Genomic DNA, 111,726 nt, shown 5'->3' with positions numbered 1-111,726 from the left:
GTACTGTCAGGGAGGTATTCCTCGCAGCCTAGCTAGACTGTCAGGATCTCCCTTATGACAGTGGGCAGAGAACATTGCCGTTATAATGGCCCTGATTTCTCCAGCCCTGGGGCACATAATGGGAAAGCTGAAAGTGCGCTGAATTCAGTGCTTTCTAGCGGTATATAAAATCGCCTTTGCCCGAGGACATTAAAGGTCCTCTTTAAAACCTGTATATTGATCTGCTCATCTTCCCCTGCTATATAATATACTTCCAGCAAATTGTACAGCAGTTTCCAAATGACGGCTTCCCGTTAATGAACTTTTCTCTGTAGGTGTCTAAGGATGAATTGTATAAATAAACTGCTAGTGGTTGATGTCTTAGAGGTTACTGAGCATATCTGGAGGTCTAGGGTGATTTAGGGGTTAAATGAACATATTGGTGGATGTCTATGGTCTTGTAGAGAGGTTACTGAGCATATCTGGAGGTCTAGGGTGATTTAGGGGTTAAATGAACATATTGGGTCTTGTAGAGAGGTTACTGAGCATATCTGGAGGTCTAGGGTGATTTAGGGGTTAAATGAACATATTGGTGGATGTCTATGGTCTTGTAGAGAGGTTACTGAGCATATCTGGAGGTCTAGGGTGATTTAGGGGTTAAATGAACATATTGGGTCTTGTAGAGAGGTTACTGAGCATATCTGGAGGTCTAGGGTGATTTAGGGGTTAAATGAACATATTGGGTCTTGTAGAGAGGTTACTGAGCATGTCTGGAGCTCCAGGGTGATTTACGGAGGTAAAGAACATATTGGTGGATGTATATAGACTTGTAGAGGTTAATTAAAATTGTACTGCTGGTCTAGAGTAGTGAAGGAGTTAAAGCATATCTCTGGTGGTTTAGGTTATGTAAAGTTGACAAAGTAAGCATATATGATAGAGCACATAACTGGCTTTATCGGGGGTCTATCCTTAGGTACTGTGGTCCCCTTTGGTTAATACATGATTGATTCTACATTATACAGTACATTTTCCTATAAAGGAATTGCATAGGATTGGAGACAGTTTCACTGGACTCTCTCTATTATGCTTCCTCTGTGATCCTGCTTCTGTAGATGTAGAAGACATTCTGCCTGGGACATTGCCAGTTCTCCTCCCTCTGCCCCTGTCCCCATTGCTTTTAATGTGACTGTTTTGATACTGCAAGGCGTGTCTGATCCCATACTCATGTGATGGAGAAAGCAAGAGGGAGGGGAAGACTTAAGAGAGGAATAGAAGGAGAGGCTGTCATCTAAAAGAAAAAAACCCACACACTGAAGAGTGTGTAAGATAGTTGGCTAGAGGCTGCTCTGGTCAGAAAGCATTTGCATTTTACAACTTGAGAGGGAAGCATTCCTGGATCTGGTGCTGGATGAGATACTTGACAATAACTGCCTGCGCACAGATCCATAGGAGACACAAACCTCTTCTATAGTGGGACACTGCACATTGGAAATTCAACCCCTCAGGTGATAAAAAGCCTCTATACACGTCTGTCAAGTAGATCTGCTCTCAGAGGAGTTTTTCTGTTATTCTAAGGAGGAACACAGGTCACAGGGCTTGCAAAAGGAGAAAGGATGGGAGCTGGGACTTCTACAGAACAGGTCGCAGAAAAGCCCAATGAAGAACAAGTTGAGGAATGCATTGACCTGGGGCAAGAGGAGCAAGATGGTCAAGAAGTGGAGGTCAATGCAGCAGGTGATGCCAAGGTAAGATACAGGATACACCTTTCATTAAAGTAATATGGGCTATTGTATCATGTCCTCTGCAGTGAAGTAACATAAAGCAATAGGAGTTCAGATAGTGGTATCCAAGTACCTGCCACACCTGCAAATGACGTTGTAACAATTTATCCACAATCACTTACTATTCCCATATTGGACATGCAAATATAACAATACATACAATATATCTATGCCAAGTTACATTATTGTGTTATGCCAAATACATAGCATGTTACATATAAATGTGCTGGTGAAAGTGCTGGGTGAGAATCATTTATCACCAGAACAAATAACAGGGTAGTAGATGAGAGGCTCAGTATGGGAATTTCCCTATTCAATGTCACACGGGACCCAGCACAAATACTTTCCTTATCAGATAGATGGATAGTATTTGTTTGCAGTGATTTTCATTTTGCTTTAGTGTGTACCCATAAAAAGTCCCACATTGAAAACAGTGAGGGATGTGGGGGCAGGAAGCTGCGAACTATCCTGTAAACCAAACAAAATAACTTGAAATCAGGGTTATTTACATTGTGTACATTCCTAACATTGTATCAAGGCAAAACTCTGTACAGTGAATAGGGGGTGGCGGGTTGTGCTGCATGGGTTACTAGTGCATGGGATCTTAGTGTGCCAACTGCGCAATGATAAGATCTGCAGTCATAAAATTGATAATCACATTAACCTAATCCATCGCCATGTGTGAGCCAGGCATTGACATCTGTTCTAGCCATGAGTTCCTGAGAAGGAACCTGCAGAGAAAGCTGAATCCCTTAGAAAGTGGATTTTACTGCTGTAGTCCAGCTATCCTGTATGCAGCATTGACTCGTCATTGTCTAGCTCCACACAGCCACTCCTGTCTTTCCACACCCTCAAGGTTAAAGCACGTGGATGTCTGAGCAGCTCATGCTGGTACACACCATCACCATGATGGCTGATAGTGTCCTGATGCATCTATCTATCTATCTATCTATCTATCTATCTATCTATCTATCCATCGATCCATCCATCCCATATTTATTTGTCTACGCTTACAATAAATATAATTCATACCATTGTGAACATACAAACTTTGTTCATTTGTATAATATAAAGAATATATTTCCTTACATGGTAGGTGACAACTATTTTATAACATGCTGTATATAGATGAACAAAAATTCTTATCTCTATTGATTCCCCAGAAGGTGAATTTGCTGCAGATTTCTGGTAAAGGGATCCTACGCCCCTGTCTGTACATTACTGCAGCCTACAGACTGTGAAACAGTTAAAGAACAATGCAGGAGCTGGAACTTCCCAGTCCTGCCTTAGTCATTCTGTAAGGGAACTGGTACCCAGTAGTCTCCTCTGCTGCAGTATACACAGAGCAGATGCATGCAATAGATGGAAAACTGCTCGCTCATGTTTGCTCTCCTCCACACTGCAGTGATGCCCAGCTTTCCTCTATTTCTGGGTCACGTTATCATCTCCTCCTCCTTTTCCCACACCCTTCTCATAGCTGACCCTACTGTGGACGTATTTGAGTGGATAGAAAGTGATTTTCCCTTTTTCCATTATGAGGACAGAGGCTAATTGGAATGCAGAGGGGATTTTTACAAAGTTGCTTCTGCTGCTCCTCAAGGAATTGCTTGTAAAATGAGTAGGGAATCTGTGAAGTGACTGATGGATGCTGAGTTAGCATTGTGAGGCTGCCAGCATGGTAATGTGTGCCTGTGAGCAGAGGTTAATGGACGATAAAGGGATAGTGGAGATTCTATATGGGCTTTAGCAATATTTCCAGAACTGCATTGATCACGATCCATTAATCTACCAGGCAATGATCATGTAGACTGCGCAATGGAAATGTAACCGAATATTTTCTGAATCATCCCATTTATCCAATGGGAGAGTCTTATGACTTAAATACCATACAGTATCTCTTGGTCTAGGTGAAAACATGATTTTGTCTAATACATAAAGTTGGTCATGTCTGTAGTTTCACGAAGACAAGATACAAAAGCATAACATATTGATTGAATGTTCACAATGTCAAATGGTTATTTCTGCTTCAATTTGAGGTCAAGGTGTGGATTTCAGAAGAAGAGCAGTCTGCAAAGATAGGGGACAAGTCAAAATATTGGAGATGTCAGAACTTTTGTAAAGCATAGGACAAATTCACACTTGGAGTTTTCAGTTGTTTAAATGGTGTCTAGAACAGATTTTGTAGAGATGGAGTAGGATGGCCCATACAATAGATGGGGAAAATAAGCGAGAAAAAAATGTATATACAGTAGTATTGTCAACATGGAGCTCCAGTATCTTAAGGAGAGCAGTGGCACTAGAATCAGTTATGTGAATACGTTACTTTGTACTGGTGTCCTGGGCAGTAAATGCTGAACAATGCAAAGTTTCCCTTATATTTATCAAGTGTATTAACAATCTGCCTGTAGTAAGCAAGTCAACTGGTGTCTGTGTAATTCCATTTACATGGAGCAACCATCATATGTCCAGGTGAGCTCTCCATGCATGTATTATTGTTGGCACCACACAAAGCCCACATTCAGGGCTGTTTTACTATATAGATGGGCCCAATTCAAACTTTTCCTAGTTGTCCCCCTTGCTCCTCTATTCTATTGTATTCAACTCTGTCTATGTCCTAAAGATACATAGAGAGTTGAAATGGCTATCGTCTACCAGGAACAACAGGACAGCACCCAAAATGCAGAACTGTCCTGCTCAATCCAGGTCAGGTGAGGGGGGCCCTGACAACCATTGAGCCCAGTATTAATGCACCATTTGCCCTATAGATAAAGTGGCCCTGGGCACATCTGTAACAACCTGAACTATGGCTCACCACTTTAGCCTACAATTCCCAGTAACCGTGCCCTCAGTAAACCACCATATAGTGAGTAACTGTTAGCCACACATATTGTGTCCACCTACTTTCCTTTATAGATTGTAAGCCGGTGAGCAGGGTTTTCTTTCCTACTTGTATCATGTTGGTCATCTAGTTACCTTTGTGTTTATTGTACTTGTTGTATTGGTACTATGTCTGTAAACCCCTTCACAAATGTACAGTACCATGGAACTAGGTAGAGATCTTCCTTGGAAGTAGACTTGCTCAAATCCTTCTAGCTCTATTAAATCAGAGACAGACTTGTTGATATTGAGACCAGGTCTCTGTACGTCCAGATCATCCTTTCCAGGACTCTTTGATCTCATTTACACTGAAGATAGTTCTTAAAGGGGTTTTCCTGGTAGAAAATCTTTTTTTTTTTTTTATAAAGGTGTGTTAGTGCTAGTAATGTGTTAGTAAGTACACCCATATACCTTTAGCAGTGTATGGAGTGATTTCTTGGTGTCTCTGGTTGCTGCTGCATCCTCTGTGTTTGTTTGCATGATGTTCCCTTCCTGTTGTGCAGCTTCCTGTGTAGCGTCTGCACTAACTCGCTCTCACTCAGCCCCCTTACTCCTCTCTCACTCCATTACTAAGCTCTCCGTCTGGCTAAACATAGCCCCTCCTGCCCTCACTGACTAACCCCTTCCACCCTCCCCTGTCTCTCCGTAGAATAGAGATCCTGCCCATTACTAGCCCCTCCCACTCTCCCCGTCACCCGGGCTAAGCTATTCCACCCACTACCAGAAGGCAGGAAGAGGGGGAGGACCCATTCCCAGGACACAGGAAGGCTTGGTAAGTATTGATGGGGATAGGGGAGGGGGATGAGTGATGGTGATGTTCCGTTTCAGAAGTGGTGAAATGGAATGTCACTGGATTATCAGAAAGTGTCCCTGGAGCGGTCACATGACTGCTCTAGGAATATGGGTAATTATACCTTTTTTTATTGAAGTCAATCAGAAGTTAGGTGTGTTAGTTTATCCTGGACAACCCCTTTAATGACATTGGCTGTATGTTTGCAGTCATTGTCTGCATCAGCAAGGTCTTTACCAGGCAAAGGCTTCCTAGCAGACTGAAGGTTCTGTAGGTGGTGCCATACCTTCAGCATGGAAACAAGACTCATCTATGCACAAAAACATGGTAACTAGGGTGCAGACAAATGGCACCAGGTACTTCAGACTATGTCATTATGTGTAATTCTTCATTCCCCTTGTATTGGGAATAGAACATTTGCTAGCAGGTTCGCTACAGTTTACAGATGTGGTTTAACCTGTTAATAGTTTATCATTAGAAGACTCTCTAAACAAAATTAGATAGTACAAGGTAACAAAGTGGTTATAGAAATACTTAATGAACTGATTTAATGGGAGACTAGTAATGGCCAAAGTACCACAGATCTGAGGTATCAATACTAGCAAGTCCTGGAATGACCATGTGCAATTCACAGCTATGGAGAGAACAGGAGATATTGATACATTTTGTATCTTCTTCATATACTTGTTTCTTTAACCAACCTCACACGATTTGTGACTATATCAGTCTATTTATAGAGAGAGCAGTGACATATATTTGTGACTATTGTCCTACCTTCAAAACTAGCTGAAATTTCATCCTTTCTGTTTTTCTTGTACCATTCATTTACATTATAATATCTCCAAAAGTGCAGGACGGAAGGATCGGATAGTTTTCATAGAGGGATTAGCAAGCTTTACAAACTTGGTCTACCACCTGGAGTCTGTAAAACAAACAAGTGTTTTTGCATTGTTTTACAGCTTTTACATTCTGAATAGGAGCATAGAAGGATACAACATGTTGGAGATTGTTTGCACAATCAGTTGCATTTGCATTGAAGTTCATGACTAAAAGACTTGTAAAAATAAAAAATAAAACTTAATTCGAAACAGAATGTGACTTGTAAAGGATGAGCCATTCATGTGACTAGACATGGTGGGCCTAACCATGTGATGAGGACCATCTTGCCATTAAGTGAAATGTAAAAGAAAAAATAAAGCCTGACTCAAAAACACAATGTGTCTTGCAATGGATGAACCAATTATGTAAATAGAAATGGTGGCTCTAAACATGAGATGGCCAGGAGATATCACCTGTCTTCTGCAATTTACATAAAGGGCACCCTGAAACACCACCATGTGGGAGACATACTGCATCTTAAAAAAGGTTGTGGTAGGGACCTGATGCAATAATAATCACTGTAAGTCTTGGGCAACTAGAATCCTCAGGCACCGAGGCAAAAACAGTCCTGAGTATGCTACACTCTCCTTACCGGAGCCGAACCAAACCCTCGAGTTCTTCACCAGAGCTCCTGATGGTGGAGTTGAACTTGGTAAAATCCGGGGCCCAGGTCTCCAGCCATATAGCCAGTGAACCCCAAGTTATGAGGACCCAGAAAAACCCCAGACACTAACCTCAGTCGATGAAGGTTCAGGAAAGCAGGTCAGCATGGAGAAACAGACGTACAGGGCAATCAGATAATCCAGAGGTCAAAGCATAGTCAATCAAGCCGAGTCAGTAACAGGAGGTCTCGTGGTAGCAGAAGGAATAGGCAGAAGCGTAGTCAGGAGCGCCGGGTCATTCATAGGAGGTTGCGGAGTAGCCAAAGCAGGGTCCAAATAGGGGAGGTCAGGAGAAAGCCAATGGTCATACACAGGACGTCAGGAAGATGCCAAAATAGGAGATCAAGAAGGAGATGTCTGTAGAGAAAGCCAAGTTCATACACATGCAGAAGAGGTGATCAGGAACAGCAGGGACAGGAATACAAGGTAAACCGTGCGGAAAGCACACGGACCCCATTATAGTCTATGGGGTCCGTGTGCTTTTACTGCACACCGCTTGCCAATGCGTTCGGTAGTCCATTCAAGGGGTCCCCATGTGGACTCCCCCGAACAGATTACCGACGCAGATGTGAACCAGGCCTGACAAAAGGGCATTCACATTCTCTTGGGTGAGGGAATGGGGTTTGGGTGGCAGTAGAATTTAAGTAAAAAGTATTTGATACAAAAAAAAAAAATATGACCTATCCTAAGCAAAGGTCATCATAGGCATTGGCCTTAGCTGCCATTTTGCTGTGGTCTTAGCCTTAAAGTGTTTTCTTTTTGCCAATGATCCATTTTCATCACATTACTTTCAGCGTTCTTAAATATATGCAGGTCTTATTTAAGCTCCTTGTATTTGTAGACTCAATTTTATTTGCAGACAACAGAAATCTCTGTCTCTTGACAGCTATTACAGCTGCTGCTCTCCATGCCCTTCTTAAGACTCTGTAACCTCTACAAACACACATAAAAAGATTAACTATGGAAACTTTGCTTCCTGTTGCAAATTATTGTGGATTTAAAACCAAGAGAATGTAAGTACAGAAAACAATTACAGAGATTCACAGGAAGTTTCTGTTTAGGAATGAAGTTATTTCTCCAATTAGTGGTTATATAACAGTGAAAATGGCATTGAAGGGGTCCTTCAGGAACCGGCCAGAAAATAGAAACTAACAAAAATTGTCAGGGTGCCTGCCGTGATACATATCTGCATCTTCTTATTAAGACAAAGGAGCTTGCATATGTAAGTACACGAGGATAAGTGTTAGGGAAGTGCAGGCAGCAGTTCCCCAGTGCTGTAGATGAACCCTGGAGGAAGGGGTACAAGAGACAGTGAGTCCTAAGCTGAAGCCCCCCCACTGTCCCTTCCTGCTTGCCTAGTCCTATCCTATGTAATAGGCGGCAACTTGGAGACGATCCCTTCCTATATACGTGAAACACAAAACGCAGACAAGACAAACAACAACAAAGGGAGGTCAGCTAGCCAGGGGTCAGTTACAGATGAGCAATGCAGTGTCAAAATCGATATCCAAAAGAGTAGTCAATAGGGAAAGCCCGAGGTAAAGAATCAGAATACATGAATAAACAGAAAGAGAAAAAGCCAGCAAGCACAAAGCAATAGCAAGCATCAATGTGAATGTGAACAAATAATATATAGGGAGGAAGAACCCGCCCTGAACCTGATAGGAAGGCAGGCTGTCAATAACAGGACAAAACAAAACTTAACTCTTAGAGGAGCAGAGGGAAATGAAAGTGAAGGAGACGGGTGTGGTGGAAAATCAATTAACAAGGTGAAGGAATAGGACAGTGTTCAGACAATGCAACCAAAAACTCTAAGCAAGTTATCAAACTGCACACGCCTCCTGCGCCACAGCATGCGAGCAAAGGGTGGTGCAGAGACCCGAACAGGCAGAGATGTTACAATAAGTCTCTGTGTGTGTACACTATTCTTGACCATTAGGCCGTGACCATGCATATGGGGAAATATGGACCATAAAATCCATTTCATATATCAGACAGCTTTTTTGTTTCAAACCTAGTCATGATTTATGGTGCTAGGAGTCCCTGCCTCCTCATGACTCTACTTTCTCATACTATATATTGTGCGGACAGTACAAGTATGAGGATGTCGGAGCTCCCAGCATCTTAGATCACTAGGATACAAGTAATATTATGATACAATTACATTTTCTGGCCTGGATTACCCCATATGCATGGAACCTAATGGTCAGAAATAGTGTTATTCCTCACCTACACATACAGGGAAATGTCACTAAAAATCATCTGAAAGGGTAGTGTGCTTTAAAGAGTATCTTTCACAACTACCAGCTAACAGCATTGATTGCTCAGGAACGGTTGGGGGCTGGAGAACAAAATTCAACTGTGCCAGAATCTGCTCCACAGATTCTGACACAGTTGAATTTTGTTCTCCAGCCCCCAACCATTCCTGAGCAATCAATGCTGTTAGTTTCAGCACAGTTATGCTCTGTACTGTGAGGTGGGTGGTCCCTGTCTTTCTGAAGCAGTCCAGGATCACCCACCTGACAGTTGTTGAGGGTTAGAGAAAAAATTTCTACTGAGCTAGAGTCAGTGGAGCGGCATTTATTAAAGGTTTCAATGAGCTGGAGTTGGTGTAGGTGGTGAAAGGTTCACCTTAAGTTACTGATCAGACTCTAGTGCAGCACATCAAAAAACATACGAAACCGCTTCAAAGCACATATTGGAGTTCTGGTCTCTCCTCTCTGTTACTTATATTATTATATTAAAGCAGCAGTGAAAGTCCCGCGGCTGCTACATGGCCCAGGACCTTAGGGAACCTGATAGGCTCACAATGTTTTTATTTAGTTTTTTTAATAGGCTGGAGTAACCCCAGCAGGTAGCAGGCCTTATTTACTTACTGATCCCCACTCTGATTCCCCTTCTGCATCCAATATCACATTGCTGGGGCCCCATGGAGGGCAGAAGGGGAAGCGGAGGAGGCTGTGAACAGGGGCGGAGATCGGTAAATAAAGATAATTTTGTTTAGGGACCACTGTGGCACAAAATACTGTGTGGAGTGGCCATTATGGGACATAATACTGTGTGGAGGGGCCGCTATGGGTCATTATACTGTGTGAAGGGGCCGCTATAAGACATTATACTGTGGGGAGGGGCCGCTATAGGACATTATACTGTGGGGAGGGGCCACTATAGGACATTATACTGTGGGGAGGGACCGCTATAGGACATTATACTGTGGGGAGGGGCCACTATAGGACATTATACTGTGAGGAGGGACCGCTATAGGACATTATACTGTGGGGAGGGACCGCTATAGGACATTATACTGTGGGGAGGGGCCTCTATAGGACATTATACTCTTTGGAGGTCATTTTGGGATATTATAGTATGTGTGAATTGGGTGTTTTACTGTGTGTGGGGCAGGAAAGGGGGCACTATGCTGTAGGGGGAGGGGGGCAATCTTTTCTAGTTAAGCCCCTGTACTCATGGCTTATGTGTAATGGGCTTCCTGCTTACATTGATGTGAAAATGCTTGCAATTACTGTAAGAATGATCTATGACAATCTTTGCTGAATCCAATTCCTCTTTCTGCTAAGTACGATCTGCCAGAACAGTGGAAAATGATAATTACTAAATGGGAATTATATTTTAAAAAAACAAACAAAAACCCAGATCAGATTCAAGCTGTTACATAGTGGCCAAAATATGACACTATTAGTAACAGAGAGCATAAACAGGATTACAGAACTTGGATTTAGCTTTTTGCAGAGCTGATAGATAATATATTTAAAGGGGTTGTCCAGGATAAACCGAGAAATAACCGCTAAACTAAACCCCCTCCCCACCTACCCTCTAATTTACTTCAATTTAAAAGAAATCTATAATTACCCATATCATGTGACCACCCCAGGGACACTTTCTGATAACCCGGTGACGTTTTATTTCACCGCTTCCAAAATGAAACAGCACCATTACTCTTCCCCCACCCCTATCCCCATCAATACTTACCAAGTCTTCCTGTGTATGCGTAATGGCTCCTCCCCTCTTCCTGTCTTCTAGTAGTGGGCGGATTACGTTATCTAGGGAGACAGGGGGAGGGCTAGTAATGGGGCAGGATCGCTAGGCTTGGTGAGACAGGGAGGGAGGGAGGGGCTATGCTAGTGAGACGGGGAGGGTTTTGTAGTGAGTTTCAGAGTGAGAGAGGGGGGGCTGAGTTAGAGGGAACTAATGTGGAAGCTGTACAGAAGGAAGCTAACATCATGTAAACAAAGGGAGAGGATACTAGCAGCTGCCAGAAACACCCAGAAATCACTCCAAACACTGCTAAAGGTGTATGGGTGTACTTATTAACCCATTACTAGCACTAACAGACCTTTCTAAAAAAAAAGATTTTCTGCCCAGAAAATCCCTTTAATGTCTCTAGCACACATATCTGTATTGTATAGAAGATGTGATCTTTCCCTTATACAAGTTTTCTTAGATGTAATTATATTTTTCTATAAATAACAAGTCACGAAGACAAAAAATAACGTCCGGTTGTCTTTTCACAAATGTTCCTATTTATTTCTGCCGTCATGGATATCATAGTGTTAGAAGGAGTCTGTCAGCAGAAAACGGGTTACTAAACAGTAGCTTGTATATGTGATTCTACAGTTTCCAAATATGCCTCTGTTAGAGCTTTGAAACCCCATTTTCATGTACATCAAATGCAAATTAAGGGAAAAGTGCTCTAAATGTGACCAAAGCCAAGGCAAACAAAGACGTTCATCAATGAGTTTTGATTTTGCTACTATGTTGCCCCCAAAACTTTGGTGAGATGTGAGTCTCCATGGAGAAAAGTAGCAGGTCAAGTGAACATATAGGGATTAATTGGATCCCAATATATCGTTTTTTTCGGGTAAATATGTTGCGTTTATTCAATTGTAAAAAGCATTGTGCTACACGTGACAATACAGAGTGTCGAGCAACATTTCGGCCACTTGGGCCTTTATCAAGCTCAGCAGATTGCGGTAAGAAAACCGTAGTTAAGGGTACAGAGTAGTTAACAAGGTCAGACCTTAGTCCATAAATGTCCTGTTGGTAGTTGTAGAGTTCCTACAGGGGTGTCTGTAAGGGGGTTGTAGGGCTAATATAGCAGACGGAGATGACCTAGTACTCTTGGTGGGTGGTACTGTAAGGTATAACAACAGTTGTATAGAGTCTCGCCTACAAGGAGTCCTTGTTGGGATTAGAAGCCCCTGATTGTGGGGTGAGGTGTAGTCTGTAGCAGATACCGTTGGTGGCGGTCTTCAACCCACTACCGTCACCAACGGTATCTGCTATAGGGATTAATCATGATAACTGGCACCAGGCATGTTTTAGTAACAAGTAGCAAGCTAGTCCTGAATGGCATCCCCATGAACGCAACACTAGAAGAACAGGAACGCGGCAAAGTAAATTCCTTACAACCTAGTCCTCAGAGAAGAAAACTTCTCTTAGAACTCTACATAGGAGTTTCATAGAGTTGTCTTAGATGTTCATTCTGAAATTCTCACAAGTACAACAGCAGTACTTTATTGTGATCTTATAGGCACCATGACTACTAGTGGGGATCAGGCCAACAGAAGAGACTGCAATGGTTCCCATGTCAACACCCATATAATATGTATTACAGAAAGATGAATGTTTCAGAGCTCAAGCCCACCAGCAATGCTGAAGCATGTATATGTATTTTGGCAGTCATTTGGCTAAGCCCTGTTGAATATATTGTTTTAAATGTGAAATACTTGAATGGACCACCAAGGAGGAGACTCCATTATCTCTGGTCATTTCTTCTTACAATGCAATTCTTTATGCTGTTGATATAAGAGTGTTATTGCGTATTGCACATAGAACACAATGTATGAAAGCTGCTGCTCTGCCTTCACTATCTGCTGTAATAAACGCCCAGATTTGGAAGGTGGCTGCAATTTGTTAGTGTTGCTCCAGTATCCTTTGCTGGAATCCTTTGAGGTTCTGGGAAGTATCAAATACTTTTGTGACGCATTCCCGTAACAGCATGTGGTCAGATTGTTCCAGGACCACACTATTTATTATCTCAGAATCACAAGTGGTTTAATCTGCCTTGGCTGATATGCTTGTTTGACCTTATGTATATATTGTAACAGGCTGTCAGAATGATTCGAGACATCTCTGTGTGGTCATTCACATAGCAGGAGAGGTATCCATTGTATCAGCATTGCTCTACTCATATATCCAAACTAACACACGAGTTTATAGCACAAAGATTGTATTTGCACAATATATTCAGATTTTTTTGCTTTAAGGGAGCCTGCACACGGAGTTTACGCTCGCTCATTCTGAACGTAAAACTCGTTCAGAGTGAGTGGCGTTAAAACAGATCCCATTGATTTCTATGGCTGACGGCATACGCGCGTATCACATTGAAAGCAATAGGTAAAAAAGCCTCCCATTGATTTCAATGCGGAGCGCATGTATGCTGGCACCCATTCAAGTCAATGGGATCTGTTTTTTTTACGCCGCTCACTCTGAACAAATTTTACGTTCAGAATGAGCGAGCGTAAACTCCGTGTGTAGGCTCCCTTAGGCTCTGTTTGTGCTTACTGTAAGTCATGGCTTCCACTTATAATGGAACCAAAACATCTCTTTTCAGACTTTACGGACCACAAAGGCCACCTATGAAGACCATCCCTGCACATATGTCCTATTAGGGCAGGGGTAGGGAACCTTCGGCTCTCCATCTGCTGTGAAACTACAACTCCCAACATGCTCCATTCACTTCCATGGGAGTTCCAAGAACAGCAGAGCAAGTATGCATTTGCAACAGCTGGAGAGCTGTACGTTCCCTACCCCTGTATTAGAGTATATAGACATTACAGTGAAAGGTTCCCCACTGAGGAACATCTATATAAACCAGAATAGAGAATTGCTCTGTATGAGTGATCTTCACTTCAACAGGTCTATACATTCTGCCAGGAGATGGCAGAGATGCAGAAAATGTCCATAGAAGAGCTAAGATACTCACAGTTATATAGTAATCTGCTATATTGTACAATATGTAAATAATTACATTGCAATAATAAAGTATATTGCATAAAAAGGAGTCCATAGTGTGCTGTGCCTATAGTAGATCACTCCATGGATGAAAGGAGATAGGAATGACAGTGGGCAAGGAAATGCAGGGACTTTCCTAATTCTATCCAAAAACTATATTTTTCAATATAACTAACCCTTTAGTTTTATGTATTCATGGGTAGCACTTCCCTGTCCTGTTTGCCCCTATTCTAGTAATGGTCTGTATTCATGACAGGTGTTTTATATGAGACATGATGTAATAACATCTGATGGACAAACACAGACTTAGATATCATAATTAGAGATGAGCGAACAGTAAAATGTTCGAGGTTCGATATTCGTTTCGAGTAGCCCCTCAATATTCGACTACTTGAATCGAATATCGAACCCTATTATAGTCTATGGGGGGAAAATGCTCGTTTCAGGGGTAGGCAACATTCAATCAAATTATACTTACCAAGTCCACGAGTGAGGGTCGGGCTGGATCCTCTGAGAAGTCTTCTCCGTGCAGCATCCCCACGGCGTCTTCCGGCTCTGAATTCACTCTGCCAAGCATCGGGCCTGGGCAGAGCCGACTGCGCATGCCCGCACTACAAGCGGACATGCGCAGTTGGCTCTTCCCAGGCCCGATGCCTGGCAGAGTGAATGAAGAGCTGGAAGACACCGCTGGGAAGCTGCACGGAGAAGACTTCTAACGGTAGGAGAAGAACCAGAGTTGATTGGCCGAGTGTATAGCATTCGGCCAATCAATGCTGGTTCTGCATCGAACTTTTCCATTAGAATAGCAAGTGGTACTCGATCGAGTACGAGTATTTCGAATACCGTAGTATTGGATCGAATACCTACTCGATTGAGTACTACTCGCTCATCTCTAGTCATAATGTAGATCATAAGAACCTAAGTGCATTCATGTACGATATAACAAATCTAACAATTACATTGTCTGCGTTGTCCATAACTGCCAATAATAATAATACATTTTATTTATAGAGCGCCAACATCTTCCGCAGCACTTTACAAATTGTAGGGTTCAACTACAGACAAAATGAGACATTACAGAGTAATAAATCAATTTATACAATAAAAGTGAGGGCCCTGTTTGCAAGAACTTACCATCTATGAGGTAGAGGGGGCAATATAAGAGGTAGCATGGCTTATGCTAGGTGCACACTAGTGTTCGGGTTTCCGTTCTTCGGGTCTGCTTGGGAACCCGAAAAACAGAAACCCAATCCCCTTAAAAAGCGGTTACCTGAGCTGGGTTTCCACCCCTTAAAATGTCAAGTGTAAAATCCTGATTGGAATGGGGAACAGAAACCTGGAACGGTCATTCAATATAGGTGTGACCGTAGTCTTATACCGTGGATCAGCCAATTTCTATGTAAAAGGTTTTCTATAATAACACAAAAAATAAAGCTGTATTCACCCCCCCCCCCCCCAAACGGATTACTGAACGCATTGGCAAGCGGTGTGCAGTGAAAGCACACGGATCTCCATAGACTATAATGGGGTCCGTGTGCTTGCTGCAAGAACTCTGCAGAAAACATGCGGACGGGAAAATACTTCACAATCTACTCTCCCGTCCACATGACTCGTGCGGAGATCTCGCAGCAAGCACACGGACCCCCATTTTAGTCTATGGGGATCCGTGTGCTTTCACTGCACACTGCTTGCAAATGTGTTCGGTAGTCCGTTTGGGCAGGTCCCCATGCAGACTCCCCGAACGGATTACCAAGCGCAGATGTGAACCAAGGGTATCACTACAGACTGAATTGGATATTTCAGGGTTAGGTCTATTAGTGGATGGTGGAAACAGCAGTTCAGTCTTTGAGAGATTCAGTTTCAGATAGAAGGTAGACATGATATGAGAGACAGCAGAGAGACAGTCACTGGTGTTCTGTATTAGTGCAGGGGTGATGTCATAAGAGGATGTCTATAGTTGGGTGTCAGTAATAAGCAGCACAGGTTGGTTTAATGGAGGATTTCTTCAGTAATGGTGGGATAACAGCATGTTTTAAAGAGAAGGGATATGTTCCAGAAGAAAGAGAGGGGTTAAATATTTTTGTAAGATAAGTAGTGACAGCCAGGGACAGAGACTGGAGAAGGTGTGAGGGGAAAGGATCACTACTGCAAGTAGTAGGGTAAGAAGAAGAGAGGAGCCGGGTGACTTCTTCTGCAACTAGATCAAAAGATGGGAATGAACAGGATGAGGTGTGGTCATTTTTTTCAGAGTAGCATAAAAGTTAAGCTGTAACTGGGCACTATGGGCAACAGTGGTTTGGCATATTTGACTTCAGTAAAATCCAAGTCCTTGGAACCGCACCTATATTAGGTGTCTACTAGCCCCATTAGTGTAAAATCACATAGCACAAGTAACTGGCTATTGTGGTGTTATTGCATTACTGCATTTGAAGAGATCCACAACTAACATTTAGTAGTTGACTGCTGACATTTCACCCAGGGTATTTTTCATCCTGGTGGTCTACTGTAACATGATAGATAGTACTAGGGGACAGTTTTGTGAGGTGTATTCCTCTATATTTCCTATAGTAAACCATGATCTGTAAACTTGCAGGGAGGCCGGGACTTCAAACGTCATAGCTGATTCTTGGCATCTTTGTGGAAGTATTTCTAAGGCTAAGGCTACATGGAGACGTTTGCCACGTGACTTAAAACTGCATTAAAGTTGCACAAAAAAATTGCAATTTATTTCTATAGTGTCACATGTGAATCATGACATACTGCGGCTATGACTGTGACAGTCGCTCGACTTTATGCTGTCTGTCAAAGTCGGGTGTGACGTCACTCGCACGGACATTTGGAAGTTGCATGCATATTGCTGAAAAATCGCATTGTGTGACATTATTTTACATTACATTAGACTTTTTGTAAGGTGACTTTAATTGTGCAACAGATGTTGCCTTAGAGACCTAGTCTAAACCTATCTTGTGATGTTTATGCTTCATGATGAAAAAAATCTGGACAAGATTCCCAAAACTAACTACTAAATGTGAGTAGTGGATATCTTTTCTGCAATAATACAATGCCTGGATACTCCTGCTGGGAGATCTTCCTAAGGGGCCGTTCACACTACCGTCGGTGTCCGACAGGTAGTGTCCGCTCCTAGTGTCCGCTCAAAATCTGGCACGGACATTAGGAGCGGACACTAGCTGTGTCCGTGACACCTGTCATTTATTTAAATGGGCATCGGGTGCGTTCTTTTGCACTCCACGCCCTTCCTTCCCTGTCCACAAGTGAAGATGTCCAACTTCTCAAGCGGACAGAAAAACCCGACATGCAAGGTTCTTCTGTCCGTTTGAGAAGTCGGACATCTTCACTTGCGGACAGGGAAGGAAGGGCGCGGAGTGCCAAAGAACGCACCCGATTCCCATTTAAATAAATGACAGGTGTCACGGATACAGCTAGTGTCCGCTCCTAGTGTCCGTGACAGATTTTGAGCGGACACTAGGAGCGGACACTACCTGTCGGACACCGACGGTAGTGTGAACGCCCCCTAATAAGAGAGGTGCTAAGTAGTTTATTGTTTGTTCAGTTTTATCACCATATTCTTCCAACCTTTCACATCAACTCCCATCACAAAGCTGAATAACTGCTAATTTTCATTAATTAATACAATTATACAAATGTTGTTTTCCCCGTTCTTTTTTAGTATAAATATATGTCAACAGTCACAATTTTAGTTGGGCAGTCCTAGAAATTAGACCATAAAGAGGACAGGATTGGGCAAACACCACCTAAAGTTGGCATTCCAGGTGGTTAAGGCTAGGTTCACATCTGCATTGGAGTCTTCACAGGAGACTCTGCCACCGATTCCACTTAAATTCATTGTAGAGAAAACTCCTACACAGAATTTATAATGGGGTCCACCATAAATTATAGTATATGAAACGGTCCGCCGTGAATTATAGTTTATAATTGGGTCCACTGGGTTTCCGACGGACCCCATTATAAACTATGGGGTGCACGAGTGTCCACAGGTACACAATGGAGACCAGTATACTAGTGAGAACCTAGCGTAACTTTGCTCCTGGGTGGTCTTGGGACAAAGTTTCATTGTTTCAATTTTAGCTATTGAAACAATTTATAATGGCTGAACCTTCTGATTTCAGTGATTTAGGCCGACCCTCTAATATGTATGGGGGCCCTCCAGATTCTCTCTAATGGCTGATGTTGGTGGAGCTAAGGGTAGAAGAGCTGGATTTCACAAGTCTGATCCTTTTGCTCTGCTCTTATTTTGGCTGAGCATGCATGTGTATGGGGATGAAGGGTGAAATTTGTACAGCTGACTTCATTTCATAGTTCAGTGGTAACATTGTAGATATTTGTACAGAATTTGTTACGCTTTGTGTTAAGTGCTCCTATTTGTCAGTAACACATATTGTGGTCTTCCCCAGGCAGGATACACAAATACCAACCCACAAAGCATTGTACGGTCATTTGGCACCGCAGGGCTTTGTATTTTACTCTTCAGCCTAATGGCTACCCTTTTTTTTCCTTTTGGTCCAGAATTAAAGAGGCTTCTGTGTGGGTGTCTGTCAGCTCAATGTTTCACTTTCTCTGGGAAGTGAAGGTTCTAGATTCCCAGTCATTTGTGGCTTGACTCCTGATAAATATCCCTTTCTCCAGGGCAGGGAAAGAATGCCAAGAATGCCCATGTATTCTTGGAAGTAGATCATAGTTAATAAAGTGCTCCCCCAGTGAATGCAGGGCCCACCTCCTAAAAACTAACTTGGAAAACTGAGCTGAAATCTGTTTGGGTGGCTCTTAAATACATTAACAAGCTGTCTGTGAAATCTGCCAAGCACTTGTGTGACTGACTAGTTAGATAGAATAACAGTATAATGGTCTGGCACTTTTACTGCGTTCATTTGTAAAGAGTCTATCAACATGTGTTTAACAAGCCGAACATGTTAATATGCTCTTTTCTCAAATATCAAATACGTGTGTAACTTACTACAGAATGTGCCAAGGCATGGGTTAATAGCAATGTTCTGCCTATATCCATACAGTTTAAGAGCAAGAAGTCTGTTCACACTCCATAAGGAGTCAATGGATATTCTTCTTCCCTTCTACATGTCCCTATTATCCGGCCAGTTTGTAGGAATGGTCATTAGATATAACTAGCCTGTATAAATATCCAAAAGACTGTGAGCCAACACTGTTTTGTTGGGCGATCACATATTTTATGCAACATAAAATATGGTAGATGGTCAGTAGCATATTGTTCCATATTAACATGATGTTCTGCTGCCAAATGCAAAGTGTATGGAGTTGAACAAGTCAGTAGTGATGATCTGGTACAGCAAAGGAAGTGGGCAATGATCAGGAACAAGCTCTCCTAGGAACGTGCTGCCTCATCCAATGTTGACTTTACTTAGGTTTCTCCAAAAGATTGCATGGATGGCACTGGTGCATGCTACTTTCCTAGTGTCATTGCCTCTTTATTTCATTTCAAAGATCTACGGGTCCACAGCTTCCATTTTTCATGGCCGTCTTGCATCCATTTTCATTGATCCCCCATACACGTTGCAATTTACTGTCAAAATAATGGTCATGTGAATAGCCCTCATTCACTTGGTGTGTGCATTTAACGCTGCTATTAAAAAACGGATGTCATGTGGCCATACTTAAAGGGGTTGGTCACTTTCAGACCAATATTGACAAACAAATGTACAATAAAAAGATATCTATATTAAAGAAAAAAACTTGATGGTCTTCAGTAGTTGATACCTTTTTAATGGCTAACTAATAATGATGACAGATTACGACGTTTCGGAACTCTCGGCTTCTTTCTCATGTAAATTTACTTGAGGCCTTCACTTTTTCCATGCACTCTTGTGCTCATGTGCTTTGAAGAAAGTTTTTATGGTTGGCGCCTGCCATGGCTATCATGTGGCTAAACCTAAGCTCGGCAGTATTGGTAATCCACTGTGTGGGTAGCATCAAGTCTTGTCCCCAATGTAGTCATAGTCTAAATTCATTTCTTCCCTTCCTTTTTTAGTAATGTGATGAATTTTGTCTATATTCCAAAATAAATACATTTACATGAATTCAAAAGAGAACGTATAATATTTATGTAATATTTCACTATTGTCCGTGTAGAGCATTGGTAATAAAAACATTGTGGCGGTTTTGAATTGGTGGCTTTACCGCTGCTGATTTTTTCTTCTGCAATATGTGGATGGGATTAGCCAGAATCCCACACACTATGCCGGTACTGTGAAACACATCACTTCGCAGCATGGGGCTTCAGTCTATTTAATACATGGAAGGGCTCAGTATTTTAGAGTGGGAGCCACAGTGAGGGTGGTGATAGATTGATTTTGGCAGGACCAGCTGACTATCTAATGTGTATGGGGCCTCTGACAGCAGAAGTGGGGGGAGAAAAGTGTTGGGAATGTTGGATTTTAATATGCATGATATTTTTGTTCTAGAAGAGATAAACTGCTGCCAGAAATGTCTGTCCATGGCTTTCTCCCCTCTCCCGGTTCAGATCCACCAACCCAAGCATACATGTTTATGGGGAGATCACAACAGATACCTGTTAGCGTATTACACATTCAGCCATCCATGTATATACCCAGTCTTATTAATGGCTCTCCACTCTAGTTTGCAGAAAGGGATGTCAAGCAAGGGAACCCCCTCAATGATATTCGTATGTCCTAAGACGCACACTACCAAATGACTGGACTGATCCTCACCAAATTTAGCACATAGGTACATCAGGTGTCCCTAAAGGTTTTAGAGTGGGTCTCAGCTCTCTAGGATGTACTGTTTCTGAGACACAGTATTCCAAATAAATGACCTGCATTATCCAATAGAAGCCTGCAAGTCTTCCATATGCACTGTCACATGTCCCTTATCAGCCAATAGAATCTCGCAGGCGCTTAGTCTCCATATGCTCCATATGCACACAGCTTTACTCCAGGTTTCCATAATAACGCCGTCATTTTTCTTCACTGTTGTATTTCAGCTTTAGAGGGGAAAGGTGCTGTGGATGACACTGTTACACAAGGTCACATACACACAGCTTTACTCCAGGTTTCCATAACAACTAATTGCAGGTTTTTCACTGAGATCCAAACTGAGATACACATGATAACTTGACGCTTATGGACCAATGAAAACTCGCAGGTTATTCAGGCTTCACATACACACAGCTTTGCACCAGGTTTCCATAGCAACTAACCTATTCTTATGGGCCTGCTACAAAAATAAAAAATGAAATATACCATGCAAAGCCGGGTCCTTCTGGTAGTTATCTCTAGTTTAAAAATCCTAAAAATCTTGCAGTTTTGAAATTCTCCACTAGGTCAAATAATATGCTGAGACTTCCTGCTTTCTGTAGGCGATTTCTTTGCAAAAGCCTTCTCAGTTTTCAAGACACTGACATTCACAGCTATCATGTTTATGGAGATAAGACACAGAAACATCAGTCACAATAGGTTATTTTACAGCTTATCTACTCCCTTTCTCTACAAAATGACCTCTGCCCAGGTCACAGAGCGGGCCTAGAAAACTTTCCCATACAAGTGAATAGGGTCTGCTCCAGACCATTGTGTCTATAGCCCATGGTCCTTCCATAAGAAACAGAAAGTCACAAGCTTAGTGGTAAAAGTTAAAATCGCACAACTTTTAGGATTGTTTAAAATGTAGCTTTAATTTGGAAAATGAGTAAGAAAATCACCAAAAATTTGTAAAAAATATGTTTAACATAATCTTCTGATCATACATTCCCTCTAATTCAATGGGGTCAATCCAACTAACCCCACCCCCGCCCCAGAAATTTTAGTAATATTATCTATGCATATACAAAGCAAACACCGGGGTTATGGATTTCTTTTTTAGGTAAAACCATATGGAATATGTCAGAACATATTTGTCACAGAAATATTATGAACGTAGACAATGGTGGAAATGAGAAGAATTAATTCTCTTTTTGTTGGAGTCGTATAATTTTGCTGGCAGACATCCTGTCTGCTGGGAAGCGGAAGTGCAAGGATGAACTTATGAAGAATGAGACTTATCTGCTGCTCGTGGACATTTGCTGGCTGCCATGACAATTGCATCAGAGTACATGAGTAATGGAAATGGAGGTGTGAACTAACATGGGGAGTCTTTGAGCAAAATGTTAAGTTTCTCAGTTTTCTTTATTTCATTGAGTCTCAAATTATCTTTAGGATTGTAAAATAGGCCGAACCACATGCTCAATATATGTAGATTTATTAATATGTTTCTATTTTGGAGTATTATAGTCATGTGACCACCTTAAGGCATAGGGCCTTATTCACATGTCAGTATTTTGGTCCATATTTGTGAGCCAAAACCAGGAGTGGAGAATAGAAACCATTAAAGGGATTCTACCATTAAACTACCTTTTTTTCTAATGAACACGTCGGAATAGCCTTAAGAAAGGCTATTCATCTCCTACCTTTAGACGTGGTCTACGCCGCGCCATTCCGTAGAAATACCGGTTTTAACCGGTATGCAAATGAGCTCTCCGCAGCAATGAGCCGGCGGCCATTTTTACGCAGCCGCTCTTGCAGTTCAATACAGGAGCCGGCCGGCGGCCATTTTGGGGTGGCCTCTCTATGCTCCTGTATAGAACTACAAGAGCAAGAGAAGCCAGAAGAGGCGGAGTTGCTGCAGAAGAAGGAGGCGGCGCAGGAAAGAGCCCTGGGCAGCAATGGGGATGCGCTCATCGGCCTTTCAGCGCTGGGGCCCGCCCCCATTGCTGCGGAGAGCTCATTTGCATACCGGTTAAAACCGGTATTTCTACAGAACGGCGCGGCGTAGACAACGTCTAAAGGTAGGAGACGAATAGCCTTTCTTAAGGCTATTCCGACGTGTTAGTTAGAAAAAAAAGTGATTGAATGATAGGATCCCTTTAAGGTATAATGGAGCAATTTGCACCTGCTCTGTGATTTCAGGGCACTGATATAAAACACTGACCAAATAAAAACCTCAGCTTTAACATACTTGACTGTGTGACCTCGGTATAAGGTCTCTTGTAGATGACTGTGGCCGAGGTCAGTGTACTATCCGTGTTTTTCTCAGATAGTACACTGACCCATTGATTCCTATAGGCCCGTACACATGACCGTGAATTACACTGTTACGTGTGCGAGACGACAGTCTAGGCCGCAAAATATAGAACAGGTCCTATTCTTGTCCTATTTTGTGGCCTTGCTTCCGTGACATTGGGCCAGCCACAGTCATGCGCAACTGGTCTAAGGGAGCACAAACTTAATACTAGTTTAATATACCTGCCCCAGTGGCAGATTCCTATTAACTCTTGAAATTCCACTCAAAACTGTATTCTAGTGGGCCCCGTATTTCACTTCTACAGGGAAAATAAATGAAATGTGAAAATTTCATTATAAACAGACTGTTTTACATTTCTTTTCACTGGTTTTGTGTTTCCAGAAAATAGAACATCATAAATATCAAATTCCTTACTGTCATTTTGGTTTCTGTCCACGGTTTTGCAATGGGCTATATATTATCACGGCTCTGTATGCAAAGGCCTGCGGAAATACAAAGACAATGTATTTAAGCTTTGTGAGATTTCTCTGTGTTTGGCTCAGTAAGTGCCAAAATTGTGTCAAGTTATATATACAATTACATTGTGGACTGTAGTGGTGACACTTATATGATTTGCTGTAGAGAGCAAAACAGGAAAAAGATGGAGGAATGTAGCTTTCTCCTGTGTTTATTTCCTGGCTTCATAAAGAGAATATAATGGAATTATTTCAAGGCTAAACACTGATGCATGTTCACTTTTTGCATCTCTCTTTGTTTATTGCAGTGGTTCTGAACCATGTGTGTAAGGCCGGGTGCACACCAGCGTTTGAATTCTGTTGAGGGATTCCGTCCCCATATCCGCTTGAAAAATGCCTAGAGAAAAGTCCTTCAAGCATTTTTTGGGCGGAAAATGGGCAGAAACCCGATGGACCCCATTAAAGTCTAGCCAGCCCTAGAATGTTGAGGGTGACCTATGGAACCCCCTGACATCTGGGTCCTTTGCAGCTGTGACCTCTATCGTCCCTATATACTGATGTGACTATAGGGGGTACAGTGGATGCAGTTGCACCCAGGCCCTGGTGTCTGGTGTTGGTATGATCACATCCAGTGGAATCCTTCCACAATTTGCACACAGCATAGTCTGCATGTTTAACATGTGCAGTTTTTGTAGAAGTTTGCTGCAAATGGTGAAATCTGGAGTGAATCTTTAGAACATGCATTGACATATTATTGATTTATAATCCTCACCACGGGACAATTTCCAAGTAGATATTTTCCACAATATATGGATGAGATTTGTTAAAATGTCATTCACTGTGGTAGTATCGTCTGTGTATAGACCCCATGTAGACATACCTTTGCAATTTTTGCATTGGGACCCATTACCTTCATATAACACTTCTGTTTTCAGAGTTATATGACTCATAAGGTAAAATGGTGGTGGACCTTTGACCCCTTCTATAGCATGTACTCATCATGTATAGATATGATTTACCATCTACATCTGCTTTATTGCCTACAGTATGCCATGGACTATTTCACTTTCCCTGTACCTGTTTTTTTTTCCTTAAGAAGGAACCCATTGAAGTCAATGGAAGGCTTTTTTTTTCAGTGCTGAAATTCCACACCAAATTCCTCACCATTTTCCTCCTCTATTTTTAATTCAGCATCTGCTGAGCTCCCAGCACTTTTATATGGCTTATATGTTCTTTTTATTGTACTTTTTAGATGACTTCATGCAGTATAAGAGTAAAGTGGATGTGGGAATGCTGGCACTGGCTGAGAGCGAGGGCACTTAGAACAAAAGTATTGTTCTCTATTGTTCTCCTGACTTAATCCACGCTGACATATCCTCATGTTCTGCTCTCATTAGTAGGACACATTAGCATGGGTGTGTTTTTATCAATAGGGGCTACAACAATCTACTTTTTATTACACTCATTTGGTAAAAAGAACAAAAGAGACATTGTCCTAGGAAAGGACGCATCAGGAAATTCCAGACATGGGGAACAGTTAGGAAGCTGCCAAAGATAATGCAATCCTAAATTTCCTGAGGGAAAAATGAGAATTGCTATCTGCATAGAAGACTACTTATAGTCATTCATCTAGGGGGCATTTTACTATTATGTCATATCATAACAGTGATGTCATCAAAAACATGAAACCGAGGTGATGTTACTATGAGAAAATTATCTATCTATCTATCTATCTATCTATCTATCTATCTATCTATCTATCTATCATCTGTCTATCTATCTATTATCTATCTATTATCTATCTATCTATCTATCTATCTATCTATCTGTGTATTTATCTATCTATCTATCTATTTATCTATCCATCATCTATCTATCTATCTATCTGTCTGTCTATCTATCTATCTATCTGTGTATCTATCATCTATCTATGTATATATCTCTCTCTATCTGTTATCTATCTCTATCTATCTATCTGTCTATCCATCTATGTATCTATCTATCATCTATCTATCTATCTATCTATCTATCTATCTATCTATCTCTCTATCATCTATCTCTCGATCTATCATCTATCTATCTATCTATCTAGCTATCTATCTATCTACAGTATTTGTGTCTATCTATCTATCTATCTATCTATCTATCTATCTGTGTCTATCTATCTATCTATCTATCTATCTATCTCTATCTCTCTATTATCTATCTCTATCTATTTATCTATCTATCTATCTATCTATCTATGTATCTATCATCTATCTATCTATCTATCTATCTATCTATGATCTATCTCTATCTATCTATCTATCTATCTATCTATCTATCTATCTGTGTATCTATCATCTATCTATCTATCTATCTATCTATCTATCTATCTATCTCTATCTCTCTATTATCTATCTATCTATCTATCTATCTATCTATCTATCTATCTATCTATCATCTATCTATCTATCTATCTATCTATCTATCTATCTATCTATCTGTGTCTATCTATCTATGATCTATCTATCTATCTATCTATATATCTATCTATCTATCTATCTATCTATCTATCTATCTGTGTCTATCTATCTATGATCTATCTATCTATGATCTATCTATCATCTATCTATCTATCTATCTATCTATCTATCTATCTATCTATCTATCTAGTAGAAAAAATGCAGAAGCAGCACAGCATACAAACCAGGTGCAAAGCCAAACTGGAAGGTGGCTAATCTTCAACTTTATATAGAAAATGGAAAAAATGGCAGCACTCCAATATTTAGAAAAAGTGTGGGTTTATTCCAATATCTATCTATCTATCTATCTATCTATCTATCTATCTATCTATCTATCTATCTATCTATCTATCTATCTATCTATCTATCTATCTCTTACATTAATTATCTTAACCCCAGGCTATCAAAAATGGAAAAAACGCAGTGGAAGCAAAACTGATGCAGAACAGATGGTAGATCCTTCAAAAATGTCATTGTAGTGTGCAAGAAGCCTAACATATAGTTTTTGAGCTCCTGACTAGACTGCCACTCACTATATTAGGCCTACTGCAGATCCTGTAGGGCAATGCTTGACACAAGGAATTCAGCTCTTTGGTATTTCTCAACGGTTCTATAGGCGGCTACCTACAGAACTTACGTCTTATACTGGCACACCCTACAGTTTACCAACAAGACAAGCATGATAGATGGATTTAGCTTAAAAAAAAAAAAATCATTACTCTGTTTTTTTAACTTTTCCCACTCTGGGATCCATCTGGCTACATGCACCTGCCAGCCGACACCTGCTGTATATAGGGGCCGGTCATTAACATACAGGTGACACATCTCATGACTTGGAGGAATTTCTATTATGAAAATAGCAGATGTTTGGAGCTGCAATGTAGAAAACATGTAACGGCAGCAAATAGCAGGGAACCCTATGAGTCTTCACTGACTGCATCATGAATAATTCCTATGTCATGGGCTAAGTTTTTAATTAATAAGGTTAATGAGGGACCCCACTCTATGAAACACAAAGGAAGGGGGTTGTCCTGTTCTCAGATCTATTAGTCCAAAAGAATCTCTTACTGTCGACAAATGGAATAGATAATGTATCACAAAGTCCTCCACTGACTTCAATGAGCATCATGTAAACCTATATTAGAAAGCATCTAATAGTGATACTAGCGGATTATTAGGGTAAGGTTTCTTGCACACGACAGTGACATTTTTATGGGTCCTTCATGCATTTGAGTGTATTGAAGGATCCGTGAAAACAGACTAAATAGACTAAATTAGGACATGGCCTATATTTAATAGTCCACTAAAAGAGACCGTCAAAAAAAATTGGTTATCTGAATTGCCCCCATTCACCTACAGTGAGTTTAACGCAGCCGTGTGACAGCCATTAAAAAAACATCTGTCACACAGCCGATTTTCACTGTCATGTGAATATTGAGTAAATTTGTAAAGCGAACTGCATTTTAGGGTGATTTGTCTGCTATTGCTGGGTTCACACCAGCGTCTAGACTCCGTTATCAGGTTTCCGTATTCTGCATGCAGAAGACGGAATCCTGTCATGCCGAGTGTGGCTGTGAGCGGCGGTGAGCGTTTTATGCTCTCCACGGCAAAACCGTTTTTTTAAAACTGGACACAGAGTACTGCATGTCCGACTCTGTGTCCGATTTAAAAAAAACGGCTTCGCCACAGAGAGCATAAAACGCTCACCGGACACTTTTCAAACCCATTCAAATGAATGCCGGCAGATTTCCGTCTCCTGCCCTGTTTTGTGCAGGAAACGAAAACTGTAGAACGGAGTCCTGGGCGCAGATGTGATCGAGCCCTATGTCATATATGAGGATACAATCGATCTATTAATTAGAGGAGTTGTCTAAGATTAGAGAAACGGTCTGCTTTTCACCCCGCAAACAGCACCACCCTTGTGCATAGGCTGTGATTGGTATTGCAACTTGAATGTTTTTGAAAAATAAGTAGGTGCCTGTGAAATAGGTGAGGTCCCAAGCTAATAATATAGTCAGATCCAATGCACAGAAGGAGAAACACACAGGATATTTTTGATGATATTTTGGTGAGTTTAACCTATGTGTGCATGGCAGGCTGTCAACACACAGTACTGTGCTGGCAGCTGCCTGCTGCCTGGGGATGAAGGGGTTAAATTGACACTCAGTGTGGCATTGTAACCCCTTTTTTCCCAGGCAGTGAACTTATTACAGTATTATTATTACAGTGCTACAGGGGCCATTATGGGGCATAATACTGTGTGCAGGGGCCACTATAGGGTATAATACTGTGTACAGGGGTCACTACGGGGCATAATACTGTGTACACTATGGGGCATAATAGTGCCTGCAGGAATGCAGGGGGAAAGGGGCGGTCTGTCGGGGTGTTTGGAGGGGGGGTCCATGTCAAAGGTTCGCCACGGGCCCCGCCATTCCTAATTACGCTACTGGCTGCTGCACAGAAGACCAAATGGGAAGTAGACAGGATGTAGCATATTGGTGTCTGGTCGGTCTGGTCACTGGAATAATGTACAGATGTCATAGTATATAGCATACGGCTAGGTGTATTGTAGTACTGACAATATTGCAGAGGTAGGCTCTATTCTATTAGGGAATATGATGACTATTCTTGACTTGCTACTAAAATAGCTCTTGCTATTAGGACTCTTTTCCTTTGTTCATCTTGGTACAAACATCTCTTTTCCTTGTTTTCTTGGGGGAATTGGGTCTTCCCTCCCTGCTTTATCAGTGGATGATATCAGATTATTTAATGACCTGCAGCAAGGCTACAGCGAGTTACATCTGCTGGGTCAGGCTTGTGACTTAGCACAGAAATAGGCTTTTTTTTTCTCAGCATGGCTGTAGAGGCTGCTGAATAAGTGTTTTTATTGAAAGCAAGGCACTGCAGAGCGTCGCTAAACCTTCATGGATCCTGCACTGCCCCCTCTCCAAGGACAACCATCCATTAGCAGATATGACATACCGCATGAGAAACACAGCATTCAGGGCGTGGCCGCCTGGAAAAAAATTAGTATTTTTCGCAGCCGGTGAAAGTTGTTTTTAGATCTTTAGAAAGAAGATAGCTTTGAGTTACAGGAATGGTTACACGATACTGTTCTGTACTTTAATAGCACACCTTTTAATTGAAGACTGCCAAGAGTATTATTACAATGTAGTTTATGTAATCCTTTTTGTAAAGAGGGTTCAAAAAGTTCCCGGCCTTTGTAGAGCAATAATAAAGCCTGATACAAAGGCCATTTCTTGCATTATAAACTTGTGGGAATGGACTAGTCATGGGAGGATTACATTGTATGCAAGATATTGGCAGAGCTTTGACTTATTTTCATGAGAACCATGTTAAACCCACACGGTCAGGGGGTGAACATCAAAAGGGAGGCATTGACTACTACTCTTTATTTTCTCAGTTTTGTTATGCATTTTGGTGTTCATTTAGTATAAGAATACAGTGCATTTACATTCTAGTACATCCGGTACTTATCATTATTATTACTATTATTATTATTGTTTATTTATATAGCACCATTAATTCCATGGTGCTTTACATTTGGGGGTTACATACAATACACAAATTATACAGGTAGATATAATACTAACAATGACCGACTGGCACAGTGGGGTAGAGGACCCTGCCCGCGAGGGCTTACAATCTATGAGGGAAGGGACTTCTCCATAGAGTCATGTTCTGTTCCACATAGAGACTTTTTCAGAAATCTGGATGCACATAGGGACCTCAGTGTACAGACTGATACTGTGTGTCCATTAGGGGGCGTTCATGCTGCTGCCACTCTCCGTCCCAGGGTTTCCGTGCTAAACCTGGGGGAAACTGGACTGGGACGGCTTGCCAGCAGTCAACTTTAAAACCCATTCATTTAAATGGGTCTTTAAAGGTGACCGCTGGTGTCCGTATGCAACATCTCTGCCTGAAAACCATTTTTTTTGCACGGACACAGAGTCTTGTATATGTCCAACTTTGTGTCCATGCAAAAAAAAAAACCCAAAAAACGGTATCCAGGCGGAGAGGCTGCAGCGGTCACCTTTAAAACCCAACCATGTGAACATACCTTTAGATATCAATTATTACATTAATGTTATATAGGATGCATGACAGTAAATGCCTACAGACACACTATCTCAATCTCCAGCTTCTTTGGCACCAAGATGAAGATGAGTCGAAGAGAAAATCTGTATTGCAGATAAGGAATGGCTGTCTGTATACAGTACACTGAGATGTGAGCTTTACTCTGAAGAATTTTCCTTGCGTCCCAACAGTGATGTGACTTCGTGTTACTTTACCAGACTAGACTGATCTGATTCTATGCATTCTATGTCTATGTGTGTAATGATTCATTTTGACACAAGTTGAATTCTGATCCAGGGAAAATGACACTATCAAATATTTTCCCACATTATACTGTTTGGTCGAACTTCATGGGAATCAAAAATATGCACAAGTGAGATAATGGACAAAAAGAAACTTCTCTGGACTGGTGTAGAGTGAGTGGGTATTACATAAATGAATCTACTTTTATATTGTTAGCTCATATATGACATTACCGTTGCAGAAATCCAAGTCCAGACTACAGGAACAATCTAATTCTGATGTAAGAAATGGACTGGGGCATAGCTATAGGGGAGACAGCAGTAGCAGTTGCTACTGGGCCTTAGACCCTGAGGGGCTTCCAAAAGACCCTCAGTCATATTAAATACACCACTACTATTTTAAATGCATGGGGGCCCCATTACATATTTTGGACTAGGGCCCAGGAGCTTTCAGTTACGCCTCTGGAAATGAATTATTAGTTACTGAAATATCTGCAACATATCTGCCATGTGTGATCGTATGGATTGTATAATGACTGGGCTTGAAAATTGTAGAATGAAGTATTCTAAAGAATAATAATAAGTGTTCATCAGCGCTGTCTAAAATAATCTAAACATTCTCAACTTTTTGGAATTTTTGAAAAAAAAAATATTGGGGAGAACAAGAAATTTTGGATTGTGATTTTGAAATATGTTCAGAAAGAAACTAAAGCATGTGAAATGTTGATTTTTCATATAAAAACCAGCAGGACGTTCCTTCACCACATCTCTCGTGAAGTTGGCTCAATTATTTGTTGCTTGAAACACTTTTACTACTAGAGATTATAATGTAGTTAACCCCTTATTGAATGGAAATGCCCAATTATACTTGGACTAAGGGTCAGTTCTGCCCCAGCCCTGTATTTAAATACTTTGACCAAGACAAAGTGTCTTGTTCGTGCCCCTTCTGGAACTAAGGAACTTAGGCACATGCCCCTGGTTCCCCACTCCCCTCAGTTACACCCCGGGTATAAGGGTTCCCTGACAGATGTTGGAGGGGATAAGGATTATCTCAATACTATTTGGGGGTGATAAGACCCCAGACCTGTCTGGTGTGACTTTCTGCCTTCTTCCCATTTAGGACACGTGCAATGCTTGGCCACACATGCATGTGCATGGGGCATTTGCATGAGATAGCTGACAGTTTGGCTGACAGCTATTATATGTAGAGATGAGCGAGTAGTGAAATATTCGAGATTCGATATTCGCTTCGAGTAGAGCCTCAATATTCGACTACTCGATCGAATATCAAATCCCATTACAGTCTATGGGAAAAAATGCTAGTTTCAGGGGAAACCACTATTCGACTAAAGGAGAGTCACCAAGTCCACGAGTAGCAGGAGGAGAGTGTTTAGGAGGAGCGCTGTGCAGTTAAAGCGCATAGACCCCATAGACTATAATGGGTCCGTGTACTTTAACTGCACAGCGCTTGCAGTTGCACTGATATTCCGTTCGGGGGGGTTCTCCTGCAGACTCCTTCTGGACGGAAGGCAAGCACTAATGTGAACTTACTCGTCCTGCAGAACCAGCATTGATTGGCCGAATGCTATACAGTGTATAGCATTCGGCCAATCAACGCTGGTTCTGCAGCAGGCTTGTCCTTGCTAGTCGGGAGAGCTGGCAGCTTTCGGTTATGCAGGAGCTGACTTTTTCTCATAGGAATGCATTGACCAGTGTTGATTGGCCGAATGTTATACAGTGTACAGCATTCGGCCAATCACTGCTGGTTCTGAATCGAATCTTTACTGCGAATAGGAGTAGTAATCGAATGACTATAAGTATTTTGAATACCGTAGTATTCTATCGAATACCTACTCGATCGAATACTACTCGCTCATCTCTAATTCTATGTATATGACTAGCTTTACCATTATCATGTTTTTATTATCTTTGTGTTGTGACATCATTATAGTCCTTAGCCTTTAGCTTTTGTGACACTATAATGTGTATCAATATATCATCGATGACTCCATGTTGTATATTAATCCTTTCCTGTAACTTCATTGTGTTTATTATATATTATCTATGACATCACTGTGTGCATCATCTCTGCACTATGACATCATGTGACTATTTCTGGACAGTTAATTCACTATGTTAATTATTTCCTATGTGCTGTGACATCATTCTTTTATTTTCCCTCATTACGGCATTTATTATTCCTTTGCTGTGACTTCATTATGTTTTATTAGCTCTGTCCTGGAATATCATTATGTCAATTATCTATTAGTCCTGACTCCTGAGCTGTGACATCAGTGCATTTTCAAGGTTGTGTATATATATATATATATATATATACTATACTGTGATGGAGGAGGGAAGGATACGAGACCCCAATGCAAACCTGTAACGGCTCTTACCCCCAGGTTTAACTTTCTGCACGCTGGGTAAAATCTCAGCAAATTCCTCCCTGTAGCATCTGGTATTTCAGTTTTTGACTCTGCAGCATTTGGTCACAATTCCAGGAGGAGCGCAGACTGGTAATCTGGTCTAGTCTGCAGCTCATCCATTTTACATTGTACCTATAACTCAGTAAAATTGCTGTCACCCACGTATGGAATGTGGCTTCATCTTTGGTGATTTTTTAGCACTGAGGGTCTAATTGTGAAGTGTTGTTCCTGAGAAGGATTGCCCTAAAAGGAGGCACAAGATAGGGGAAAGACGTCTGAACCAGTAAAGTAGAGGAATGTTTACTCTGAATAATTCTAGTGAAATATTTCAGTGCCTCATGCGGTGTAAGGGGAGGCACTCAGGGGGAATGGAATCGAGATAGAGTGAAACATTAATCTTATTTTGCTACAGGGTGTTCCATTTGTGATATCCCTGGTCTGGCCCATTGCTGGACTTGGAATATTGTACTTTCTCTGACCTTATGGATTACAATTGTAATTTGAGAACTAGTGCATCTTCTGGATACTAGGTTTCATATGGAAATATATGTAGTATAGCTGAGTAAATTTATTTTACGTATAGGTTTAGCAGAGCTACTTGCACTATAATAACACAGTAGGATTATTTGTAGTTCTTTCAAACACAAGACAGAAACCTCCAGCAATGGGCCACGTACGAGACTACCAGGACTACATAGATAGCAACAGAACAAATGAGGCCCCCTTGCAGAAGATGGGCCACTCTTTGGAAAGTTATCCTGAGATCTTACTAGGGGATGGATACACAATGATGGCTTACCCTTAGCCTAGGTTATCAATATGAGATCAGTGGGGGTGCCAGGTGTCGGATCCCCACCGATCTCATATTGAAGACCAGTCCTAAGGATCCATATTTAGCCTTGAACAACCCCTTTAAGTGTTCCATTATGTCCACCTTTGCAACTGAATGACATATGACATTTTAGTGTATCTAAAAAAATGTCTTAAACTTTATAGATAGTCTCCATTAAAAGAAATTGTATTTCTTTTCTACAGTGTGTATTGTGATCCTGCAGTTACCAATCGGTTACTTGGGTGGACATAGCCTTAAAGGGGACATACAGGAATATTGCAAGCGTACTGAACACTGATCAAGATGACCTGTAGTGTGCTAGGAAATTGTTACCTAGAGTCAAAAAGAACATCTGATAAAATCTGTTTGGTTTCCCTGTTTCACATACATACACATGGTATAGTTGACACTTTAATCTGTAGAAGACTGTCATGATCACATTTTTGATAGGTGGAACAAGTCAGTATAGTAAATAGTTTCTAGATATTATTGTATGTAAGTAGTACAGGTGCAGATCACAGGCTTATCAGTATATTATGCCTTAGGTGCACTTATTCATGAACATTATATAACATGTAAATGAGGCCTCCTGGCTGTTTCCCAAGAAGTGCCTGAAAAGCATTGATCAGTTCATCAAAACACAAGGTTAAACGTTAATTGTAAACCAAAGTCATAAATCTCATTTATTTTGAAAAAAAAAAAAAAAATCTTAAAGGGAATGTGGAGCCAGAAAATTACCTATTTTTTCATCATATTTTTCGAGAATTATTGGTGATTTTTTGTAATTTTTTTTCATGTTGTTATTTATATTTAACAAACATTCTGAAAACCCCTGAAATTCTCTGGCCACTAAGCCTAATAATGCACTGCGTTCTCTCTGTGTTCCGAGCACAGCATAGTCATCCCCATAAAGCCGCCTCCAGTGACTGTTATTCACAACCCCTGGTTCTTCCAATTTGCCCTCTTCACTGCATAAGCAGCCGACGTTCTGTTCATCAGGATCGAAAGCCTGCACATGCGCTGTCAGCTCTGGTCAAAGAAGTAGCTGCACCGACAGTGCATGCGCGGGATTTGCATCAACAAAATGGCCACAGATTTGTGAATAAGGCCTTATTCATATTGCAATGAACTTATTTGGTAAAATAGGTACATGGCTAGCATTCCCCAAGCATCTCACACCTCTTTGTATATTCCCTGCTAAGATTTTAGCCACAATTCACAATTCTCCATAAAAATACTTTTCAAGAACTTTTCTTATTACATCTATTTTCCCAGCTAAGTGGATAAACAAGATTTCCTTCCAATGCAAATACAGTTTTCATGACTTCCTTACTAAAATAAATTTTACTTGTCAACGCAGCAGATTCGACCTTTTCGTTAACCGTTGAGATCATTATCTCAAGTTTTAGGTTTTCTTTAATTTTTTTTTAGCTCAAACAGTATGTGATTGGTAACGGCAAAATGAATTTAGGATTGCACATTATACTCATAATCCAACTACCCATAATGCAAACTGATGGAATAAAGGAAAGTCAAATGTCTCAAGTGTCTCAAGCCAACAGGGCCTAAATTGCTATCTATAGGGCTATGTAATTCAAAGTCATTTTTATTGCTTGTGTCCACTTATGTGGCCAGGGAGCCTTTATGATCACATGTATAAGGGCCCTGATCCCACAGCAATTGATCATTGATAAAGTTACCTTTCCCGAGAGACTTGAAATGAAGAGCATTTGCCTTTTCCTTGCCAAGTCCCATAAGAGAACAGACCCACAATCTTAGGCCTCCTGCAGAGAACCGTGAGCAGTGTAGGGGTCAGTAAAAGCAGCATGGTTGACGCACAGATTCGTGTCTATATGTCATTTGCGCTTTTCACTGATCCATACATTGAATTGAATGGACCGAGATGCAAGTATGAACAGGTATAGGATCTGCTCCATATTTTGGGGCAAAAACATAAAAACCCATTACTCACCTCTCCCTGGTTCTGCAGGTCCAGTCTTCTCTGTATACAGGCTCCCTGGCTGACATCAGCAGTGAGATTCCATTTGTGCGAGGTGACCATTGAAGTTATTCACAGGCCTCAGTGGTGACCTCTTCACAACCAGCATGTGAGGACTGTGATGGACCATTTGTAAAGAGTTCACAGCAGAAGTTTTCGTTTCGCTGCAGGCAAACAGTCAAGGGGTCTGTAAGATGAAACCTGCAGTCACTGGAAGACCAGGGAGAATGAAAGTGACAACCCTTTTAATAAACGCTATCACCCGGATTTTAGCACAGTGTAGGGTGCGGGAACCTTGCAGAGAAAATGGTTGTAGGTGCAGAGAGGCAGAACTGTCATTTGGCAGTATAGGGTGAGTTTCATCAACTTTTTGGTTTCAGTAACTTTAGATAGCATGGAAGCATATCCAATATTTCCAACAACTTTTGATTTTTTTGGCAGCATTTGTTTTATTAATAAATCTTGTAATATACTTTATTAACGTTTATATTCTGTAAGTTGCAAGTTGGGAACTCCCAAGAATCGAACTTCATTTTCTAGAACCTCTCACTAGGCCATTCTTTTTCATTGCTCCACCTGTAATAATAATAACTTTATTTATATACGCCAACTTATTCTGTAGCACTGTACAAATTAGAGGACACGTGAACAGACAATATGAGATATTACAATGTGATCCAGTCCTAATGTTTAGGTGATTTCAGTGGTAGTCAATAAGGGCCCGCTGACCATTGTGTGGTAAGCTCCATTGTACTGTGTCTTCTGCTAGATTAGCTCTCCTGTTGAATCTGACAAGATGGGATGGTTAGTCTTTGCTCCCAGTGGGTATTAAGGAGCCATGGGTGCCCATGGCCTTGCTGCCAGTTTACCAGTTGTTCTTGGATCCCTTTGGTAAGTACTAACCAATGCCTACATATTGCCTATAGTCGTAGAAATATAGTGGGGGTAATGTTGTCTTCTTTAATAATTTCATGCTGACCATGGTACTTTCTGTATAGTATGAGCATTTCGAAGTAACACAATGTTATCATCAGTAGATAGGATTTTGTTATAAAAATCAGTATACATGTTAGAAGAATATTGAGAAGGAAGGAACGTTCATTGGAGTTTACTCACTGTAAGATTTATGATGACCAAATTGAATCTGCTCTCAGACCAAGGATGCAAAATTATAATGGGTGCACCTAGGCCCAAGATCCTAAGGAAGGAGGACAAAAGTTCCCTTTGCCCCATATAAGGACAGCAGTAGTTAGCATGATGGATGATACTGTAGTTTGGCACCTCTTACAGATTTTGCATTGTGGTTTGGGAGCTTTAAATTTTACTTCTGGCACAGACGGCCTCATTTATCATACAGTGCTTTCTATGAGCTTCAGAATCTCCCCTATAGGGATACTAGATCATCAGAATAAGATGTATTTATTGTGTACGTCTCAAGAAACTGTAGAGGTGAATAACGGTATTATGTTAAACATACCCGGTTGTTAAAGGACAGGATCACGAAATGTTGGCGCATCAGTAAATCTTGGCGACATCTTCAAAATGTAGCTCTGCTACAAGCTCTGCTGGACACTATCTGAGAGTCAATGGACATTTAGCATGCAAAGAAAAATGTTTCCAAGTCCCAAGTATCCACTGTTTAATATGTACAATATGTAGAGTCTGAAAATACCTTACCATTGAAATATTTGATATACACCCACACATGGTATAGTGTCCCCTTTCCTGGCCCCCACATTGTATAACACCACTTTCCTGGCTTCCACATGGTATAACACCCCCTTTACTGGCACCCACACAGTATTACACCCAATTTACTGTTCCCTATAGGGTATAATTCTCCTTTTACTGGACCCCACATCCTGTAATGCTCCCTTTACTGGTCCATAACCTCCCCTTTTTTGGCCGTACAAAGTATAAAGCCCCCCCCCCCTTAACCCTCACACTGTATATTGCCTCCTTATTGGCCTCCATACAGTTTGCTGCCTCCTTTACTGGTCTCTACACTGTACCTACACTGCCCCCTTTACTTGCCCACCACATAACATACTGCCCTTTATTTACCATCTTGCAGTAAGTGCGATCTTTACAAACTCCTATATAGTATGCACTAGTGACTTTAGGGGGTGTATGGGAGGGAGAGAGAAGTGACAGAGAGGAAGGTGTGGGGGAGTAAGGTGAGAGGGGTTAGTGTGGACGTTACATAGCAAGAAGCTGAACCATGTAAACAAATGCAGAAGATACCAGGAGCTCCCATAGAGCTCCCACAGTATAATGTCTTTTTGCTGGTGAATAGTGTGTAAAGCATGTAGTAAAATAAAGAACTATACACAGGTAATTGTAAATTGCACAATGATCATAGATGTTTTATGATGTTAAAGTTACTTTTACATGGTTAATATTTGTCATTATTATGCTTAAGTATTTGTAAGCCAAAATGAAACATGGAAGCTTTTGTACCTCTTTTGTGTTTTGGACCCACTCCTGTTTTTGGCTTACAAATACTGATATAAAATACTGACCAAACACTGGCCATGTGAAAGTGGCCTTAGGCAGACCTTCCAACAGTCCTGGATACAGCGGGGCACAGCCAGATTTCAGGTGCTGTTTCAGGCCAAGGTGGCATGTCCCAACTTAAAGTCTATATTAATATCATGTTTCTTGAAAATGTACTGTTTGGGGGCATAAGGGGGAATTATACTGTGTTGGGCCATTGAGGGAGCTTTATACTGTGTGGAGGGCATAAAAGAACATTATTTTTTGTATGTGCTTTTCACTTGCAGGCTACAAGCTGTTCAATATTTTTGTCAAGGACACAGCAGTTATCAGAGAAGTTTCGCTCAGTGTTATTGGTTTTCATTAAGGAGATCCAGGTCATGTCTGGAGACTTACTTTCAGGCAATGCTCCATGGGAAAAGAAGGGAACAAAACGGACTCATATCAGACAGATCAGGGACTGTGCAGACATTAGTGACTCTACCTCTTGGACGAACCTATGATCTGGATGAGATAGTTTTCTTCTTTCTGGAGACGAAGTGTAATTTGAATACAATACAACAAAGCTTGGCAAAGAAAAGGAAGACTGTCTATTAGGTTATAAACGTTGTTGAATTTCCAGGTTATTGAATAAAAAGTTCTAACATTAGATTTTTTATAATCATTTTATTATTGTATGACCTGCATTTCACGTAAAGCCATATTGCATTCTACTGTAATGCGTAAGCTCATGGAAACAATAACAGAGTCTACTAGTGAAAGTGGCCATTGATGTTAGATGAATGTTGGCCAGACTTCTTGATTTTGGTGGGAATGGCTTCCCATCTAATGTTTATGATTATCTTCTAACTCTCCCTCCGAAAGCTTATGTTGGGAATGTTGAATTTCAACATGCCCAATCATTTTGTTCTCACTGGAGATAAACCTCTGCCAAAACTGTTTGGCAGCTACGTACCCCTCTCCTCACTGGAGCACTCTCGGTTGAGCCAGCCATGCATGTGTATGAGGCTCGAGAGGTTTGGAGGAATAACTGAAACCCAAAAATATCTGAAGTGTATGGCCAACTCTGAACTGGACAAATGTAATGTATCAATTATCACTTTGTGGACAGGCCACACACATCACAAAACCTTCCACAGTGTTGTAATAGCGATGCCGTTGTAGCTCTATTGTCCGTTAAGCTTATACAGATATTTGGCAATATTTTCCAGGTGAACATGTTGCAGGTGTTATTTGGTTTCATCTGGATTGTTGTATTTCATAGCTTAGTTTAGACAATGTTGGCAGCTTTCTTCTTCACTCGTGCCAGTTTCTTCAAGGAATGTTATGCTAGAGTTCTTTTTACTATGTAGAGAGAAAAATAGTAAATTATGGGTGTAATGAGAGCAATCAATGAAAACATACCTTTTTTTTCTAGAAAATTTTACAAGGTGATGCAACACTAAAAACAGCTATAGTTATGGGTGTTGCAGAGGTAGTAGTTGAGGTTGAGGAGGCCCAACTTTATTACAGCACAATAAGACACCATTACTATATATAGCAATGGTAAGTGGGAGTTCAAATGTCAACTAGGCCTCATTTAGACAGTTATATTGTACCTATGTTTAAAGAGGACCTTTCTTTTTTTTTTTTTTATCTAGCCCCCATCATTTCTGAGCAATCAGTGCTGTTAGTTTTGGTGCCTGATATGCTATTTAGGCTCCGTACTGTCAGGAGGGCGGTGTCTAGCAGGGGGTGTGATTCTGAGTTCTGATGCTGACTGCCTCTGATTGGACCTCTGTATCACGCCCACTGCCTGACACCGCCCTTCTGACATTACAGAGCTGAAACTGCACATCAGCTATCAAAACTAACTATTATTGTTATTCAGGAATGGCGGGGGCTAGAGAAAAAATTTCAATTGTGCTGAAATCAGTGGAGAGGCACCTATTAGTTAATGCTAAGAACCTAAATTGATGGGGGTGGTAAAAAGTCCTCTTTATTTGTCTGTATCCTGGGGGATCTAGGATTCTACTGAAAGGCTCTTACATGCATCATGGAGCGCTTACAGTTCTTGAAGTTCAGTTCAGGAGATTGTCTTATTTCTACATATAAATGCATACAAGATCAATATAAAGAACTGAAACAATAGGGATGTGGATGCCATTTGGAAGTGGAAGAAAACATAATATCATAAACATAAAATATCATAAACATAAGAAATAATCGCATTAAAAATAGTCAGAGTTTGCCGTCCCCTATCCTAAGAGGCAAGTAATGACAAAAGCAATCTGACATTTATCTTATGACTAAACGAATTGAGGCTTACAAAGGGAAGAACTATAGAATTACCATTTATTATTATTATTATTATTATTATTATTATTATTATTGTGCTTACTTATGGCTTTAGGCTAAGGCCCCACGTTCCAGAAAAGCAGCTTTTCTTGTTGCAAATTTTGATGCGTTTTTTTGAGCCAAAGCCAGGAGTGGATTGAACAGAAGGTAGAAGTATAAAAACTTCCTATATATTCTCCATTCCCTCTGTAACCATTCTTGGCTTTGGCTCAAAAAAACCACAAAATCTGCAACAAAAGAAGCTGCATTTCCGCACCGCGGGGCCTTAGCCTTACAGTGTCAGGAAGAACTTCCCATTAGCAACCCACCCTGATGGTTTGCATTGGGTTGGATCCAATAGCCAGGTCTGCGAAAGGTTGAAATGGATGGGCTGTCACTCTATGTCACTACGCAAAATACAAATATTGTAAAAATGACTAAACAAAAGGTATCTCTAGTGCCCTTTAATCTTTGCATAGTGTGCTGATCAATAGGAGGCTGCTTTACTTTTCAAGCTCTTATCCTGTGTCACTGGCTTGCAGTTGTTTAAACAGCAGATGCCTGTCAGTGACAGCTGTTATTTGCCAAACACTTTTATGGCAGTCAGTGCTGTCTGGGACAACAGATCTCAAATATTTACAGTTGATATAGCACCTGAACAGGTTATGGAGTGGTTGGATTGTCAGGTTTAAAGAGCAAATGATGCCATGTTTGGATAGTAAAGCTGGGACTTACAGGTAAGATGAAAGAGCAATCCGATGATATTACTGATCAGTCACAGACCGATAAGTATTGATCCTCTATAGATTTCTCAGGAGCCTGGATCTCAGAATATCATTGTTTTGTTACTAGCCCAGATACATGACTAGATCCCTTTAAGCAGACGCTCCTTTGTATGGCTGTCACTTACTCAATCTGATCAGATCCTTGTATTAGGCCCCCATCTGCAATAGTTGGCAAATACAGTTTAGGAGACGAGAAAGATCTTTCAGAAATCAGAAGAGCGATGTGTGAGAAATAAAAGAGGAATTTCCCTTTAATGGTCTTTTTGATATTCTAATACTTCAGAACTTTTTGATATTATTTATTACGAAAACTTCAGGAAAGAGGACATTTTATCTGCTGATTCTGGAAAAAAAAAAAAAAACTGCGCCACTTTTACAAAGGCCATGTCTGTTATTGCAGCACAGCCCCGTTCACTAAAGTGAGAAGGAGCTGCAAAACCTGTTGCCAAGAGTGGGACTACTTCTAAAAATAATCTTTCTTTTTCATTCTGAACAACACATTTAAGCAGATTTCATCTCCAGACTAATATACAAATTCATCCTTGAACCCTGAAATTTGCCATGTGGAACCTGCCTTAAGTTAAAAGCTAAAATACATGCAAAATATGCTCAGGCTGACTGAAGGAGCTTGGCTGGAAATGTAGATGAAGAATGTATTTACAGAGCAGCTGACGGGACACAAAAACATTTTGGGGTCACAATTAATAATTAATGCTAATTACAGCCCGGGGAATGTAATAAGCACCTACCACGGAAATGAGTTGGGTAGATTCCAGTAATGCGCAGGAAAGTTACTTTGTTGTTTGATTTGTGTTTATTTAATTTTGTTGTTACTGGAAATAATTTAGGGACAGATGTAAAGGGGAAAAAAAAGTTGGGGGAGGGGGACACAGCCCACTCACGCTATCCTTCGGAATATGAAAAACATCACCGTCCTTGCAGAGTATAACCGTTGTACAGATAATGGACCCTTCTCGGCTTGGAGGCAGAACAAAGACAGCAAAAGGAAATCCAGCATCTGATTACTCCATTAAAATGTACCTTTTAATATATCAAGTCAACATTTACATAATTAAAAAACTAAAAAAAAAACGCACAAGGTCCTATGAACCTCCATATGATGCCAAGAAAGGCTAACGTGTTTCAGAGAATAAATACAGTCTCCTTAATCATAGGTAGGTGTATAGAACGTCAACTGGTAATGTATAGGTTAAACTGCCCCTAAGAAGATGTCAGGATATTGAGAGATTGGACATGTTGTATATCAATACACCCCATTCTTTGTTTCTAGGGAGATGCCTGGCTGCACACTGTTACCCCCTTTTAGCCATTGAAATAAACATACAGCGCCTTCTAAGTCCAATAAAGCCAAACAATATACCCCAAATATATCAAACAAATCTCAAAAATCAAATACACATAATAACCAAAAAATGTTGAGACTGACCAAAAAATACTATAAAAATACAAAAAATATTTATTGATTAAAAATAATAAATAAAAACACAAAATACAGGAAGACACATAAAGAAAATTCACTATAAAACAGTGAACTGATACCAAGGACCTCCCCACTCAGGAGTGAGCAGAGAATCCCTACATGATATCCATAATAGGAACAATATAATATGAGTAATAGTAAATATAGACTAATAGCCAAACTAGAAAAACATATTTATGTTGAATGCTGCAAGCAGAACCATCTCAGGATTAATGCTGGGAAGACCAAGGAGATGATGGTGGACTTTAGTAAATAGAGAAGTGCTCCGACCCCGGTGGAGATCCAGGGGACATGCATTGAGATAGTAAGGACCTATAAGTTTGTGGGTGTGCTCCTCAATAATAAACTAGACTGGGCTGATCACCTGAAGGCGCTGCACAGAAAGGGCCACAGCAGACTCTACCTGCTCAGGAGGCTGAGGGCCTTCGGAGTCCAGGGGCCACTTCTTAGGGCCTTTTTCAACTCTGTGGTTGCCTCAGCCATCTTTTTCGGTGTGGCCTGCTGAGAGAGCAGTAGATCAACCAGGGACAGAAATAGACTTGACATGCTGATCAGAAGGGCCAGCCCTGTCCTGGAGAGCCCCCTGGACCCAGTACAGGTGGTGGGTGACAAAAGGACACTGTTTGTGGTGAGCTCCATGCGGGAGAACCCTGATGGGATTTGGCAGCACTGTAAGTGACCGTCTGCTTCACCCCAAGTGTGAGAAGGAGCGCTATCGCAAGTCCTTCCTTCCAAATGCGATCAGGCTGTATAATCTACATCAGACCAAGTGAAGATCACTCCGCACAGAGAATTAATGATTTTTTCTTCTGTTCCTTAGCTGCTATGGACTCCTAGTATATCTAGTCTCCTCAGCTTATGTGTGTCTACTTCCGCAATATATTACTGTGTATTATCCTGTATCTCTATTACTATGCTGTTGTAACATACTGAAATTTCCCCACTGTGGGACTATTAAAGGATTATCTTATCTTAATGGTACATACCCACAGACATAATGACTGAAATAGTAACCACCAAGGGAGATCCGCTGAACACCACCAGTGAGGCTGACACGCCTGATGCGTGTTTACGCCAGAGAAGTGAAGTTTCTTAATGTGTCTCCCTGTATTTTGTGTTTTTATTTATTATTGTTAATTAATTTTGTATTTTTTAGTATTTTTTGGTCAGTTTCAATTTTTTTGGTTATTCTAAGTCCAATAAGCCTGTTTACGGTGGCATAAAAATCGGCCATATCACTTCTCTTATCATTGGCATTCTGACCAAGCCGCTTCACCACTTTGCTTGGTGAAGGACAGGCAGGGAAAGCAGATAACTAACAATACTAGGTAATGATGGAAGAAATCTTTACATACACATGCCCTTGTGAATGGTAATGGAACATTTTAGGACATACCGTACCTGAATGAAGCCAAACAATAGTTCAGTGTTTATCATATCTGAATAAGTGCCAACACTATCCTAGTAATTTTCCAAGCCCTCATCTATAGAAGAAGAGACGGCAGCTACTAATTTCCTAATATTGCGCTACTGAGATAAGTAAATGGTCAAATTAATTTGAAAAAAATTACAGAATATAGAAAAATTTTATAAATTCTTCTCCCCATTACCGTAATGTAAAACCCCATCTATAATTCATTACAATCCTTCACATCTTTCTCTAGTAAACTATGTGAAGTCAATGCAGGTTATGATATGATAGATTACAGATCTCAACATGTTTGATCCTATGGAAGCATGTTTAGATCTTATCTTTCAGTTATCTATCAGATTGCTGTTATACCGCTGAATAGTATCACTTGTTATTAAACAAAAACCTTCCAGAGAAAAGAATGTCTTCGGAAGGCAGCTCAAGACTCCTCAAGGTCAGGGCAAACTCGGAAAGCTTTATTTATGGAATGAAACCGCAAGTTTCACTGATTATTTCAATAACAAACAAGCACTTGTACAATACAACTGCTTCCCAGAAGCCTGCCAAATCCGTCATGTACACATGTATACCAGATGACCATAGCCGGGCAAAAAGAGTCCAGCTAATACACTGACGCTTCATTTCTGCAGAAATGAACACTGTTTACATCTGTGATAACATTTTCATTGATCTTCTCTATTACAGGAGTAGAGCAATGAAAGTGACAATAGTACCATTCCATTCCATGATGGATTCCAACAGCGCCCTATGGACTGCATTGACTCTAATGGCATCATTTTACTGGATTAAATACTGCTGCATGTTATCTTATCCAATGTTTTTTATGGAACTTTTGGCAAATCGAATCCTCCAAATAATATTTATTTACTAGAGCTTAGGATCTTGCTCAAATTCTTGGCCTAGTTGGGCACTCCAGGGTCATAAGTAAAAGTAGAAGGGTTTCCTGGTGCCAGAGAACCAACCTCCGAGCAGTTCAGTAGAAAAATAAATGTTGATGTTCCTACTAGTGGAGCTCACTGTATACTTTTATTATTTAAGTGGTTGTCCAGCCACATAGTTAAGGAAAACACTTACAATGGCTATAAAATAACATAAGGGCAGGTTCACACCTACGCCCGTGTCCGCTTTAGGCAATCCAGCTGGGTTTTTGTCTTCTGCCCCGAGAAACTGGAGAGGGGATGTAAACCCGGCAGTCAGTTTACAAACCCATTCACTTGAATGGGTTTGCAAAGTGACCGCCTGTGAGCGTTTCGTGCTTGTCCGCGGTAAATCCATTTTTTTTAACCGGACACAAAGTCAGACATGTAGGACTTTGTGTTCAGTTTAAAAAAAACGGTTTTGCTGCAGACAGGTACAAAACGCTCACAGGGGCTCACTTTGCAAACCCATTACAGTGAATGGGTTTGAAAACTGACTGCCAGGTTTCCGTCCCCTGCCCAGTTTCTCGGGAAGAAGACGGAAACCCAGCAGGATTGCCTAAAGTGGACACGGGCGCAAGTGTGAACCCACCCTAAGTGATACCTTGCAATATCCCACAACTCAAATTCCAATGTTACCTGGTTCCCTCACTGGTCCCTGTTCTTCTTGCTCCAGTGATGATATGTTGACATACATATGTGACTGCTGCATACAGTCATATATCTCTGTGTTGACATGTTATTGCTGGAGCAGGAAGAATGAAGACTAGCAGGAGCAGGGATGTAACGATTGTGGACACAGGGAGTTCGACCGCGGCTCTGCAAGCTGGAGATGGCCAGGGCCCGAACAATTATCACTGCCTGGAAAGCCTGCTTCCCCAACCACTATACATACTAGCCCAGGGGAGGTGACTTAAAATAATAAAAAGATATACTCACCTCTCCTGGGCTCAGCATCCTCTCCTGCGCTCTTCCGTCTCGTGACTGAGATCAATCACAGGCCTCAGCACTGATGTCAGGAAGATGGCCAAAGATGCTGAAGACAGCCAGAGCCAGGATGCCCAAGGTGGGACAAGGTGAGTATGTGTTTGTTATTTTTATTCACCTTTCCTGGGCCTCCAATCATTATACTCTGGGGTCTGAGTAGGCCCCAGAATATAATAGCACCAGAGTGCACTGGGGTTATTGGGAGCATATAATACTGTGGGGGAGGGGGACACTGCTGGGCATGTAATACTGTGTGTGTGTGTGTGTGTGTGTGTGTGTGTGTGTGTGTGTGTGTGTGTGTGTGTGGACACTGCTGGGCATATAATACTGTGGGGAGGGGGGGCACTGCTGGGCATATATTACTGTGTGGAGGCTACCACCTGGTTTGCACCCGGGCCCACAAGACACTTGTTACGCTACTGAGCATAAGACAAGTAAAGCAATGGGATGGGGGAGGTGGGGATAATAAGGTGTAAGGTGAGTAAAGTGAGTACTTTTATTATTATAGCTTTCTATAATGGTGACAGGATGGTTTTAAGGTTTTGCAAAGTATACACAGTGCACCTAAAAATAAAATGGAGCCACTCTCATCTGGTGGAGAGAGACGCAACTACTCAGTCTTCAATAATAATACAACACCAATAAAATGATTTGTTGGAGCCTCAAAGCACTGTATGTTAAATCTGGTTCCAAAATACAGAGGTCCGAAAAACAATGGTCCATTGTATGTTGAAAATATATCCTGAGACCATTGTAACTGCTGAACTACTGTCCACTAATATAACAAAGAGACCTATGGACCTTCTCACACACCACAGCTTGGGCTTATATATATACGAAACGACAGGTACAATATATATATAGAGACAATGTTAACCAGTTACCCATGAATTCTAATATACAGACATTGCTTTGTCAGTCAAATCTAAATACCTAGTACCCTGATAAATGTGCTGGTAAGATGTAAGCATATCGTGTATGAGACTTAGAATTATCCACTTGGATTGTTCTACGTCTATAGAAGTGATGTGGTTTCAATATATTACATCCAAAGATAATACAGAAGGAGGAATGTTCAACATCTAACTCAGCTCTAAGTACTAGGCTAATGCGTTATTCAATTTAGCTTGGTATGGCCATCTCCGGTCAGATTCTTTCATTAGATCTGAATTACATGTCAAACGATATAATAAATGATAAGGAAAAATATTTTGCAGCCAAGTGCTCTAATTTAATGCAGTTACGCATTGTCCCGCCAAGTACAACTGCAGCGATACCCCTGGAAAATCAATGAGAAATCTCATACAGGGAGCAATATGGCCGATCTGGAATTTAATTGCACATTTACTGTTATGTGAAATTGTAGAAGGAAGGAAAAAGAAAGAGTACAGGGCGTGATGTATAAAAACACATCTACTTACCAGAAGGGTGAATGTGAGACTCTAAATAGATCTTTACTTTTCTCTTTATTATATTGAAGTGACAGCGAACAGTTAGGCATAGGTCTCACTTAGCGAGCCGCAGCCAAAAAAACCCGCTGAAATGCAGCATTTTTCACAAAAAGTTGAGAGAATTTTCCTCTGCAGACTTTCTGCTTCTATTATACGGATGGGATTAGCCATATAATGTAAAACACAGCTTTTCGCAATATGGGGCCCTGACCTGAAGGGGTTTTTCTGGGTTAAGCTACTTACATTCCCTGCTATGCTGATGCCCATTGATCCTCATTGGTTTGTGTTTACCTTGTTTCAGAATTGGATGCCACACTGACACATGATCACTGCAACCATGTTCAGCGGCCATACTGGTCACATGCCATTAATACTGACTGTACGACCGTAGGTAGAGATCACATACCAGTATAGCATGTCATCATTGAAGTAGTATAGAAATAGACTATGAGCATACCGCCCAACTTTCAGAGGACAGAAAAAGGGACAAAATGCGTGGTGTGCATAGCGCGCCTTGGCAAATTTAGCTCCACCCACTTCTAAATGGACTCCGCCCTTTCTCAGCCATTTTTCTTACTGCTCCCCACACAGTATAATGCTCCTACAGACACCCTAATGTTCTATGCTCCCACATTACAATTGACCACCACAGTTTAAAGGGGCTCTATCATTAGGAGAAGTCATTTTTAGCTAAGCACATACTTGTATAGCCTTTAGAAAGGCTATTCCACACCTACCTTTTGTATGTAAATCGCCTCAGTAGTCTTTGAATAAGTCAGTTTTTATTCCTATGCTAATTAGCTTCTCCGTGCACTCCGGAAGTGTCTGTGATCGCCGTCTGCTATTCTCTGTGTATGAGAACAGGGAGAGGAATCATCATCATCAGCCTCTCCGTTCTCATACACATAGCAGAGAATTGACTCCTACAATGTCGCTACAGTACATCAGTCCTCCATGGAAATAGCCTCTTCCCGCATCTGATAGCAATACATTTATGTAATATTACAATCCTAACGTTTACTTTACCCTGGCCATAAATCCATCTCATTTTAGGGTCCCGATAAGGTTACATGTAATATTTTTCTAATTTATATTGAACAAACAAGGTCTGAATTATAGTAATAAATGTATATAGAGAACTCATAGGTGGAAAACATGGAATCATTCCAGGAAACCTAGATCACTTGAGAGGTTGAGTATAACATGGTCAGTTAAGGACGACAGACCCTTCTTTCCACATTATATATGTACATTTTAATGTCAGGAAGTGATTAACCTTTGTATGGCTAGAGGACAATGGGCTGTGCGTACGCATCATGACTACATAAGGAACAAGGTTTGTGTTTCTGAGCACAGTCCTGTAAATAAGGATTAAGTTCTCAATCTTATGGTTCATGGTGTTTCTTAGATAAATAAGGTTATAAGTTGTGTAGGTTCTAAGTTGTGCAAGCGTTTTCCCTATAGGAGAAGAAAAATCCAGAGAAAAATGTAGCTAAACGGGGTTTTTTTTGGCCCCGCAGAATTTTTTAGCTGCATTTTGCTAAATGGGACCTTGGCCTAAAACAGATTTTGTAAACTAGGCTACCCCTGCTGTCTCTTATCCGTGGGCACTGCTAGGGTGTACATTTTATAAAAATGCAGTGAATGTTAAAGTACTTTTATTTATGGATCACTGTGCTGTATTATGTCACATTCTTAGAAACGTGAAGTCCAGTGACATCACAGGAATTGTGGATGGGTATGGCAGATATTTCAGGCATCTCAAACAACAGGTGCCAGGGCACATACTTAAGTTCCTATATTGTTATCTGTATAGTACAACGTTTGCACCTGTTGTCTACTTGTCAATTAAAATAGCCGTCTAATATTATCTGTCATTTAACTATTTGTTATGCCCTGGATTCTGTGATCTGTACTTGTTAAGCCAAGAGAGAAGTCAGCCTTTGTAATTCTGAGAAGATTATTGTTCTACAGCTGTTAAAAGACTTTTTTACACTTAAAGGGATTCTACCATTAAAACATTTTTTTTTGTGTGGATAAGACGTCGGAATAGCCTTTAGAAAGGCTATTCGTCTCTTACCTTTAGACGTGGTCTCCGCTTCGCCGTTCCTTAGAAATACCGTTTTTTACCGGTATGCAAATGAGTTCTCCCACAGCGATGGGGGCGGGCCCAAGCGCTCAAACAGCGATGAGGGCGTCCCCACCGCTGCCAGAGAAGTGTCTCCAAGCGCCGGCTCCTTCTTCGTCTGCTGCGTCATCTTCAATGTCTTCCGGCGCAGGCTCGTAAATTCTAGCAGAGCAGAGCAGACTGCGCAGGTGCACAGGCCACGGGAAAATGGCCACTTGCACAGTAATGTTAGCGGCCATTTTCCTGTGGCCTGTGCGCCTGCACAGTCTGCTCTGCTCTGCTAGGTTACGAGCCTGCGCCGGAAGAAGACATTGACCATGATGCGGCAGACGAAGATGGAGGCGGCGCTTGGAGACACTTCTCTGACAGCGGTGGGGACGCCCTCATTGCTTTTTGAGCGCTGGGGTCCGCCCCCTAATCGCTGCGAGAGAACTCATTTGCATACTGGTAAAAGCCGGTATTTCTGAGGAACGTTGCGGCGGATACCATGTCTAAAGGTAAGAGACTAATAGCCTTTCTAAAGACTATTCCGACGTCTTATCCACAAAAAAAAAGTTTTAATGGTAGAATCCCTTTAAGTCATGTTATGTATTTGTTCCACTTACTTTCAGTAAATAGGGCCAACATATTCCGCAGCGCCTTTCAAACAAGACCAGTCACCGTCCTACGTAGGGCTCACAATCTAGATTCCCTATGTCTTTAGAACATGGAGGAAACCAGAGGAAATCCACACAAACACAAGGAGAACATACAAACATACATACATACATACATACATACATACATACATGCAGATGTTGTCCTTGCAGCTCATGCAGCTTTAGGCTGGGTTCACATGGCACATTTTTGCTGTGCGTGTTTTTTAGTTACAGTAAAGCGTAGCCACTATGGGGCATAATTCTGTGAGCAGGGGCTGATATGGGGCATAATACTGTGTGAAGGGGCCACAATGGGACATAATACTGTGTGCAAGGGCCACTATGGGGCATAATACTGTGTGCAGGGGTCACTATGGGCCATAATACTGTGTGCAGGGGCCACTATGGGGGATAATACAGTGTGCAGGGGCCACTATGGGGCATAATACTGTGTGTAGGGGCCACCATGGGGCATAATACTGTGTGCAGGGGCCACTATGGGGCATAATACTGTGTGCAGGGGTCACTATGGGGGATAATACTGTGTGCAGGGGCCACTATGGGGCATAATACTGTGTGCAGGGGCCACTATGGGGGATAATACTGTGTGCAGGGGTCACTATGGGGGATAATACTGTGTGCAGGGGCCACTATGGGGCATAATACTGTGTGCAGGGGACACTATGGGGCATAATACTGTGTGCAAGGGCAACTATGGGGCATAATAATGTGTGCAGGGGCCACTATGGGGTATACTACTGTGTTCAGGGGCCACTATGGGGCATAATACTGTGTGCAGGGGCCACTATTGCGCATAATAGTGTGCAGGAATGTGGTTTGCTTGTGTAGAGGGGGATCAGGGGGCTGGGGGGCCCATGTCAAATGTTTGCCTTGGGGCCCCACCATTCCTAGTTACACCACTGTAAGAAACCTATGCACAGTTGCTGTTGAGACTATTGACAAATGGTCAGTGGTTTGATACATTATTGCAGAGGATTTCAGCAGAAAACTCCTCATTACTGGTAGGGATGGAACACCTACCCACCATAGAAAGTGCATCTTTGTTGCCATGTGCTAGGTAGCAATGACTTTTGTGAATGTAAAAGAAAGTTCACCAAGTGCCTCTACTAAAACTTATAATATTGTGTGCTTTACTTAAGGTAGCAGAAGGCTATAATGGATGGTTAAGCACTTTCCAAAGAGCAAGCTCTGACTACTTTCCCTTGCACAAAGTCCAGCTGGCAGCTTTCTGAGAATTTCATAATCTCTACCCGATGACATCATGTTTTGAATAGTGATCAGCCCATGAACACTTCGCTGGAACAGAACTCGCTGTATCTACGTAAAAATACTTGGATTGCAGTGGTCTTTGCATGTGAAAGCTGTCTCATACACATTCCATCACACCCCAAGTCTTCGGCACTCTAGTTGGATGTGGCTGAATATTAGGTGTAATATTTGTAACTGAAGTCTGATATGCAAAGTTCAGTTTCTTAGTTTTGCTATTAGGTTTAATGTTGACATCCTTCCATAGTGACAAGAATTCTTAACATAAATAGAAAATGCCCTTAAGACTTACTGTATCTTAGGGCCCTTGGTTAGATGATTGTTTAGACGGTATATAGAAATTCTATGGGTGTTATATTGGCCGACCCAACCTCTTAAAGGAAATCAATGGGAGCCGGTCAGTTCTTTTTTCCGGGAGCCGTTTGTTCCGGCTCTTGGAAAAAAGAAGCAACATGCTCATTCCTTCAGGTGGATTCGCCTTGCGACATTCACTTGAAGACACTCCCTCCCGACTAGGACCATTCATTGGGCCTAATCCAGAGCGGAGTGAGTGACTGGATTCCGGTGGATTCCGGCTACCTGTATTTTGGTCCGGAACCTGAGGCGGCCTCCGCCTCAGGTTCCAGACCAAAAAACCCTGTGTCTCACCTATCTGATCCATGGTGGTCTTCTATCAGGCCTGCCCTGAGGTTTGTGTGGAGTATAAGGAATAACTCACAGTAAATTCTGAGGAAAGAATATAATAAAATAAAGGACCCTCATAGTATTTTTATAGTATCTTTTTGATTTATTATTGCCATCTGTATTTTTTTCTGGATTGTTCTGGGTGATCTGGATTATTACTAGTTTAGGCTTCAGTGCAGTTGTGTCTCTTATCAAGAATGACTGGAATGAAAGTAGAGCAGATAGAAAGAGTTCTTTGAGTGATAACATCTTCAGAGGACTGTGTTGCTTTGAGGAAAAAATAGTGAGGCCCATATTTGTATGGGACATAATTCATCAAGTTGAGGGAAGTTGGCATCCTGGGGCTCTGAATAGGGGCTATGTGTACATCCATATGTGCTCGGCCATTCTGAACAGCAATCCCCATTTAACTATTTCAGTGGAATGTTAGCCCATGTCAATAATCATAACGTAAGATGACGGTCATTCCTCTGGTAATGCATTCTTTCTTTAATGGCTCCGGCTTCCTGCTGGGGACATATAGGTCACAGCCTATTACTCTGCACTCCATTAGCATTGTAAAGTTAAAAGGAAGCAAAGAGAAGAAGAATTTTTATATGTCTTCTTATTTTTTAACCTATAATGGTAAAATTAAATGACTTAGAGTTTATTATATTGGAAATTGAAAGCTGGCCATACACATTATTGTCAGATACCCTCCCCCCAATGTCAGCCAAACAGGACAACCGTCTGATGGCAAATGCCAGTGGATATATTGATGTTTCAACTTGTATGAGTGTTTTGTTCTGAACAGAGATAAGTCACAGCCAGAGGTGTCTAATAGTGACTTACTTTCATCTCTCTCATTGTAGAGATAGGTCGTAGTTGTAGGATCTGCTCCAGGATTGCGTAAGCCCTTGGGTGACATAGCCTTAGTAAGCCCCTTTGCAATGCACCCAAAATTCTTTGCATTGGCAGACATACTAGAATGGCTGTAAGCTTTGTATAGCAAAGGTTGAAAACCATGGGTGAGATCTGCAGCTATGATTGACATGCATCTATAAATAATATCCGCCTTATGACTCCATACAGTATAATAATCCACTCGTACCCCTACAGTTTGATGTCCTCTGTATGTGCCCATAACACACTTATATCCCCATATAATTCCTCCTTATGCCCCTGTGCAGTACAATGACCCCCTTATCCTCCATATAATGGTCTCTTATGTCTCCATAGCCTACAAGGCCTTTTATGCCCCCATGCAGTACATTGTCCCCTTATGCCTTCATATATAATTGCTGCTTTAACCCCCATACGGTAAAATGGACCCTTTATACACCCATATAATTGTCCCTTATGCCTATATAGACTACAGTGCCCCCATGTAATGGTACCTTATGCTCACATACAGTATAATGACCCCTTATGGTCTCATATGATGGCTCCTTATGCCTGACCCCCACTACCTAATGTACACTGCTTTGCAGGGAGTGAGTGGTAACTACAGATTTAATTCTTCATTGCCACTCTTAGATCCTCAGACCCCTCCTCCCTCTTTGTGGCTTCAGTGCTAGCTCATTTAAGCCCATCTTTACTGCAGCAGGAAAGGGTTTGGGGGTCCGTGGAACTAAGAGCGGTAAGTGAGAATGAAATCTGCACTTACTGCTCCGCAAAGGTAGCAAATGTTTGACATGCGGCACCATCACAGGGTCCATGAAGAATTACATAGTTTCAACCGAAATCAGAGTATTTTATGCAGGGATTAGTTATTTATTTCTCTTACTTGGATAACACCAACATATTCTGCAGCGCTTTACAGACATTGTCCATCACTGTCATATATACTGTAGATTTGCTGGGTCCTCCATGAAAAAGACTCCCTTGCCACAATGTTCCTAAACATGGACCTGCCTGACGTTCCTAAACATGATACTCTTCTAAACCAGACAACTGGGGTTTTCCAATAAGTCGTCAATTCCGATGTTTTTTCTTCTGGCTAAAGTAGGGCGAGTCTATGGAGCTTTGCTTCACTGTGTGCATTTAACAGATGCATGGAAATGACTCCTGAGGTCGGAGTGCTGTGACCTTAGTGTGAATATACAACATCATTTACTCTGTAAACACTGAGATAAGGTCTATGTCATCACCACACTAGTAAAATCTGTGGTCTTGAGTCTAAAGCTGCCCATACACCAGTGATTTTAGGGCACCCATAAAGGATGATATAGGCCATGTGCTGTAGGCCGATGACACCTTATTGTGACACAGAAGAGCATGATAGATGGCAGCCTAAGACAGCCATCTGTGGAAAAGTTTCACACTCTTCAACATTGCTGCTACTTGCAGGAGCTTGTGGAGGTGAAGTGGCTGTCTTTTCCAAATACTATATAGTTGGCAGTGGCGTAACTAGGAATGGCGGGGCCCCATGGCGAACTTTTGACATGGGGCCCCCCCCCAACCGACACCGACGACCTCGACCGACCCCCTCCTCTGCACTCTATTATGTCCCTTAGTAAGCCCTGCACACAGTATTATGTCCATTAGTGGCCCCTGCACACAGTATTATGTCCATTAGTGGCCCCTGCACACAGTATAGCCCAGGGGTAGGGAACCTTCGGCTCTCCAGCTGCTGTGAAACTACAACTCCCAACATGCTCCACTCACTTCCATGGGAGTTCCAAGAACAGCAGAGCAAGTATGCATGCTGGGAGTTGTAGTTTTGCAACAGCTGGAGAGCCGTACGTTCCCTACCCCTGGTATAGCCCAAATAGGGTCCGTAACGGCCAATTTAAAAAAAAACAAAAAAACGCAGTGGTAGCGGCTGTCACCGGGCCCCCTAATGGCCCGGGCCCTGTGGCAGCCGCCTCCGCTGCCTCTATGGTAGTTATGCCCCTGATAGTTGGCATGTATTGGTATATAATCTGGAAAAGGAACTTTACTTCTCCCTGTTGTTTAAAGTGGGATGTCCTCTTGTTTGTTAGGAGGGTCCCTCAACAATAAGGTGACCACAGAATGCCCTGCTGCATCAAATGTGTATGTGTGCGGGTGGGGGTTTCTTCTGCAGACTTTTTGTTTCAATTATACCTATAGGGAAACGGCCGGTGTAGGTATAATTTACATATTGCGATTTCCAAAATCGCAGTGGTTTTGGAAATTGCAGCGTGTCCTCTGCATGTATTCTCCCATAATGTGTAGATGGATTCGCTAGAATCCCATCAACTTTGCAGGGACTCCACTGCAACCAAACCGCGTCATAGACTTCACGTGGAGCCCCGGTCTTAAAGGGGTTATCCAGGCCTATGATACTGAACTCCACTTCCGCTTCTCAGATAATGGCATCACAAACGACAAACGTTAGTCACATGGCTATTGGTCATATAGTCAGATAATCCCTTCCCAAGAGTAGGAATTTATCACCTATGTAATGTAAAGGATGTCTTAGAATTGGCATCCAACATTAATGTCATCTGGAATGGACTGAATTACCAGATTATTATCTCCATCTCCTGAGCCTGGTTTTGCTAAATTCCAGATTATTTTGCAAAGCACAAATGACGAATTATATCAGAATCTGGGGACCATGTGATGCTAAATTCAAGGAATTTTACTCTTACTACTTCTGGTTTTTGCCATTTGCTAATAATAGACTAGGATATCTATTTTGATTCTGGGTCACACGAGGAGAAGCTGTACTAGTAAATCCCTCAGCTCTGTGCGTAAATACAAGAAAAATGTTATGCCATGTAGTTATGGAAAAACTCATTAAAACGTATTACGAAGTATACAAAGCGTTTCACACATCAGCGTGTTGTGTTATAAAGTAAACTCTGCTAAACAGAGTTAAAACAGCGCACAGTAGCCTGACGCTTTATGGACAGCATTACAATATGGCTATTTCATTGCAAACATATTGTGAAGTAATAAATATGTCTGCTGTTATAGCAAACACTAAACCTAGAAATGGATGATAAAGGTAAAAAACAAGCCGTCGTCCTCACTGTCTGTCCGCAAAATTTTTACACAGTCCCTATGAGCTGTTTTGTAGAGATCCTGGTCAATCTCTTGCTTCATCGAGAAGAGCTGGGACTAGAAGAGGCAGGATTTCGTTTTTTATGGCTACCATTTTGGAGAGCGCATGGCTTTTTGATCACTTTTTCTCAAATTTATTTTGGAATGTGAAACAGTGAACAATAGCAATTTGGGCACTTTGGTTTTTCCTACGAAAGTGTTCACAGTATAGGATACTTTTACGTTTTAATAGTACGAGAGTTTTCAGATGTGGCGATACCTAATGTTTAATTGTTTTGTTTATTCATTTTTATAGGTAAATTAAGGAAGGGGAGGTTTGATGTTTGAGTTTTTTTTAATATCTTTTATTACTTTAAATTTTTTTTTACTCTCTTTGGCCCCCCACCCCCACCCAGGGAGTTTAAACAGACAATTGTTAGATTGTTTTTCCCATAGACTGCAAAATTACAGTTGGCCAAGTTACCTGCCCAATTGGGGGTTGGTTGCTTTTCAGGGGTTGGCCTAATTCCCTTAATTCCAGTGAAGGTATTTCTTTAGCATATCAAAACAGTCTGAACAAAAATGCTTCCAGCTTTGTGGGAACATTTTGGGGAAGGCTATTTTTAGTTTCCGCATGACTGTGCCCCAGTGAACAAGGTCCAATAAAAGCATGGTTGGGAAAGATGGTAAGATAATCCTTTAATAGTCCCACCGTGGGGAAATTTCAGTGTTCCAGCAGGATGATGATACGGATACAGGATAATAACAGTAATATATTACAGAAGGAGACACATAAACTGAGAATAGCAGATAGGAGAAAAATACTAGGAATTTATTATTATTAAAATACTAGGAATCAATAGCAGCTAAAGAAAAAAAAAAAAAAGAAGACTTCAGGGTCATTTAGTTCTCTGTGCGGAGTGATCTTCGCTTGGCCTGATGTTGATTATACAGCCTGACCGCGGTTGGGAGGAAGGACCTCCAATAGTGCTGCTCCTCACACTTGGGGTGAAGCAGTCGGTCACTGACAGTGCTGCCAATTCCCATCAAGGTCTCATACATGGGGTGGGATCTATGCAAGCCGTATTAGGGGGAAAACTGGTTCTTCTGTATATGAGAATTAACAAACACCCCCATAATGAAAACCCACTTGGAGTGGATGAAAATTCAACCTGTTGCATGAGGTGTGTTAGAGTCCCCTTTAAGCATTGGTTGGTTCCAAAGATGGAGGGAGATAATTTTATAGGCACTAAGAAGATTTCATCTGGTTCTCCCTAGGATTGAAAGTAAGGCCTATTCTGAGTTAATAACCTTTTAAGAGCAGAGCTTGACTACCCGGCTGTAGCAGACATAAAGCCACTTAGCTAATGAATACAGACAAACTACTTAGACATTCCGGCAGAGGATTTTATAGCCTGACTAAACAGTATACGGGAGCTTGTATTCTAATGGGACTGAAAGCTATGGCCATGTTGGTTGAAGTAAACTTGCCTTTCAGCTTTATTTTGTGCCATTTAAGATTCATTATTTTTTAATATGTTAAAGTGCACCTCCCTCTATAATCTATATGTATATAATCTTAGGTTTTGTCCTCCTAGGAGAAGCCTTTTAAATTTTTCTTCAGTCATTTGTATTTATCTTGGCCACAAGACTATGGAAGCTATTAGTATGTTTTCACACACAGCGCTTTCTGGAGAAATGCCATTGCAGTTTTTGAGTCAGAGTCAGAACCAGATCCAGCAGATACCACACATGCAGTATTGTGGCAGTGTTTTACGCCAAGAGCAGAGGTGAATAATAAGGGAAGCAGATGTTCCAGTCTATCATTTATTCTTACTCTATTAATATTACTATTATTATTTGGCTTGTTTATACAACATATTCTGCAGATACATTTCTTATCAGTATGTCTACTGCTCTGTCTGTAAGTCTTTACTGTAATTGTAAAATTCAATTTATGTACTAGATAATGTTTCATGCTGCACTACTGATATAGGATAAAAAGTAGAACCTAAAGGGATTCTCTGACAAGATAGCTAGCTTTACCCATTAGATAGCATTTGCTGTAGGTCCTTCAGACCCCCTCTCCCATATACAAGCACCCTCAGACAAGCAGCGTGTGTATGGGGAGAGTGAGCCAATGGCAGGCACTTCTAGTAGCACCTAGGTTTGGGCTTGTTGAAAACCAAAAGCTTGTTCTTTCCGTTCCCAAATATCTGCCTTTGGAGGAGTTTCAGGAGGCCTCAAACACATTACAATTAAAATGATCGGTTTAGGTTAATCAGATCTGTATGGTGAACTTAAGAATGGCCATAGATATAAGCCAGTTAATCCTGCCAATTTTGACAAAACCGACTGAAAATCCAAAATGTATCTAGACTTTGTCCCGATGTCAGATATTGGGGGAAAGAAGAATCAGGCATTTTGGAATTCAACATGTCCAATCTAGTGTCCCAGAGCAAAATACACCACCAGTGGTGTCTGAAAGTGGTTTATTCCCTTCTTTCCATGGTAAATACATGCGGTTATGGATGAATTAAGCATATATAGTGATGTTGGAACAAATAGCTGTTGACTATAAATTAGATCATCAGTATCTGATCAGTACCAGTATCTGATCAGTGGAGGTTAGGGATGGTTGAAACTTGTAATGAGCTGGGTTTGACCTGAAACTAAACAAATGGAGGGTTAAATCAGACCCCAGAGTAAATAAGTGGAGGCCCAGGGAGGTGACAAAAATAAAAAAACAAGGAGGATGGGCCTCCTAGCGGCATCTGGTGTTCTCCAGGTGATGTCATGCACCCAGGATCAACCCCTTAGCGTCATGATGCTTGGTGTGCCTATGTCACCCATGAAGCACAATGAAAGGCCTCAATAGTGACCCCTGACACATGACGTCACTGAGGAATCAAAGAGATAGCGCTGGACGCTGTGAGAAGGGCCAATAGAGGTAACAGAAGGGGAGTATGATTTTTTTTTTTTTACATCTTTTGTGGGCCTCCACCTATTATATGCAGGGGTCTGAGGGGGTGGCTTGTTCCGAATTTATTCGACCCAAAACAAATCTTGGACCTGAGCCATATGAAATGAATCCTGAGTAGTTCGCCCATCTCTAGTGGAGGTGATTGAGTTTCTTGATGGGACCTCCAAAGGTTGAACCGCATTTCATTGCCCATCCTAGACATATGTCTTATATACAAAGATGAGCATCACTACAAACTGATGCCTATGGTGCATCCTGGAAAATTCCTTCAATGGTCTATATTCTAAATGAAAACACAGTACACTTTGCTTCCTGAATACACTTTCAGCCAGAGTCAGTTCTAAATGTATCAGGAAGTGAGAAGTAGAAGGGGAAATTGTTTTCATTTACCCTGTAATAGGGGGAGTTACACAGATCTTCAGATCTTATTGCCTGCAGCAATGGCTGACTCTGCTTCTTTGAAAAGTAATTGAGAGAAGAATACCTGCTATTTTATAGGGAGCCAATGAGGGAATTTGCTGTTTGCTATACAAACACTGAGAGAACTTGTGTGGTTAGCTTATAAGTAGGAGGATTTATGTTTTACCATTTTATATAGTTGGATCTAGAAATGATTCATCTCGAATTTTGTATTTTTGGAAAATGAAAAATATATGAATGTTGCTGTATACCTCTACTGCGAAGCGCAGCAAAAGAATGCCACAGAAAAAAATGACTTTCTGCCCCTATTATATGGAAAACGCCCGGGTTTCTGCAGGTATTTTTGACATGAGATTTTTTTTCTGCAATATGTGGCTGGGATTTGCCAGAATCCCATCCACGTTGCAGGTACTGTAAAATGCAGTGTTTTTTGCCGCAGTGTTCCCGCTGTGTTTTCTCAACATGATGTCCCGGCCTGAAACAGGTAAATCCCTTGTGCCAGATCTGTTTCTTGAAGAGTTGGCCATACACATTAGATAGAAGATGATTAGTAATAACAAGCGCAGAACGATATTCTAGTAGAAGATCTTTCCAGTGATGTAGCCGTATATATTTTAGTCCTTATTGGCCATTACAGTCTCTCAAACTGGGGGAGTAACAATTGTTACTCCATTTCACCATACATCGTCATTATGTTGGCAGTATGACCCCCTGTTTACATGTGGAGATGTACTGCTGACCAACAAGCATTGTTTGACTGTATAAAAAAATCAAAACTGAATATTTTTTGCCCTTTTATTTTACATGGGGCAATGATTGAGGATGACTAGGGGGGCAATGTAGGAAACAAGAAAGAAAAACACAAAATGGCAAATGGAGGGCCAAATTCAGCTGATCATGCAATACGCTTGCATTTGTGGCTTACCAAATTTGCTCAGTTTTTGGCAGGCAAATTTGCAGAAATTTTTCGAATGATTTGTGGCTAAAATTGGCCATTTTGGGCTAGTTTTATCTGTCTGTTACCTGCTTTCAATCATTTGTGGATCTCCTCAAGAGATGCACAGTCGAGATTCTAAGGTTTACGACCAGAAATAGATTAATCATTACCACCCCCACCCCCCCCTACTATTCGGAGTATATAATACTTCAGTTTAGCTTAACATTCCTTGGACCATCCATATTATCTTCTGATGTCTAGTGATGTCATCCATTCCTATTCCATTGAATTTAGAGGGACCATATGGAGAGACACAAAATACGCTGACAGTGTGGTAGGAGACAAAGGGGCTATGCATGGGTTAAAAAGGGGTTCCCCCAGGCAATATGTGTGGATACAACCTTAATTAGCAATTAAGTTCCGTAATGTCCTAACAATCAGTCATTACCGCCCACCCTGTTATATTATAGGGAAACAATCAGGTATTCAATAGAGAGTTGGAAAAAATGTGAAAGTTTGGTAACGGGCCGGGTATACAAGTGTCTACCTTATGGTCAGTGCGAGATTATGTTAACTACATGTAGGTGAGAGTATTCTATGGAAAGGGAGAGATACAATACATTTCCCCAATTACGGTAATCTTATTTCATGTGGACTTCTGGTGGGAAATGGCCTTAGACTAATCTTTTTAGAGAGCAGAAAGAGTTCACGCTATGAATGTTTTTGCCATTCTATTTAAAGCTGTGAAGGGATTATTCAATAGCGCTTTGTTAAGTGAATTATCACTTGGTTTAATACCAGGATACAATGGTAATCTGCAGTCAGGTACACTTAGGATATGACGGGTACAACAGATGATCGAATCACCTTTAATTACTCATCACTGAGCAGAGGAGCAAGGCACACGACTATGGCATTATATTGGTGGTACCAAGCCAATACTATGGCACCACTGAATCATACGTAGATTTTGACAGAAGCAGGGGTGGCTTCAGTGTAATGTTACCAACAATATTTCGACTCAATGGAGTTTTCGGAATTATTTAAATATTTGGCCCCCACTAAGAATTATAATAATTCCAGCACTGCTGGTCCAGTGCTCCCCGCCAGCACAGCAGCTCATAGGTTGGCGCCGAATTGTGAGCGTGGCCAGCGCACGGGGACCCTTTGCTCAACATGGCGGCTGCCCGCATGGTTCCGAACGCCGCTGACATGCCGGCCGGCCACACATTACCTCAGGCCGGCGTAGCATGCAGCAGATCACCCGGCCCGAACAAGCCCAGCCGCACGTACCTGCGAACTGTGTGGCTGGGAACACACACGGCACGGGAAGGACCACACATGCTCGCTGAAGCTGCAGCCACGAGACACACACCTCCCCAGCATCTACATGGTGAGTACTGCGGGAACAGGGATTGGCGGGTTGCTTAAGGGAGGGGGGGGGGACAACAGGTGATGGGGAGGGGGGTTGGTGGTTTGGGGGAGGTGGTGGGGGTTAGGGAGGGGGGCTTGGCACCAGAGGGCAGAAGGTAAGTAGGGGGAGGGGGGCCAGATTGCACATGTGCAAAGGGGTGGGAGGGTAACCGGGTCACAGGTAGGTGGTGGGGGGAAGGAGTAGATGTAGGAGGTGACTGTAATCTCTAAAGGGGGAAGGGGGCCAGGGGAGCAGGTGGGGGGAAAGGGGAGGGCCGGAGGTGCAGCATCAGGGCCTTGGGGTCCCAGACCACGATGCTGTGGAAGGGGCCCACGCCGGCCGCAAGGAAAGGGCCGTGGGGGGCCACAGGCCGCGCTGTAGGTGGTTCGCACAAGGGTGAGAGGACGAAGTCGCGGGCTATAGCTAGTTAAGGAATAAAAGCATACATGCCATAGAAGTAGACCATGCACGTTCCATGGGGCTTATGAAATGGACACCCAGCTCAGACCCAGCTCAATAGTGGAAATTTAAAATGGCTCTTAAAAGGACTGGAAAGGGGTAGAAGAAGGGGAGTCTATTGTGTTTTGGGGTGGTAGACAGTAATGGTATGAAGCCACACAAATATGCAATGAACCACTCGCCCAGATGGTATCTGCAGCAGCTCAAGTTTTAATACCATAAAATATGGCCTGCAGAGATCTGTGGACAAGTCAGGACACGTTAGGAGTCAGACTTTAGATAGAAGACAGACGCAAGACAGACAACGGATTCATGTGTAAAACAACTCAAACATACGTCCTACTGTGCCACTCAATACCGTACCCTCAGTTTTAAGCTGCATGTTCTTAGTATAATGAAGAATTTGCTATAGACCATAAAGGTCACTTTGTAAATTAACAATATCATTATTTTTGACCAACTAGTTTCTATTTCTACCACTTTGTACCACAAGATTTAGACATTCTGCATTGCTATTCTGCTCGTGTAAGCAGCCAGGCATTGTACATAATACTATCCTGGATCATTTCACATAGTTTATGCATCGAGCGAAAACATAAACTCTGGCCTTGCATGATAATCATTCTTCAGCTGAAATGTATATTTCTGTAGCAAACTAATACCGATAGCCTGGAACAAAGCGTCTAGCCGTACATGGTTGTTAGGTCACCTTGGCAGCTGAAGAAGGCCTTAAAGACGTCTATGAGCCCGTCTGACGCTGAATAGGAGAACCGCATCACAGCCAAGACGGCAGTGGGCTTTGGCACTTCCTAAAACATTACTGTTTCTTAATGTTATCGTACATTGCCTTTATAAGGCACTTTTTACATTAATATCATGGCCTTCCTGATGGGTGCAAACAGCGACCAGGCCCAAAGGTTTTATAGTATTCTATCAAAATTGGCAAAAAAAATAATAGAAAGAAAGAAGCTCATTAAATATATATGGTCAGTACTGTGATATAATGGTCGGAAATGTAATGATCTTTCCACATATAAAACAGTAACATGTCTTCTATTATGCCTAGAGGAATGGGAGGCTCACCACCAGCATGGAAGGAGTTTTTTACTATAAGAGCAGTGATACTATGGGACATGACGATGGTTAATTCGCTCTGCTTACAAGGAGTCTGGGTGCCTTTCTTGAAGACATAATATCACAGTTATCTGTAGTAGATCGCTGGAGATGAGCCCTTGATCCAGGGATTTATCCAGATTACTAGACTGGGTTCAAGAGTACAAATTGTCTCCTGATATGGAATCATCGGCTGCTGCTTCATAGGGATTGTTTTGATTCTCTCTGGATCAACGTAGTAGGATGACATATTGTACTCGGTGTATCTGAGTTTTCTTTCCAGGATCAATGATTTACAGACAATGTTACTATATTCCAAGGAAGACTCTGGCACAGATGTGAACATAATGCCATGTGTGAAACCATCAGTAAGCCGGGGCACACATTGTTGTAGATTTTGTTGAATTTTTTTTTGAGCCAAAGCCAAGAGTGGCTTTAAAAAGAATCGAAAATATAGAGGATCCACTTATACTTCTTATTACTGATAAGTTAATTCCTGGCTTTGGCTCAAAAAAGTACAGCAAAAACGATAAAAACACAGTTTCCCCACAATTTGTGGCCTCAGCCTAAGGCTGCCTTCACACGGAGTAACACCGGCTGCCATTCACAGACGTACACGCGAGCGCTGCGGAAGGCTCCCGAACACTTCCCATTCACTTCAATGGGAGCGCTCATAACGCCGGCTTTACGAGCGCTCCCATTGAAGTGAATGGGAAGTGTTTGGGAGCCTTCCGCAGCGCTTGTGTGTACGGCTGTGAATGGCAGCGGGCGTTACTCCGTGTGAAGGCAGCCTAAGACTGGTCTTACACGACCGTATTGAATGTACGGTCTGCAAGTTGCTGATCAGCAACACTAGTTGCTGATCGGCAACATAGGCTCCGCAGATGTCCGTGTCCTGTCGAACTCGCCCATAGAGTTCTATGGGCGAGTCCGTGCAGTGCCGCAATTCATGGCCATTACGGACATGACCTATAAATTGCGGACCACGGTTGTGGCCCGGCCACACCATGGATAAAATATCTGGTGGTGTAAGAGGCCACATTGAATATAATATGTCCGCAAATGGTCCGCAATTGAAAACCCTCAATTGCGGACCATTTGCAGACTTATATTACGGCCGTGTAAGACCTGCTTTAGAGTTATATCCAAAAACTGCAGGAACAGTGGCTGCCTACTACTTTTGGTCCCACCTCCGCCAATTCCAGAAAATTTTCTCCAATAATGTTCTACCCAATAACTGCGTTTAGTTTTGGTTCCTGATTCAGGGTCTGACATTGCCTACTTGACAATAGAGAGCCTGGAGAGCATATCAGGCACCAAAACTAATAGCACTTATTGCTCAGGAACAGTGGGGGCTTGAGAAAAAAGTCCCAACTGTGCCAGAATCAGCACAGCAGCGCCTATTACCAGATACTAAGAACCGGAGTCGCTAGAAGAGGTGAAAGCTTCTCTGTAACTCATTGCATAGTCAGTTTACAACGATATTAAATTTGTATTTTCTCTTTTTTATAGTTGCTTCACACGAATGGCAAAATAGCCATAATCAATGGTGCGGCTGATGAAGGAGTGGAAGAAGGACTACAGATCTCAGATGTAAATGGACTTGGGATAGAAGAAGAAATAATAGCAGTTGTTAAAGGTTGGTACACTCTTTTCTACAAGTTATTTTGTACATTGACACGCGTGGCATGTAATGTTTTAGCTTTTTGTACAGGCATTCAACAATAGGGTTGTGAAGATATAAAATTTGGGATGCAGTAGAGTAAAGGCCACATCAGATGAACATTGCCCATACCTGGAGGGACATGCCAGTCATTTATTGTGTATAGGAGTGCTGCAACTCTCATGTTGGATTTTCACATGTCGAAAAAATCTGAACCCCAGACATCTTGTACATTACAGTAATGCCCAGGAATAACACATAATGCACACAATAACTTCCTACCATGGTCAGGCTACATAATCTACATTAGGCCAAGTGAAGAGCAGTCTGCACAGAGAACTAAATGATCCTGAATAGAGATGAGCGAACAGTGTTTTGTTCGATCGGATATTAGGCTGTTCGGCATGTTTGAATCGAATCGAACACCGCGTGGTAAAGTGCGCCATTACTCGATTCCCCTCCCACCTTCCCTGGCGCCTTTTTTGCTCCAATAACAGTGCAGGGTAGGTGGGACAGGAACTACGACATCGGTGACGTTGAAAAAAGTAGGAAAAACCCATTGGCTGCCGAAAACATGTGACCTCTAATTTAAAAGAACAGCGACGCCCAGCTTCGCGTCATTCTGAGCTTGCAATTCACCGGGGACGGAGGTTTCCGTCCAGCTAGCTAGGGCTTAGATTCTGGGTAGGCAGGGACAGGCTAGGATAGGAAGGAGAAGACAACCAACAGCTCTTATAAGAGCTAAATTCCAGGGAGAAGCTTGTCAGTGTAATGTGGCACTGACGGGCTCAATCGCCGCAACCCAGCTTTCCCAGGATCCTGAATGGAATACACTGACAGTGTATTCCCGTATACCCGATATATACCCCCGATACCCGTTCCAACGGTGTGCCCCCCACCTTCACCCCAGAAATACCCTGCAAGTCCCCTAGCAATAGAATTGGGGCTATATACACCCACTATTTTTGCTACTGCCATATAGTGCCATTGTCTCACTGGGAATTCAAAGAATATATTGGGCTTACATATAACTTCAATTCCAGGGAGAAGCTTGTCAGTGTAACGTGGCACTGACGGGCTCAATCGCCGCAACCCAGCTTTCCCAGGATCCTGAATGGAACACACTGACAGTGTATTCCCGTATACCCCATATATACACCCCAAATCCCCGTTCCAACGGTGTGCCCCCCCCACCTTCACCTCAGAAATACCCTGCAAGTCCCCTAGCAATAGAATTGGGGCTATATACACCCACAATTTTTGCTACTGGTATATAGTGCCATTGTCTGACTGGGAATTCAAAGAATATATGGGGGTTACGTGCACCCACAATTTTTGCTACTGCTATACAGTGCCATTGTCTCACTGGGAATTCAAAGAATATATTGGGGTTATGTGCACCCACAATTTTTGCCACTGGTATATAGTGCCATTGTCTGACTGGGAATTCAAAGAATATATGGGGGTTACGTGCACCCACAATTTTTGCTACTGCTATACAGTGCCATTGTCTCACTGGGAATTCAAAGAATATATTGGGGTTATGTGCACCCACAATTTTTGCCACTGGTATATAGTGCCATTGTCTGACTGGGAATTCAAAGAATATATTGGGGTTACGTGCACCCACAATTTTTGCTACTGGTATATAGTGCCATTGTCTCACTGGGAATTCAAAGAATATATTGGGGTTATGTGCACCCACAATTTTTGCTACTGCTATATAGTGCCAGTTTCTGACTGGTAATTCAAAGAATATATTGGGGTTACGTGCACCCACAATTTTTGCTACTGGTATATAGTGCCATTGTCTGACTGGGAATTCAAAGAATATATGGTGGTTACGTGCACCCACAATTTTTGCTACTGCTATACAGTGCCATTGTCTGACTGGGAATTCAAAGAATATATGGGGGTTACGTGCACCCACAATTTTTGCTACTGCTATACAGTGCCATTGTCTCACTGGGAATTCAAAGAATATATTGGGGTTATGTGCACCCACAATTTTTGCTACTGGTATATAGTGCCATTGTCTGACTGGGAATTCAAAGAATATATTGGGGTTACAAATACCCTCATTTCTTGCTACTGCCATATAGTGCCATTGTCTGACTGGGAATTCAAAGAATATATTGGGGTTACGTGCACCCACAATTTTTGCTACTGGTATACAGTGCCATTGTCTGACTGGGAATTCAAAGAATATATTGGGGTTACGTGCACCCACAATTTTTGCTACTGGTATATAGTGCCATTGTCTGACTGGGAATTCAAAGAATATATGGGGGTTACGTGCACCCACAATTTTTGCTACTGCTATACAGTGCCATTGTCTCACTGGGAATTCAAAGAATATATTGGGGTTATGTGCACCCACAATTTTTGCTACTGGTATATAGTGCCATTGTCTGACTGGGAATTCAAAGAATATATGGGGGTTACGTGCACCCACAATTTTTGCTACTGCTATACAGTGCCATTGTCTGACTGGGAATTCAAAGAATATATTGGGGTTACAAATACCCTCATTTCTTGCTACTGGTATATAGTGCCATTGTCTGACTGGGAATTCAAAGAATATATTGGGGTTACGTGCACCCACAATTTTTGCTACTGGTATATAGTGCCATTGTCTCACTGGGAATTCAAAGAATATATTGGGGTTATGTGCACCCACAATTTTTGCTACTGGTATATAGTGCCATTGTCTGACTGGGAATTCAAAGAATATATGGGGGTTACGTGCACCCACAATTTTTGCTACTGCTATACAGTGCCATTGTCTGACTGGGAATTCAAAGAATATATTGGGGTTACAAATACCCTCATTTCTTGCTACTGCCATATAGTGCCAGTTTCTGACTGGTAATTCAAAGAATATATTGGGGTTACGTGCACCCAAAATTTTTGCTACTGGTAGATAGTGCCATTGTCTCACTGGGAATTCCACAAATAATTTGGGGATTCATTCACCCTACATCTCAGGCTCTTGCCATATTCACCCAGGTTGTCAGTGCTGCACCAGCTCGTTCCCAGACAGCTCGGCCCGAAAAACACGTTACCTATATAGAGGATTTGGACAATGAAGACAACATGTTCTAAATCTAATGTCTGCACCTTCTCCAGAATCAAAATAAAGGCAGCGTTTAACTTTCAAATAGCACTGCACAAAGGAAGAGCTTATCAGCTTGTCTCATGACATGCTACTGAAAAGTGTCATTTGTGTATCTTAATGTAAATATAGTTGTATAAGCTTTTTGGGTTTTAGGCACTGCCAAGTTATTTATTACCACCCGCTCCCTTATAATGATGATGACGCCAAAGTCACTGTGGGTGTTCAGAGCTCACAGCTTTGGTTGACATTTGTCTTGCTCTCTGTCGGTACCAGCTGTCTTTTTGGATACCGTAAAGTTATGTTGACTTTATTAACAGCTATAGAAGCTTTAGCCAGGTTGTGACGGTGTGTAACCCTAACAACACTAAGTGGGATACACATTAATAGTCAGTCTATGTACGCTAAACGTATCACTGAAGTAATTTTTTTTCCCTCTCCCCTAATATAAGAAAGGAACAGACATTAGACCTAGACCGGGGTTCGAGGCTTGTAAAAATCCAGTATTATTTGTTCTTCATGATGTGAAATATGTGTTGAAAAGCAACCCAAGATGAAGTCAGCCATGTGTGCCAGTGTGTTACTTGGCATGCCTTTGCTGGCCCCAACTGTAAGGGTCACTCTCCATTTCCTCCATTTTCCACTCCCCTTCACATCATTTGTGGTGAAGCAATGGGATGCACTGAAGTGCACCCTCTAGCCTCGTGTGGGACAGGGACATCAGATGCCACTCCAACCCCCTCGTCTTCCTCCGCCAGCCAACGGTGCGAAGATGAGAGGAGTGTGCTCTGAATGTTTTCTGCCTAGCAGAGGCTAGTTCTCACTTACGAAAATGGCCCCACTTTGACCTGTATATCAGGCACAATGGTGTAGGTTTCAAAGAAACATGGCACCAACAAGTTGGAAAACGTGGGCCATGCGTGGACCGTGTTTGAGTCTGGCAAGCTCCAGATCTGCTACCAGGTTCCAGCCATTATCACAGGCGCAAAAATGCCAGGCCCCAGGTGTAGCAGGGAAAAAAAAAAGCCATCTCAGCCAGGATGGCATCCCTGACCTCGGAGGCACTGTGCTGTCTGTCCCCCAAGCTGATCAGTTTCAGCACGGCCTGCTGACATCTCCCCACGCCAGTGTTACAGTGTTTGCCGCTAGTAGCTGGGGTGGAGGTTGCAGCATCGTAGGGTTTCAGTCTACTCCTGCCATGAATTTTGGCCTGGGAAAGGAGATAGGCCACCCCAGTTTGCACCCGGGGACCAGACTCCACCACATTCACCCTGCCTGTCATTAAAGATAAGCACTGCAGCATCCCTGACCACAGGCGCTTGTCCATGTGTTGGTGGTCAAGTGGACCTTGCAGCAAAGCGCAGAGCTCTGGGCCCGACTGATGTTATGGGACACATGCAGGCGCAAGGCAGGGACAGCACACCAAGAGAAGTAGTAACGGCTAGGCCCAGCATAGGGAGGTGCCCCAGCTGCCAACTGCTGACGGAAGGCCTGGGTCTCCAGAAGCATAAACAAACACCAACATCTCCAGGGCCAGCAGTTTATCGATGAGGCTGTTAAAGGCTTGGGCATGGGGGTGGGTTGTGTTGTACTTCTGCCTGCAATGAAAAGCTTGGGAAATGTGGAGTGGCTGGGAAGAGGCGCATGATGGTGCAGGCCAAAAGGGCGCATGAGGGTGAACTCCCCAATGTGTCAGAGATAGGTGTGTAGGTGTCCTTGCATCATATACTTGCAACATATTTGGCTTTGGAAGTTAATTTTGTGCCAAAAAGTGGTTAAGACAGCGATCCCTCAGCTACTCCCGTTACACTGTCTAGTGAAGTTACCATCTGTGGAAGTGGACCACCACTTGTAAGATCCCAAAGGAAGCAGGCAAGAGATGTGCAGTGCAGAAAAAAAGATGAGAAAATAAGTGTAGGCTGTAGAGCACAGAGGGATCGGAGAGGACAGAGCTGGTGTCGGCCAAGTATTCCCACAACATGCGCCTATACTTGTCCCTCCTGGTGACACTAGGCCCCTGAGTGGCAGTAATTTGTCCAGGGGGGGCCATTAACGTGTTCCAGACCTAGGAATAAGTCTTCCAACAGGGTAGAGTTTTGCATGCCTTTGCTTCTACCCACTGTTTTTGCTGCTTAGCTTCCCTCCACATCTACACTGCTTTCACCCCTAAACATCACCCCAGTTTATGCCTTTGCTTCTACCCTGTTTTTTTTGTTGAATTAGCTTCCCTTCACATCTACACTGCTTTAGCCCCTAAACATCACCCCAGTTTATGCCTTTGCTTCTACCCTGTTTTTTTTGTTGAATTAGCTTCCCTCCACATCTACACTGCTTTAGCCCCTAGACATCACCCCTGTCCATGTGGGGTCGGTGGCCTCGTCATCCACCAACTCCTCTTCCAATTGCGCACTGGCCCCTTACTGCAAACCGCACATGACCACAGCTTGCCCTGATGGCAACTGTGTCTCATGATCCCCACTTAGGTCCAGACAAGTCGGTGGCGGGTCCAAAACCCCAAAATTGGAAGGAAATGGCGGATGCTGCAGTATTTCTAACACCTGTTCCTGGTGCTCGGGCCTGGTCTGTGTTGTACCCTGCACCCTGCTTAACGCAGCTGCCATATCCGAAGTTGTGCTGAGCGCATGCTAATGTTTCGTGTCCAGTGCAATGGATGGGATGGGATTTCACATAAGTTTGCCACCCATGGCCACTCATGGTTGAGCAACTGAGGGATTTGACTTTGACGAACCCGAGGGTTTTGGAGTTGGAACTACATCAAAGGTCTGTGCTGCTCACACACTCTGCTCAACACATGATATGTTTAGTGCCAGCAGTGTGGAGACGTCGCACAACAGCCGTTGTTCCAGCAGGTACAGGCGTTGTAGGAGTGCATAGAGGCTAGCAGCGACAACTATAGACTTTAAAAACTATCCGCACAAGCGCCACACTTTCACCAGTAGCTCAGGAGCATTGGGGTACCTTTTTAAAATGATTAGCAGCAATGAGTTAAAAACGTGGCCCAGGCATGGAATATGTTGCAGGCTGCCAAGCTACAGAGCCGATCCCAGGTTACGGCCATTATCACACATGACAACATGCCTGGGCACAGGTGCAGTGGCAAAAACCACATTGCCGTCTCATCGAGGATGGCATGACTCACTTTGTAGGCAGTGTGCTGTCTGGCCCCCAAGCTGATGAGCTTCAGCACGGCCCGCTGACGTCTCCCCACACCAGTGTTGCAGCGTTTCCAGCTCGTAGCTGGGGTCAATTTAACAGCGGAGGAGGGTGGTGTTTCAGCCCTCCTCCCAGGAATGTTGTGTGGGGAGACAAGTCAGGCCACCACATTTTGCGACCCGGTCCACGCCTCAACTACATTCAACCACTGTGCCAAAATTGAAAGGTAGCGTCCCTATCCGCATGCACTTGTCCATTCGTAACTGGTCACGTGGAACTTTAGGGCTAAGCGCTGAATTTAGGGACCGCCTCATGTTTGGGGGAAAGTGCTGGTGTGGACGGCACAGTGCGGTGGCGCAGTAGACACTCTGCCCAAAAAGGGCAGAGTGTCCCCCAGCCGGGATTCCAACATCTCCTGGGCCAGATTTCTTGAGATGAGGCCGTTGAAGCCTTGGGCATGTGGGTGGGTTGCGCTGTACTTTAGCATGAAATGAAAGGCTTGGGAGATGGGGAGTTGCTGGGAAGAGGCGCATGATGGCGCGGGCAAAAGGAGAAATGGCAGGAAAAGGTGAGGATGAGGGTGAACTCCCCAAAGTGTCAGAGGCAGATGTGGAGGTGTCCTGGCTGCTGGTCTGGACTGCAGCGCCAGCCCTGTCAACAGTGGGAGAGGCAGTGGCCGCCAGGCCAAACGACGATTATCCTGCGCTTGCTCTCACCCACTGAGCCCAGGGCTTGCCTTCCAAATGATGGCACCCGCAAGAGGTGGTGAGATTCCTCTCTGCAGATCTCCAACCCATCTTGGACTTGCAAATTGCACTAAATTTGTCATGTAACTGACATGTATATGATGAGTCTATCCATTGTCTGTTCATTTTGGTGAAAGTCAGCCTGTCAGCTGACAGACAGCTGTGCTTGTCAGTGATGATGCCACCGGCTGCTTGTACCCCCAGTTTTTGCTGCTTAGCTTGCCTCCACATCCACACTGCTTTTGCCCCTACACATCACCCCTATCCATGCCTGTGCCTCTAGCCATAAGTCTGCCACCCATGGAAACTCATGGTGCAGAAAGTGAGGGAGCTGACTCTGAGGAACCCTTGGGTTTTGTAGCTGGTACTCCATCAAAGGTCTCTGCTGCTCACACACCCTGCTGAACATACGGTATCTAGGGTTAGAGCGTGTGGTGACCTCGCACAACAGTAGGTGCTTCAGGCAGATGTAGGCCTTGCTGGAGTGTATTGCGGCTAGCTCCAGGTACTGTAGACTTGGGAAAGTGGGTGTCCAAGTGCCGCACTTTCACCCTTAGCTCAGCTAATTTGGGGTATGTTTTTAAAAATCATTGCACCACTACATTGAACACGTGGGCCAGGCATGGAACGTGTTGGAGGCTGGCAAGCTCCAGAGCCCTCCAACAAGACAAAAAAGCCTGGCCCCAGGGGCAGCGGGGATAAACAAATTGCCATCTCATCCAGGATGGCATCCCTGACCTCAGAGGCAGTGTGCTGTCCGTCTCCCAAGCTGATGAGCTTCAGCCCAGCCTGCTGACGTCTCCCCACACCAGTGTTGCAGCGTTTTCAGCTCGTAGCTGGGGTCAATCTAACAGCGGAGGAGGAGGAGGGTGGTGTTTCAGCCCTCCTCCCAGGAATGTTTTGTGGGGAGACAAGTCAGGAAAATTCTTGAAACAGGGGAGAGTTTTGCATCTTTGCCCTTGCTGCCTATGGACATCCCTTTGCCTCTAGCCACCATTTTTCCCTGCTTTGCTTGCCTCCACATCCACACTGCTTTTGCCCCTAGACATCACCCCAGTCCATGCCTTAGCTTGTACCCCCAGTTTTTCCTGCTTAGCTTGCCTCCACATCCACACTGCTTTTGCCCCTAGACATCACCCCAGTCCATGCCTTAGCTTGTACCCCCAGTTTTTCCTGCTTTGCTTGCCTCCACATCCACACTGCTTTTGCCCCTAGACATCACCCCAGTCCATGCCTTAGCTTGTACCCCCAGTTTTTCCTGCTTAGCTTGCCTCCACATCCACACTGCTTTTGCCCCTAGACATCACCCTAGTCCATGCCTTAGCTTGTACCCCCAGTTTTTCCTGCTTAGCTTGCCTCCACATCCACACTGCTTTTGCCCCTAGACATCACCCTAGTCCATGCCTTAGCTTGTACCCCCAGTTTTTCCTGCTTAGCTTGCCTCCACATCCACACTGCTTTTGCCCCTAAACATCACCCCAGTCCATGCCTTAGCTTGTACCCCCAGTTTTTCCTGCTTAGCTTGCCTCCACATCCACACTGCTTTTGCCCCTAGACATCATCCCTATCCATGCCTCTGCCCCTAGCCATAACTCTGCCACCCCTGGAAACTCATGGTGCAGAAACTTTGGGAGCTGACTTTGAGGAACCCTTGGGTTTTGTAGATGGAACTCCATCAAAGGTCTGTGCAGCTCACACACCCTGCTCAAGATATGGTATTGTAGGGTTTCAGCGTGTGTGAATGACGGACAACAGCCTGTGTTTGGACAGATGTAGGCCTTGCTAGAGTGTTTTTAGGCTAGCAGCGACTCCTGTGCACTTGCAAAAGTGGGCGCATAAGCGCCACATTTTCAACAGTAGCTTCGGTACATTTGGGTATGTTTTCAAAAAACTTTGCACCACTAGGTTAGACGTGGGCCAAACATGGAACGTGTTGGAGGCTGGCAAGCTCCAGAGCCGCTACCAGGTTCCAGCCATTATCACAGGCGTAAAAATGCCAGGCCCCAGGTGTAGCAGGGAAAAAAAAATGCCATCTCAGCCAGGATGGCATCCCTGACCTCGGAGGCACTGTGCTGTCTGTCCCCCAAGCTGATGAGCTTCAGCACCGCCTGCTGACGTCTCCCCACACCAGTGTTTTAGCGTTTGCCGCTAGTAGCTGTGGTGGAGGTTGCAGCGTCGTAGGGTTTCAGTCTACTCCTGCCATGAATTTTGGCCTGGGAGAGGAGATAGGGTACCTCAGTTTGCACCCCGGGACCAGACTCCACCACATTCACCCTGCCTGTCCTTAAAGATAAGCAGCATCCCTGACCACAGGCGCTTGTCCAAGTGTCGGTGGTCAAGTGGACCTTGCAGCAAAGCGCGGAACTAAGGGCCCACCTGATGTTGAGTGACACGTGCTGGTGCAAGGCGGGGACGCCACACCGGGAGAAGTTGAGACGGCTAGGGACGGCATAGTGAGGTGCCACAGTTGCCATCAGGTCCGGGAAGGCGGGAGTTTCAACAAGCCGGAACGCCAACCTCTCCTGGGCCAGCAGTTTAGCGATGTTGGCGTTCTAGGCTTGCGTGGGTGGGTGGTTAGCGGTGTATTTCTGCCGGTGCTCCAATGTCTGAGAGATGGTGGGTTGTTGTAAAGAAGCGCCTGATGGTGCCTTTGATGGTGCAGGAGAAGGAGATAAGACAGAAACAGGGGAGGATGAGGGAGAAGTCAACAAAGTGGCGGAGGCAGATAAAGTGATGTCCTGGCTCGTCCTCTGGAGTGCATAGCCAGCACTGTGAGCAGAGGCAGTGGCATGAACGGCGGGCGACGTTTGTTCTGCCGTTGCTGCCTGCCAGTGATTCCATTGCTTGGATTCCAAATGACGGTGCATTGAAGTGGTGGACAGGTTGCTCTTCTCAGGGCCCCTACTCAATTTCGAGAGGCAAATTGTGTAGACGACACTATATCTGTCCTCGGCACATTCCTTGAAAAAACTCTACACCTTCAAGAAACGTGCCCTCGATGGGGGAGTTTTTCTGGGCTGGGTACAAAAGGGAACATCTTCGGACATTCCGGGTCTGGCCTGGCTTCGGCAAAGCAGCTGACCTCTGCCTCTGGACATGTCTCTGCCTCTAGCTACCCTTTTTGGTGCTGCACCTGCCTCAACATCCACACTACTTTCCCAGCTTGACATCCGCCTTGTCCAGGTGGGGTCGGTGTCCTCGTCGTCCACCACCTCCTCTTCCAACTCCTGTCTCGCCTCCTCCTCCTGCACAATGCGCATGTCAACTGGCTGCCCTGACAGCAACTGCGTCTCATCGTCGTCGAAGAGGGTGGGTTGCTGGTCATCCGCCACCAAATCGACCGGAGATGGAGGAGACTCTAGTGTTTGAGCATCTGGACACAGATACTCGTCTGTTAGGTCCGTGGAATCGCGAAATGGAGGGGCAGGTTGCGGTACAGTCAAAGGAAGGGAGAACAGCTCTGGGGAGCAGGGACAGTTGGGGTTATTGTTCTGGGAAGATTGGGAATTTTGGGTGGAAGGAGGACAAGACTGTTGGGTAAGAGGAGGTAGAGGCTGACTGGCTGGTGGACAATGTGCTTTAAGCGTTATCCGACAGCCATTGCAAGACCTGTTCCTGGTTCTCGGGCCTACTAATCTTTGTACCATTCAGCCTAGTTAATGTGGAACTTTTGTGCAAAGCGCAGAACTTAGGGCCCACCTGATGTTAAGGGACACACGCTGGTACAAGGCTCAACTCACCCTAAGTGCCAAAAACACTGCTGGTGCAAGGCTCTACTCATGCCAAGGGCCTCAATCTCTGCTGGTAGCTCAGCTTAAGGTCCTGTAACTTTGTTTGGAAGGGCTCATGTTAAGGGCTAGAAAAGTGAATTTTGGAAGGTCTTACCACATCACACACACACACACACACTCAAAATGACAGTTAAGGGTGAGGGCTTTTGGAATTCCCATTGCCTATTCCATTTGTGGTTGTCATGGGGAACGTGATTTAAAGGGGTGGTTGTTACTGTTTGTTGAGCTTAAATTGGGGTTTGTGTCCATCCATTTGGGGAGTAAAGAAGGTTTCCAGGTATTTTCCCACTTTGATAGAGGTTTTTTTGAATGTGGAAAGTGTGTAGTTGTTAGGCTGTGATGTTGGGGTAATAGAGGGTCTTTGGTGTGTTAGATGCCCCCAGACATACTTCCCCTGCTGTCCCAGTGTCATTCCAGAGGTGTTGGCATCATTTCCTGGGGTGTCATAGTGGACTTGGTGACCCTCCAGACACGGATTTGGGTTTCCCCCTTAACGAGTATCTGTTCCCCATAGACTATAATGGGGTTCGAAACCCGTTCGAACACACGAACATTGAGCGGCTGTTCGAATCGAATTTCGAACCTCGAACATTTTAGTGTTCGCTCATCTCTAATCCTGAAGTCTTCTTTTTCTTTAGCTGCTATGACTCCTGGTATTTTCTCCTCCTATCTGCTATTCTGAGCTTATGTGTGTCTCCTTCTGTAATATATTGCTGTTATTATATGTATCTGTATTATCCATGCTGCTGTACACAAGGTGGAACTATCAAAGGATTATCTTATCTTAATGCCCAAAGGGAAGTATGAGGATAGACATAATAGAATAATGCCCCAGGAGTGATGTGCCCAGTCATAGGGTAAAACAAGGATAGAAAAAAGTGGTTTTGCATGTAATGGCTATTAGAGATGAGTGAACAGTAAAATGTTCAAGGTTCGATATTCGTTTCGAGTAGCCCCTCAATATTCGACTACTCGAATCGAATATCGAACCCTATTATAGTCTATGGGGGGAAAATGCTCGTTTCAGGGGTAGGCAACACTCGATCAAATTATACTTACCAAGTCCACAAGTGAGGGTCGGGCTGGATCCTCCGAGAAGTCTTCTCCGTGCAGCGTCCCCGCGGCATCTTCCGGCTCTGAATTCACTCTGCCAGGCATCGGGCCTGGGCAGAGCCAACTGTGCATGCCCACACTACAAGCGGGCATGTGCAGTCAGCTCTGCCCAGGCCCGATGCCTGGCAGAGTGAATTCAGAGCCGGAAGACGCTGCGGGGAAGCTGCACGGAGAAGACTTCTAAAGGTAGGAGAAGAACCAGCGTTGATTGGCCGACTGTATAGGATTCGGCCAATCAATGCTGGTTCTGCATCGAACTTTTACATTTGAACAGCGAGTGGTACTCGATCGAGTACGAGTATTTTGAATACCATAGTATTCGATTGAATACCTACTCGATCGAGTACTACTCGCTCATCTCTAATGGCTATGAATCAAAGTAATGTCACATTATATGGATAATATACTCAGAATACACGGAAAATGCACGAGGTGGTGTGACAATACAAGCATGATAAACACATAAGCATATTATATTGTGTCCGGTGATGGTGCTGTATAAAACAGTGATATAAAAACGTAAAAAGATAACATTATAATAGAAGGATATTGCACGCATTGCCTTCACAGCACAAGGATTATAAAAGGTGTGAACTCATAAGAACATTAGATATCAGGCAGTGATGTCGCAACACAAAACATACAATATAGCTCTAAAAAGAAAAAGGAAACCATCTTCCTCTGACCTGCGGAGCAGCAGGATTGTGTGTTTGCATTTGACAGTTTTTCTAGGAAGTTGTTTGGGAAAGAATAGCAGGAAATAATTGTAGGATGATCAAATTTTGCTACATTGGGTCTGAATCACAGTACTCAACATGCTCATAAAGAAAGAGAAAGGGGACCGGATGGAGAAAGTTGAGCTAAAGTTGATGATTGTTTTGTGTATAATATGAGACATGAACCGGATATTTCTGCACTTCATACCTTTTGGTGAACGTCACTTTTCTTAACCCTTCAAATCCCATACATTTTATCCAAAGTATTTAAAATGAAGGAAATAGATTACGTTCTAATCCTCATGCCCGGCTCTATTCATGAATATGGAGGTGATGTAATAATAATAATAGTAGTAATAATAATACATTTTAGTTATATAGCGCCAACATATTCCGCAGCACTGTACAATTTGTACATACCTCCCAACTTTTGAAAAGCAGAAAGAGGGACAAAATATGCGGCCGTAGCAAATTTAGCCCCACCCACTTTTATGTTGACTCCGCCCATTCTCATTCATTTTTCATGTGCCCCCACACAGTATAATCCTCCTACAAGTCCCCCTCCATATCTGTCCATAGTTTCATGTCCCCCCTTCTCAGCCTGCAGTTTCATGTCCCCCCTCCATATCTGTCCCCAGTTTCATGTCACCCTTCCATCTGCCCATAGTTTCATGTCCCCGCATCTCTGCCCCCAGTTTCATGCTGTTCTCCCCCCGCCCTTCATCTGCTACAGTGTCATGCCGTTCTCCCCCAATGTCATGCCGTTCTCTCCCCATTCATCTGCCCCAGGGTCATACTGTCCCCCCGCTTCATCTGCCCCTACATTATGTTCCCCTCAATGTTTAACACAAAAAAACACTTATACTCACCCTTTCAACGCTCCCCCTCCGCTCTCTCAGCAGTCTCTCTCACTCACATAGTTGTAGGCGCGATGTGAAGTCATTACATCGCGCCTATACATGCAGGAGCCGGAGGGCATGATGAGTTGAAACCGGGACATACCTCCCGCCGACCAGGACCACGGGACAGGACACCAAATCCGTGAATGTCCCACGGAATCCGGGACGGTTGGGAGGTACGAATTTGTAGTGTTCAGTTACAAACAAAAAAGATACATTACAAAGAAATAGTCATGTCACACAATGGGACTGAGGGACCTGCTCACAAGAGCTTACAATCTATGAAGTTACTACAATGTTGCATACAAGAACATGTGAATGGTTCCCATCAGAAGAATTATTAGTATCTTAACCTTTGTAGAGGAATCTATCTATCTATCTATCTATCTATCTATCTATCTATCTATCTATCTACAGTCCTATGAAAAAGTTTGGGCACCCCTATTAATCTTAATCATTTTTAGTTCTAAATATTTTGGTGTTTGCAACAGCCATTTCAGTTTGATATATCTAATAACTGATGGACACAGTAATATTTCAGGATTGAAATGAGGTTTATTGTACTAACAGAAAATGCGCAATATGCATTAAACCAAAATTTGACCGGTGCAAAAATATGGGCACCTCAACAGAAAAGTGACATTAATATTTAGTACATCCTCCTTTTGCAAAGATAACAGCCTCTAGTCGCTTCCTGTAGCTTTTAATCAGTTCCTGGATCCTGGATGAAGGTATTTTGGACCATTTCTTTCTACAAAACAATTCAAGTTCAGTTAAGTTTGATGGTCGCCGAACATGGACAGCCCACTCTCAAATGATCTGAAAACAAAGATTGTTCAACATAGTTGTTCAGGGGAAGGATACAAAAAGTTGTCTCAGAGATTTAACCTGTCAGTTTCCACTGTGAGGAACATAGTAAGGAAATGGAAGACCACAGGGACAGTTCTTGTTAAGCCCAGAAGTGGCAGGCCAAGAAAAATATCAGAAAGGCAGAGAAGAAGAATGGTGAGAACAGTCAAGGACAATCCACAGACACTTCCAAAGAGCTGCAGCATCATCTTGCTGCAGATGGTGTCACTGTGCATTGGTCAACAATACAGCGCACTTTGCACAAGGAGAAGCTGTATGTGAGAGTGATGAGAAAGAAGCCGTTTCTGCACGTACGCCACAAATAGAGTTGCCTGAGGTATGCAAAAGCACATTTGGAGAAGCCAACTTCATTTTGGAAACAAAGATTGAGTTGTTTGGTTATAAAAAAAGGCGTTATGCATGGCGTCCAAAAAGAAACAGCATTCCAAGAAAAACACTTGCTACCCACTGTAAAATTTGGTGGGGGTTCCATCATGCTTTGGGGCTGTGTGGCCAATGCCGGCACCGGGAATCTTGTTAAAGTTGAGGGTCGCATGGATTCCACTCAGTATCAGCAGATTCTTGAGAATAATGTTCAAGAATCAGTGACGAAGTTGAAGTTACGCCGGGGATGGATATTTCAGCAAGACAATGATCCAAAACACTGCTCCAAATCAACTCAGGCATTCATGCAGAGGAACAATTACAATGTTCTGGAATGGCCATCCCAGTCCCCAGACCTGAATATCATTGAACATCTGTGGGATGATTTGAAGCGGGCTGTCCATGCTCGGCGACCATCTAACTTAACTGAACTTGAATTGTTTGTCCAAAATACCTTCATCCAGGATCCAGGAACTGATTAAAAGCTACAGGAAGCGACTAGAGGCTGTTATCTTTGCAAAAGGAGGATCTACTAAATATTAATGTCACTTTTCTGTTGAGGTGCCCATACTTTTGCACCGGTCAAATTTTGGTTTAATGCATATTGCACATTTTCTGTTAGTACAATAAACCTCATTTCAATCCTGAAATATTACTGTGTCCATCAGTTATTAGATATATCAAACTGAAATGGCTGCTGCAAACACCAAAATATTTAGAACTAAAAATGATTAAGATTAATAGGGGTGCCCAAACTTTTTCATAGGACTGTATCTATCTATCTATCTATCTATCTATCTATCTATCTATCTATCTATCTATCTCCGATCTATCTATCTATCTATCTATCTATCTATCTATCTATCTATCTATCTATCTATCTATCTATCTTTGTATAGTATATTCATTCATTGTAACCAGATATTCATGGTACAGAAGGTTCAGCCATCCTGTTTTGACCTCTTTAGCTTCTGTTTCTTCCTGTTTTAGGAAGAGGTCAGGTCAATTGTCTGGACTTTAGTTCAACTCTAGCTTAAAGGGAATGTGTCACCAAAAAATGACCTATTTTTTAATAAAAGTCTACGTTAAACATATTTAAATAATTGTTAGTTTTTGTTTTCTTTTCTATTTTATTATCTAGATTTTTAAAAATTCCTAAAAATCCTGCAGTTCTGACTCTGGTCACTGAACCAAATATCTTCCTGTCTTCTATAGGAGATTTCTTTTTTGATAAGAGATAAGACACAGAATCCTCTGGTCACAATAGGCAATTTAACAGCTTATCTACTCTCTGCACAGATACGAGAACCTCCTTGGAGACTCAACATATAAAGAACAGAGATTCAAATGAATGCATTACAAGTTAAACTTTCAAGTCATGTCTGTGACCAGCAATATAAGTCTATGTATACAAATAGCATGCCCTAGTGTAAGGCTGGGGACCCCCGGGCCGGAAACACAGCCATTTGCCCGCGATGGAAACGCCATGGGAAAAATCTTGCAAATCTCATGCCCACTGTGCAGGAAAAACCACAGCGTGGACACACTGAGTTTTCCAAAACCGGCGCGGTTTTGAAAATGGCAGCATGTCAATTATATCTAAGGAAACGCCGGCGTCTTCCCCATAGATATAATGCTAACAGAAAATCTATGGAGGAAAACTTTTCTTTTAAAATGCTGTGGGAAGAACCGTGATGCGTTCCCGCTTTAGCGCTGCAGATCATCCCATGGGGCCTTAGCTTAAAGGTTGTGTTTGAGATTTTTTGTGATGTGTATAGGGAGAGAGTGAGATAATATAAGGCTGTATGCACACGGAGTTACGTCGGGCTTGTAAAAATACTCATTCACAGCCGTACACGCGAGCGCTGTGGATGGCTCCCAAACACTTCCCATTCACTTCAATGGGAGCGCTCGTAACGCCCAACGTAACTCCGTGTGCATGCAGCCTAAACATTGTTATTCTGTAATGACCTACATCTATATATAGAAAATGTGAATAAAATAGAATTAAAGGGGTTTTCCCACGAAAGACATTTATGACATATCATGAGGGTCTCTGGGAGATGTAATAATCTCTAAAGTGATGACCCCCCCCCCTCAGCCTCTGTGCCCAGCTACTGACGCTAGGTTCACACTAGCATTTGGCTTTCTGTTCCTCGGGTCCGCTTTTCAGAAATGGAAACCTAATCTGCAAACTGTGGACCCCACAGACTATAACAGGGTCCGCCGGGTTTCTGCCCGAAAAGTATGGAGAGAAAAGTCCTGCTTGCATTTTCCAAGCCAATTCGGGGCAGAATCCCCAAACGGAGAGCAGATTTCTGAAGGACATTGGGCTATATTGTAGGGGGTCATTTTAGAGAGGCGGGACCTGCATCTCTCCAATGTTTATCAGGCATATCCTGTAACAAAACCCCTTTATCACTTTTTATATATAAATTAGTTTCCATCTTGAAAGTTGAAGCCTTAAAGGGGCTCTATAGGCAAAATCATGCTGATAGAGCCCCACATATGCCTTTAAAAAGGCTATTCAGGCACCGGTAAAGTTATATTAAACTACCCCTCCTCGTTTTAAAATAAAACCCTAAAACAGAATGTGATAAACTTACCGAACGTGCACGCTGGGCGGGCATTCAGGGTGCGCCGTCTTCTTCATCCGCGCCTCCTCTTCCGCTGATGTCCTCGGGTCCCGTCCTCCTCCGGCACTTGCGAACTGACATTGCTTAAAAAAAAATGGCGTGGGGGCGCATGCACAGTAGCCGTAGTAGAAGCAGCATGCTACTGCACATGCGCCCAGGCCATTTTTTTAAGCAATGTAATTTCGCGAGCGCCGGACGAGCACGAGACCCGAGGACATCGGAGGAAGAGGAGGCGTGAATGAAGAAGACGGCGCACTCTGAATGCCCGCCCACCGTGCACTTTCGGTAAGTTTATCACATTCTGTTATAGGGTTTTATTTTAAAATGGGGGGAGGTAGTTTAATATAACTTTAGCGGTGCCTGAATAGCCTTTTTAAAGGCTATTCACGCATATGTGGGGCTCTATCAGCATGATTTTGCTGATAGAGCCCCTTTAAACCCTCCATGTGGTGCTGAAATAACTTGATATTCACATAAATACTTTATCACCAACTAAACAAGGCATTTGTGCATTTGCTATCCCATTTAGCATAAAGGACTTTCTATAGACAGTGGGGGAGGGAAAACCTTTTCTCCTCTGCTTCTGAAAGTCTGAGCTGAATAAAAGCAGAAAAGTATAAAAGACAAGTTCAGTTTACAAATGGTAAATCCTACTGCTTTGCAATGAAAAGAAGATTCATCATATGGTATGTAAAGAAAGTTCAAAAGATAAAGGGGGGTCTTTTTGGTCTGCAAATGCTAATTCCTGCAGTCATGTACTGGATACAAGGATCAGGGTGAGTCATTGTTAAGCCACCTTGGGTCTGAACAATTTAAAGTTCTCTCCATGGGGTCTGGGGGCTGGAAGACAATAAGGTAGGGTGGGGTTGGAGGAAGGGGGAGTGTTGTGGTGCACTCAGGCAGCAAAGTTGTTAAAGGGGTGTGAAGGAAGCTTTACTCTCATTTCACACATCCCTCCAGGAACAGCACAGGAACAACACTGGGATGTTATACACTTTCCTCTGGATTGTGCTTTAAGCAAGCTTCACACGACATCTGCTGTCTGCTCTAGTACACTGGGATACTACTATTCCTGCAGAGCTGCTGTGGGATAAGGATTAGGATCACAGAGGGCACATTATGCTTGGAACAATTACATTAACTGGTAAGACACTTTTCTTAAATGGATCCTATGTATTTTACGTTGCCATATATGGGGCAGAAGTGATCTTTATAGGACTGGTGTGATGAATACTATGTATAGCCTTTACTATTCCATATGACAAATAGCCCCTGTATTCCGATGGGGAGTTTCCAGGAAATGTAAAAGTTTTCTAAACTTTTTCTGCTGGGAAGCAAAGCGAGTATAGCTGACTATTGGTTATAGGAACAGATCTGGTATATATAGAGAACGTTCACTCTTATAATATTAGATGCATATGAGTTTACTAGAGTTACTTTATTCAATATTTTTACAGCAAATTTTTTTTTCTTATGACTTCTATAGGCTTCAGTTATTGTAGTTTTAGGAAAGGTGTGTCTCCACTCCATTAGCACATAGCAGCATGCAGTCTAGGGATGGCTATGGGGTAGAGCTACTAATATGCTGAATATCCTGGCACCACATGCATGACTGAAGCATCTGATCAATGAATATCCTACAATGTTCGATCACATGTGCTGCCCATACATACATGCAGTGACTAGTATAAGGAATATGAAGCTTATTTGGAGCTGAATGGTTAATAAGTGATCTGGGATGCTGCATTGCTTATGGTTAATGCATACATATTATTACTACTGTTATATTCTACAACTAACATGTCATTCATTTACTGAGAAAGCTACAATGTAATAGTTGGCTATCCCATCCATCCATGGAAAGGAGTTTGCTGAGACTCTTGTAGTGTGCCAGAGTCCAACCATGGTAAACCCAATGTGTTACAGTGCGGATCACATTTACCCAGTAAATAACTGGAAGTTATGAGGTTAACGCTCAGGGTTTGGTGTCTTCTTACTGATATTAGTCAGCTGCCACTGACTGACAATGAAATTAATTTGTAAGTGATCCTACTGCAATTCCCCCGGGGGAACCATCCTATTTAACCCATTCATGCCCACAGGCCATGCCTTGGGGACTGTAACAGATAGTGATCAGGTCTTCATTATTACCATGGCTGATTTCCCTAAGAAGCCTCTATCCCATGTCACAAGATTGTGTTACTAAGACTTTGTGTACTCTGTTTTTACTGTAATAAAATAGTTATTAGGTGGTTGTCTTTACATACATTTCACTTTTTCCACTGGAAAGATGAGTGCATATTTATTATCTGGTTCCCATCTGCCTGCAGAAATGGCATACCGTGCATTTCCTTGCACGTCATTGTCCTATACAGCTAAGATCCTCATTCCTGGCAGAGGCGCAGGGAGGGGTCCCAGTTCCCATACTGTGGAAATGTCTGTACTGGGATAGTGTAATCCCATTTATTATTGGGGAATTGGACTCATGTGGTGGAGATGGCTTTGGTGTTGCCTGGGCACAGGAACAGAAGTTACTTCATACTGAGCTTGTACTACTTCCTAGCCTGGAACATGGAGGGAATCCCAGTCATTCAGTAAAGACGTCAAGGAAGGGAATTAGTGAAAGTTTTAGAGTTTGGGATCACGAATATTCTGTACAATTTGCAGAGAATGTGACCAATCTAGAGCGACTGGAAATGTGCTGCACAGAGCATGTGTTCTTGTAACTGATGTGTTCTTGTAACTGATCAGGCATGTCCCTCCACCCAAATCTCATACCCCCTCCCCCTTGCATCTTCCCCAAAAGACTTTGTAACTCCAAAATACTCCTATTCAATCCTTTATTAAACTTTAGTTATTTCTGTCTAGTATCCTTTTAGCTATAAAGACCATTTTAGAATCTACGTTTCATTACCACGTAAACGATTTGTGGGGCATTTTGTATATCTTTTGGTAGCCACCCCAAGCAATAGGAAAGTGAATATTAAATATGATGCTTCACTAGTGCTACAGGGGTTGGTACATAGGTATTTTCACACATATTAAAACTAACTGAAAGGAGAAACCAGCGTTGGTCAAACCCATTTTATATCGTTTGTCTCATGGGGAATCATAGCGTCTCTTGGGGTTCCTTTTGTACTGGCCAATATCTGTTCCATAAGAAGTCCATCATTTAAAGGGCCTTTACACTTCTTGATGTAAACTGTACAGTATGATTTTTAAAGGGATTTCTGATTCCAATAGCATATTTTATACCGATGGCCTACTAGAAGGATAAGGCATCAGGGTCTGACTGGGTTCAGACACATGGACCCTGCCCCGATCAGCAGATCCAGCAGCCTCTAGGCATTACTGTTGAGGGGGCCAGAAGCCGCTCTGCTCCTATTCAGGTAATAGATGTAGAGCTTCAGCCTCAACCTCTCTATAGTCATGGTGCTGTGATCTGCAACTCTCTAAAGGAGCAAGACTGCTTCGGGCACACTTTGGGTGCTGGGTGTCTGAACCCCATAAGATAATGATGGCCTATTATGTGGATAGGTCATCAGTAGAAAAATGCTGTTGTGGATGGAAAACTCCTTTAATATGAATACTCCTTCCCATATAGTCTACATTTTGCAGGCAGCAGATAACCTGAGGGCTGCGCGAATCCAGTATTTGCCTCTGTTGGCTGATTACTGCCCTATCTATACAGGATCATAGTTGGGAACTAGTATTCCCCAACCTGTGTAGAAGGAGCGGTCTATGATAAGATATTGTCTTGTATGTCTATGGACAGACATTCCCTGCACGGCCTCTGCCACACCCTGGTTGAAGCAGCAGTGCTGAGCCACACTTGATAGTCACTTCCTGCCTTTTCTAGCCCAGTACCTTCACATAACCATCTTCATATGGTAATAGCTATAATGACTATCTAAAACTGAGTGTTTTTTTTTTTTTTTGTCAAATATACAGCATATTGTGTGGGAAAGTCTGATGGGTTTGGTCCAAGGAACAATCTTAGACTATAGAGTTTCAACCTGTATAGGGCACAACCCATGGAGATTGCTTAGTAATCCTTCCATACATACAATTCCTGCATTACATGGTTAATGCTGTAATTGCTGCCCAAAGGTGAAACTCTGCTTAGCATTGACAATAAATAATTAAGTGAACCTCCCCAACTTGGAGAATGTCAGTTCCTGTTGTAGCAGCATTAGTGAAATAGGAGCCTTGTTCATTCATCACATGGGGCAGAACCTATTGTGTCTCTGTTGTAGGTGTGTTCCACCAGAGAAATCCCATCTCGGATAATTCTGAATGAACTTATTGATAAATCTTCTTGACGAAATTCTCGAATACATACATCATGCTTAGCGCTCATCAATGTTCCCTTGTATGACAAAAATGTTCTTGATGTTTAGCCACTGGAGGTCTAGAAGGCGTATGAATCCAGCGACATTTCTTTATTAAGAAGGAAATCATTTGCAGGAGAGGAAGTCTCCCATTGCTATTCCAACCTTTGGTGGCTGTTAATAAGATTTCTTTCTTTTGAAGCTGTTTGTCTAAGCCGAAATGCAAACAGACAGCAGAGCCAGACACTTGGTTTGGGACAGAAATGCAAATAGTTTGGTCATTCTTGTCACATTGTAATGAAAAGTCAGATATTTGCGCATTGTAAGGGGTCTGGGCCTAATCTTGTTTCCTGTGTAGTTCAAGAACTGCGCCTTAACACTTGTAAAGCCAAGAACATTCAGGATTTATATTGGTGGATATTTTAGAGGTGCCAATAATGCTGTCATCCATTCCGTTTGGGAGGTCCGCAAGTGGACTTCCCGAATGGAAACCCAAGTGCAGATGTGAACCGGGCCTCAGATGGCTTTGCAAAATTTTGACTTTTTACTGGCAAAGCCAGCTCGGCTACGGTCATACCTGCGTTGGGTGGCCATTTGGGAATTCTGTCTCCCATTCTGCTTGGAAAATGTAGAGAGAAGCAGGTCTTTTCTCTCTGCACTTTTCAGACAGAAACCCGGTGGACTCCAATATAGTTTACGTTTTAAGTTGTTTGGGTTTCCGTTTTTTGGGTCCGCTTGAGAACCGAAACCTCAATGCTAGTGTGAACCTAGCGTCCGAACAGGAGGATATTAAACATGCAGTGACCGTGAGACATCACTGTCTATGATAATGCATTCAATGAAAGCTTTAGGCTGAGTGCACACAGGGTTTTTTGGTCCAGAAACTGAGGCGGAGGCCACCTCAGTTTCCAGACCAAAAAATGGGTAGCTGCGACTTGATGCCGATGCACTGCAGTGGCATCCAGTCGCACACTCCGCTCCAGATTATCCCCAATGAATGGGCCTAGTCAGGAGGAGGGAGTGTCTTCAGGCAGATTCGCAAGGTGAATCCGCCTGAAGAATGAGTAGGTCTGTTATTTTTTCCGGGAGCCAAAACAAAGCTCCCGGAAAAAAGAACTGACCGGCTCCCATTGTTTTCCATGGGAGCTGTCTTTTTGGTCAGGATTTTGAGGCTGATACGGCCTCAAAATCCTGACCATGTGAACTCAGCCTTATAGGTAGACAAGAGTTTAGTTATGCAATCTTTCACAGCAACAGATTATCATGAGGAAGAGTCTTTCTAGCAATACCAGTCGAATTTGTGTTTTCTATGAGGGGTGTGTATTAAGAAGTTGCCAGACACCTCTCATGGGGGCTTATCTACATTGAAATTCAGCATGCCAGATCCCTCATCCCCCAATATCCTGTAGGAGACTTGGGTTGCCACCATAGACTTTACACAGTCTTTTGGTACTAACAAAACTGGCAGATTCAGATGGCATTTCGGCTTGCCCAGTGTGCATATGTCCTGAATGGGGTGAGGGGAAAAATCACTACCAGAAACTACTGGAAGTGGTTTAACTATTGGAGAACAATATCATGGGGCATGTTAAAATCTAGAATTCCATGTCTTTCCCTTCTCTTTTCCAACATCTGCTCTGGAGGGACATTCTGGAGGCCCCATGTATTATGTTTGGTAGAATCCAAGTGTTATTACCTGCATTAAAAATAATGAGGGTTGTTCTTGAGGTGCAATTATGTAGGTTGGGTAAACCTGGCCATAAATTTTGTATAGTTGTCTTGACAGTCCCATGTGTATGCTTGGCTCCACCAAGTATGCATGTGTTCCAAGTAGGGAGAGGGGAGTAACGCACAGCCAGACACACATCTATTTACTACTCACATGTTCTCTAGGTTCAAATTTGTTCATGTGTGTCTTAGGACAGTGTAAATGATTGAGTGAGCGGTAATATAAAAATGGCCCATGCCTGCGGTTTAATACGCCCAATTTATTTTATAATGGCTCTGCATTACTTCTGATCCTAAATAGCATGAACCACTTCATAAAAATCTGGTTCTCATAACTGTAAAGTGAGATTTGTAACGACTTTGTCACCTTCCAGTTGATCCTACCCACTACCTCACTACCTTGCTAGAGCGCCAAAAACTGTTTACGGTATAAGATAATAAATGGATTGTAATTTTACTTTCCTCATGTTCATAGAATTTGGAATGCATCTTAAGTAAAATTGATGATATTGTCTCAAGGTAGGAACATAACCGCTAGTCAAATAATAATGAAAAATCTTCTCATTCTGGGCAGCCGGTTACTGCGCAGTGATATAAAACATAAGAACGAATGTCATGTAAAATATATGTAGGAAACACAAAGGACGGTAGAAAAATGCATGGTTTGCAAAATGTGGTCTGCGTAAAGGGCTTTAGAGGGTCCAAGGAGAGACGTTGGGTGTGTACATAGCATATCTGATGAACGTAGAATGCTGGGAATTTCTGGAAGAAGTCCAGCTTAGCTCTAGGAATCCCATGGGAGAGTTGTCAACCAGCTCCAGATGTCGACAGGGATGACTTTAAGCACATGGAGCCTTTACATTCAAACTGCTACATCCCTGAAAACGTTTTACATCTTTCCTATTTAACCCTCTGCTTCACCCAGTTACTAGCAATTCATTTTCTGTTCCTTTGTATTAAACGATCAAAATCAGAGCAGGGGTAGCAGGGTTCGGAAATACAATACTTTAATACTAATTTAAAGGGCCCTTCCTGTCTTTATATTTCTGGTATATGCAGTTATTTCATAAATGTGAGATTGCTGCAGGTATAAGTTTTAAGATATTCAATTTTAAGAATTACAGGGATTTGTTACCCCCGTTTACTTCTATGGGATCATATTTGGATCTTTATTACCGATATGACTGCCTACCTGATCCATTTAATGAAAAACCACAGCAAAAGTGTTCAGCCCTGGGTTAAGGTGGGTTCACATCTGCACCCAGTCTCTGGTTTGTGGGTTTGTCTTCTGCCTGAGAAACTGGGCACGAGATGGAAATCCGGTAGTCAGTGTCCCCCCGTGGGGGTCTTATGGTCTCCGCAGTGAAACGTGTGTTTTTTTTTTTTTATAACCAGAAGCAAAGGTCCTGCATATCCGACTGTGTCCGGTTTAATAAAACTGTTTCGCCACGGAGAGGCCGAAGATGCTCACGGGCGGACACTTTGCAAACCCATTCAAATGAATGGTTTTGAAAACTGACTGCTGGTTTCCATCTCCTGTCCAGTTTCTTGGGCAGAAGACGGAAACCTGCAAAGCGGAGACCGGGCGCAGGTGTGAACCCACCCTTATCCATATAAATTCTGTCATCATACTTTAATAAAATAAGTATCAATGGACAGTGGGATGAAGCTAGCCCTATAATTTGGACTCAGTTTGTGTTTTCTATTTAATTTTTTTATTTTTCCTCACATTGGGCAGAGTTACTAATAGTGTCTGTCTTAGTTTGACACCATAGAGATCTAGTGCAGCTTATGACTGTCTAGTCTAAGTGTCTAATGCTGTTTGATAAATCTGCTGTATTGTTAAATTGTCTAAACTAATATTACACCTCTTAGTTGTCTTAAAGTTTTGGCACATTTTTGTGAATGATCACTCAAGCCATACCAATATTCTTTGAGACTATGTCCTTCTCTATAAGCCATGTCCCGTTTTTTGTACAAGACTTAAAGAGGACCTTTCACCATATCTGGGCACATGCAGTGTTCTATACTGCCAGAAAGCTGACAGTGCGCTGAATTCAGCGCACTGTCGGCTTTCCCGATCTGTGCCCGGTGTAAAGCGCTATCGGTCCCGGTACCGTAGCGCTTTACAGTCAGAAGGGCGTTTCTGACCATTAGCCAGGAACGTCCTTCTGCCTCGCGGCACCAATCGCGCTGTGCTGTGGAGCCGGGAGGAACGCCCCCTCCCGCTCCTGATAATGCTAGTCTACGGACAAGCTGTGTGAGCAGAGGGAGGGGGGAGTTCCTCCCCGCTCCACAGCACAGCGCGATTGGCGCCGCGAGGCAGAAGGACGTTCCTGGCTAATGGTCAGAAATGCCCTTCTGACCATAGAAGAGCTACGGTACCGGGCCGTAAGCTCTTCACACCGGGCACAGATCGGGAAAGCCGACAGTGCGCTGAATTCAGCGCACTGTCAGCTTTCTGGCAGTATATAGAACTGCCTGTGCCCAAAAGTGGTGAAAGGTCCTCTTTAATGTCTAAAACGCAACACCGCTTATTATGCAGAAAATTACTACAGATTGCGACACATTTTGTTTGATAACCCCCCCCCCCACACACACACACACACCACCACCACCATTGTGCCTTTCATATGGCCATTCAAGGTCTTCTGGTTACATTGTAACTATTCTTCAAAATGAAGATCTTATTACACAGGCCATTGTGAATAGCTGGTCATTCCTGATAACTGGCCTTTGTAAATATCTCCCGATCAATTGACAAATACTGATGTTTGTTGGCTGATGTCGTCTTATGGTGTATTTAAGATACTTGGTTGTTGGCGGCATATCTGGATATATTCCTATAGGGAATTATATCGGGAACTCAATGTACCCAAATGATCATATTAACTGTAGCTAACTGCTTCATGGAAATGGCCGATCATCCATTCAGCCCTTGTACGTGGCACCTTACTCTTTTCCTACTGTATGTAAATTGTGCTGCCATATGTACCCAGGAAACAAGAAAAATCTATACATTGTGGAGCTGACCGAGCAATAGCACATACAGGACACTCAGCAATCTTGCAGCTTGTCGCCGTAGCCTGCAGGATTATATAGATAGTGACCTCTATCCGGGACACAGCTGGATAAACCATTTACCTTATCACAATAACTTTGATGTGCTTTTTCTTTATATTGTGGTATAGTGTATGAAACACACAAATGCACAGGGTAGCATCTTTCCCTGTGTAGAAGATTGAAATCCGACAATGTAACAAACCCTTAGGCGAGGGAACTGACTGTAGAGTTTTTGTTTGGGTGTTTCTTGCCTATATATTTGGATAAGATCTTATCAGTTATAAGTGGTCATCAGAATAAAAGCTTGGAGCCAAGCCTGTTTGACAAAAGGCTCAGAGAGAAAGGACAAGGTTTGCAGTCTGAACTGGAACCATTGTGTAAAAGTATATACCGCCAATAAGTCAAACTTGGCTTCAATGGGATGAGCGGCAATATCTGATATGGCCCATGGACAAGTGTGAAGTGATTTCTCGAAAACTTGCAAATCCTTTTCTCTAATCTATTTATGGACAGATAAGTTATAAATTGTAAGTAAACCATGAGAAATGGCACAGAGGTGGTGGTGGTGGTGGGGGTCCACAGACGTCGGGGCCACACATATGTGGAGGTAAATCATCAGATTCTGTATTTCAGTGTCAGTTCTCTCATATCGATTTTCTTCTGCTGGAGTAGTTTCTATCTTGACAGATTTGTTGTTTTGCACGTTGACAGCTTCCACTCCTCCATATCCTTCCCTAGAATCCATTCTTTTATCAGATCTCCTAAGTAAGCCAGATACTTGCATTTATATATCTGCAGCATTCATAGTGAATATTGTAATCTCACTATATCCTTCTACAGTGATCACTGATACCTAAGATCACAGACACAGGATGACAAGAATGTCAAGATACTATAGTATCACCTGCAAATGGAAAGGCGACGTACTGAACAACGTAGCTGGCTTTGGCTGGGTTCACGTCTGTGCTTAGGGACTCGAATGACTGAGATCCTGTTTGCTGTTTTAGCGGTTACACACGGATATCACCAGATCCCATTGGAGTTTAGAAACTGAAAGCTATTGGGGAGAAGGGTCCTCCGTGCAGGACTTTACTCTCTGCTGATTTTTTTCTGTAGCAGAGTCTTCAATGGATGTGAACTTCGCCTCACAGCGGTTACATTGTAACAATCATTGGATACATTTTAAAGTTTCATTGTTATTAGAGATGAGCGAGTAGTATTCGATTGAATACTACTATTTGATCAAATACTCGCATCGGTATGCGAATACCATGCAGGAAGATTCCATTGAATTCAATGCAAAAACCTCCTCGTGCTCCTCGTCCTGCTACTTCCGGAACTTGGAGGATCCAATGTGTCAAACTTTGGTTTCCATGGAAACTGGAACAACGTTCCTGTTTTTTCCCATAGACTATAATGTTCGATCGAATACTACTCGCTCATCTCTAATTGTTATACTTCTAATTATATCCACATTCACCACATTAAATACAAGCAGCACTTTTCTCTCCACATGATTTGTGCGGACACTGGGTGGAAAACACATGGACCCCATTAAAGTCTATGGGGTCCATGTAGCTTCATTACTCACCGCTTTTTAATGGGGGGGGGACTCAGATGTGAACCAGGCCTTACAGATATATAATGCAGATAACATAAACTTCATATGGGAATAGCAGATTGTGGCAACATCTCAGAAATTTGTAAAAATGATTTAAAGGGGGATATACATCTCTTTAAAATGTATAGCACCCCTGCAAATCACTTATTTGAAGGGGTCAGGGTAATGGGCAAGTACTGAAGCCCCTTCACTGTTTACATCAGTCTGGACAGTATACTTTCTTTTAGCAGAGTGGGGTATTGCAGTTTTGTCCCATTCACTAGTACGTTGCATACCTTCCAGCAACTGATCAGTGTTGGTGCTGAGAATTAGACCCCTTCTGATCTAACATGGATAGCATTTCCTAAGCAATGACCATCCATTTCGAAAAGTGTGTTTAATCCGTTAAAGATCATTGTTTTGTAAGACTAGGTTCACATGATGGATTTTACAGAAGCACCCATAAATCCGCCATGAAAATCTTTATACAGGTGGCAGGAGGATTTCTTATTGCCAGGCACTTCAGTTGGATTTTCAGGTGGTATTTGCCCCCCAAAAATCAAGCAGGAGGCTTTTTCATGCTAGCCGTTTTTCCCAGGTACCCCAACTGTATTGAGCCTTCTAGGGCTTCTGGCTGGAGCCTGTTAATCCATGTAATGTTGGAGATCAGCACTCGTAGCATTAAGTGGGACTTTAGGATAGGTTATCAATGAAAGATCTGGACGTCAAACACCTGGGCCCCTGTGGATCAGCTAGTTGAAATGGCACTGACTCTCCCACTCACATTTCTGTCACATGGCCTGACTGCAGCTCAGTCCCATTCAAGTGCACAAATAGGCACTCCCCTAAGCACTGCAGCCTCTTCAAACAGCTGATCGGCAGGGGGCCCAGGTGTCAGACCCCTGCCAATCTTTAATTAATGACCTATCCTAAGGATATGCCGTCAGGTAGGAAGTTCTGGAAAATTCCTTTAAGCTAACAAAAAGGATGAGCTATATCCATATTTCTTTCCAAGATCTGACAAAATATAAATCCTCCTTGGTGGAAAAGGGGAACTTGCTCTAGCATCACCATTTGGAAGGTAGCTCCCTATAGATCAATGTCTAGTAGCATAATCTGGGAATAGTGCCAAGACAGAAAACCTTAATCCAAAAGGAAGAGCGACCCATCTGCAGACAGCTGTTTCAAGGTTACTGCCCCACATCAGTGTAATGCGGGGTACTGGCTGGTTTGTATGGTCTGGCTACTTTTGATATTATAGTTATTAAAATGTCTTCAGATACTATGGAGCATCTTCACCATTAGACTGTTTGTAGAACCCGCCAAAACAGAATCTGCCAACAAATATCTCATGTCTATGGCTTGCAGAACAGTTTGTGGTTGAAGTCCTTTAAAATTGTGGTTACAGAATGTAATGATGGATTACAGTAATTTGCTGCTTATTATCTCTTATCCCACACAATGATAGTCTCTGCAGATTTTTCTACTTATAGCACCACCTAGTGTACATAAATGAAACTCTAATACAGCACACCAGTGAATTGCTTTGTAGGACCAGATATTCAATACATTAACCCTTTAAGGATGCGGGAAGTTTACATGTTAATGCTTGGCAACTTTTATTCAAAATTTCCTTTCCTGCCTTCCAAAATTCTTAACTTTTTATTTTTCTTTCCACATAGAAAGTGAGGGCTTATTCTTTGCATGACGAGTGGTTTTCTTGACTGAGGGCCTTTTATTTGTGGGGCAAGTTGCACTTTTATTGGTCTCAATGTTAGGTATATATGACTTTCATCACTTTTTATTGCTATTTTTTTGAGACTGAGATGACCCAAATATGTTAATTTGCGCATAATGCTATTTTTGGATAGTGGGGACTTATACACACATGAGGATACCTAGCATGTTGTTGTGGGAGATCCAAGGGGGTGACTGGACCCCTGGATGCCATCATGATCACTATTGATCACGGCATCCGAGGAGCTAATCCACCGGAGTCTGGTGATGTTGGGATAGTTCAGATGGCTGTGTTACGGCTAGCAAAAATCTAACCTGTATGGACAGCGTCAGACTATCTTATAGTGCTGCATAGTGAAGAAATTTCTACAATTATCAGCAAATATATTAATAGTATAATAAAAAAATTCACAAAAAAGTTTGTCGTTGTTAATGGCATGAGGTTCATAGTCTAAAAATTGTGAAACTGGGGATATGGCTCCACCTAGTGGATAAATAACACAAGCACTCTGCATTCTAGCTGGAAGGTGGCATTACTTAAAAGTGTTTTTTTGGGTTTTTTTTTGGAGATATGATAAATTGGTAAAGTCTCTGAAACATGGCTCTGTATGTTTGAGGCTTTGTTAGCAAATCATAGTTTTGCATCATATTTGTAAACTAAAGCCAGGGTCATGACGACAGAGTTATGGTACAATGGAAAGATTTTAACCTGTTTGATGTTTTTGACCTGCTCCTGTTTTAGTCTGTCAATTACTGATGCAAAACTCAGACCAGGACGCTGACATCTGAATAAGGTGTATTTCAGTTTTAAAGAAACCTGTCACATGGATTAGCATATTACACAATTTGCTCATGTACTGGCATGCGCAGTGAAGTTAAGTGTCCTTGTCTTGGCTCCATCTGCTCCCTGCACATGCACCAGATGAAGTACTTGAAGAGCTTCCTTCTGGGCTGGAAGCAGAATCTTAAGTATTTAGGCTCTTGATTTCTCAAAAGAATCTGTTGATCTGCCCCAGTAACTTTGGTGTAATTTGCCTAAGTTCTCCATATTAAAACAGGTGGGTTTTTTTTGTGATGACAAATATTACTAATACGGCTGAGCAAAAGTTCTAATAAGAATTTTCTTCTAATTGCAGTTGAGCAACAAGAGCCGGCAACTGTGACATTGGACGAGGAACCTGCAGAAAACATGGTGGTTGTTCACAATGATACAAAAGAATCTCCAAAGGAAGATGGGCAAGGTGAGACCCAGGAAGCCACCGATATAACACCAGAGTCTGAAGAAAAAGCAGAATCTCCAGATCAAGCCAATGAAAATCAGAACAACGAAGTAGGATTCAAGAAAGTGTTCAAAATTGTAGGCTTTAAATTCACTGTGAAAAAGGACAAACCTGAGAAATCTGAACCTGTACAACTCTTAACTGTGAAGAAAGATGAAGTTGAAGTAAACGGCACAAACAATCATGAGGAACATGCTGATACTGCAGATGAGGGAAAGCCAGAAATCCTGCAAGAAGCCAAAGAGGGTGAGCAGCTTGGTGAAAGTCCAGATAAGCCAGAACAGGCCGCCGAAAAGGCAGATAAAACCCCTGAAGAAAATCAAAAGAAAGTAGAAGAAACTGAGGTAGAAAAAGATCAAAAGTCCCCGGTCTCTCCTACAAATCCTGTTACTGAAACATCATCTCCATTTAGAAGATTCTTTACACAAGGATGGGCTGGGCTGAGAAAAAGGACAAGCTTCAAGAAGTCAAAAGAGGAAGATCCACAGGAAGTTGAGAAACATATCAAAGTTGAGGAGCAAGAAAAGGTGGATGTACCTGAGGCTGTAAAAGAGGAGAGCACAACTGAGGCACAACCTCCTGCAGATCAACCTGTGCCACAGGAATTAAGCAAATCTTCAAGTGAAGATTCAACGGTATCTACTGAGGAAAACAGTCAACCCCCTGCTGAAGAAAAGCCAAAAACAGAGGAACCTTCACCCGATAACGATGCAGAACTTAAAGTAGAAGAAAATGTAAAAGTAGATGAAGAGGCTGCCCTTGTAGAAGAAAGCACAGATCATGCACCTGAAGTGCTGACTTCAGTTCCAGAAGAAACTGCATTGCCTGAGGTAAAGGCTGAAGCTGAAACTTTGGAAGACCATGATGAAACCCAAGCAATAGATGGTATTGCATCTTCTAGCCCACCCGCTGCAGAGGCAGTAAGTGAAGACCAGCAAGGAGCTCCTGAATCTGGAGCTGTGGATAATGATCAGGTACAGTTGGTTTCAAGTACTGAAGTTGAAGAGCTGGAAAAAAGTCAAGAAGCCATCACCACAGAAGCTGAAATGTTGTCTTCACAAGAAAAAGCCAAAATTCAAGGCAGTCCATTAAAAAAGCTTTTTAGCAGCTCGGGGTTAAGGAAACTGTCGGGGAAGAAAGCAAAAAGTAAAAAAGATGATGATAGCAAGGTAGAAGTTCCAACAGAAGCAGCTTCATCTGAGTCTCCAGAGGCTCCTGAAGTCAATGGTGGTGATAGCACTCCGTCTTCTCCTGATGAGTCAGCTGAGACCTCTCCCACAGAAAAGCCATTAGATGATATACAGCAGGCTGCAGATGCAGAGGGAGAAGGGACAACATCTGATGGAGAAAGAAAAAAAGATGGAATCACACCATGGGCCTCTTTCAAGAAACTTGTAACACCAAAAAGACGCCCAAAGCGACCCTCTGAAAGTGATAAGGAGGATGAGGTCGAAAAGGTGAAAACCTCAACTATGTCTTCTACTGATAGCGCTACTGCTGCTGCTGCTGTTGAAAATCAGGAAGAAACTAAAGAAACCAACGAAGAGCAAAAACTTGAAAAAAGCACAGAAGAAAGTAAGAAGAAAGTTGACAGTTCAGTCTCTTGGGAAGCTTTAATATGTGTTGGTTCCTCTAAGAAAAGAGCTAGAAAAACTTCAGATTCAGATGAAGATGAAGGAGTAAAATCTCAAGATGAAGCCAAGAAAACTGAAGAAACTGTCCCCGCTAAAGAGACAGATTCTGATAGCCCTATTACAAGTTCACAAGAGCAACCAATCCAAGAAAGCACATCACCAGACCAAGCTGGAAGTCCTACAGAAGCAGATGGAGTGTCTACTTGGCAGTCTTTTAAAAGGCTTGTGACTCCTAGACGGAAGTCAAGAACAAGAGAAGAGAAAACTGATGAAACCACTGCTGCAGCCAATGCAGAACAGTCAACATCAGAGGGTGAAGCTGGAAAGGAAGAAACTTGGGTTTCATTTAAGAAACTGATTCCAGGACGAAAAAAGAAAAAATCTGATGGCAAACAAGAACATCCTCTGAGTGCTGAAACTGGCCAGCCATTAAATGAAGCTGTAGAAGATGATTCTGATGAACCTGCAGTTGTTCCTTTAGCAGAGTTTGATGCTGCAGAACAGGAAAAGCTTCATGCTCAGAAATCTTTGGAAGAAGCTCTACCAACTGTTGTAGGAGAACAAGAAGTACCTTCAGAAAAATCTACTGAAGAACTTATTCATGCAGTAACCGTTACTGTAATAGAAGGAGAAAGGGCAATCACTAGTCTTGAAGAAAGATCTCCATCCTGGATCAGTGCAACTGTTTCTGAGACTATTGAGCAAGCAAAAGAAACTACTGAAAGAATAAAAACGGAGATCACAGTCGAAGAAACGGTGGTGCTAAGCACAGTCTCTGAGGCTATGACCGAAATGCCAAATACAGTAATGAATGAGATGGAGCTAACTTCAGAAGCTTTAACTGCCCTTGAGGAAGCAATAGAAAACTCATGTGCTGAAGAGACCACTGAAATGATATCTGCTGTTTCACAATTAGGCGAGTCAGTTCTTTCAACAGAAGACGCTACTCCTGTGCCAGAGGAGGATGCGAGTGGCAAGACTTTAGCAGATCAAAAGAAGCATACTGAAAATGTACTACATGAAGCCGCAGAAAAGGCTAAACTAACAATTGATACATTAGAATTTCAAGAATCTCAAAATGTGGCTGATGTGGAGACCCTGGTGATAGCTTGTGGTTCTGCTCCTCTGTGTGCTGAAGAACCAACAGATTTAACTCCTACTGCGGCAGAGCCTCAAGATGATGACACTAATGTAGTAAGCACTGAAAAGATTGTTGAACAAGAGTGCATTTGTGACACTGAAAAAAGTGACGGAAATCTCTTAATGTTCACTGAAGATCAAGTGGTAGAAAAAGTTCCAACATATAAAGAAGCTGAAGATGCCGTAGATTCATTTATCTCTGAGTCTGTGGTTCAACAAAGTACCACTACTTTGGAAGCTGTGTATGCCAAAGAGGATTTACCTTCTGCAGAAGATTCCGAGGCAAATGAAGATCTACCCAGTTCAACTGCGGTGAAAGAGTGTGTTCAAGCCTTATCAGAGGTGCAGGATGAGGAAGTGGTTCCTGCAGTGGTTACAGTCCAAATTGCATCTCCTCTTCCTTTAACAAGTGAGTTGCAGACTAAAGAAGGTGACTCTGTATCAGCTGAAGTTGTAAATGCATTAAGCGAAGTACAACCTGAGCCAGAAGCTCAGCCAGAAGAAGTTATGTCTGTATCAAGTGAAGTTCAGCCTGAAGAAGTTTTACCTGTATCCACTGAACTACAGCCCGAAGTCCTATCTGTATGCAGTGAAGTACAGCCTGAAAAAGTTACACTTGTTTCAAGCGAATTGCAGCCTGAGGAAGTTGTACCTGTATCAAGTGAACTAAAGCCTGAGGAAGTTGTACCTGTATCAAGTGAACTAAAGCCTGAAGAAGTCATATCTGCATCCAGTGAACTGCAGCCTGAAGAAATTCTACCTGTATCCAAAGAAGTACAGCCTGAAGAAGTTGTACTTGTTTCAAGTGAATTGCAGTCTGAAGAAGTTGTGCCTGTATCAAGTGAATTGCAGCCTGAAGAAGTTGTGCCTGTATCAAGTGAATTGCAGCCTGAAGAAGTTGTGCCTGTATCAAGTGAATTGCAGCCTGAAGAAGTTGTGCCTGTATCAAGTGAATTGCAGCCTGAAGAAGTTGTGCCTGTATCAAGTGAATTGCAGCCTGAAGAAGTTGTGCCTGTATCAAGTGAATTGCAGCCTGAAGAAGTTGTACCTGTATCAAGTGAACTAAAGCCTGAAGTTGTACCTGTATCAAGTGAACTAAAGCCTGAAGAAGTCATCACTGCATCCAGTGAACTGCAGCCTGAAGAAGATCTAAATGTATCAAGCAAAGTGGAGTCTGTAGAAGTTGTGCTTGTGTCAAGTGAAGTGGAGCCTGAAGAAGCTGTGCCTTTATCTAGTGAACTGGAGGCTGAAAAAACACTATCCACGAGTGAGGTACAACCTGAAGAGATTGCATCGGTTTCAAATGAGGTCCAAGCTGAGGAGTGTTTAAGTGCATCAAATGAGCTGCAGATTGAAGTTGGTTCTGAGTCAAGTGAGGTAAAGAGTGAAGAAGTTTCTTTTTCAGTAGTGCAGAAGGCTGAAGAAGTTATTCCTGTATGCACTGGTTTTGAGGATAAAAGTGGTGTTTCAGAATATTCTGAACCATCAGTACTAGAGGAGATCAAGGCTGAAGGACTTCCTGAGTCTGCTGAAGAGCAAGACAAAGAATGTGTTCCTCTGCCAGTCTTGGTGCAGTCTGAAGAAGGTCTGAATGTGCCAGTTGAGGAACAGGCTGAAGAAGGTATCTCTAAATCAGATGATGCACAGGCAGAAGAAAGTATCACTGTACCAACTGAGGTGCAGCCTGAAGAAAGTATTCCTGAGTCAGAAGAGGTACAGGTTGAAGTAGGTACAAGTGTGTTGGCTGAGATAAAAGTTGAAGAAAGTATCCCTGTGTTAGCTGAGATGGACGAAGAAAAAGTTGCCCCTGTGTTAGATGATTTGCCCGTTGAAGAACACGCCCCCAAATCAGCTGAGGTGCAGGCTACAGAAAGTGCATCTGTGTCAGTTAAAGATACTGTGCAAGCGGATGATGGAGCTAGTCTTGCAGATGATGTGCAGGTTAAAGAAAGTTCCTCTGTGTCAAATGACTTGAAGGCTGAAGAAACTTCCCCAGCCTTAACTGAGATTCAAGATGAAAATAAAGTTCCTGAAGAAAGTTCCCCATTGTCAGGTGAAGTGCCGGCCGAAGAAAGCTCCAAAGGGTCAGTTGAGGTGAAGGTTGAAGAAAGTGTGGAAGAGGCAGATAAAGTGGACTCAATAGAAGTCACTCCTGTGATTCTAGCTAAGGAAATCATGCAAGCTGAAGAATGTGTCTCTAAGACAGATGACAAGCAGACCCAAGTGAGTACACAAGTGGATACTGAAGTACACGCTGAGCCAACGGCTCCTGAAGGAGTTGAACAAATTAGTGACGTACAATCAGAAGTCTCAGAAGTAGCAGCTGAGGAAATTGCGATTCCAGTCGTATTACAGGATGATGGCGCTACCAGTGCTGATGTAACTGAGCAACCTAAGGAATATGTTGAGGAGGTTCCTACTGTGAATGAAGTAGTTAATCAAGAAGATGTTTCAAAGGTAGTTGAAAAGGATGACCAAGAAAGTGAAAGCATTCTGGATTCTACAGAGCATGAAGAAAGTTGCAGGGATAACCAAACACAGACCTTAGCCACTGAAGAAACCATGGTGGTGAATAATGAAGATGTAATGCCCTCCACAGCACAGGAAGAAGTAAAAGAATCCAAAGAAGACCCTAAAGAGGACAAGTTAACTCACAGTCAAGAAGAAGTTGTGGAAGTGAAGGAGGAAGTGGAAGTTGTTACTACAGATATTCCAGAGTTGGAAAGCTCCGAGGCAACCAAAGTATCTGAACCAGTTACTGCAGCTGCCGTGGAAGAACAGGTGATAGCAGAGACTGTAGAAACTCTAGAGATACCCAAAGATAGCATACAGTCTTCAGAAGGGGCTGAGGACACAACATCTGAAGACCATGAAGTATTGTCCGAAGGACTGAAGGTTGTAGTAGAATCCGTCTCTCAGAAAGCTGCAGCTATTGTGGATGCTGCAATTGAAGCCGCTACAAACTGTTTTGTTGTTGATGCTACCAGCCAAGACACAACTGAGAAAACTACTGTATGTGAAAAGGTGGAACTGACCGAAGAAACGAACATCCAAACTATCAGCATTGAATCATGCAGCACAACTATTGTCCAAACTATCATTGAAGCGGTAGTAAGTAACATTCATGTAAATGAAACGGATAGTGTTCAAGGACAGAGTCTGGAAAATGAACTTGAGTCGCAAATTCAGGAAACTGTAACTGTGGAGGAGCACATCAGATCATGTCCACAGCCTAAAGAAAGCCAACCAGAAATTACAGAACAAGTACAGGACATGGGAAAGGAAACTGAACAAGCTGTTGCGGCTCAAGAGGAGAGTCAACATCAAGTGTCCACTCAGGCTCCAGAGGTGAATGCTCAGGAAAGTGCACCGACTGTTGAATCCTGAGGCCTCTTGTAAGTTTCCCATCTATAACAGTAACATTTACTAATTAAAATATCAACACAAAATGTTAAAAAGGGATTGTTCAGCCAATATAGTTTACAAAACAATACAAAAAAAATGGGTCTAGAGCCCCGTGAAAGAAAGACACTCCTCTTATTGATTCCTCTACCGATCCTGTCCTGACCCTGCTTGGGTCTCCCATTATGCTCTGCCTTCCAGTCCTTCTTCTGAGCCCGATTTAGAAAAATATCGATTGGACAATCCCTTAAAAGCTAAGGTCCCTGTTTTAATGTCTTGTGATGTATTATTGAAAGATGGTAGATGCCTTCATAGGGATCCATGAGTCTAAATGCTAAATGGAGATTCCCGAAACATAGCGAATGTAAAGCAGAATATATATAATATATATAATAAAAATTAAAAGTAGACGATGGATTAGATAGACATTGGAGGTAATTCATTAAGATTGCTGTTTCCAGTCTTAATAAATTTCTGCGCTGGTTTGAGATATGCCTGAATTAAGATTTTCCATCCTCCTTATGATTTTGGTGCACTCCAGTGATAAAACTCATGCCAGTTTTCTGACACGTGTTATAGTATATTTGTGTGGTGCTTTGGTCTCCACCCAACAATGTGGCGCATTTTAGGCTCAAAACCCCCCAAAAAAACTATGCACCAAAAATGCACAGAGATTAGCAAAATAGGTTGGTAACCCCCTTCAGCCCCCAAATATAGATTAGTATACAGCATATTTTAGCAAACTGTATAAAATCAAATCAAAAGTATTGTTCAAATAACTGCAGGTGTAGATACACGTGCACATAAATCATGACTTTCTGAGGCTAGAGTCCCATTGTGGTCTCAGAGAAGCTCTTTGGGTGCCATAATGATTATTAGATATTGACTAATCAGTAAATATTTTCATTTTTTGCATTCATTTTTTAACAGTACTATACACAAAATATAACACTCTTTTTATTTTATTCCCTAGCTTGTAGTTTAAGAACTGAAGAAACGAGAATGTGAAAGCTGCTGAAGCTACCAAAGAGGTGGAAGCTGCAATGTGAAGAAGCTGACAACTCTAAAGTATAAATTCTAAAGATGGAGCACACCCACCTTCATTACTAAGAATGAACTGTCTGACAATCCTGAGGTCTCATTGGGAGCTTTAACCAGATTTGTCCCTTGCTCTTAAATATTTAAAGATCTTCTCAAGGCTTTTTATGTTCTTGTTTAGAGGCTGAATATTAGGAGGCAGAATCCTAGGGAGTTCTATTCCGGTTTGCCTTTTAAGGTACCTGGCACCAAAGTCTTACATCTGGATTAAGGCTGTATGATTGAAATATCTCAAAGTACATTGCCAGAGTTATGTCTGTGTAAAACTGTCCAAAACTGGAGGGGGGCATCTTGTGTATTTATGTGTATATCTTCATTCTGTTTTCATTTTAATAACTGTATATTTTCTTGTTTTCGATTATAAATGTATTAAAGGAGAAGAAAACAGCAAACTAGTCTAGCATACAATGCCTTACAAGTGAAGCTTACCTGCATGTGATCAACACATAATATTTTAGCAGCTTTACCTTAAAATGCGACCTGTTTAACCAAAAGCTGGGATTGGCGATGCGACAGAGCTTGCGAAACGTTTGCTGTTTTATTGTCTTCAAAAGTAAATCTTGGTTAAGAAAAAATAGGCAGTAGAAGCTGTTTACGGTGACATTTAAATTATTACCCAAAGTTATTATAAATGAAACATACCTATATTAAGTGCACTATAAACTTTATTAAGACAGTTTCGATTCTTTAGTTTTCGTTTGGTTTTTTTTTTTATTTTACTTTTGCATTCAAGTCTATCACATATATCATCTGTGTAACCGCAGTTTTGCACCTAAATTATCTACTGGGGATAAAATCGACTCACTCGAGAATGAAAGGTCTTGGAATGTTTCTTATTTCTGTTGCCCCTTATTCCAGTGAAATCTCCCCGTATATGTTTGATCTGCAGACTTTTTAATTGTCGTTTTTTATGTGTCTTTCATTATGCTTCTGTACATTTTGCTAAACTGTGATTTCTAAACAATATAAGTTTAAATAAAATTCCTGCTTTTACCTCTGTTGTTATATATCAATATAGAAAGCTAATCTATAGGTATTTCTTGGGTAATAACAAGGCGCAACCCTTCCATGGTTAAAGGGTGTTCTAATTCCTTTATTTTACTGACCTAGTAAGGCTTAAAATAATAGACTATACTCTTCTCTCCTTTCAACTGGGGATCTAGGGGAGAGTCTCAGTTCGTTCCCTGTTCTAAGTTCACACTGATTTTTTTTTTTTTGGTCAGGGTTTTGAAGCCGTATCCACCTCAAAACCCTGACCAAAAAGACGGCTCCTATTGAAATCAAAGGGAGCCGCTCAGGTCTTTTTTTTTTTTTTTTTCCCAGGAGCGGTTTCTTCCAGCTCCTGGAAAAAAGATGCTAATTCTTCAGGCCAAGTCACCTCGCGATTCTACCTGAAGACAAACCGTCCTCCGGACTAGGCCCATGCATTGGGTGTAATATGGAGCAGAGTGCGTGGCTGAATGCCGATGCAGTGCACTGGCTTTCAGTCGCAGCTACCCAGTTTTTTGGATCGGTATCTGAGGCGGCCTAGTTTTGTGGATTGGAATCTGAGGCGGACTCCACCTCAGGTTCCTATCCAAAAAACTCTGTGTGAATTTACCCTCAGAGAATCGAAAGACCCCTTTGCGAAGGATCTTACTTTGCCAAGCTGCTTGACACACCTAAGATCACCCATCTTTCCTTCCACTCACGCCCCATGCGTGTCTGAGTTCATAGGATAATATGAAATGAGTGTATATATTTTATAGATCTATTAACCTGAGTGGGTTGGTACTAGCCACTAACATACAGAGAAATACATATCAGTGGATGCCAAGCAAATACAGGTAAAGGCACAATACAATACAGGAAATAAAATGGGAATAAAAGAGAATCTCCCATAAAACTACTAAAGCGAATTGACTACCAATGTAATCGCAACATTCTTAAAGGGATTTGTAGGACTGATATGAACAAGGACTAATAATTTCAAAAAAAGATACATAACCGAGGGTCTCTTCATCACACCCTTTAAGGCTCACAGTATATGAATACAGTTTTACAGTATTACCATCACTGTATGGTGGAAGTGAAAGAGACCTATGCCTATAGGGGACCCTGCAAAGAAGAACATTTTGGACTTGGTTAATGGTGGCTTTCTTGTTTGTGTTGGATGCTGACACAGTAGTTCCCATACAAACCTATGAGTTCCACACTGTAAGCAGTGATAGAGGATAACTTCATAACTTGGTACAACCCTTATTGATAGGAAGGGGGACAACTTCATGATCGGTGGGGAGGCAGCAGCTGTGAACCCCACAAGCCAGAGAATGGGGCTCTGCTTCTCCCATCCTGATGGAGTAAAAGTCTGAACTGTATCTCCAGCACGCTCCTAAAGAAGGAATGGAACAACATGCATTTCTGGCCTGCCACTCCAGTTTTGCATCCCTGGTGTTTTTAAAAGCATTATACTTTGAGAATAGCATTTTTGCTCAGTGGCTTTGCTATAGACTTTTTTTTTTTTTTTTTTTGGGGGGGGGGGGGGGGGGAAGCTACCATAAATGCAACACCCCCCTTTTTTCTTACTAAAACCCCCCAAAAACCTGAGTGTGCAGGTAGTCTAAATGGTGTGGACTTTCGTGATGCAGAGATCCTGTGGATCGCATTTCGATCACAAAATTAATTTCTGCACATATTCTGTACAATTTTTTTTTTCTACATTGTGTGAGATTTCCAGTTTTATTCCTACTGTGAAATCCTACAAAGAAATTCCACACGTAAATTCTGAAGTGTTTGCAGTCTCTTTACAAAAAATGTCCTAAAAGTTGTGCCAAGAGTACAAGTAGCACTAACTAAACTGAAAATTTTCAGCAAATATGCAGTAGAAAAAGTGTTTTACAGTCCATGTATAGTGGATGGAATTCTGATCTCGTTCCCACAGTGGTAAAATACGCGCAGCAGGAACGCTGATGTTTTTAAAACCACTCCGGTTTTGGAAATAGCAGTATGTTGATTATATCTATGGAAATTCTGGCGGTTTCCTATAGGTATAGTTAAAGCAGAAAGTCTGTAGAGAACGGCACAGTGGACTCACAGATGTCATTTCAGCCCCTTTTATTCAATGAACATGAGCCCAGAAAGTTGTGCTGCAAAATCGGACAGGAAAAGGACCGTGTAATTCATGGTCATGTGCATGGGCCCATAGAAATGAATAGGCCAGTGTACTACTGTACTGTAGGTAATCATCAAAAGTATCACCAGCCTTCTAGACAAGACATGGTAGTAAAATAGGCATGTGCAGCTTGTGACCAGTACAGTGGCCCTTGAAGTATTGCATACCATCACTGCAGTGATCATATATGCAGTCATGAAAAAAAAAAATACACACTTTATATGGTATACAGGACATGATCTAAAAAACCTCACCTGGACCTTAGAACGTCTTAGGGAAATCTGATGAAGAACACCACATGAAAAATTACAGCATGACATTATTTACCAAAAACTAGGCCAAAATGCAGAAGCAGTGTGTGAAAAATCAGAGAGGACCTGTCACCAAGTCTGAAAAGTCATTGAAACATATAATCTAAAATGCTCTGTCACCCAGAGTGTTTTACTAAAAGAAAGCCAAATCTGCTTCTAAAGTATACTACGAAAAGCTACATAAAACCATACCTCCCAACCGTCCCGGATTCAGCGGGACAGTCACAGATTCTGGGTTCTGTCCCGCTGTCCCAGTCAGCGAGAGGTATGTCCTAGTATTAACTCATCTGTGTCCAGAGTTAAATACAATGGTGAAACAGGAACCATCCTCAGAAACCTTCTGCTTCATCGCTCTGTTTGAAGCACAGTTAAACTAGAGGCAGATGGAGGGGGCATTAAACTAGGGGGCTGCTGGATGGGGACATTAAACTTGGGGCAATTTGGAAGGAGACTGGGAAACTGGAGGAGGACATTCAACCATGGGGGTAGCTGGAGGGGGACATGTCTACTTCTAGTTGCCCCTAGTTTAATGTCCCCATCCAGCTACCCCCCACAGCTTAATGTCCCCCTCAGCTCCCCCAGTTTAATGTGCCCCTCTAGTTTCTTCATACTGTGGGGCAATTGGAGGGGAACATAATAATATGGGGGCATATAATGTTAGGGTAGAAAGATGATACTGTGTGGGGGCAAATACAAAAATATATGAGAATGGGTGGAGTCAACATAGAAGTGTATGGAGCTAAATTTGCATAGCACTTTGCACATTCTGTCCCTCTTTTTATCTTTTGAAAGTTGGGAGGTATGCATAAAACATTTCAGTTACATTTTAAAGAGGAGCTTACATGATAAGACATGTTATATACCGCTGCAAGCCGACAGTGCACTGAATTCAGTGCGCTTTCAGTTTTATAGGTATCTACCCCAGTTCCAAAGATATTTGTGTTATTAGTTTAGCTACTAATATCACTACATTGTCAAATGGATCACAGCCTCACAGCTCAGTAACATGGCTGGGTGGTGAGGAACGCCCCTCGTCACAGTACAAGACTATAGAAGTGTACCATCAGGGGGCGTTCCTCACCACCCAGCGAGGAACACTGAGCCGTATCCTCTGACACTGCAGTGATAACACTAGCCGAAAACAACAACCCCAATATCTCTTGAACTAGGTTAGATATCTGCAAAACTGACTGTCAGCTTTGCAGCGGTGTATAATATGCTCTGTATTAGAGGACATGAAAGGTCTTCTAGACTAGGTAGATTAGATAAAGAAAGACCAATGCACCCAGATAAGCTCATAGAGGACCCAAAGACTAAAGCCTAGATCCAGTTCTGACAAGTGAGTTGATACTTCTGGTGTGGAGCTTTAAATGATAAAATTCTTGGACTACATGTTCATGTATTACTGACTACAGTTATAAATGAGAGGTTCTTAGCGCACAATTTGGGTATTGTGTGAGCCCATCTGCCACGTCACGGCGACCTCATTCAGATGGGTCCCTACACTAAGACTTTATTTGTAGAAGAAATACTGACTCCTCCTCCAATCTATAGACTAGACCCCAGAGATCAAATTCTTAAAAACTGCACTGTAACAGTGAATCTTTAAGACGTTTATCTCTTGCCCCCTTATGTAAAGTGTTAGTGTAGGGACCCATCCTAATAAGACCACTAAGGTGGTTGATGGGCTCAAGCATGTGATGCCAAAAATTTGCTACCACATCACAATGGCTAAAACATAATAATGTGCTATACATTACTAAACAGACTAATACATATATTTATTGCATTTATTTAAATGTTTTTAAATTACATAATTGGTACAGCTTAAAAACGAAAGCTCTAACTATACATCATGTCATGATAGAAAATATACACATATGGTACACATCTTACACAAATTGAATATGGACAAACTACTATATATATATATATATATATATATATATATATATATATATCTGCTCCTACCCCTAGTCTCATCTCCTTTTGCCTTATCCTTGCTCTCTTCTCCGACCACTTTTTCTCCTTTCCTTACCTCTAATCCCTCTTCTCCTCTGCTCCTACCACTCCTCTTCTCTTACAGCTCTTTTCCTCCTACCACCCTATGTCTTTGTATCTTCTACTTATCATTTCCCTCCACTCCTCTCCTATCACCTCCCATCCTCTATTCCTTTCCCTCATATTGTCTCCTTTCCTACTACACCATCTCTACTCTTGAATCTCCTTTCCTCCCTTTTTACTGCACCTCTTACTCTTCTTACCTGTCCTTTCCTGGAACTTTTCTTTTACTATCATCTCTCGTCTGCACTCCTTCCCTCTTTCTACATACCTTCTACTCTTACCTCTCATCTCCTCCTACCCCTCTTCTACATCTTCCTTTCCTCTTCTCCTATAACTCCTCTACTTCTTACCATCCTCTCCTCCTACTGCTTCTCTCCTCCTATCCCTCCTCTCCTTCAGAATGACTAAGACCTACTTAAGCAAACATTATATCCACAGATACTATCTGTGTAGATACAATGATAATTTCCTGAAATATATATCTTATTAAGCCCACACAATTAAAACGACCAGCATGTGAGACATAATGACGGTATTGCAAAATCTGCTTGCTACCTAAATTAGACTTCAATTCTCAAACAGGGAATAAAACTTAACATTTATTAGTTACTAAATATAAAACATATCTGGTGCTCAAAACCAAACTATGCATAATGAGACCTAACTGAATGGTTCCAATGTTAGGGTCCATTCACACGGAGTAACGTGCCGTGTGACCTGGCACGTATACGGCGTGTGAAATTTTGAGCGCCGTAAAAGCCCCCATTGATTTCAATGGGAGCCTGGATCGTATACGCTGCGTTATTTGGCAGCCGTGATTTTGCGGTGATTTTGCAAAATCACGGCTGCAAAATAATGTGGCGTATACGATCCAGGCTCCCATTGAAATCAATGGGAGCTTTTACGGCGCTCAAAATCTCATACGCCGTATACGTGCCAGGTCACACGGCACGTTACTCCGTGTGAATGGAACCTAAGGATGGATGTGTCTCACTCACTACAATTGTGCTGTCCTGACCACAGCCATACTACACCACTATAGGGCTAGACCTATATTGTGTCCACCCACAGATCACAGTTTCATTTAACAGGATATCTGATATTAGTGTAAGATCCCTTCAATTTCCTATTCTCCAAGGAGACAAGGGAGTGTGTCAATGGACCTCCTGTGTCTAATTGTTTCCACTGGAAAAGGGGAAAAAAATAAAAGCTATCACCTTTTCCACCCAGTCACTCAATGCATCACATTCACCCTTACTACTAACACTAAAATATCAGGCACAGTGCCAAGTACAAGCAGGTAATGTATCATTATTGAGGGGGCATATACATCAGTGATGGTCTACAGTAACTTCCCAGGCATTTGTTTTGCCCTAGCTACTGGCAGAATCAATGATTTTTTACTTCTCTGCTGATGCTGTTCTAATGTACAACTTCTATTAGCAGGATCCATTCAGAATTATCAGCGCTAGACAGTATTAGACAGTATTAGCCTTAGGGCCCCTTCACACGGCCTAAGCGCGCCACTCATTTAGACATGTATACACCATCTACAAAAACAAACCATCTATTAACCATCTACAAAAACAACAATAGGCCCATAGATACAATCTGTGGAAATACAAATAGAAATTCCTAAAACATAACTTTTATTATGTCCACACAATGAAACTTTCTAGCATCTGAGACATAATGACAGCATTGCAAAAACTGCTAGCTACATAAATTGGTTTACTACCTGCCTAAGTGTGAACCCCAGGATAGTTGGCAATGCTGTACAGCATAAGTATGTCAACTGTCCCAGAAGCTAATTTAAGATACAAAATGAAGACTCCCCAAGACTCTCCTCTTCTCTTATGCCTCTTCTTCTTGTACCCATCCTCACTCTCCTTTACTCCTCCTCCTTGTATCTCATCCTACCCCTCTTCTCATCTTATCCCTTCTTACCCTTCTTCTTCTCTTACCCCACCTCTCCTGCTATAATGACTCTCCTCTGCTCCTGCCCCTACTCTCCTCTCCTTTTCGCTTACTCTCTCTCTCTCTCTTTCTCCTTTCTCTCTTAATATTTCACCCCTCTCTTCCTCCTCCTCTTACACACCCTTTCCTCCAATCCTTCCTCTCCTCTTATCTTTTCCTTACACATATAATACCCTCCTATAACACATCTACTCTCCACCTATTGCTCATTTCCAGCTACCATTCTCTCCTCTTCTCCTAACACTCCTCTGAGCTCCTCCTATGTTTCCTCAACTTTCCTTCAAACCTTTCCCTCCTCTCTTTCTACCCTTCTTCTCCTTGCATCTCTCCACTATGCCTGTGCTTCCTCTCACTGTACTCCTCAGTTTTTCCTTCCCCTCCTTTTCTTTATTCCCACCCCTCATCTCTCTCTTCACATCAGTCCTCTCCTCCTAACCTTCCTTTCCTCCTACCCCTCATCTTCTCCTTCCTCTCTTCTGCTTTTTTTCTACTCCTCCTTACCTCCTTTCCTATCCATCTCCTCTCCTATTCTCTAATCCCTCA

General features: G+C 42.4%; 1 protein-coding gene across 2 annotated transcripts; it reads left to right on the top strand.

Annotated features, from left to right (window-relative positions):
* Positions 1-1,215: 1,215 nt before the first annotated feature.
* AKAP12 (A-kinase anchoring protein 12) lies at positions 1,216-104,673 on the top strand. 2 transcript variants are annotated; one of them, XM_075267506.1, is made up of 5 exons: positions 1,216-1,484; positions 1,555-1,724; positions 65,094-65,220; positions 96,263-102,575; positions 103,556-104,673. In XM_075267506.1, exons 2-4 carry the CDS (start codon positions 1,593-1,595, stop codon positions 102,565-102,567), a joined length of 6,564 nt encoding a protein of 2,187 aa, XP_075123607.1. In that variant the 5' UTR covers positions 1,216-1,484; positions 1,555-1,592; the 3' UTR covers positions 102,568-102,575; positions 103,556-104,673. The 2 variants fall into 2 exon arrangements, with proteins under 2 accessions (XP_075123607.1, XP_075123608.1); XM_075267507.1 differs by lacking the exons at positions 1,216-1,484; positions 1,555-1,724; positions 65,094-65,220 and adding an exon at positions 83,565-83,811.
* Positions 104,674-111,726: the final 7,053 nt, after the last annotated feature.

This window comes from Leptodactylus fuscus, chromosome 3 (genome assembly GCF_031893055.1).
Source record: "Leptodactylus fuscus isolate aLepFus1 chromosome 3, aLepFus1.hap2, whole genome shotgun sequence".
NCBI classification, from domain to species: Eukaryota; Metazoa; Chordata; class Amphibia; order Anura; family Leptodactylidae; genus Leptodactylus; species Leptodactylus fuscus.
This window is presented reverse-complemented; position numbering and strand designations above follow the sequence as displayed.

What these genes read in the sequence shown, in the direction of transcription:
- AKAP12 (XM_075267506.1), top strand. Translation starts at nt 1,593, where the DNA reads ATGGGAGCTGGGACTTCTACAGAACAGGTCGCAGAAAAGCCCAATGAA. An exon ending in ATGCAGCAGGTGATGCCAAG is followed by an intron (nt 1,725 to 65,093) that starts GTAAGATACAGG and finishes TCTTTTTTATAG; the next exon opens with TTGCTTCACACGAATGGCAA. An exon ending in AATAATAGCAGTTGTTAAAG is followed by an intron (nt 65,221 to 96,262) that starts GTTGGTACACTC and finishes TTCTAATTGCAG; the next exon opens with TTGAGCAACAAGAGCCGGCA.